Source organism: Antechinus flavipes, chromosome 2, assembly GCF_016432865.1.
Source record: "Antechinus flavipes isolate AdamAnt ecotype Samford, QLD, Australia chromosome 2, AdamAnt_v2, whole genome shotgun sequence".
In the NCBI taxonomy this organism is placed as follows: domain Eukaryota; kingdom Metazoa; phylum Chordata; class Mammalia; order Dasyuromorphia; family Dasyuridae; genus Antechinus; species Antechinus flavipes.
Window position 1 is genome coordinate 627,231,408 of NC_067399.1, and position 144,179 is coordinate 627,375,586.

The following is a 144,179-nucleotide window of genomic DNA, read 5'->3' on the forward strand; positions in this document are numbered from 1 at the left end:
TAATTTTTTAATTGAATGTAATTGTTTCATATTGATAACTAAAATGATTTTTTTAAATTCTAGAGGTAATGAGATCAAGGATTTTTATATGAGATAATTTGAAGCTGCAATTGATGCCACTTGAAGTTTATTGTTCATACTATTATTATTGTATTTCTAAATTCTCAATGAGATCAAGAATTTTTATATGGGATAATTTGGAGCTTCAATTGATGCCACCTGAAATTTATTGTTTGTATTATTATTGTGGTTCTAAATTCGGTCATATTGTAAAATTTGAGAGCTCATTGTAACAAATGATATTAGAAAAAACAACTTTTTAATCTGAATGCTGTTACACATGAATTAAACTTTTAAAAGAATATGATAAAAACATATTTAAAAACTGTTAAATATTTTAATGAGGCATATTTTGTTATAAAGCAGATAATACTACATAATAGTACATTTTTACTTGAAGTTCTTGGCTATTATGAGAGTATGATTTAAAGATATAGCTTCAATATATTAATGATGAATCAAGTATCAGATATTTGTTGTATGTCTGAAGTCCCAGAATATGGGTGTTTTAAATTTAAAAGTAAAGGATGAATGAAATATTAGCTGTTCAAAAAATGTCAGGAAAGATATTCAAGCCCTACGTTGTGGTTAGTGAAAATTTGCTATTTAAGGTAAAAGTCCTAGGAGTGTAATTTACTATTGTTTTGAGCTTTAATTATAGATATAGTTGTTTGAATTGTTATGAAATTAATGTTAGTGAAATTAATAGAAAATAGCATATGCTTCAGTCTGGAAATTGCTAAAGGGGTGTCTGTGCCTGGGAAAAGTTTTTGGAAAGATTTAGGCATAGCCCAAGTGGGATTCCTCCTAACTCTATTTCTTAATTGTGCTATGTTCTTTATGAAAACAAAATTTCCCCACCTGGTTAATTCTGAGTCTCCATGACTATAAGATTATCTGTCAGATATGACCCATGCCTAGAATTAAACAGATTTAAAGGAGTTTTCCCCTCTAACATTGTTATAAGTACGCTCCTCTTTTTCATTTTATAACAAATTTCTATAGTAGTTTTGTAAGTACAATGCTAAATCTATTAATAAAAACATTGATACTAGAACACTTCTGAGTTATTATAAGAGGTTATGAGCATAAACATTTTAACCAATATGTGTCATCAAATTATAATATAGAGATGATATCCTCGTAGGAGAGAAATAATTAAACAAAGTAATAATGTGAAAGTTTTGACAAAAGCAACAGGAATATGTGAAAGTTTTGACAAAAGCAACAGGAATATACTGTTTTCTCTAAGAACTATATACATATGTATATGATTGGCTTCCAGAATTTTTCTGTCAAACGAATTTTGGTAATAAGTTCTCAAAATAGAATTTTACAATAAATTGCATTGCTCAAAAAATCATCACAAATTTCTAAAAGATTTTTATATCAGGCACAGGATTTAGGTGAGGGCAAGAAGTAGCAAATGGTATATCAACTGAAATTCTCTAAAGTTTCAAGATTGAAGAACCAAATTTAAATGATTGTACTAAATTATATCATCAGAATTATTTAGGAACCTCTAGATGTAGAACCAGAGAAGCAGAGCCCTTTTTACAGCTGTCATGAGAATAAAACCTATTGTCTAAGAAAAGATATCTAGGGACCAGATATTGATATGAGATTTTGGGTTGGTTAAGTGGACATTGTTGTTGTATTGTTTAGACGCTCTTAGCTAAGGATCTATGTTATTTTGATCAGAAACTCAGATTCAAAGATTGATCCAAGGAATATTCTCTAAGGTGCCCCTTCCAGTTCTTCCTAACACAGTTGTCAATTTTTGGATGTGAAATCCTGAAGAAAGCCCCTACTCCTGAGCAAGTGGCAGAATCCTCCATGGATGTCAAGGTTCACCTGGTATGGACCCAGAAGTAGTTGACATCCAGATGAGACAATTGTCCCAAAATTCTGGAGGAGAGCTAAATTTTTTTAAACTAGTTTTTCTCCTCTTCCCTTTATTATATGCCCAACTACCAGGTTCTGATTCTAGCATGTGTTGGCATTTTCTCTCTATATTCTTGACCATTCCCCTCCTGCCCCAACTATTTTCAGATTGCCAGTAAACAATGTCTAGCAATGATATCTGGGACACACTTCCCATCCACTAGGTCCATTTAAGAAACTGATTTCCTTTGGTCCAAAGGGAGAAATTTCAAAATATTAGGAGTTGCTAGTTTTCCAGAGTTAAGGTCTAGGAAGCAAGTCATGCTCTAAGCTTGGTATAACAACAATTCTTTGCATTCACCCCTGGAATGATCTCAGCCACAGTAAAATCCCAGAATTGTTTCTGGCAATGAATTGATCTTGTTGCATTATTTCTGTTGCCCCTCACTGTCAGGGCTACAGCTCACTGTGTAGATCTCTAAACACCAAATGGGTCCCCCATGCTAAAAGTGGGCTCCAACATAGCTGTCCTTGTTTGTAAGCCATTTCTTTCACTTTCAAATTAAACTTCTATTTGATTTCTGACTGATCTGTGTCTAGTATGCTTTGTTTGGCTTTGACCACAGTTTGGAGGCCAGTTCTATTCAGCTGATATTTTACAATAGAGGCAATAGTCCAGAAGTATTAACCGGCTTCTCAGAATTGTCAGGAGGCTCAAATGAGACAATGTGTATAAAGCATTTGTAAGTCTTCATAAAATGACAATTATGATAATCATCTTGAAGTAGAAGGTGTAATGGGCCAGAATTCTAGAAAAAGATGTTAAATCAGTGGAAATGATAAGACAATGGTTATCTAGCTTAGCATGGTGATTAATTGTTCTCTAGTTCAGTACATGTTCTTAGTACTTAATATAGTTCTACAAGATTGACACCTATTCTACATGATTCACACCTACAATGATATAATTATAATAGAGTATATAACAGCCAACAAGAACTGGAGGAGAGACATTCCATCTTTGGTTAGTCTCCTGGTGGATCTCCTGAGGGACTGGAACAGACTTGGACTGGAGGCTGGAGATTTCAAGACAGAGGCCATTGTGATGGTTCTTCTGCCTCCCCCACAGAAACCAAGATACATTATGGAGAGCCTCCAGAAAGTTAGCCCAAGCCCTAGGCAAGGAAACAGACTGTAAAGGAGACAATAAAGATTTCTGGACTTTAACACCTATTCTCGGGGTAATTATTCTGCTAAAGCAAAGGCTGGTCCAAAGACCTACAGAAAACCAACATTACAAGAAGGGGCCTGAGAAATCAATAATTATGTCCAGGGATTCTTTACTGGAGAGATTTCAGGGGATACGAGCATCTTTTTTTTCTCATCAGTTCTTCATTCCTTTGTAACTCTGTGTATTTTATTTTATATATTTCAAAACATGGTTCTCAGTGGCACTCTGTAACATTCAGCAGACTGCCAAATGGGTTTTTAAAAGACAAAATAAGCAGCAAGATGGTGCAGTGGAGAGAATGCTGGATTTAGGGTGAAGAAAGGTCAAATCTGACCTCAGACACTTACTAGCTGCATGACCCTGGGCAAGTCATTTAACCCTTTTTGCCTCAATTTCCTTATCTGCAAAATAATCTAGAGAAGAATAGGACAAACCTCTCCAGTGTCTTTGCCAAGAGAATCAGAGTGGGCAAAGAAGACCTGACATTAAACAATTTAACATGATTTAATCCAACCCTCTCATTTTATAATTTGAAAAAAACTGTGATTTCCTTTGAAAGGGATTACATAGGGTGAAATGAATTTTTTTTCCCTCTTTTGTATAAGTGGATGTTGCCTCTTAATGCTATTTTAATTATTTAAAAAAAAAAGGTGGGAGAGGGAAGTATTAATGATTCTACTACTAGTGTTACCCTTGCAGTGCAGAGGACAATGAAAACACTAGTTCACTTCATTCTGACTCCAAAATGAAAACTTAGATATTTGTTTGATACTTCAACTTTGGCCTATCTTTAGTAGATATGAAAAAAAATCCAACCCACTAAACAAAACAACCGATTGAGGGAAGAACATGGGTCTACAGTCCAAATTAAACATTAGCTCTCCTGATTTGAAACAAATATATGCAGAAGAAATTTGCCAAGCACATTGATGATGAAACATTTTAGGTGCAAACAATGTGAATCCCAATATACTGATGGTATCAAAGGTTATCCCATGTCCTAATGTGATTCTCCTTTAGTATCTGATTCCTGCCATTGGCCTTTTCTTCTCCTTTTACTCATTTCCACCTCTCCACCAAAAGCTTTCTCCTTGTTAAATATTGCTGAATAAATACGCAAGGTTCCATTGCTTAACCTCTAGAGAGCTTTGGTTTTGTTTCATTGATAGTAATATTTACATGTGGCTATAGTTACTAAGCAATTAAGAAAACTATAAATGTGTTGATTGTTGCTTCAGAGATTTGAATTCATGCCCCCAGATATGGTGACTTTTCTTAAATAAAAAAAACATATATAGGAGACATATAGAAATTAGTCATTATGGTTCCTAACCATGGTTTTCACATTATGCTAATTTTGAAGTATCTGACATTAGTTTTGGGGTCTTTTGTTCTTTTATAATGGAAATTTGTTTTTCTGTTCGTCCCAATTTTTCTTTCAATCTGATTACTTTCAATTTTTATTGCCTGAACTTACAGAAGAATGTAAACATATTTGATATGTAATGATAAATTAGAGGGTATTGCTATTAGGAATATATTATCTACTTATATATCTAATATGACTGATTAATTTTTTTACCATAATAGAAGATTTTAGGATCAGTGTGAACAGATATTCCTTAGAAGTTATTAGAGATAGGCTACTATACAAATAAATATTTTATCTCTGTCCTAAAGGCTCTAGAAAATCATACTCTTCCATAACTGAAATGCCTGATGATTTTTTTTACTTTCAAAACCCTTTTCTGAAAAAAAAAGTCCAATTTCTCTGCTGTAACCTGGGAAACTTGATATAGTAATAATTCATCTGGTTGTTATATAACAACTTTATAGTGGCAGAAATACTTTTACAATAATTAATGTGGGCAAAGAAGACCTGAAGACACAAGATTCACGCTTTCCTTCTAAGATGCAAACCAAAAGCAGACTTCAGCTTTGGCTTTCTTTTAGTGATAAGCTCGAGGAAGACATGCAAACAGAGAAGCCCATATAGAACAAGAAAAAAATTAAAATAAAGAAAGAAGAAAAAAAGAAATACGGAAAAGAAACAAGGAAGAAACACTTCACAATAAAGATTAGTAACACCACCGTCTTTCCCACTACTCCAAACCAATTATTAGTTTCTCACATTTCTCTAGAATAGTTTGATCCCACATTTTTTCTATTTTCATGCAACAACAGTACACATGTGAAAACATTCCTATTCATTCAAAGGGGATTTAAAAGAGAGTAATTAATAAATTTTTAATAGAGCCAATCAAGGACTCCATAGATTCTTAATTTTAGCAAAATCCCTGGGGCTTATGAGGTATTCCATGCTGAATTTTGTGCTGTGGGGAATCAGAGTTCATTGTTGAAATTTCCCCAAAGAAAGAAGGCTCCCCTCTCTTTCTAGCAAATGAACTCCTCCAATTTTCTCACATGATTATTCAGGCACTTTCACTTTTCCATATATAGGAGCAACTGGAACTAAAGATCCAATCAGCCAGAGACACCAATAGGGGGAAGAGGCACATGCTCACTCAGTTCACTCATTCACTTTCTCATACATTCTTGTTCTACTCACACTTGCTCAAAGCTCTGCAGGCAGAAGCAATCTCTTAGATAGAAACATCTCTGCTGGGGGGGAAATTCCTTTTGGCTCCCAAAGGCAACCAGGGTGCAATCAATCAGAGTTCTCAAGCTGTTCCTTTGAAGAAACTTACAGGGAAACTGTTGCAACATGAATGGACCTGTGGACGGCTTGTGTGACCATTCTCTGAGTGAAGAAGGGGCTTTCATGTTCACTTCGGAATCTGTAGGAGAAGGGCATCCTGGTAAGTTAGCTTGCCTGGGAGCTGCTTCACAAAGTTAAAGCACTAGCAACTAGTGACATGGGATGGAAGAGGTGGGTGGTAGTCCAAAGAAAAATACAGTTATTATCGACAATGTCATAGAAGAGGGCAGGTTGTATTAGCCTATATTACTTTTGTGATTAATTCTCTGAAAAGAAACAAAACATAACAGTTAGATCATACAATAGATAGGACCCTGGATCACGAGTTAGGAAGATCTGAATTTGAATCCTACCTTAGACATTAGTTGTATGACTCTGGACAAATCATTTATTATTTGACTTCCTCATCTGTAGAATAAGAATAATATATTAGCATCAATTTCTCTGGATTGTTGTGAAGATAAAATGAAAGTGTATGTAAAACATATAAAACTATATAAAACTATTATTATTATTAATCCAAATGATAATAACAATAATCTTGTCATTAATATAAATGGATTGGGTTGGGGCTTCATATTCTTGAAGTCTAAAAACATATTTTCATAGAAAGGTTGAACTTTCAGCTATCAGAGAGGAAGCATAAAACAACAGGTTATAAAACAGAAGTACATATGCAATAATTTTAGTCCCACTAGCATCTTATTTTTTTTAAAATAAGAAAATATGCTTGAATTGATAATGCTAAGTTAATCAGCTAAATATCTATATATATATAGTCAGAACACTTAAAATTATGTATATTTTTGAAAAAATTGAATGCTCATCTGCCACCACTATGCAGCTTGAGTCAACAGAAAATGTTCCCTCAAACAAGGACAAGGGTCACTGAGTTTTCCATTTAAGTGAATGTACTTTAGAAGGAAAGAGATGGTATCAAATGTCTGTTATTTTAGGAAATGTGAAGGAAAAAAAAAACATTGACTTAAAAGATAATTATTTGCCCTCCTGCTCCTGCAAAGGCATATTAACAATAACTAATGTGTGAAGGGAAATCATCATTTTGAATAGTTGTAACCTTGATCAAATTCACAGAATCAAAGATTTAGAAGCAAAGAGACCTTTGAAATCAGAATTATAGACTTTGACTTAGAAGGGAAGTTGGAGGTCATCTAGTTCAACCTCCCCATTTTACAGATGATAAGACTAAGGCTCAGAAAGAGAAATAATTTTCTCAATAACACACAATCCATCCAACAAAAGCTATATTCACACCCAGTCTCTGACTCAAATTATTCTTTTGATTTTATACCATGCTCTCCCAAAGACACAAAATAACATTATGGATTGAGTGTTGGACCTGGAATTAAGAACTGGGTTCAAATTCTGTTCCTAATACTTATTAGGTGTGTCACTAACCTTCTGGGAGCCTCATTTTTCTTATCTGCAAAATCTTTTCTATAATACCTGTAGTAGCTATCTTAAGGACTATCAATAATCTCATATGAAATGTTTATTGCTAACCTGAAGGCACTATTAAAAATTCTAATTGTTGCTGCTAGTTATTGAAATTTCATTTGTTGAGTCAAATAGTTGGTGCAATGGATAGTGTACCAGCCCTGAAGTTAAGAGGATCTGAGTTCAAATTTGACCTCACACTTAACATTTCCCAGCTGTTGGATCCTGGGCAAGTCATTTAACCCAATTGCCTCAGCATTAACATTTTTTCTTCATTTGTTGTTACTCTTTGACATTATTCTTGTACAAATGTATTGATATGGGAATATCAGCAAGTTCAGATGTATTTTGGAACTCTGCATAATTTTTTTTAAAACAAAAGATATTGTGTCAACCCTCAAATGCAGTTCCATCATGTGCTTTTGTATTACTTAGAGGCTCTGTTGATAATTTGAAATGTATTGCAACATAATACGTTTACTCACTCAAACAAACTCAATCCAGTAAATATTTATTAGCATTCCTGTCTTCCAGTCTCCTATTCTTTTTTTTTTTTCTGTCTGACATTTTCTTGTACTTCATTAGTCCTTTCCCCACCTCTCTGTAGAATAGTTGAATGTTATTATGTCTATAACCTCCTATTTCCTATTTTAATTTTTTTGGCCTACTAATTTTGAAATTTGGTATCTGGGCTTGTGACAGCATTTATTTTCCAGTATATGCTTTGCCTCTGCATTCTAGAGAACTTCAAGTGCTTTTGAAGTGCTGACAATTAGAGATTGGAGAAAAATTTGGAACCTTAGACTTCCAGTGACCAGTTTGGGCTTTCAAAGAGCCCATGATGATACAATACTAATGTGTTGAGTAGTTGGAAAATGAAAATCTTAGTCAATTGATGGATGATTTTGATTACCAAGTACCATCATTTAGATGAATTCCTATCCATCATTTCTCTTCACTCCAAATTCAATAAGTTGATGATATAATTTTTCCATTGTATGAGAATAGTTGTAGGTCATCAAGTCTGGGGAAACTTCAACATATGCCATATTTAAAGTAAGATAATTTTGAGTTTTTTAATACCTAAAAGTAGCAGAGAGGAAAATATATATTACTATATATTCTATATATTATTAATAAGGAATCATACATAAAAGTGTTATAAATGATTTTATTGAAGAGATGTATGCCTACAAAAGGAAATAGGATGAACATATTCTGAGAGCTTTTGTTCTCAATGGAAGACAGTCCACATGCTCCATTGGCATCCATATCCATAAGAGATCTGGAAGAAGACACTTTACATGGTGCATAGACCCTCTGGACAAGAGTAGCACAAGATCAGCAAATATGTTGACTATTAATAGTTAGAATGAATATTCATGCAAATGAGCAATATTGAGAAAACTTCACGTATCATAGAAGGATTAAAGTAATAACTGAATAACTGAAAAAGTTAGAATTTGAATTTATTTCAAAATGAAATTTTTTTTGGATAATATAAACAGTTTTATTTTATTCTAGCCTTAGCTTTATATGAAGCTTCAGATTATAACAATGGAATAATTTCTATGCTATTTAACAATACCAATAAAAATAAACATAAACAGAATGCGCATCCCTTTTGCCCCTTTCATTAGATTGTACTCAAGATTCCATTAAAATTTTCCAGTCTTTACTATGGTGTACCATTGATTTGACACTTTTCAAATGCATATATTCAATCTCTCCAGAAAGATTATAAAATACTTTAATATAGCAATTATATCTTGCTCATAACAGGAATTTAAAAACATGTTAACTTATCCTGTACCTTTCCTTAACTTATATAGAAAGAGTGATCATTCTTAAGTGCTGAAAAAAAATGTTACCTCTCAGGAATGGAATCTAGTGCTTTTTTGGACCTCCATAGGAGGCATGCCGCCAGATTTATGTGCCTCTGAAAGACTCCTGGGTAGGGATTAGCACATTGTAAGCCATCCATAAAAGATGGTTGCAATAGTAACAGCTGGAAACTCATTTGCCTTAAAAGCAACGTGGAAAAGGAATTAGTCATTTCTTTGTGGAAGGAGCATCAGTATAAAATGATAAAAGCATGTACACAATTATAATATGAACTAATTCATGTATTGAGAGAACTTCATTCAAAATTATATGAAGATAAAACTTACTCACATTTATTGAGCAGACCTGTGAATTAGGTAGTAAAACCATTATAATGCCTATTTAAAAAATGAGAAAGGTGAGGATCTTAGAAGTTAAGTGGCTTTTCCACAGTCACAAAGTTAGCAAGTCTTTGAGGGGGGATTCAAACATATGTTTCATGAACCCAAGTCCAAATATGGTCAATATTACAACATTGTGCCTCTTTTGGCATGCTGATTGTTAATACTTTTAGAGAAAAAGAACATAGAAAGGACTATTACCATTCTTTAATGTAGCTTACTCTATACCAGTAATCACAATTAATAATAACAGCTAGCATTTTCACTGTTTAAGGTTTGTAAAGTGCTTTGTGCTATTTCTCATTTTTACCACTTTGGGAAGTAGATGCTATTATTAACATCACTTTAGAACTAATGAAACTGAGGTAAACAAGTTAAGTAACTTGGCTAGTGTCACACAGCTCATTTGAGAATGGATTTGAACTCAGGTACACCTGATTCAGGGACCAAAACTCTATCCTCAGAAAACTAAGGCTTGTACTTTCTTTATGAACATACTCAATTAACTCTCATCAAGTGTTGAAGAGCAGCTCCGGTAGTGAAATAAGGGTGTGTTAGTCAGGGGCCAGGCAGAGAGAATTTGTTAAGAACTCTTCAAATTTGTTGATCAGAAAAATAAATATATATACCTTCAATGCTTATAAAGTTGATACAAAATATAGTCTTTGATATTCTTGTATCCTTTCTAACAAGATCAATCTATTGATATGCAAATGATGAAGCTTAGATCTTGACCAATTCAATAGAGATATAAATAGTTGTGATACACATCAGAGTAAAATTATCATACCAATGTCCTCAAGTACCTTTCTTTCAAATATCTTTAGTCTCCATTTTAGGCTGCTTTTCCTGTACTAGGTTCAAATGTATGTCTTTGATCTATTGAATTTGCATTTTTTTTCAGTTGTGAGAAATTTTAACAATGTATTTAATATCTGTCTCTGCAATTGTATATAGAAAAGGGAAGTCGGTGAGCCAAGCTACTGTAATTATTAAAAACTGAAATGGATTCTTACCTCTTGGCCCTCTACAACTCCTTCCTTTTTAAATTAAAAATGAAGTCTATGGACTTCACTTCCCACAGTTAAGAATGATTGCAAAACATACTTGAAAGCACAAGAGGTTAAACCAGTCGGTAACAAAGTAAATCATGTGGAAGAACAAAATGCAAAAGTATAGAAGTCAGATTTTTAAAGGATTTATTTTTTTAAACCACTCGCTGTCAAAATCAATTCTATGGACACTACTTCTTGCCATGTTTTTTGCTAAAAAGTTAGCTGTAATTGAGATTACAAATTATTTACGTGATTCTTTAATCATATTAATCATTGTTGCACAAAGTTTAATTCTTGTTTTAACTCATTATCTATATTAATTTGTTTTAAAAAACTTGTGATGTATTTCTTTGCTTATTTATCTGTGAATTGAGCAGTCTGAACAGATTTTATAAGAGCTGTAACTGAAACAGCAAGTGATCTAAGAAATAGATATAGCTGCTAGAATTCCAACAGTAAATAATCCAACAAATCTTTTTCCTATTACTATTTTCTAATTTTCCTTGATGACATCTCAAACCTGTTCACCTGCTGACCTGGATCAATTGTGATTAATCTTATCAGACATTATTATATAGGACGGATATTCCATAATAACGACAAAAGTAGTGAATTTGAAAACATTTGAGTAAAAGCAAGATGCTGGATAAAACAGTCTACAATATATCTTCTAACACATTCATGAGTTGAATTCTGGTGCCATTCCTTAAAACAATATCTGTAGCCAACAATATTGCAATTAAAAATATCTACAGTTATTTTTAAACATGCTGTAAAGTATATCTCTAAGGGGCTTGAAAACATCATGCAATCCTATATCTGAGATGTGAAAATTTGTGCCATTCTAAGTCCCAAATACATTGTAACAGGAGACTCATCTAGAGATTGAATAATTTGGGGGTTCATTCACTAATCAGTTCCAGTTCCCTCTCTTAAAACAAATGGGGCTCAAAGTCTTTTGGAAGCAGGGGAGATGGATCTCATCTTCTGAAACTGTTTCCTCTATTCAACATGTAAAGTACTGCTTGCCATCTGGAGGAGGGGGTGGAAGGAGGGAGAGGAAAAATCAGAACAGAAGTGAATGTAAGGAATAATGCTGTAAAAAATTACCCTGGCATGGGTTCTATCAATAAAAAAGTATTAAAAAAAAAAAGAAACTGTTTCCTGCTGAGAGTAGGCATAGATTTGAGTCACTTGCAGAGTCTCATCTCTTTATGGAAGGGAGTGGCAAGCTGGTTCTGATTGAAGTATCCAATAATTGATTTAGTTCCTTGAAGATGGTCAATTCAGCTGCAACTGTAATCAAAATCTAAAACAGAAAACAAATCTAATAAATAGAGGTTAGGATTATCTGAGATAGAAAGACAAGTCCATAAGGACTTCTATAAGATGTAAAGAGACTAATGTAGATTGGGCAGTAATTTTCAGGTAATGAAATATATTTGTATCATAGAACACAGAATATATATGCATTTTAAAGATGTTTCAAATGAACAACAAAATAACAGTTCATTCTTACAATCTTTTCATTATTTTGAAAACCTATAAAGAATTTATTTCACCAAACATTTTATATCTATATCTCTATATATGTATATCTCTCTATCTCTCTATCTATATCTATGTATTTATCTATGTATGTATCTATCTATCTAGATAGGCCAAATAATCATTCACCAAATTATTTAGGATATAATGACTACATATTTTTGGATTCAAAACAATTTTATTATATATTTGAATTTGTGTTGATCATTTGCTTTTATCATAAGAATTTGTCATAAACGGAAAATATGGGGGGTATGATAATACCATCAGAACTGATTCTTCAGACCTCATCCTGGGAGCATACACATGACAAAATAAAGCTTCCTTAGTTTAGATTGTTTCCAATTATAATAGTTTTACTTTATCAAAATCAGGAATGATCAAGTAGGAAACAAAGAAACAGAACTGGGAAACTGAGTCAGAGGGATTTAATTTTGAACAAAAGCTCCCAACTCTTATCCTATTACACACCTTTATCTGTGCTGTGTATCTTCCTAGGCCTAGTGAGGCCTTGTTGAATTTGCTTAGTATAATTTACACACACCCCAAAAATTATTTATCTCAACTTTAGCACTATATATTGGTCACATCTAAAAACCCACAGAGTTATCAAAATATGAAGCAATTTTATCCAATAAAGCAGTAAACATTCATATAGCATTTGTTTTTTATTAAGCAACAATCAATATGTTATCTTTACAAATCAGAAAACTGGGCAGATATAAATTAATTTGCTATAAACCTTACATAGCTAACATATTTCTGTAACTGAAATAAAGAATGATGAGTTTACCAAAAAATAGAGGTTGAGTGGTTCCACATTGCCATGTTGGGTGTTGCCAGGGGCACCCAGATCCTTCTCAAACAATTGCTGGACAGAACCTGGTGAAAACTGGTGTGGCTGGAGACAAGATTCTGGGAATGATGAATTGTGGAGCCTGACTCTCACCCCATTGCATTCCTTCAAGCAGTAATTTTATGCAAAGCCTTGAGTTTACTGCTATTGAAGCTTTTCTTACAATACTGTAGCATATGAGAGGAATTAGAAAATGGTGATATCGATCTAATTAGCAATTTTATGAGAGTTGACTCTTACTCTCACCTGGAGTGCTAAAAAAACCTACTCTAGACAAGATAGAATTCAAAGAAATTTAGTAAAAAACTGCTATTTTCCTAATTTCCAAATTCCATAATCAATTTTCTCAAAATTTTGAGACTTTGCTAAACCATTTTGCTCATGAAACTTTTGAGAATCTCTAAGATGTTATTTTAATTTTATTTTCTAACCCCCTTTTCTGTGCATTTTTTCAACCTTTGGCTAGAGGTTTTCAATTCACAGAAAAAAGGTTGGGCCTTTTTAGGAAAAATTTCCACCATACAAACTACAGTATAGAGGTTTTTTTGTTTTTTGTTTTTTTTTGTTTTTCTGTCTGGTTGCTTTATGACACTTTCCAGGCAACAAAATCTAGCTTACACAACAAATATGATACAGACAGGTTCTATTAGTAGGTGGAATACATATACAAAAAAGCTAAGTTTTGTTAGTTAATTGTGGAAATATCCATTATACTTAGTCATGAATTGTAAAATCGTTAGCTAAAAATATTATCAATTGGACCTTAATACCTAGTTGATAGAACTTGCCAATCATTATCAGAAGTATCTTTAGAATATGGCTGATGAATTATATGTGGGAGGTCTCTGGTTAATTGCAAGAGTCTTTTTAAAGCTTTTTTAATAGCTCTTTCTATTGCTTGAATGATCCTAGCTTTTTTTTTTTTTTTTTTGGGGGGGGGGTAAGATTTCTTTTTGAATTTGATTATAAAATTCCAAAACAAAAATTTTCCCCAATTCTTGTGTTCACAATTTCAAATACAGTCCCAAACAATCAGTAGCCCTCAACATTTTGTGATAATTATTTGCAGTAACTAAATAATCCCTTCTAATTTCCACTTTAGAATCGGCCTAAAAATCATTGATAGATTCCATCCAGAATACTGCCTTTCCTGTGCTCCTCAAAACCTTCACCACCCTGAATTTTTTATTTATTTATTTATATAAGTATTTTAAAGCTTTTCCTTTTTTTTTTTTTTTTTTTGTAAGGTATTATTAATATGGTGCTATTTTCTACCCCTATTTGTTTAAGAAAAATACCATAATGAGGAGTGGCATAGCAAAACATATTTTCTCAAAAATTCAAAATAACTTTAAATCTTAGCAATGCTTGTAAACTGCATCCTAAAATAAGGCCTACCATGTCAGAAGGAAGTGGACTAAAGTGGGTTTTTAGTGGGGAGAGAATATATTCTATATTATTTGTACTTCCATATGATACCAAGAGAAGCTGTTTGAAGAGAAGTAGGGTATTGTTGATTCTCCCCTATCTAATGCCTTTTTAAAAATCAGTATTAGCATTTTAAAAGGCAGGGTGTTTCAATGGAGTTTTAACTTGCCTCCTCTTACTGATTGAAAACTGGCTTGCGATCTTATAATTTGAAATGCATTATTTAGATCAGGAGCTGGAAAGACTAATTGTATTTTGAAAGGACTATCCCTTTCCCTTTCTTTAGCTCTCTAAAGTGTTTTGATGAACTAGCCCCTAAATATAAGGATTTGACTTCTTTTCTGGTCTGTGTCTATGAGAAAGATCTGAATAGGAAGCCTGGGGAGGGGGGGAAGTACTAATTTGTCTCCTCTTTGAAGTCTTTGGCCTCAAGGGTACCAATAAGAGAGTTTACTTTAAGGATTTAAGGGAACTATCTCTGAGAGTTGGAGAAATCTTCAAAAATAGAGAATACAGAAATTAGAATATCTCCCAATCCTATTTCTTTATCTAATTAATACTTTCAGATAATATCCTCACTCCCTGCTATCTGATTGATTTTGTCTTAATTCAGATTCAATGAGTACTATATTGATATCAGCTGGACAATAATCAATCATAAATTTTATCTTATTATATATATTCCTATATGATATCTGATATCTTATATTCTATAATTATCTGATATTTGATATTCTCCCTCTGTGTCAGCCTGATGATATTTAGCACTATTTTTAGTGCTCCTAAACTTTTGTTCATTGTGAAGTTTGGTATATTAGCCGCCACTTGTTGAAGTCCAGCTCCAGTTCTGAAATAAGAGTATGTTTGTCAGGAGGCAAGTGAAGAGAATTCGTTATGAATTCTTCAAATTTATTGATCAGAGAGACAAATATATATATCTCCACATCGCCTCCAACATTCCACATTATCTTTCCCTGTCACTCTAGTCAATATGACAGGTGTGTAGTGGTATCTCAGAGTTGTTTTAATTTGCATTTCTCTGATTAATAATGATTTGGAGCATATTTTCATATGTTTATAAATAGTTTCAGTTTCTTCATCTGAAAATCGTCTGTTCATATCCTTTGACCATTTATCAATTGGAGAATGGTTTGATTTCTTATAAATTAGAGTCAATTCTCTATATATTTTGGAAATGAGGCCTTTATCAGAACCTTTGACTGTAAAAATGTTTTCCCAGTTTATTGTTTCCCTTCTAATCTTGTCTGCATTTGTTTTGTTTGTACAAAAACTTTTCAATTTGATATAATCAAAATTTTCTATGTTGTGGTCAATAGTGATGTCTAATTCTTCTTTGGTCATAAATTCCTCCCTCTTCCACAGATCTGAGAGGTAAACTATCTATGCTCTTCCAATTTATTTATAATCTCATTCTTTATGCCTAGGTCATGAACCCATTTTGACCTTATCTTGGTGTAAGGTGTTAAATGGGTCAATGCCTAGTGCTTCAGTAAGACTTTAGAGAATGTTGAATATGGTAAAGAACTTAAAGGATATTGGCCAATTTTGAGAAGGTCTTTGTGCCCTGAACTGGGCTTTGTCTTCATTATCTTGTACTGCTGTATAGTCTCCATGGCACTTAGCATACTTCTAGATATATAGAGTAAGTATAGAATAAATGTTTATTGATTGATTGCCTCATTCATGGAGGTTCTAGACGTGAGCAAAGCACTTGACAAGAGAACATAAGTTGCTTAAAAGAAGGAATGTGTCTTTATGTGCTCTCTCCTCCCCCCTCCCCCCGCCCACCAATCTAGCACTGTGCCTTACATATAGTAGATATTTAATAGATGTTTGCTGAATTCAATTTAATTAGTTTGTCCTTTCTTCAGTCAGATGCAGTTTTGGCTTCTTCTTCTGTATATACTAAAGTGTATTCAATTGTGGTATTTTCACATCATGAGATTTTATTTCCTGTTTCCTATTCCACCCATGTAAATGAGATCCAACAGACAGGGGATACTGTGATGTTTCATTAAATTATAATTGAGGTTATTCATTATAATCTATTGTTATTTGGATGATACATAGCCCCTAAATGGCTCTCTGGTTTCTACCATGTAGGAGGGGTCCTAAAACTACGGCAGTAGATCAGATGCAGCAGCTGTGGATGTTTATCCTTTTCACCCAGGGCCATGAAGTTCCTTTATTTAAAGGCCCACAAAACAAAATTTTTGTTTTTACTATAGTCCGGCCCTTCAACAGTCTGAGGGATAGTGAACTGGCCCCCTATTTAAAAAGTTTGAGGATCCCTGATGTAGACTCTGTTCAGATGTTCTGAGTGTTAAAGCAAGATGAGGAGTTTTGAACACACTTGATTTGAAATCCTCCCCTTCCCATTCTGCCCCCATTTGACATGTACCTCTGTTTACTACTGCTTTGATCTTACAAAATCATCCCTTTTTCTGTACCTTTATGGCCTTCTCAGTTCATAATGTTTTGCTTTGAATTTTTGGACAAGGCCTGTGTCCAGGTAACTATATTCAAAATTTCATGTTGGAACATAGTGAGAGGAATTTATTCTAAGTTTTTTAAAGATAATATGAATTATTTTAGATGAATATGAATAGATAAGGATTTTAAAGATAACATAAATTTGTTAGAGGAAAACAGAACTTTTTAATTTTAAAATTTTGTTCCAACAGTACACTTACAGTAAAATATATGATGTACAGCATAATATAACACATTTAGTGTTGGAGTATGAAAGGATCCTAGACATGTTTCCTTTTTAGTTTCATGTAAAAAGTTTTCTATACAGGAAAATATTTGTGTTTATAGTCAGTTTTATACTTCCATACTAATGAATTATTTTATACAATTAAAAATACTAAGATAAATTCTATTTGATTTGGGAATATATGGCATTATATATTGTTTAAAATAGATTTACATTCCAATTAAATTCAGTTGCATAGTTGCCAGAGTGAATTATTTTATGTAAATAATTGAAAGATGCTTGTAGGATATAGCTAGTTTAAAAATAGAAACAAAAAATATTACAAGCAAACTCCCTCTGGTAATATGAGACTAAAATATGAGAAGAGTGTGATAATGCTAGGCAAATATTGTATAAAATAGCATAAAGGAAATCGATAAAAGGCAACAGTAGAAATATGTTTCATGTTGCTTAATATCTATTCAACCAGAGCCTAATGCAATTTAGATACAATTTAGATGGTTCCCAGGCTACATTCTTAGAAGTTTCTGGGTTTAATTAATAGTAGTAATCACACAATTGTGTGACCTTCTTATAGTTATTCAGAAGAGTTATTTAAAGAATTGATACTTGTAGGTAATTTGAAATTTGAATCTGACATCCGAGAATGTGTGCCCAAAGTATGTTTTTGTTATTTAAGTTTGAATGTGGGCATCTCATATTGTCCTGTAGTTACTATGAAATTAAGACTTTTTTTTGAAGGTGTTTCCCCCAAACATGATGCTCTTCAAGATGTACATAATGTACCACAGGGAAAATTTGTATATCTACTTTAAAATACTATATATCAAATAATACATATGAGATATGTATGGAATATGGTGTTTTTTGATATAAAAATAAGGTTAATTTGCTCAATCCCAAAGTTATCTGACCTCCCTATATACCAGTGCAATTCCATACACCTTGATCATCATGTTTGATTTTGTTGGTTGATGTCAGATACTGATGTGTTCTGAGATCAAATTAGTTTGGGAAATGCAAATCTAGAGTCCCTCTTTACAAGTATCCTAGATGATGAATACGTCCTAAATAAATTACATGAAAAGAATCATGCCAAAATATAGATTGGACCTCTCTTTTATCCATTGCAGAGATTTCCAGTTAACTATTCACTTAATTAAAAACAATGAAGACATATGACATTTGGAAAACATCTGGGAAGATTAGAGAATTTCTTATGAAAAGACTTAAACTGATATGCCAATCTAGAGTATTCTCCTGGTTACTTTTGTTTTAGAATTTACACATGCTAAAGTATAATATTTTGATGGAATATATATACATACATATATATGTATACATACATATATATATATATACAGCAACAAACAAGAAACCCTGTCTTTCCCAATCAGATTTCACTACTCTAACTTGTTACCACTGAAGTAAGTGCTTGAGTATTTGCTTCTAAGACTTTTCCAGATGTGTACTCAGGAATTAGGGGATATATATTGATATATTTAAGGAATATATTATTAGAAAAATGTTTGAGAATTACCCTGGAGGTCTTGGAGTAACTATTTTTGGCATGCATTTTTCTTCACAGGAAATTCCAGGATTAACACAAAATTCTACATGACCCCAAAGTTGAGCTGGGAGAGGAGTGATGCTTGGAAACAATATTTGAAATGAATTCTTATTTCTTAAGATACCTAATAGTCTCTTTATTAATAGTTAACAATATAGTCACATTTGTTGATTTATATATTATGTATTTGCTATTTTAGACTCATAGTTTCCTTCTTTTTCCAGATAAGATCTGTGATCAGATCAGTGATGCTGTGCTGGATGCCCATCTCAAACAAGACCCAAATGCCAAAGTTGCTTGTGGTAAGAATCCCAAAATTATATGATTATGGGAGAAATGATTATTTCTCTCTTGTATTTAATAGTTAATTATAATATTTTCTTTTTCTACTTCCTCATCAAAAACCAACCAATGTGGGAAATTTCTCTTAATGATTTACCTAGGGCAAGATCTAATCAGACAGTAAAAGAAATTCCAAATTTTTGCTAATGGATATATTCCTGCTAGTGTTTGCTCAGACAAGTCTGGGAAATTGTGGTTCATCCCTTTTGTCAGACAGGTGATTGGAAATTGATAAGTCTCTTTGACTAAGATTTGGTGACCCAAGTCACATACAGAAAGACTCTCATTTTAATATAGTCCACCCTCTCATTGTAATATTCATTCTTTTATCAATTGTTAGCTAATTGGAATTGATTACCACCCCTCATACAAACCTATTCTTTGAACCCATCCCCATAAGGGTCTTTGATCTAAGAGAGTTAGTTAAATAATCATCTTTTTAACAATAAAAATACTGGCCTTATTAATAAAGTGACCAAAATACCCAGAGACTATGTTTTCTGAATTTTTAAATTGTCACAATTTTATAATTGGAAGGAATCTCAAAGACCATCTAGTCCAACCCAGAATTGAGCAGTAACCACCCTTCTACAGAGTAGCCCGCAATTTATTATATAGCCTTTTTTTTCGAAGACTTCTAGTTGTGTGCATGTGTGTGTATTTTCACATACCTGCATATTATCTCTCAAAGAGTCTATTCCACTTCTAGATTGCTTTAATTGTTCACAAGTTTTTCCTTAAATCAAACCTATATCTATATCTCTAAAATCCTAGCCTGTGGGTCTTAGTTCTGCCATCTACCAATATTAGCAGACAAGGTGGCTTAGTGGAAAAAAAAAAACTAAGCCTGAAGTCAAGGAAGATCTGGATTCAAATCCAGCATTAGACACTTATTAGCTGGGCAAGTCACTTAACCTCTTTTTGCTTCAGTTTTCTCATCTATATAAAGGAGAATAACAGTAGTCCCTAGCTTCTAAGATTATATGGATCAAATGAAATAATAATTGCTAAGTGCTTAACATAATATGTTGCATAGTTAGTTATTATTCTTGTTATTCTACTATCTGGAGATAAAGTAGAGCAAGCCCAATCCCTCTATGTGGCAACTTTTTAAATACTTCAAGACAATTATCTTTCTCTCTTTAAGCCAATTTTTGGCTAAACATCCCTGTTTTCTTTCCCAACCCTCCCAACTCAACTCATGAAAGCATCACCTCTCCTAGTCATACTCTTCTGGATACTTGCTGACTTTCCCAAAATATTATGCCTGAAACAACATCATTTTCCAGATGTGGCTCAATAAAGACAGAGTACAATGGTACTATCATCTGTATAATATAAAATTGCACCTTTCAATGAAGTGTGTTAATATGATCTTTTTGGCAATTCCATTGCATTGTCAACTTATATTTGTCCCAGTATATTTTACTGGAACCCCCTCCCCCAATTTTTCAGATGAACTGCAGTTTACCCACATCCCCCTATCTTATATACTCATGGAATTTTTTTAAAACAGTGTAAAACTTTTACAATTTTATCCTTTTACATTAAGCCCAACATTCTAATCTGCCAAAGTTTTTTGGGACCCATCAATGGCTGTCACTTCTACTTTTGTGTCATTTTCCAAATGTAATAGAGGTCATTCTATTCTTGGAATGTAAAATTTTATTTTATTCTATTAGAGATCTAAATATCCAAATGAGCAGTGAGTTGTGCTTTTGTGCCTCTTGGGATATAGTGTTTCAGTCAGTCATCAAGCATTTATTAAGTGCTTACTATGAAATAGGCTCTGTGTTAAGTGCTAGGCTAAAATATTAGAAGTAAAAGAGATCTTAGAAATAATCTAGTTCAACTCTTTCATTTTAACAGTGAGGAACTCTACTGAGTCTTGGAGATGATACGAGTATCTCCAAGTTATGTGCCAAATTATTATCAGATTGAGGATTAAAATCCAATTAGCCTATTTCCTAAATCTACTGTCTTTTAAGGGTCTAAATTTTTCCATTTCTATAGATAAAACCATTGTACTAAAAGAACAATTACTAGTTTTATGTTTTTATTTTGTTTTGTTTTATAGAAGGTCTGCTTGATGTTTTAGTGGTCCTAAGTAGGTTTCCTTCTTTGGGAGAATAATGCTACATATACCCTGTTTCTGAGCTTGGTCATAATTAGAAAGTCCCAGAGAATTTGTCTGTGAAATGAGGCAGGTTATTTTCATCCAGTGAAAACACCAATGTAGATTTTAAGTTTTCTGCAGGAAATTATAAGGTAGTTCCTGGGAACAAGCAAAATCTTTAAAGTAAGTGTGAATGATGCCTTCACTGTGCCAAAAAATGGGACATAAACACAGATGTCTCTCTGGTTTAATTTTTTTTTTTTCATTTATAATTTCTAATTCATGGTAACATTTGATATAAGAATAATGATTTTCTAGGGGATTATTATTTTGGCACTAGTCTGTTGGTTAAAGTAAAATTATGTGATGATTAATTCATTCTCCCATATATGTCATAATATCCTCTTGTGATTCCTTATTAAGCCAGTAGAAGACCAAGGTACATTATTGTTTAATCAAATCAGAGGCAACATTTAAATTTCATTCACATCATTATCATCCTCTATCAGTATTTCTTAGACCTGTATAAGGTACAAGGTTCTTCATTTTGACATTAAGAGAATGCTCTTTTTCCATATTCCTTTGATTTTAATAAGACTCAGGATTATAATGATAGATTTATAGAATTTTTGAGCTGGAAAAGTTTTAAAGATCAATCTTGTCTGCCTTTATCATTTTATAGGTAAGAAAGCTAAAGCTCAGAGAGGTCATAAGATGCTAAGTAAATTGCTAGAAAGGACATCAAGGTCCTCTTGGGGAGATTGAATGATTTTTTCTAAAGTCACAAGGACAAGAATTGTGAGAGCTAGGATTTGAGCTGGATCCTCAGTCTTTTAAGTCAGTTTTCTTAAGTTATTTTTCTAAGGTTACAGGGTTCATTTGGTCTTAGATTAAAGCTAATTTCATAGTACATGTACAAAAGCATAGTCTGACCAGAGGTACAGTTGTGTAATGGTGTGACAGCCTGATCCCATATTCTGCAAGTTGAGAAAGGGATTATGGGCCTCTGCCTGCCTTTTGTTAGGGAGGGTTAGGTGGACAGACTTAGAGGATGGCATGTGGGATGATTGCTGTGGGGAGGAAGCATGCTCTCCCCCTGTATCAGTTATTTATACAAAACCCCAGTTACCCCATTCTAGTTACAATTTTGTCCTCCAGTGTCCTTGATAGTTTTCAATGTCTCTCTGAAGTCCATGTCAGGCAGTATGGAGTCTTTGCTGCCTTGAAATGTAAGTTTTCCTCTGTTCCTTCTTTTACAGAGACTGTCTGCAAAACTGGGATGGTCCTCCTCTGTGGGGAGATTACTTCAGTTGCCATGGTGGATTATCAGCGTGTAGTTCGAGACACCATTAAACACATAGGCTATGATGATTCAGCCAAAGGTAGGGAAGAAAACACTGGGACCAAAAAGCATGTTTGTTTTAACTGTATCTCTGGGTCTGGGGTTAGAATAGATTTATTAAGAGACTGATAAGAGGTCTTTATGAGTGAAACAAATTACAGACCATCTCAGACCAAGATGAGCTCATGTAGCTATGTCTATACTTTTCCATCCTGACAATAAAGCACCAAAAAGAGAAACTCTGCAGGTAAATACCCCTGGTTATTATAGAAAATTAGAATTAAATGAAAAACATTTCTGTTTAGGTTGTCTATTATGGCATCATCATTTAATTCCAATGGTGGATGACCTTGAAAGTCAAAATCTTATTTAAATAAATGAGCAACCTTATCTTTGGGAACACAAACATCACCTATGAATGTTGTTCTTCCTGAGGACTTTGAACTCTTTCTAAATGCTTTCCAAGATTAGTCTGCTGTCATAAATATTAAAGAGTGAAAATCAAGTGATTAATTACAAAATGGTACATGATTAAAATATCAAGGGCCTGAAATTGAATAGCTGATATTAGGTATTTCATAAGGCTGAGTACCTAAGTGACAGAAAAATCTAAAAATGAGAGTAACGTAGCTCTCTTGAAATAGTGGCAAATGATGTGTGGCTTTGTACATGCTTCCCACAGGCATTCAAAACCAGATGGTGAAAACTAATAGAAGAATGATATAAAAACACACGGAATGATGATATGATCTTACTTGCCTGTCCCATCAATGGAGGAAAGGTTGGCTGGAAGAGAATTTAGAACTCAAAAAAATTGTTTAAAATAAATAAATAGCAAGTGGAAAAAATAAAATAATTGAAGGAGAGGTGTATGTGGAAAGAACACTTAGAAGCAGTCTAATAGAAGAGAGCTGGTTGTCAGGAAGATTTTTAAGTCTCATTATTGACATATACTAACTGTCCAAGTTTAGACAAGAAATTTCTCTGGCCTTGTGAAGCTCTCTAAAATAATATGTTACAGAGAAGGCCTCTCCATTATTACTTACTACTTAGTGTTTCTCTATATTGATGAAATCCCAGGAGAGTCCCCCAAATCACAAAATGTCATAATAATACCTTGAGTCTTATCTTGCCAAAAAGAGATTATAAAGCCATTTTGTCATTGGGTTCATTATCTTTCTTTAGGCTTTTAGCACAGCCACATGTTGGGCTAAAACTAGGTTGACAACACTGGGAGTCAGGGAGACCAGAGTTCAAATTCTGCCACTGACATTTGCCAGCTGTGTTAACCTGATCAAGTCTTGACCTCTCGCTGTCCCAGTGCCTTCATCTTTAACATAGGGACAATAATAAGATCTATCTCATAAGGTGTTAAAAGGATCAATAAAATCATATAAAGTGTTTTATAAACTTTATAGCAATATATAAATGCTAGCTATCACTTTACTCTTATTATTACTATTACTAATAAAGAGCAAAATAGAGAAAAAAATTAAAAATTTATTGATATTATTTACACTTCTATTATTGAGGTTAATCATTTGCTTAAGATATTTTATATTTATTTCTTCATATAATTTTATTTTAAAATTTATTTATTTTTCTTAAAAACATTTCTTAATGTTCTTAAAAATATTTTGAGTTCCAAATTCTCTCCTACCCAATTGACCTTCCCCCACCCACTGAAGAGATAAGTGATATATCAATTATACATGTAACATCATGCAAAACATATTTCCATAGTAGCCATATCACCAAAAAGAAAGGAAAATAAAATAAGAAAATTATACTTCAATTTGCACTCAGCTTATAATTAGCTCTCTCTTTGGAGGTAAATAGCATTTTTCATCATGAGTCCTTTGGAACTATCTTGGATCATTGTTTTGATCAGAGTTGTTGTCATATTTTGTCTTTATTAAGGTCATTAATACATATCTCAGGTCCCAACTTCGCAGTAAAAACTTCTTGGATCACTGAAACCTACACTGATTTCCCTCTGCTCTGTACTTACAGTTTTTATTTATCATACCATAAAATTTGACACTTAGTTGTAGTATTTTGTTGTTTATTATTCTTTAAAATGTTTCACAGTCTTGAGTTCCCAGGTGGATTTTCAATTTTTTGAAGTCAAGGATAATTTTTAATACTACTTTTGTAGTCTCTCTCACTGCCAACTTGGATGAGATATACAAATATTTGTTGACTGGTAGTTCGAAAAGCATTTTGAGTATTTTTGAATTTCTTAAGTTTATTTTTTTAAATAGGGATTTAGATTCAGTCTATGGACAACTAAGTGGATCAAATGCTGGGCACAAAGTTAGGAAGACTCAAGTTCTTGGGTTCAAATCTGGCCATAGGCACTTATAAACTGTGTAACCCTGGGCAAATCACTTATCTCTGTTTGCCTCAGTTCTTCTTTAAAATGAGCTGGAAAAATTGTAGCATTTTTGCCAAGAAAACCCCAAATGACTGAAATGACTGAACAACAACAAAGGCTTAGCCTAAGGCACAGGATATTACTTGCATTGACAATTATCCTTCATAGTAGGAGTGATTGCAGGTTATTGAATTTGCTAATTGTTCTTCTATATTGTAAAGAAATAACTTGTTCAAAAGTAATTATTGAGCACCTATTGTATTCAAGGCATGATGTGAAATGCTATGAGAGATGCAAAAATGAGTGATCCATAATATTCACTTTTAGGAAGTTTGCCATATAGTAAGCAGGATAAAAGAAACATAATAATAACAATTATTTGGGGCATAATAAATTAAGAAGTGAATTGTCACATTACAGGAGTAACACCGAATCACAGATGGTAGCATAATATAAGACACTTGGAAAGGTAGAATAGGGAAAGGTACTTTAGGAAGAATATAAATTATTTGTGCCTTACTTTTGGCAGGGTTTTCCAAATTCATATAGCTCTGATCAATCACAGTTGGACATACTATATCTTGACCCAAACAATGGTGCCATTTTGGTTTTCTTCAAGAATCAAGGACAACAATCAAACTACTTTAGGAAGATCATTTTAACAGCTGAGTGGAGAAAAGAATAGAGAAATGAGGCAGGGAGACCCATCAGCAGGCTATTGCAATAATTCAGGTATGAAGTGATAAGGACCTGTACCAGTGTCTTACGGTGCTAGAGAACAGAAGGGGGCATATTTGAGAGATGTTATGAAGGTATATATATATATGGCATAAGATTTTACAGAAAGGAAATCTTAGAACCATCTGGTCAGAGAAGAATTATGACTTGATCCACAGGAGACATATTAAAGACATAACTTTCATATCTATCATATATGTCTGTCTGTCTATCATATCTGTCTTTCTATCATATCTGTGTTCTATTTGTTCCATCTGTCTGTTCTTCTGTCAGTCTATCATATCTATCATGTCTTTATCATATCTATCTGTCTTTCTGTCAATCATATCTGTGTTCTATCAGTCTATCTATCATATATGTCTAGCTATTATATCTCTCTTCTGTCTATCATCTTTTTGTCTATAATATCTGTCTTTTATCTATTGCTAGATAGATGGACGGGTCTAAGAGGAAGGCATTAGTAAGTAGAGATATTGGGAAAGACCTCCTGTAGATGGTGGGATTAGAGTCTTGCCTTCCAGAAAGCCAGGGGAATTAAGAGATGAAGGTAAAGGGACTAAACATTCTAGGCATGAAGAGCAGCCAGTGCAAAGGCAGAGATAAGACATTCAGTATCCTGCTTAAGGAATAGGAAGCAGGTCAACATAGCTATATTGTAGGGGACATGGAGGAAATCAAGTCCATTACAGCAGAGCCAAGTATCTGGCTCATCTGCTTTCAGGGAAAAAACAAACAAACAAACAAGAAAACTTCCCTCATTGTTTTATATAATTATTATGTTCTGTTACCAGGTTTCCCTGTATGGAAATAACTTTAATTTGAATTCATAGATCAGCTAATCGAAGACCTTTAAGTTTGAGAGGCAACTTGGTGCAGTAGATACTGTGTTAGAAATGGAAGTGAGAAACCATGGGTTTGAGTTCTGTCTTAGACACTGGGAAAATCAGTTCATCTCTCATGGCTTTAGGCAACTGGGATTATTTACAAGTTTCAGAGAAGTGGTTGATCTCACTGGAAGAGGAAGTTTTCCCTGTACCAATGACATTCCTTTCAGCTCCTATCCTCATCCTTATCTCTAGCTTATCCTATTTACTATTTATGAGACTAAGGTCAAGTCACTTAACCTTTCTAAGCCTCAGTTTCCTTATCTATAAAATGGGAATAGCAATCTTTGTCATACCACAGAGAATAGATACATACTCATACACATATATACACATATCACATGTGTGTGTATATATATATTATATATATAATATATATAAGTATATATACATACCACATATTTACTCACTACTTACATCTGTCAGTGAAGGAGAATATGTGATTTGAGTTGCTGGAAACAGAGATTTTAATAAAATTTTACCCATGATAAAATTCATTGCAGATGTGTACACTGTCCCCCAAAACAGAATTTGCTGATTTCTTCCCTCTGCCCCTTTCCCCAATTTTATTGATTGGCTGAACTATCAACTGGTATCAGATCAAGCAGAGAACATTTTGATGTATTTTATTGGTTGCATTACTCTTGAGAGTTTGATTGTAATAGAAAGTTCACTCAGCCAATAATAATGGTAGTGGTGAGGGGAAGCAGCAAATTCTACGTTGTGTAGACAGGAGATTATAAGAATGCTTGAGGATGTAAAACTAACCCTTGAACACTTTGTTCTACAATGAGGCAACATAGCTTTGGTTCAAGTTGGCAATAGTCTAAGAATGCAGGAGCAAGACTGGAAACTTCAGAATTCTTCTACTGTTGCTTAATGTCTCTATTGACTATTCTTAAGGAAGTGAGGGTGAGGAAAGGAGAAAATACCCTTGAGTTTCTAACTATATCCTGAGTATCCTTAAATGAGACAAGACCCCCAAATACTTTGCTATTATTGTGAGGGCTATGAACAAGAGGATTATGGAATTATAGGAGTATCTGTTCAGAACTGAAAGGGACCTTAGAGATCAGTGGATTTATTTTACAGATGAAGAAATAAAAACACAGGAAATTGACTTGTCAAAATCACAAAAGTCAGTATCTGAATCAGGATATGAGCTCAGTTTTTTGAAATAGTAGATCATAGATCATAGATTTAAAATTGAAAGAAACCTCAGAGACCATCTAGTTAAACCTTCTTATTTTTACAGATAAGGAAACTGAGATCTAGGAAGGCTGGGACATGTTTAAAGTAAATTTTTTTGTATACTCTGCTAGTTCTTAGGAATTTTTTATTATGACACCTTTCAAAAGAACATAATGTTCAAAATTATTTAGCCTTCCTGAAACACCAAGTTGGTATGTTTTGCCATATAGAATTGTCAATATATTCTACCAGGAAAGTCACTCTATTTTAATTTATTCAGAACTTATTTAAGAGTGACTTTTTGTCTTTGTCTTTACAAGAGACAGTTCCCAGAAGGGATTTCCCCTAGAAATGGTAAAGGGAGAGAAAAGTGAGAAGTAATTCCAAAGTTCATTTTATTTCCTTATGAGCCCATCTTACTGTAGCAGATGGCACGTGGATGGTTGTTTATGAATGTTAAGTAGCACGGATCACTGGGCACAAATTTGGCCACAGACACTTTCTAACTCTATAACTCTGACCAAGTCCTTTAATTTTTGTCTGCCTTTGTTTCCTAAACTGTAAGATGGAGATAATAATGGCACTTACCTCCCAGGTTTATTGTGAGGATTAAATGAGATAATATTTGTAAAGATCTTAGCACAGTGCTAGGCACATATTCGGTACTTAATAAATGCTTGTTTCCATCCTGTGACACCTGGCTGGCTTTGGGATTCTCTCCAGGTGTGTATGTGTGTGTGCATGCATGTGTGAGTATTGTGTACTCTTGTTCACAAGTGCTAGAGTCTCTATTTGATTATCATCTGGCATGGTGGATATTTCAGGAAATCTCTGGCTGTGGCAGTCAGGCAGAAAGCCATATTCTGCTGTTCTGCAGTGTGTTTGTTACTTTCGGTCAGTCTTTTTTGTCACTATCCTTTCTTTTCATGCATCGCAGCTCTGTCTGTTTCTGTCCCACCGGTGCCATTTTTTTTTTTTAAAGCATGGTTGATGCTTTTTTGTTATTACATCACCATTATTTCTAGAAACACTGATCCCTCAGGAATTGAACCCTCTCTTATAACTAAGAAAAACATTTAAGCAAAGATGCCTGACAGGGTGATCTTTTTGACAGAGAAGATCATAGCTCTCGAGTTGGAAGGGCTTAGATACCTGACTCTTCAGTTCTCAATTTCCTCAACTGTAAAGTTGAAAGCAATCTTAGAGAACAGATAATGAAATCTAACTTTACCTCCCTGCCATTCATTAGCATGACACTGTGGAAATAGAAATGACTTTAGGGTCAGAAAAACTGGATTCAACTGTGCCCTCTGACAATTACTCATTGGGTTACCTTAGATGCTTGACCCTCCAGGTTTCAGTTTCTTCAACTGTAGAATGAAGGGTTTGGGTTTGTTTGTTAGATTTCATTATCTATTTTCTAGGATTGTAGTACCTAGGTATCTTTTTCACTAGGCTTCCCTTATAAGTTACTTTTGCAATGAAACTCTCTGGTCATATCTGTACAATTGCTAGATCCTTTAGAACATGTGTCTATCATGCACGCTGAGCACATACAAAATTCATGGCTGGTATTGAATATCTGAAATGACTCTGACTGTCGGGATTTACCTTGAGAAGCCTAGGAGGGATTTTCCACTCATCCACTCGGGGAGGGATAGAGTATCTATTGGCCTTCATTTTTATTTACTCACATTTTTGGTATCCTCAGGAAGCCTGAAGGAACGTGCTTTTTATGGAGTTGCTCACATCAGGCTGCTTCTCAGTGTACAAAGCATAAGATTACCCAAAGAGGAATAAGCCTCTGGCTCTAAAATGACACTTTTTAGTTGATTGTAGAATTCCAGCCATGACATATGGAAATGTTTCATGGGACAAAGTGAGACTTCTTTAGGAAAGAAATCTTTTTAGGATTTTTTTTTGGATCAAATGACCAGTGGCCTTTTTACTCTCCCATGTAGAGATAATCTTCTCCTCCCCTTCCCAAATCCCTTTTACTTCATAAATAAGGAAGGTGAGACTCACAGAGATAATGGCATTGTCCCAAGATTATATAATTAGTCTGTGGCTGACTTGGTACTGGAACCCAAGTCCTCTGTCTCCAAATTTAGTGTTCTTTTTGGAAGATTTGAGTTCAAATCAAGCCTCAGACACTTGCTAGCTATATGAACCTGGGCAAAGCCACTTAATCTTGTTTCCTTCAATTTTTCTTCTATGAAATGAACTGCAGAAGCAAATGGAAAACCAACCCAATGTCTTTGCCAAGAAAACCTCAAATGGGGATACAGAGAATCACATATCATCGATCAAACAACGTCAAATAAAATTGGGGCAGCTAAGGTGCATAATAAATAGAGCACCAGCCTTAAATAGCTATTGACTCTGAGTAAGTCACTTAACCCTGACTACATTAAAAAAAAAAAAAAGGACTTTTATTTTGAGGGAATCCCTTTATTTAGCAAAACTGAATACAGGTTACATTTTCTATTCTGTGACTGACTCTTTCAAGCTCTTTCCCTCCTTTCTTGGGTTCACATGCTAATAGCAGCCACAACAACCACCACTACCACAACAGTGCTAGAGTCTTCCCTCTGTTGATTATCCTCAATTTATCTTGGATACATGATGATTATATGTATATAATTGTTTATTTGTTGCAGCCCCATTAGATTGTGAGTTTCTTGAGGTAAGGTCTGTTTTTTTTCCTTATCTTGCATTCATAGTGTCTGGAACATAATAGATGTTTAATAAATTCTTGTTGACTGACTAGTTAGTGTTTCAGTATTGCAAAGCATTTTACAAATATTATCTCATTTTATCTTCATCATAAACCTGAGAGGAAGGTGCTATTATTACCCCATATTAGTTACAAGTCCTTTGGTTTGGGTTAGTTTTAGGTTGTGCCTGACTTTATCTTAGATAAAGGATGCAAAGAGAAGATATTCCCCCAGAAGAATAAGTGAGAAAAATATAAAATTAAAAAACAAACATAGGATAGCCTGGATTAGGAACTGAACAAGGCCATCATGTGTGCATCTGGGGAACAGGTCTCTGCCCAGCTCACCTGTGAAATGTGTAACAGCTCATATTTGCTTTTCTTATCCTGCAGGCTTTGACTTCAAGACCTGCAATGTGTTAGTAGCCCTGGAACAACAGTCTCCAGATATTGCCCAGTGTGTCCATTTGGACAGAAATGAAGAAGATGTTGGTGCTGGAGACCAGGTGGCTAAGTATTACTCACTTTAGCAAAGTCATAATTCAGTCCCAGTTAATCAGTTTCTCTGTCTGTTCATTCCAGGGAGAAATGGTCTCCATTTTCAGAATATCTTTATTATTTGGATTTCTTAACTATTGATATCACATGGTGTTTGCTTTTTCTGTGTTTTTAGTTAGAAATTGTGGAGCAAAGCCAATATGTTACAGGATCACAACAACTTTTCTTGCTCCTTATCTTTCTACCTCCTTCTCCTCAGATAAAGTTTTCTCATTAATTTCTGAGTTGCTTGAGGGCTTAGGAAGAATCTTTGGGCTTTTTATGAGAAAATATTATTTCTTTTTTTTTTCCAGTTCTAATTATGTTCTCTCGAAGAAGGACTGAATTGCTATATGGTATTTGCAGTTGGTTAGATGGCAATTGATGTGAATATGACCTTCTGGACAGAAAACTCTGAGATAATGTTTATAAGTGACAAAAAATACCACCAAAATCTCATATTGTATATAGATTTGATGACCACATGTCAAACACAAGAGACAGGGGTGTGCTGAAATCAGCACCTACTAATTAAACTTTCAGTGTGAGCATTTATACTTTGAAAATCAGCAAAGGCTACAGATCAGGGCTTAATATATGTTCTTGTTGATTGGTTAAAATTTAAAAAAAAAGTGTTGGAGAAAATGTTAATGCAGATTACACTAAAAATGTGTCATGCTTTCTTTTTTTTTTCAGAGATCTGGTTGTTAAATATTTTTAGCATACTTTTTATTATAGAATATGAGAAACTCATAACTGATATGACATATGTGATCTCTATATAGAAAAGGCAGTTTAGTAAAATATGATGCATGTTGGAATCAATAGAAACCTAAATTTGAATCCTGCCTTAGGTATTTACTAGCTGATTGATCATGGGAAAATCACTTATCCTGAGACTCAGTTTTCTCCTTTGTAAAAATGAGGATAATAATAGCACATATCATATAGGATTGTTGTACTTGAGACAATATCTATAAAATGTTTCCCAATCTTATATCGCTGCATTGTTAACATTATCTCCATAGCTTTTAAAAAACTAATCAATCAACAAGAAAATACATTATACCCTGATTTATAGCTTTTGCTCATTTTCAAGATATAAGTGCTCATACATAACAATTGGTTCTTAGGAGCCAGTAGATGTTGACTTCAGCATACTCTTATAATCTGTATTTGATGTATAATCATCAAATTTATATATAACATGAGAATCTGGTGGTGATTTTGACCTTTTAATATTTATTAAATCTATTTTGTATCACATGTAAATGTAAGTTTTTATTATTATGAGAATTAACATGGTATGGTGGATAGAAAGGTCAACTTGCAGGAAGATCTGATTTCATGGTCCTGTCTATGTAACTCTGAACAAGTCACTTAATTTCTTAGAATTATAAACAACTCTCTTAAGACTCTAAGTTGAAAAAAAAGGTGCATTGTTAAAGGGAGTTTCTCTATCTGGCCATTTATCTTTTGTGGAATAGCAGTACAAAAAACAAATGGTTTAACTCAGAGGAGACTAAAAGTAACTCATTTTGAATCATAAATTAGATCAAATCTCAAACTCTTATGTGTTTGACATGGTTTCTGTGATAAATCTTCATTCTTAACTATGAGGAAAACTAAATGGGATGGCTTGTGGTAATTATTTCCTAATACAGGGCTAAGAATACCATTTGCCTTATCTATAATTGTGGGATTACTGGGAAGCTGCGAAGGAAATGGCCAGGCTGGTAGGAGAAGAATCAAAAAAAGCAATTCCAGGGAAGACACAGAAAGGAGAGGTTCTTTAAGAGAAATGGTCAGCAATACCAGGCATTCTAGAGACCATAAGAAAGAGGAGAACTGAGAAAAGGAATTAGAGCAAGTAAATCATTTTTCTTACCTTGTAAAACAAAAGATAGAATGGTTGGATCAGAAACCAGATTGCAAAGTGTTGAGAAGTGATTGGGAGAGGAGAAAGTGGAGGTAATGAGAATAAAAAGTTTTTCTTTCTTGGAGTTTGTGAAAAAAAGAAGAGATAGAAGTGTGAAGATCTATTTTAAAATTAGATACTGAAGAAGAAAAAGCATTCCATGTACATTCTTGGACTGAAATCTGGATGTTTGGTATAATACATTTAGTTCTAAAAGCATAAATGAGAAGAGATGGAGACATAATGTCACAGCATAATACCATAGATAAAACTGCTTCCCAATTGGTAGTGAGTCTGACTTGGAAAGTTTAAATTGAAATGGAATGTAATTGAGTAGCTTCCAAGTGTTAGCTAGAGGATTCTCAAAAGGAATGTGAGTTCCTAGCTGAATTTAGGTACTAAATTAGTCATTATTTCCTGGATCTGCATTTCTGAGCCTATATCCCTTTTAGATCTGGGTAAATGGTATACAATCTTGGTTTGAGTTTCTTCTTTGGAATCTTTTTTCTTAGACTCATAACTAATCCATGTCTATTTAATGAGTTTCAAGATCATCAATTTCTCATTGTACTTATGAATAATGGACACTAATTTACAAAATTAAAAAAAACTTTTTATAATTTTATTAGAAAACAATATGAGAATTTCTTAAATCTATAAAGGTTAGCTTTGAGAGTAAAATTACAAGTTCAAGGAGTTCAAATGTTATGCCATGCAATTTTTTTTTTTTGCCTTCATCTTTACTATGTGCTTATAATTGACTCTAAATTCAAATTTGTTGCTTTTGAGAGTGAGTGATTCCTGCTTTTGAAATGACAGACCCCCCCTTTCATTAATAGTGTCTGTTAAGACAGCAATTTTTTTTATATTTACCTATTAATCACACTTTATGTTTAAGTGAATTTAATGCCTTTCTTTGTTACTTACTTTGAAAGTGGGTACATGTAGGCAGAACTTGTTAAAAGATCTTAAAGGAGTTAGTAGCTGAAGCAAGGAGTTGTAGAAATTTAAAGCTCCAAAGAGAGACTATCAGTCATATTTGGTTTCACTGAGAAACTTCTCTCATTTTATAGAGAAGTGGGAGGGGAAAGGAGAAAGGAAAGGGGGAGACTAATACAAGGGAAAATAGAAGTAGTAGGGAAAAGATATAAGAAAGGGGAGGACTGTTTGAGGGAAGTCAGAGTCAGAAGCAAAATACTAGGGAAGAGGCAAAAGAGGAAAGGAAAGAAAAAAGCATAACTTGGGGTAAAATGTCAGGAAGTACAGAATTAGTCACTTTAACTGTGGTTGTGAATGGGATGAACTCTCTCGTAAAACAAAAGCAGATTGCAGACTGGATTAAGAGCCACAATATTACAATATGTTGCTTATGAAATTTAATTAGGGTTAATTAATTAACCCTAGGGTATAGCAAGTTGGGACACTGACATTCTTTCTCCTCTCCCTTTCTTTGTAGGGTTTGATGTTTGGCTATGCCACAGATGAGACAGAAGAATGTATGCCTCTCACCATTATACTTGCTCATAAGCTCAATGCCCGGATGGCAGACCTGAGGCGAACAGGAGTTCTCCCCTGGCTAAGACCTGATTCTAAAACTCAGGTAATTCTTCCTTTGATTTTCTGAAAAAAGCCATGGTCTGCCACTACTTCTGAGGTTATTTCCAGTTATCTTCATCAATCTTTGGCTACTGGCTTTAGATGGTTCTGAAGGAAAAAGTGAAGCTGATGATTTTGCACACTCTTCTCTTACTTGGGAGACCTTCCTTATGTCATGTTTCTCTTTGAGAATGAAGAACAAGCAACAAATATAGAGGACCAACAAAAATCTCAAAAATCTCAAATTCTTCCTAATTTTTGTCCTTTGACAGCTCAAAATGGTAGATTCCAAGACATGATTCATTTTTTAAAATCTCTTTTCATTATAAAACTAATAATTATCCCCAAAGATGAACATTTCAGAATATAAAACATGCAAAAGAGTGGATTGGGGTAGTCTTTTGTGCATCATATGATGAACTGGAGGTGGTAAGTGAGGAGTTAGAGCTCTTGTGATGACATTGTACCAGGTCACCCTAGAGAGAATGAGGATGAGGAGAAATAGCCATAAAATGATGGGACATTCTCCAGAGGACCTTTAACCATGGTGAGTTCAAACTCCTACTAGCTAATATTTATTCGATCTTCGAAGCATTTTACATGTTATTTTACTTGATTCTCATAACAACTCTAAAAAAAGATACTATTTTAATCCCCTTTTTACAGATAAGACTGAGGGAGGTTAAATAATATACTCAGAGGCATAGAGCTAGTAAGTTTCTGAGAGAAGATTTGAATTATTCTGAATTCTATGCACCACACCATCTTGTTGCCTAACTAGTTATTTGGAGCAAGGGATGGAGCAGGGAGAGATGACTTAAGATAAAGGTAGGATCCTCATTTTACAAAGGAGTTGGGGGACAGGCAGCTTGGAAGTATGGGTAGATACTTTTATTTGGATGTGAATGCATTAGGCAACTCCCAAAAAGAGCTTGAGGGAGCTGAGCAGGAGAGTATTAAGGATGCCTCATTGTAGGATCCTCATGGTAAAAGAAGTGGCTCCCTGTTATAGTGGTTTTGGACAGTTCCAAAGGAGATGAGTAGAGGTAGGAAGTAATTAGGCATATGGGGGTGGGAAAGAATCCTACACTGTCTCATGGGCCAACATTGGCAGAAAGCTAAGAATGTCTAGGATGGCTGATTGGGGAATAAATTGTGGCTCCTTTATCTCAGGATGTTGGTATCAGATACTTCCTAATCATTAGGTTCCATTTTCTTTTCTCCCATCCTCAATCTCCTTGACTTCTTTGTAGTACATATTATTGACTGCTTCTTTTTTTAGAACTGTCTTTCTTTGGTCTCCCTTACATTACCCTATCTATCCTTTTCTTATCTCTAACAACTCTGTCTCCTTCCTTGACTTTTTTCCCTCCTTCAGAATTGTAGTTAATTTGTGTAATTTTTTTAGTCACATTCAAAATTTTGATGTCATCTTAGATATGCTTTTTATTTCTTTATCTTTACAATCAATTTGTCACTAAATATTGCTAATTTCCCCTTGAAATGAGTTTCAAATTCACTTCTTTCCTTATGTTGCCATTGCCACTATTAAGATCTCAGCTTTTGTTGATATAATAGCTTTCTATTATTTTATAAAGACTCTCACATTCTTCCAGGCAGAATGCTGATATAGTTAAGTAATATAATGAGAAACATCTGAACTTGAATCCTGCCTCATCCATTTACTAATCATGTGACCCTGGGCAAGTCCCTTAAACCCTTCCTCATTTTTCTCATCTGTGAATTAATCTCTAAGGTCACTTCTATGATCCTTTGATTCCCTCAGTCCATTTTACACACAGCCATCAGATTAGATTCACTAAAGTAGGACTTCCATAATTCCACATCTCTGATCAAAAATTGTTAGTGGTCAAAAATTCTCTTTCCCATTAAATAAAGTACACATGATTTAGTAAAACAATCAAGTTCTTAGACAATGAATCCTAATTCACCTTCCAAATATGACCTACTCCTCCACCTGATCTATCCACTTTATTTCTTGAACAAGCTTTGTATTCAAAACATTCTCCCTTTGTGAAACATCTTCCCTTTTCTCTCTATCAAATTCTTACTCATCCTTGAAAATTTAAGTCCTCATTTCTCTGACCTGACCAGGCCATGGTAATACTTGCCTCTTCTGACTTGTTACAGCATTTATTAAGTCTTTGTCATGAAAATAACTTTTATCTATGTGCTGCTTTCCATATTAGGTATCTTTATATGCAATTTAAAAAGTTTCCACCAACTAGATTGACATCATTTTAAATTTCTTTTTATTATCCTTAATACTTGGTCAGAGTTTTATATATTGTACTACTCAATAAATACTTTGGATTTGGTTTTATGCCTATCATTAGGAGCTTAGCTGCTTTGCTTCTAGGAGAAATTTTAAGGGTGAATTGGTTGGTGCAGTGGATATCAGTGTACTTGCTGTTTAAAAAAATCCAGGTAGGATGCTGTCTTTTGGTTTCTTTAATTATCTGTACAAAATCTCAGCCAGAGACTGCACCAACAATGAAGATTTTTTTTTAAAAAGCCATTTTCAAGAGCCTTCCCTTTGGGAGAGTAGCATGGGGATAGAGATTGGCATAAGAAATTTAAAATCTATTCCTCTGTCTCTGTCTCTGTCTCTCTCTCTCTCTCTCTCTCTCTCTCTCTCTCTCTCTCTCTCTCTCTCTCTCTCTCTCATAGCACATTTGTTCAGCTGTTTGCCAGGTTCAGCACAGAGGATACAAAGAAAAATAAAAACATGGATGTGCCCTGTCTTCAATGAGCTCACATTCTAATGGTAGATAAAATATGTAATTAAATAAATATATGCTAGGTTTTCATATATACATTGTGACTTAGTCTTTTTTTTTAGATGATGTGATGATATTCTTTTTTTTTTTAATAATTTTTTATTGATAGAACGCATGCCAGGGTAATTTTTTACAGCATTATCCCTTGCATTCATTTCTGTTCCGATTTTTCCCCTCCCTCCCTCCACCCCTTCCCCCAGATGGCAAGAGTCCTTTACATGTTGAGTGGGTTGCAGTATATCCTAGATACAATATATGTGTGCAGAACCGAACAGTTTTCTTGTTGCACAGGGAGAATTGAATTCAGAAGGTATAAATAACCCGGGAGGAAAAACATAAATGCAAGCAGTTTATATTTATTTCCAGTGTTCTTTCTCTGGGTGTAGCTGCTTCTGTCCATCTTTGATCAATTAAGGCTCTCTTTATCAAAGAGGTCCACTTCCATCAGAATACATCATCAAACAGTATCATTGTTGAGGTATATAATGATCTCCTGGTTCTGCTCATTTCACTCAGCATCAGTTCATGTAAGTCTCGCCAGTCCTCTCTGTATTCATCCTGCTGGTCGTTCCTTACAGAACAATAATATTCCATAATATTCATATACCACAATTTACTCAACCATTCTCCAATTGATGGACATCCTTTCATTTTTCAGCTTCTAGCCACTACAAACAGGGCTGCCACAAACATTTTGGCACATACAGGTCCCTTTCCTTTCTTTAGTATCTCTTTGGGGTATAAGCCCAGTAGAAACACTGCTGGATCAAAGGGTATGCACAGTTTGATAACTTTTTGAGCATAGTTCCAAACTGCTCTCCAGAATGGCTGGATGTGTTCACAGTTCCACCAACAATGTATCAGTGTCCCTGTTTTCCCACATCCCCTCCAACATTCCCCATTATCTTTCCCTGTCATTCTAGCCAATCTGACAGGTGTGTAGTGGTATCTCAGAGTTGTGACTTAGTCTTCATCACTAAATGACTGTTAAAGTCCTTAGTTTAAAAAGGCCAAGGTCCTGCATTGCATCCAGAGCCATCTTCAATCATCCCGGAGCTATATCTGGCAACTGTAGCCAGATGGGTATGGAAGGGAAAGTGAGGCAGTTGATCTTGCACCATCCTCCTTCACTTAAATCCAATTCACTTGAATGCCATGGCGTCACCTCTGATGTCATGGTCCTCTTTGAGAATGAAGGACAAAAAACAACAATCAAGTAAAATCAACAAACAGATGTCTGATCTTATCTATATGTACAAATATTAAAATAGAATGGAATTCACAGAAAAACAAATCCTGGAATTGAATTGTAAGGAAATAAAATAAACTACCCGAGTTTTTCTTTTTTCTTGGCTGATGGAAAATAAAATACATACTTGCAATGCTGTACCGTACAGAAAAGGATTATCCATTTTACTTGGGTAAGAAAGCAAGTTACTTCTTTGCTCTTCTGCTGAGAAATGGAGTTTTCCTGGATCTAAAAAGGAGAGAGATGGCAAACATTGATACAAAGCCAAGGTTTTTCTGGATTTACACTTCCCTGAGGCCATGAAGGATCCACGTACACATTTTTTGGGCCAAGTCTTTCAAGGTTTACTTGCAAGTCAATTGCAACACTACTGAATTACCATTTATTATTTGTGCTAGCATAGATTGTTCTGAAGATGTCTGAAAAGGAATTTATGTTTCTCCATCTGGAGATTAGACATTTGATAGTGGGAATTTCACTACCATTATTCTAGGCTACTCTCTGAATTCTCTTTCTTTGGACTCATTCCCAAACAGTTTCCATTTTTGATCAAGAATTTTTTTTTTTTGATAGCACAGGTCTGAAGTCTAGAAGAAAAGATTCAGATCCTATCTCTAAGAATATCTACTATCTATGGGACCTTCAGCAAGTCTCCTAATCTCATCTGAAAATGTCTTTATGATCTCTGTGGTTCCTTTTAGTTCTAGATCTATGATCTTATGATAAATCCTCCTTTCCAAAACAGGATTTGCTAATTATTATTGATTGATTGGCTAGCAGCAAGAATGACAAAATTCATTTCAAGGGTGTCCAATTTTTTGTGATTCCACTTAGGATTTTCTTGACAGAGATATTAGAGTGGTTTGCCATTTCCTTCTCCAGGGTTAAATGACTTGCCAAAGTCACATAACAAAGAAAGCTGAATTTGTACTCAGAGAAATGAATCAATTTGATTCCAAACCCTGTGCAATATAGCTGCTCTATACCTACTAGTATATAGTTTTTTTCACCTAATCAGTATAGCATTTGTGTTATTCTTCATAATGACAAGTATTAATTACCCTTGCTTACTTTCCCCCTTCTATTCCTATGTGCTTCAAGTCTCTAACATGAAGCTACTTAGAGTCCTGAAACTGGCTACTTCTCTTATATTCAAAGAGAAACAGATTCTTTCTCCCAATACTCTTATTTTTCCAGATCATATTTCTTCTGGGATAAAATGGTAGCACTTATATTTTTAAACTATCTTTGAAGTGGCACTAAATAAGGATTTAAAAGAATCTGGGGGTGTAAAGGACATGCCAAAGTTCTCTTAGAATCAAAGATCTAGCTCTGGAAGGGATTTTAGGTAATTTCTAGTCCAATTCCCTGATTTTAGGGAAGATTGAGGTCCAGAGGAATAAAGCAACGTGTCCAAAGTCACACAGCTAGTAAGCATTAGAGATGGGATTTGAATCCATTAGAACCAGCCCACTTTTCCATTATATCAAGTCTACTCAGACCTGGTGAGTTTTAAGCATGATTCCAGCTGAATCTTACTTCTGAAATCTGAAATCTGAAAATTTACTTCTAAATCTCCTTTTCCCAACTCTAGGATTTAGAGATTATGTTCTTGTCACTCAGAAATTCAAGAGATCATCTAGTCACATATTTAAATATCTTGAAGGCCATGCAGTTCAGTCTCCTTATTTTACAGATGAAGTAACTGAGGTCTAGAGTGCTGAAGGAACTTATCCAATGTCACACAAATAGTAAGTTTCCAGGCCAGGATTCAAGCCCAGGTCCTCTGCCTCCAAATCTGGCACTCTTTCAATATATTCATACTTTTAAATCAGCAGATGTTGGGGTAGGGTGAGGGAAGCTTCCAGACTCGGAGAAACTTTTTAATTATATTTTTTGAGCCCTGAAGTCTTCACTGAATCATGAAGTCAACTGCTTCCATCCTTGATCTAGATCTGGTACCATCTCCTTCAGGAAGCACTTTTGACCAGTTCAGTTCTTCTTGATCTCCTTTTCATAAAAACTGTTCTAGTCCATATAAATGGTATGGTGTCATTTGCCATTTGATTATATTCTCGTGTTTCAGGCATATTTATCTTACCTTTCCAGTTTTTTGAAAGCAAGGGTTGCTTTATATTTTTGTCTCCTTTCCAGTGTCTGGTATGGAACTTAGCCCATATTGAATGCTCATTACTTATGATTTGATTGGTTGACATTGTGATGACCTCAGACTTTGTGCTATAAACCCCCCTTCCAATAAGTTGCTTTCCCTTGCATGGACAGTTCTGTAAATGGAATAATTGGGATGGAAGCTAATTGTTGAATATGTCCAATTAAAATGTAACTATCAGTGTAGGTGGGAGAAATCCTCTTTTTTGGTAAGATAGATTCTTGAAATAATGGTATGTTAGATAAAAAAATACTATGCTTAGATAGATGACTGATCGTAAACAAGACATTGCTTTTAGATGATTAAAGGATGGGATAGAGCAGAGCTTCTTAAATTGTGGGACAAACTTCATATGAGGCTATGTAACTGAATGGGGAGGTTTACAAAATGAAGATTTATTATCATAATTGATTATATACTTATTTTATATACCTAATTACCCAGGGTTGCATAAAAATTTCTCGGGTTGCAAATGGAAAAAAAAATTGGTGCTCAGATGATGGAGATTTAGGATTCATTTTTTATTCTATAGTTTTACTCCTTCACCCTGACTAATCCAGTTCTCTGTCATATCTTAGCCATGTAGTGATGCTTAGTCTTTGGGCAGTATAGAGACAGCTTTATGACCCAGAGTACCTAGTAAATCCAGAATATTTAGACTTGAATATTAGGGTACAGCTAGGCATTCTCAAGTAAGATACCTGAATAAAGGTATGGCAGAAATAACCTCAGTCCTTGACTATGAAAGGTACAAGGAGGGGTATGTCTGGTACTAGAGTTGAATTAGTTTTTAACCTATTAAATGTATTTTTTTTCATCTTATTTGGGACTCAATAACTTAGAAAGGAATGTCACTGGAGGCCTAACAGACATTGGAGGAAAAAGTCCCCTCCCCCCGGTTTAATAATAATAATAATAATAAGGGGCAGCTAAGTGAATAGTGGCTAGAATGCTGGACCTGGAGTCAGTAACTCATTTTCCTGAGATCAAATCTGACCTCAGACACTTCTGATTTCAAAATGGGCTGGGGAAGGAAATGGCAAATAACTCTAGCATCCTTGCCAAGAAAACCCCAAATGAGGCCAGGAAAAGTTAGACGTGAACAAAATGATGGAACAGCAACAACAAATTAATAACAATAATAACAATTCAAGTTATTTATGTGAAGTGCTTGCCCTTTATAGCTAATTACATTTAACTCTATAGCAATTATTTGTCATTAAATATTTATCAAATGCATTTGTTAGTTATTTTTATTGTACCATTAAACTTTGTTCTTTTATGGCCACTGCATTATATGAAGAATTTCACAGAGCTTTGTATTTGATGAGTGCTAGCTAAAGACTTGTTGAATTGAATTGAATTTATTCAGTCACTTCTTTAAATGGTACAGATTAGGACTCATCCATATCTTAGTGAACTGCTTACTAACTGTATGACTTCATGTCATTTGCTTCACTTTCTCCATCTGTAAAATGGGGATAATAATAGCTCTCCAACCAAGATTGTTGCATAGTTAATATAGTGACATTTGTAAACTTTAAATTACTATAATTTAGTATAATTTACTATAAATTTGTAAATTTTAAATTACTATATAAATGCAAACTATTTTCTTATTGTTAGTAGGGTGATATTATTTTAAATTTAGCTATACTGACTCTTGGATGACAGAATTACAGTTTAGTCTTCTGTTGTTTCCAACCTGGTAGGACCTACAGAGCCTATCCTTTTCTTGTACAGCCTTTGAGAACACTAGGTTACCTTCCTGCCATCATGAGACATGAGAGAAGAGGATTTTGTGCACATAACCATGGCAATCACTCATCTCTATAGCACCAATTTATAACCTGGTCCTCTGTTCACAATATGGAAGGAACATGAATGGTAACCATCTTGTTTTTCTTTTCCATGCAGGTCACTGTCCAGTACATCCAGGACAATGGGGCTGTCATTCCAGTGCGTATTCACACCATTGTGATTTCTGTACAACACAATGAGGACATCACGCTAGAGGACATGCGCCAAGCTTTAAAGGACCAAGTGATCCGAGCTGTGGTGCCTTCAAAATATCTGGATGAAAAGACAATTTACCACCTGCAGCCCAGTGGGCGTTTTGTTATTGGTGGGCCACAGGTGCCTTATTTTTCTTTACATCTCAGTATTCAGTTTGTTTTATAGATTCCTGTCTGTATAATTATGCATTAATCTTACTATTTAGTTATTTATATACTTCTCTATTTATCCACTTATCTATCTACTCAACCATCCAACAATCTATCTATTCATCTATCTATCTTTCTATCATTTATCAGTCTACCTATCTACTTAGCTATCTTACTATTAATCTATCTACCCATACATCCAAATATCTGTTTGTCTATTTTATCCATCCATCCATCCATCTATCCCTCTATTATCTATCAACATGTTTATCTACTTATCTATCTTCTTATTTATCTATCCATACACTCAATTATCTATTTTTCTGTTTATCTATCTATCTCTCTATCTTCCATCAATCTGTCTACCTACCTGTTTACCTATTTTACTGTATATCTATCTATACATCCAATTACCCATATATCTATTTTTTTTGTCATTTATAAATCTGTCTACCTATCTACTTATCTATCATCTTATTTGTCTATCCATACATCCAATTATCTATCTGTCTGTCTGTCTATTTTATCTACCTATTCATCCATCCATTTATCTATCATATATCAATGTCTACCTATCTACTTATCCATCTTTTTATTTATCTATCTCTCCATCCAATTATCTATGTATCTATCATCTATCTTTTTATCATCTATCAATCTGTCACCTACCTATTTATCTGTTTTACTATATATCTATCCATACATCCAATTACCTATCTTTCTATCATCTATCAATATGTCTACCTACTTATCTATTGTCTTATTTTTCTATCCATACATCCAATTATCTATTTATCTATCTACTCACCTATCTATCCATCTAATCATCTATCTCTCTATCATTAAAAAAAGATGATATTATTATTATCTATTTTGTAATGAACGAGAATCTATTAATTTTCTTATATTCACTTTTGGAAAACAGAGAAAAGTAATCCCTCTCTTTTTGAAACAAATACGCATATTTAAGAAAAACACTTTTTAATAGGCTATATTGTCTTGATCTGTACCTTGCTACTAATCTCAGATGGCTCTCGAGGGGAAAGGGAGGCAGGTGATCTTGCACAACCCTTCTTCACTCAGATCCAATTCACTTGTATTTCATGATATCACCTTTCTGATGTCATAGTTCTCTTTGAGAATGAAGGACAAACAACAATAAAAAAATATATCTCAATATGTCAACCACCTCTCTGTCAGGGGGTAGGTAATGTATTTCATCATGGTTGGTATCTTTTTGCTCCATGTCCACATGTATGTCCAGGGAGACATAGGAGTTGATTTGAAGTGGCACAGTGGAGTTTGGAATTTATCTCTACTTTCTGAAATCTCAGGAACAAATTTAATACTTCTTCCACATAAGAAGCTTTCAAGTCCTTTAAGGCAACTGTCATATACCCTTAATCTTTCCTTTTCCAAGTAAAATATCCCTATATGAACTTAATAGTAATAATGCTAATGTATATCTAGAACTTTAAGGTTTGCAAAGTGCTTTCCAAATATTATTTCGTTTAATCCTTATAGCAACATTGGAAGGTAGGAACTATTATGTCCCCATTTTATGAGACTTAGATGCAAAGAGAGTAGCTCATTTAGCTAGATTGGAATTTGGGTCTTCCTGACTCCAGGGTCTGTGTTTTATTAATTGTGTTCCTTTAGCTACTCTTTGAACTATTATTATATTCCAATAACCTAGAGTGAATGAGGGATAACAAGTGAATAGCCCAGTACTATCTAGATGGTATTAAGAGATTCAGAGTTAGGCACTTTCAGAATAGCAAGTAGATTTAAGGAGGATTTATAGGCTGACATGGAAAGGAGTTACCCAGGATGAGAAGAAAATACTCACTATATTTATGACCATCATACATATCCACTTAGAGGTGACCTTTAGTTTTTCAGAGACTATGACATTCTGTGATTCTTAATTGAGTAGTTCTATCTAATCCAATCAAAAACATATTTGTCAAGTGCCTATTATGTGCTAGGAGATCTGCTAAGCATTAAAGGATATAAGAAAAAAAAAAAAGACAGCTGCAGCCTTCAAGGACCTTATAATCTAAAGGAAGACAACATACAAAAAAGGGCAGGAAGAGAAGGCAGAGGTGAACAAAATAGGCAACATCTTATTCCTTTGAGCTGAAATGAGGGAGAGTATCAGATGCAAAGTAGAAGGAGTCCAGTTTGTCTTTTATAAAGGAAAGCATTGGGAGGATTTATCAGAGAAAAGAAGAGGATAAGGGGAGGATGGTCAATCAAGTCTTGAATTAGCAGCAAGGCTATGGATTTAGAAGTGATGAACTTGGGGGCATCTTGTTCTGTGGAGCTGAAACCAGGCAAAGCAGTGAAGACCAAATCAAGTTCTAGTGGGACAGTATTGGTCTGGGCCTTTGTTTTAGGGTGGAATACTACCCAATTTTTCAAATACAAATTAGCTCTCTTTTTTTCCGTCTATTCCATTTAAGGGCCTATCCATTGTCCAATTTCCCTGTTTGTCCTAGATATATTCATTGCTGGATGAAATCCATGGCCTGCCCATCCAGCTGCTTATCATGAGAGGCTTATTGTGAGGGAGCAGACTGCCCTTTTCCTGTTCTCCTGAGATGATTCTCTTATTTTCTGCCCCACACAGGGTTATGATATATCTCTGACGTTTCCCTTTTCTGCAGAGGAAGTCAGGAAGACTTGATTTAAATTTCTACCTTAGATACTTACTAGCTGTGTGATCTAAAGCAAGTCACTTAACTTATGTTTACTCTGGTTTCTTTAGCTATAAAATAGGGATAATAACAGCATTTGCCTCACAGATTATTATGAGGGTCAAGTGAGATTATATCTGTAAAGAGTTTCACATAGTACCTGACACATTATAGGTGCTACATGATGACTTTTCCTCTTCCTTTCTTCCTCTACTCCTTCCCAGCACCTAGATTATGCACCTTCTTTGTTAATGTCAGTTTGTCCTCAAAATCTGGGGCAGTGGGAAGGCTTTTTCTTATTCACCCTAGAATTTTCCAAAGTGAAGATTTCTTAGCTACAGGAATGTGAGATCATACATTTTGATTAGGAAGGAAGCCCAGAGGCCATTTAGTTTAACTCTTCATGGTGCAAGTCAGGAAACTGATTGTCACAAGGTAGTTAATGTCAGAGATGAGATTTGAATCCAGATCTTCAGAGTCCAAAGCCATTCTTTCTGCACTACATTTCTTCACAATAAAAAACAACAATAATAACAATGATGATACCCACAATAATAATTAATGGCTAATATATATTTATATATATAATGTGTGTATATATATATATCACTTTAAGATTTGCAAATATGTGGAGTAATATGCAAATATATTCAAAGATGCACATTTTGAACATATGCTTTACATATACTATCTCATTTAGTCTTTACAACAACACTCTAGTTGGGTGCTATTGGTATTTTACATATGGAGAAACTGAGGCCATACAGAAGTTAAATGATGAGAATGGGATCACCCAGTTAATAAGTATTTGAGGAGAGAATTGAAACTTGGTCTTTTTGACTCCAAATCAGGCACTCTGTCCCACTGCCCTGTCTAGCTGTCTCATCATCACTATAATTCTTATTCTTGCACCATCTTATCTAGGTGTAGGGGGATAAGATCCCCCAGGTGTAGAATCCTATGTCTCATTTCTCATTATTCCTATGAAGGAGTTAACTGGAAAGTAGAATATTATTTGATTCAGCTTTAAGCACAAGTAACTGCTCATTCTCCATGACATTTGCAAAAGTCTTAAAGTTCCAAAGAAAAGAGTGAATATATAAGGGTAAATAGCAATTAATGACTCTGGTGTCCGGGAGCAGGTGGCCTTGCCCCAGTGACACTTTGACCCATAAGACATCTATTATATCCTGTTCATCATACTTGCCTGGCGGGTGTTGGTCCTGCTCAGGAGGCCTGATTAGAAATCCAGTGACATAAGTAGGGACTTTGGCGAATAATTCTAAACACCACTGACCCAATATCACCATCTAGTGGACAATTTCCATTCTAACAGTTTGTAAGGACTGGTTTTCTCTCAGAACTATTTCTTTAGCCATCATCTGGTTGCTCTTCCTCCCCCACCCCGTTCACTTTACAGATGAGGAAACTGAGGTTCAAAGGGGAGACAGGACTTAACTAAGGTCAACAGAGGCAGTTGCTCTCCTGAGTTCTGATCTATCAGTGGCCACAGCATAGGAAAATGGACTGATGCCATTATCTTCTTGTGAGTTCCTTAAGGGAAGGATTGTCTGACCTCTTTTTGCATCCCTGGAGTTCAGCACGTACCTGGAACATGATAGATACTCAATAGATATTGATTGATTCTGGATGCTGTTGCTGCTTATTCCTCTGTCGGAAACTGCTCATATGACTCTTATTCTTGCCTCCTTGCAGGGGGATGCAGGAGTCACCGGCAGGAAGATCATTGTGGACACTTATGGAGGCTGGGGTGCCCATGGGGGTGGAGCTTTCTCCGGGAAGGACTATACCAAGGTGGACCGCTCTGCAGCCTATGCAGCCCGTTGGGTGGCAAAGTCCCTAGTGAAAGCCAAACTTTGTCGGAGAGTTCTTGTGCAAGTATGTTGATGCTTTTCTCCTTCCTCTCTACCCCTTTCTCCCAATATCTTTTCTATTTCAGGATCCACTTTCTGATTAAAATCTATGATTTCTGAGATGCTTAAAGTTAAGTTTACTATCTATTAGTCAGTCCTTCATTTGCAGAATTCCATTTTACCCTATGCTATCCTTTCCCCTTATATGTTGCTGAAGGAAAAAGACTAAAAGAAAAAGACCTTATTTGTGGTAAAGTGGTAATCTTAAGATGGTAGAATAGAGACTTTAGATTTCTTGCTTTTATCAAGCCCTGAATTATGATAAGGGATGGGTAGAGGTAAGATTAGGGTGGGACAATGGGTGATTTGTCCCAGGGTATCAAAATTTAGAGGTTCTGATGGAATTTATACTTCATCCAAAAAACAACTGAGATTAGCATCTATGTATTATTATTATTAGTTAAAATAGGAAGCTAAATAGTGGCTCACTTCCTGACACTGATCTCCCTTGAAACAGCCTATTTCTGCCAATGGGCAGTGGCTTAGAGTCTATCTCCTTATGGTTAGAAGTATATCCCTGAGATATCGATTTTACTTTAACCTCAATTGAATTTGTTTTTAAAAATTAATTTAAGGGCATCTTTCATGTTGCTTACCTTAGCTGTCAGAACTGCTAGTTATGGCTTTGGGGATGGAAAAGACTCACAGCTAATTTGTCTCTTTTGCCCCATCCTTTTATGAAGGTTTCTTATGCTATTGGTGTGGCTGAACCTCTCTCAATTTCCCTGTTCACCTACGGGACCTCCCAAAAGACAGAGAAAGAGCTATTAGATGTGGTGAATAAGAATTTTGATCTTCGTCCTGGAGTCATTGTCAGGTAATGCTCTGATGGTTGCAAAGTTTGTATGAGTGGGCACCCACAGACACAGACATGGTTCTAAAGAAGCTATAACCATTTTCCCTTTTCCAGTCTACTTTAGATTCCCTCTCTGCTTCTCATTCACTAAAGAGAAAATAAGACAAATGATTTTTTCTTTCTGGAATTATGATTTTTGGAGGAAGAAGAAAAGTAGAAAAGCTCACCCATAAACATGAGCTGAGCTTTGAAGGAATCTAAGGATTCAACTGGATAGGAATGAGCAAGGAGTGCATTCTGGGCAAAGGGAAATATCTAGGGCCAGACATATCTGTTTCCTTGCCCAAGAAACTTCAAGAAGGTGAATAGGATTAATGTGCAGGAAACCTGGCAAAGAAAGCCCGATCCAATTTGTGAAATTTCCTAGAGGTGATAAAGAACCATTAAACATTCTTGAGCATGGGGTGACATGGTCATAAAAGATGGTAGAGCCTGGCATAGGGAATAATTTCAATGAATTCTTCATTGTAGTAACATAGCTAAATTCTCTAACAAAGAATTTTCATGACATCCTAAAACTCAAACTTTATATAATAACAGTAAAGCTGTATTTTATAGTGGTTTAGAATTTATTTTGTCCATATTAACTTATTTGATGCTTGCCACAACCCAGTGAGGAGGGTGCTATTATTCTTCCCAAATGATATATAGAAAGAGCATGTTCCCTAGTTTTGGTTCTCTGGTGTTTATAATGCATGTGATTCATAGAATGCAATTCCAGAATAATAGAACATTCTTTTTCCTTTTGCTGAACTCTTAGGGACCTTGATTTGAAGAAGCCAATTTATCAGAAGACAGCATGCTATGGCCATTTTGGAAGAAGTGAATTTCCCTGGGAAATTCCTAAGAAGCTCAAATTTTAATGTTGGCAAGAACCAGTCTCTTGAAGAGAACACAATAGGATTCCTCATTGCAAGATGGCCCTGGATTTCCATTCCCCTTGACCACTCTATATCCAGATCAGAGAGCTAAACAATACTGACAGACTACATATTATCTCTATGGGAATTGGTTCTATTCTTCACCACTGCCCCTAGTTAGTGGCAGCCATGCCCATTTTTAGCATGTTGCCATCAGCAGAAAGCCTGGAAGAAAATTCGTCTTTCTAGTGTTGCTAGATCAGATCTGTTTGTAAAGCTGATAATGATTTTTCCTTAACTCTTGATTCTGATGTAGGACAATATGATTTCAAAGAAAAGGCATATATCCAAACTGTGTAGATATGCTAATTTCAGTTTTTATCCCTTTATCACTCAGGGGTCAGTGGTGGTAGTAGGGTTTGGAACCGGGGAGTTCTAGGACCCAGATTTATTTTTCTTTCAATGGCAATCCTGCATTCTTGGTACATTGGCCTCCTTCACTGGCCATGTGCCAAGACAAGGATTTCCCAGATGGGTCAATGTTTCAAAAATTGGGCCTTATATTTGTGAGATAATCCTTGCACCAAAAGGTTTCTATCTGGGAGCTCCAAGGGAGTCATTGAATAGATTTCAGGGGGTCTGTGAATTTAGCTGGGGAAAAAATCCGGCATCTTAATTTTCACAAACCTCTCACTGAAATAGAAACCATATCCTTTAATGATTTAAAGCCATTATTCTGAGAAGGGGTTTATGGGCTTCATTCACCAAATACTGCCCAAGGAGCAGTTAAAAACATCTGAATTACACTGAAAAGTTCTTGTCTAGGAGCAAGTGTGATGCAATTAAGAGATACTTGGATTTGAGTCAGAAGTTCTGGATTTAAATCTTAACTTTGCCAGTTAGTATCTCTGTGACCTCAGGCAAAGCACTTAACTCCTCTGGGCTTCAGCTCCTGTAAATTCCAGTTCCAAATCTATGATTGTAGGAGCCTAAGTGCCATGTCTAATCCATTTCAGGGTCATGTTCTGAAGTCTCGGGGTCCTTCCTGGTCCCCCTCTTGGTGCTCTGGGTCTGTTTTCTGTCAAGGAACAGACTTCATAGAGAAAACAGGTTTTTAATGGCACTCTAGCTCAGTGCCTTTTACATAGTAGGAGCTTCCCAAGTGTTTATCAAATTGGACAGTAAGAGGAACTTACTAGAAATATGTTTGCATCTGCCTGGAGAAAGGACTGGTGCTTCCTGGCTTATGGGTAATCAATGATCTTTATGATTCAATGTTAAAGAGACAAGGCCAGAAAGAGAAGCTAAAGAAGTATTTACTTCTGTCTCAGGAATATTTCATACAAATCACACGAAGTGTTACCTGGCAAGAATACCCTAAAGGTTCTAGCAAGAATACCCTACAGGTTGTTCTTGGAGGGAATGAAGGATAAGAACTAGTGAGAAGCTAGAAAGACTAAAGCATCATCTAAAAAACTAAGAGGAAACCCAACTAATCAAGAAATCCACCAGATCAGAATGTGTCATTCAAGGGCTAGCACCAGAGCTCAATTTTCCATAGAGCTGCTGCTGTTAGGAAGATAAATCTTTAAAACTCATTTTAAAGAGACTTGTGTTCCCTGAAGAGGAAATATCAATGAAGCAAATTCTTTACTAAAAAATACACAGCTATTAGGTACATACGTATTTTTCATGTGAAGGACTGAAGTCCTAAACTCTGATTGTACTTTCATCTTCTTACCTGGTACTTTCTAAGATACATTGGAGAAATGATATTTTTTAATTAAATGAATATAGTTTACCATAAAACCATAGCTAATAGACAGGCCCATTGTAAAGGTCAAGCTGATTTTTTGAATGTAAAACACTAAGCTACAGGAAGTAGCAGATGTAATATACCTCAGATCTTACTCCCCACCTTTTTCTATCTGAAAGGAAGGTGAAAAATAACTCAGCCACTGAAGAAACTTCTCATATCAGCCAAGGATACTATGATGAATGAGAATAGTCTATCATCTCCAAACTTAATTCCCTGTTCCTTTAAGTCAAGTCAAATTTCTTTCCCTGATACTCCATTGCCCTTGCAGCTGTGGACTCACCTGCTTTTCATTAATTACTTATCTGCCTAGGAAACTAAAAAAATTCCAGCATCATTTTGTCATTGATCACCAATAATGTTCTGTCTTAAATTTTTCCTCACATCTTAATCATTGATACACTTAAAAATTTTTTTGGCTCCAAAGGAATAGCTGGGATAAGACTTTTTTCAGATGGATAATTTTCAAGTATTTGTCAAAGATGTTAGTGTTATGCAACCTCCACAAGACAAGCCACCTGTCTCCTCTGATCATTGCCAGCAGAAAATGCAATTTTTCTTCACATTAATGAAAGAGTTCTGATAGGTGAAGTTTTAAGGACAAAGAGGTCCACTAACTAATGGAAAAGCATCTTTGTTCTTGTTCTATGACACCAGCTGTACTTATTGTTGTTATTTTTTTCCCCCACATCCATGGCAATATGTTTTCTGATCACAGAAAGAATATTTATCTCCTCAAGCCAAAATGAGATACAGAAATGTCCTGCTATAATTTAATTATATTTTACCCCAAAGTCCCTCTGCTTCTAACAGCACCTTACACTTAGAGCCAGATTTGGCCTTGGCCAGGCTTTACTGGTTAAGTGCCAAAGGAGTAATTGACCTGATTTTTGTTGACTTTTCCTTTTCAGAAATATAAAGAGCAAGCTGATTTCTGAGCCTATTAGCAATTCATTGATTTTCTACTTCTTCCCCCTCATCAAAGATTTTTCTTTCTTTCTTTCTTTTTTTTAAGGAAAGGTATTTGTATGAAGCTAACTTCTTTCCTTCTTAATATTCAACTCCTGCTAGTTCTGTATATAATAAATAAAATTTCAAACAGTATTAGTCTTGGGCTCGGTCTTTGCTATTTTTCAAAGTCTTCCAAAATAAGAGATGGGAAAAGCAGAATAATAAGCAAGGGTGTACTTTGAAATGGAAACAGAGGGACAGACTTCTGGATACCTAAAATTTTCTCTGCACTCTACCATGTGTATTCTACTTTCCCCCAACTTTTACAGATCATAATGGTTAATTCTATAATACTGCAAAAGGCACTAAACCAAATTTAAATCCAAATGTACAAGGAAATCCATCATGATATCATTATATTCAGATTGGTTATTCAGTATTCACTGCTTAAAGGAATTGAAGATTTGAGAGAATGTGCAAAAGAGAATAAGTGAACTTGTTGAGCTACTAATTCTTCGTTGCTTTTTATTCAGTTTTAACTTTAATGTTAAAAAATACAAGTAAATACATATGACTTCTTATGTTTCCTAATACTGTTTCATAGTAGATTTTTGTATTCCTTCCCCCCAAAAGATTTGTATTTGTTTATAATATGGATGAATATATATTTATATATACATATACACACATATATACATATATGGGATGTATGAGTATTTAAGGAGAACCAGCACCTTTGATATGAGGGCTTGCTGAGCCTTTTCAGAACTCCTTATCCACCTGGCCCTCAACTCTCACTGTAGGTCCAGAGAGCTGTAGCATGCAGCAATCACACCCTGGTAAACCACCTCAGCAGATGGCCTAAACCAGGCTGGGGTAACAAATAGGCCTCAACCCTGTCAGTGTGTAGGGAGATATCTACCCCAACACTTCTCCTGGTAGAAGGGACAGATGAAAACAATTTGTTTCAATGGCTATTAAGGCTACTGAAGCAGGCAGACACAATGGAGCACTTAGAGCTTGGTCAGAAGGTTGAAGGCACCAAGTTCATCTGCTATATCCCGAGTCATTGTCAGTTGTCCTGAATTTTGTTCTGCCATTGGACTGGAATGACTTTGGAAGAAAGAACAAGGCTGACCACTTTGTGCAATTCTTCTTCACTCAAATCTGATTTACACATGAATCAAACATTACCCTATACATTAGTCCCCCTTGAAAATAGGACAAACAACAACATATATGTGTGTGTGTGTGTGTGTGTGTGTGTGTGTATCTCCACACAAATTTTGGGGGGATCCTCTATAAACTTAAAAGAATTTTAAAAAATCATAAATTTTTCTTTCCTCCTCTACTTCCTTTTCTTGTCCTTTCTCTCCTTTATTTCCCCCTCTTCCTTCTCCTCTCCTCTTTCCTTCTTCATCTTTCTTCCTTGTTCTTCCTTCATCCTCTCTATCTTTCTTCCTTGTTCTTCTCATTTTCTTTTCTCCTCTCCTTTCCTCTCTTTCCTCCTTGTTCTCCAGCTCCAAGAATATACTATTTGTTTGTGCAAGTTCACCAACATAGATCACAATCCCACTTTGTTGCAGTAGATACTCTGTGAATTAGTGCACCTGAAATACCTCATCACTTTATGGCCAGCCTTGTGTTGACATGAACCTGTGCACTTAGCTTGGCAGCTGCTTCGTTTTCTAGATTGATATTTGGCAGACTTGTACTTGAAGTTCTTTGAACTTGAAGGAACTACCAAGCCAGGTGCTCTCATAGCCTTCAAAAATGCAGGGCCTTCTGCAGAGCATGATGAAGAGTGGTCTGGTGTGAACATACAGAGACATGTACAACCTGTTCCTCCAGAAGGTCTAATGTCTCCTTCTACAGAACGAGTCATGAGAATCTCCCTACCTCCTTTTCTACTGGGATGAAGGTCCCTTGATGAGAAAATTGCTAAATATTTTTCAGGTCCCTTAGATACCATTTCAGTATTTCTTGGTGCTCAGCTCAGTATGTTATATGATAAGGTTTTAAGGAATCATTTTGAAGATATTTTGAGGGAGACTTTCTATTTAGAAAGGGAGATAGTAACCTTGAATAACTTCTTAAATTTGTGATTCCAGGAATGGACCTATTCTTTGTTCTAGGAACAAGGCCCTAAGATTGGGGCTTAGTTCTTTTATTCTTGTTTATAGAAATATCACTTAAAATTAAAACCCACCTTTTTTCAATTTTGCCATATGCTTGAGCTGCTATCTCTTCCCTTTCCTTTATTAATCACCTTCTTGAAAGAATAATTTAAATTTATCATTTCCATTGCTTCAACATCCTCCCAATTATATATTAAAAGCTCTCTGTTTAATGTTCTAAGGTTGGGGCCTAGTTCTTATACTCCTGACTATAGACATATCACCTAAAATAAAACCTTTCTCAATTTTGTCATATGCTTGAGTTGCTATCTCTTTTCTTTCCTTGTTTATTAATCACCTTCTTGAAAGAATACATTTATTCTTTCCATTGTTTCAGCACCCTCCCAATTATATATTGAAAGCTCTCTGTTTAATGTCATCAGTGGCTTCATTAGCTGCCAGATGCAATGGCAATCCTTCCTCATTTTCATTTAACAAAAGTTTATTAAGTGAGAGAGTCAAGATGTACATGGAGTGTTAGCCTCTGAGGAACAAAGACCTGGATTCAGGTTTTACCTCTAACATAAACTGCTTCAAAAATGAAGGCTGTTTAAGTCTCAGTGACAGTGCCAACCTGTACTGAGGATAGTTATAGTGAGGTTAATGTGGACAATAATTGCTATTCAGTCTATACGTGCAATGGATGAGTAGGCTAGGATCTTTCGTAGGTGGGTCTGATTGAGTCCTCCTCAGCCTCCTAGGATGGTAGATAAGATTGCAAGAGTGATGAGGATTTTTATATTTTAGGCATGGGGCAATTTGGAAGAGGATGGATGTAGGGGCAATTTTTTGTCATGTTAGAAGGATCATTTCTGTTAGGAGTGGAATTCCTTGTGTTAGGAATTTTCTCATCTAATATCCCTGTTTCATAAAATCATTTGTCCAGTCCCCAACTTTATCTCTACCCTTACTATTTTGTCAGGGGCTGAGGGTACAAATATAAAAAGGCAAGAGCAAAGGAGAGCCAGGCACATATGTAAATAAATAAGAAAATTCAAAGTAAATATGAAGGGTTTTGAAGGTAGAGAGCACCATCAACTAAAGGGAATGAGGGAAGAACTTGCGTGGGAAGTGGCACATGAGTAGAATGATGCGAGAGTATTTCAGGCACAGGGGACCTCAGATGCATAGTCAGGAAATGGAATGTTGTGGGGAATAGTAACTGGGACAATCTGGCTAGAATGTGGCTACATAAAGACAATGTGGATTAAGTCTGGAAAGAGAAACTGGATCCAGAATGAATGAAAGGCTTTACATAACAAAGCACAGTTTTTTGTTTTTTGTTTTTTTTCTTATTCTAAGGGGATTAAGAAGGTAATAAAATTTCTTTAACAAGAGAGTTTCATGGTGAGATCTATGATTTAAGAGTAATACTTTGGAAGTTTTATGGAGCAGAAGTATCTAGTTCTCAGTGTGCAAACAATGATTAAAATGTAACTGGGTAATGTTTAACAAAATAAATATAGGTACAATGTAGATAATGTTAATTTGTGGTTTTCTAAGTCAATATGGTCTGGAAGATAGATTTGAGAAGAGTCAGGTTTGAAGTTTTTTGTGGTAGTTCAGTCATTTCAGTCATGTCCTGTTGTTTGTGACTCTATTTGGGGTTTTCTTGGCAAAAAAAAATATTAGGGTGATTTATCACTTCCTTTTCTAACTTCTATTACAGATAAGGAAACTGAAGCAAATAGATTCTAGTGACTTGCCCAGGTCTCACAGCTAGTAAGTATATGAGCCAGATATGAAATAAGAGAGATGAGTTTTCCCTGATTCCAGGGCTAGAAATCCACCCACTGACCTGCCTAGCTGTCACAGATTGGAGTAGCAAGACTAATTAGAAAAGCCTTTTTTTTTTAATTAATAATCTAGGGAAAAGACGATGAAGGGCTGAGTGGTAGAATGGTACCCAGATGAGCCTGAGTTCATATTTGTGTTCAAATTCCACACCATAAGCTTAATAGCTGACTGATCCTGGGCAACTTCTTGGACTTCAGTGTCCTCATCTGTAAAATGAGGATAACAATAATAACCCTGTTCAACTGGGCTTTTGGGAGGATCCAATTAATACATCTCTGAGTGCTAGCTATCTGGACTAGCATACACACAGTGGTCATTACATATTGAACTGAAGTGTTGGTGAATTAACCCAATGAGAATGATTCATCTGGACTGAATGCAGCATTCAACTGTGTCATTGTAAGAATGAATATGTGGATGGGAATGCGAATAAGAAGCAACAACTGGGAAGAATTGTTTCTGAGAAGTTTTTTAAAGAAGGTCTAGAGGGGGATATTCTGGGAAGGTGGAAGAATAGGTCAGAAATTTCCAGGCTCTCCAAATTTCCTCCACAAATGAATAGAAAGTTGTTATCATGTGAGTGGGATGAGAGAAGATTAAGGAACGTGGTCCTGTGGTTAGTAGGTCAGTGCTTAGTTTACTCAGGGCTCCTGGAAATAAGGCAGATATCTTATTACTTGTTCTAGCATCTTATTACATGTTTTAAGGTTGCCCCCACCTCCTTTAGACTTAAATTCTTTGAGCATAGGAAAGAAGGTCAAATTCTGCCTTAGTCACTTGCTAACTGAGAGATTCTAAGTCATTTATATTTCCTTATTTGTAAAAATGAAATCTTTAATTCCTAGGATTGTCCTGAGGATCAAATGAGATAACACATATAAAGCACTTAGCAAATCTTAAAGTATTATATTAGTGGCATTTTAATCTCTGTAACTCCAGCCCTATTATAATGCCTTCCACATAATAAGCACTTGTATTTTAGATCATTCAATCTCTGAGGGTCCACTGGCGAATACAATCCTAGAAGAGGCCTTCTAAGAGAAAGGGAAAAGGAAAGCTAAGTTATAAAAAGAATAACAACAGAATACTTATTAAGTATCTACCATGTGCAAGACACTCAATGTGTTGGGCAGTCCAAGACAAAGAACAAAACATCTCTTGACCTCAAGGAGTTTAAATTGTAGTGGGATGGAGTAGGGAATATCATATACCCAGATAAGGAAATATCAGGTTAAATGGAGGGAAGAGGAAGAGAAGAGAACATTAACATGTGAGGTTCCAGAGTTGAGGATGGAAGAAAAATAAGGATGTAGAGAAGTGAAAAGGAAGCAGTACATTTGGTGCCCATGGGTTACATTGGTAACTGTAGGTGTCTTTGTTGGCTAATTGAAAAGTGTGACTATAGTGGTGAGCACTTGGTGGCAGAGTAGGCCAGTAAGTAAGATAGTTTGGTATAGGCAAAGCTTTGTGCTCACCTTAAATCACAAGAAAGAGGGGGCCACATCTGCATAGGGCCCTGATATGACTGAGGGACATGGTATAATTTCTGGACCACATAAAGACAATATGTGAAAAATTATCTGCATCTTTGTTTAAGTTTTAGTGTAGTCTATGATTCCTGTTTTGTTTAGATCTTCTTGCTGCAGTGATGTTATTGAAGAGAATGAGATATTTGATTTTGATCCATTTTTTAAAGATTTGTATTTCTGTCCCATAAATTTGCAGTCAACATGGTATATATGGCATGCATGAATGTCTGAAAAATTGTGATTTTTTAAGGTTTCCTTATTTTTTTTGAAGTTTCATAATCTTTCAACATAAAAGAAATCCTAGGCACTTCATTTATCTGACAGATAGTCTCCATATATAGATAGCAGTAGCCATTTTAAGGATTTAGAAGACAAGTTGATCAGATTCCTTTGCTGAGTTACTTGAAATTAGGGGAGTCATCTATCTCCTAGACTTTCTATCTTTTGATTTTTCAACATAGATTTTTAGTTCTTTATTTACCCCCACTCCCATATAGTCCTTTTTGCCTTCTATTCTTCCTCCTAGCACATATCTATTCTTTCCATTATTTGATTTATCTACAAACCTAAGAACATATTGGTGTATATAGTTGACTTTCTCTAGCTCTTTGCTCCTTCTTGGAATTTACAATTTTTTGGGACAGAAGTACAAATCTTTAAAAAATGGACAAAATAAAATATTCTCTTCAATAACATTGCTGCAGCAAGAAGACTTAAACAAAACAGGAATCATAGATTACACTAAAAGTTAAACAAAGATGCAGATAATTTTTCCCATATTGTTTTTATGTGGTCCAGAATTTACAGTGGACCTGATGGGAATTAATATGTAACTGCTAAAGTTAGTAACTTGACCTCCTCATTCTCTGTCTTGGATCTTTGGGATGTACAGTGAGAAAAATGGCAGTTCTGCATACATAATTCAGAACATAAAAAAGAGATCAATAACAAAATAAACAAGAGATGGCAAAGTACCAAAATGGTAACCACAGGCACAATCCTAATAAAGGATTGTAAACAGCATATAAAAGTTAGGAGAACTAGGACTTCTGACCTGTGTTGAGGCTGGATTTCTGTGTTACAGTTACAGAGCAGTATTATGATAAATCAAGTTAGAACAAGAAAGCTAAACATCTTTTCATGGAAAATGTTTCATGGAAGTGTGGGTCTTACTAATTGGAGTACAGAATAAATCCTTATTTGTTGCAACCATGCTATTGTGCTGTTCTGCAATGTATGTGTATGTATGTATTTCAGAAGAAGACTTATATCAGACTTTTGCTGGAAACTGCTTGAGGTTGAAGGTCCAAAAGGCACTGGAGGGCTAGATGATTATGTTGTACCCAAACTGTAACACTTCGACTTCTTTGAGGCATACCTTTGGGTCAGAGATTATAAATTTCCAGCAGTCATCATCCCGTTACTGGAATAATTTTGGAAGGCTAAGTATCTGGAAGTACCCTCAAACTTTTGTTGACATTACTGGAAAGTGAAGGTCAATGCTAGACCTGTGGTCAGCCAGGAAATGAAAGCTCTCATTCCCCATGAAGTTGTGTAGAGACCTTGAATATAATCTCAGGGCCCTTTCCCCTCAACTAATATTTGCTTCTACCTAGCCTACTTTGAGCAGGAAGGTTATGTTTACAGAGTTCAACTCTTTTGAAAGAGGTACTGTGGAGATAAAGAGAGAACAATGAATTCTTAAATCTTTCAGTAAATTCCAGTCTGCCCTCCTTTTTATTTTAGCTGAGGGGAGTTCTGAATGCTGTGTCCTAAAAGTGACGATGTCCCCCAGACAGAAGAGCTTCTATTTTAGTATCAGAAAAAGAGATTCCTCTCACTTTTTGCAGGATTTTCACAATTTAAAGAGGAAAGTTATTACAAGTTTAAGATGAATCAAGCCTAAAGACATTTGCATGCATAGTAAAACCACATCCCTTGGGATAGATCACATGAAACATCTGGATTCTGACACTGAAAGGTAAAGAGAAGGGGATGCTTGCCACCCCAACATATTTCTTTCTCCAAGCTCAGATAATTTCTTGCTACAAATTTTAGGAGTCACAAATGAGAGCTGAATGCCAGGAGCAGCCTTGAAAAGAGTCTGGCAAGCCCTTATACCTGAGGTGCTAGTCCTTCTTGAACACCCACACACCCTTTATTTGATACTAGAACAAGCTCTAAAGAAACTTTTATTCCTCTCTAATCCTTTTGCAGCAAAATAGTTTGGGGTTGTGAAGATAGTAATTTATAGTTGTTTATTCTAATCTGCAGTGACATTTTAAAGTTTATTTGTGAATCAGATGATCCGGGAAATAATATATCATTGAAGAGGCAATGAGGAACTTATAACTAAAGCAAGTTTTTAGTCATAAGTTATTTTGGCCACTAGAGGGTAGAAGAGACTGAATTTTCATACAGGGGCAAAGTATTTGATCAGGATTTTTCCACTACTGAAAAGAATTCCCCTTTCCCCACCTACTTCTCTCCCAATCTCTGGGCTGTAGGAAGAAGTATATGGAAACACTAAGCTATAATAGATAGAGACTTGGAGTCAAGAAATGAGGATAATAATTCCCATAGTACATACCTCACAGGGTAATGTTGTGAAGTGTATATTACTATGTAAAATATTTTGAAAACTTTAAAGCACTATATAAATGTCAGTTATTATATATTTAATTTCTTCAACTAATTTGCCAATTAATATTCCCAGTGAAGGAAGAAGAAAAATATATCAAATAACAACAAAGTTCACATGGAAAAACAAAAGGTCAAGAATTTCAAGGGAATTAATGAAAGAAAAAATCAAATGAAGGTGGCCTAGCTGTACCAGATCTAAAATTATATTATAAAGCAGCAGTTATTAAAACCATCTGGTATTGGCTAAGAAATAGACTAGTTGATCAATGGAATAGGTTAGGTTCAAAGGACAAAACAACCAATAACTTTAATAATCTAGTGTTTGACTAAGCCAAAGACCCCAGTTTTTGGGATAAGAATGCATTATTTGACAAAACTTGCTGGGAAAATTGGAAATTAGTACGGCAGAAACTAGGCATTGACCCACACCAAGATAAGATCAAAATGGGTTCATGATCTAGGCATAAAGAATGAAATTATAAATAAATTGGAAGAACATAGGATACTTTACCTCTCAGACCTGTGGAAGAGGAAGGAATTTATGATCAAAGAAGAACTAGAGATCACTATTGACCACAAAATAGAAAATTTTGATTATATCAAATTGAAAAGTTTTTGTACAAACAAAACTAATGCAGACAAGATTAGAAGGGAAACAATAAACTGGGAAAACATTTTTACAGTCAAAGGTTCTGAGAAAGGCCTCATTTCCAAAATATATAGAGAACTGACTCAAATTTATAAGAAATCAAGCCATTCTCCAATTGATAAATGGTCAAAGGATATGAACAGACAATTTTCAGAGGATGAAATTGAAACTATTACCACTCATATGAAAGAGTGTTCCAAATCATTATTGATCAGAGAAATGCAAATTAAGACAACTCTGAGATACCACTACACACCTGTCAGATTGGCTAGAATGACAAGGAAAGATAATGCAGAATGTTGGAGGGGATGTGAGAAAACAGGGACACTGATATATTGTTGGTGGAATTGTGAATACATCCAGCCATTCTGGAGAGCAATTTGGAACTATGCTCAAAAGGTTATCAAACTACGCATATCAGTGCTACTACAGGGCTTATACTCCAAAGAGATACTAAAGAAGGGAAAGGGATCTGTATGTGCCAAAATGTTTGTGGCAGCCCTGTTTGTAGTGGCTAGAAGCTGGAAAATGAATGGATTGGAGAATGGTTGAGTAAATTGTGGTATATGAATGTTATGGAATATTATTGTTCTGTAAGAAATGACCAGCAGGATGAATACAGAGAGGACTGGCGAGACTTACATGAACTGATGCTAAGTGAAATGAGCAGAACCAGGAGATCATTATATACCTCAACAACGATACTGTTTGAGGATGTATTCTGATGGAAGTGGATCTCTTCGATAAAGAGAACTAATTCAGTTTTAATTGATCAAAGATGGACAAAAGCAGCTACATCCAAAGAAAGAACACTGGGAAATGAATATAAACTGCTTGCATTTTTGTTTTTCTTCCTGGGTTATTTATACCTTCTGAATCCAATTCTCCCTGTACAACAAGAGAACTATTTGGTTCTGCACACATATATTGTATTCAACATGTATAGGACTGCTTGCCATCTGGGGGAGGGGGTGGAGGGAGGGAGGAGAAAGATCAGAACAGAAGTGAATGCAAGGGATAATTTTGTAAAAAATTACCCTGGCATGGATTCTGTCAATAAAAAGTTATTTAAAAATTTAAAAAAAAAAAAGAAGAAAAATGTACCTAAGTCACAAGGATGTCTTTAATAAGAATTTCCCAAATACTTTCATCTCTCATGACCTATTTTGTGTTGGGGACATCCCAGAGGTCAAGAAGAAAAAACAAACACCCAACAACAACAACAAACTAACCAAACAATCCCTTCCCTCATCATATTTTTTTAATTAGAAAAAAAAGTTTCTATAAATTCTCCACATCATTAATTCACATATTTCTTGTAAATTTGTTCATAAGTGTTTGTATTGGTCATTCATCTTTGGCTTTTCCTCCACTACCACTTCCACCTCCTTTTTGAACTGGTTCAATTTAGCACTTGAATAAAATGCTCTTGAATGACTGAGTTGCTGAATTAACTGTGATTTTTTTAGTTCTATTTGCTGTAATATATATATATATATATATATATATATATATATATATATATATATATATATAGTGCACATCTTGCTATCATAGTCCTTCAGAAGAGTATTTGGCAGAATTTCTTCTTTAATGGACTTTGGAGTCACAGAAACCGGGACTAGTTTTATTTCTATTACTCACTATCTATGTGACCTACCTTGGGTAAGTCACTTTGCCTATCAAAGGAGGGGGTTAGATTATATAACCAATGAAATCCCTTCCAGGTCTAGGTTTATGATTCTATATAGACTAAAAGGTAGCATAATTAGGTGGATTAGACTTATTGGATAAATATAATTGGATAAAATCTATTAAGGGGTGATGTCAACTTGAGAAGTGTCCTATGAATCTACCTTAATTGTCTATTTTACAAAGTATTATATTTTACCAGCTTCCATTTCCCAAACTTCCCAATAGTATTTGGCCTTTTTGTTCTAATGGAAGAAAAGCTACTGGAGACAGTTTGATGTACTTTTTTTATTTTTTTATTAAAGAAACTAATACAATGTCAGTGGCTTGAGTTGGTCATGTACTCCTTTATGAGAAAGTGTACGTACATCAGAAAACTAATTTTGAATATTTCCTTTAATTTTTACATTGGATCAGCTTTTTAATCAGTAAAAAAAAGAGCAGTTGGTACTCAAATATTTCTGCTGAGGAGAGGAGAGAGAGAAGGGAAAGTTAGCACTACATTTTCCCATTGTTCCCAAAAGTATTTCCCAAATGCTCAGTTCACACCAAAAGCAAACATGCAATAGTTGTTTTAAAACATTTTACTGTATATATAACATCAAATTAAACTAAGTAGGTTTCTACTATTTTTTCAGCAAAAGAAAAAAGTCATTGATAGAAAAACAACTTTGCCTATATGTATTCAGTTTCTTAAATCATATTAGAAGGGGGTCTCATATACCATGATCAAAGAATTTCAAATAGCAGTAATGATTTTCATCAGCAAAGATTTCTCCCTATCCTCTAGCAAATAACATGAAAAGATAAGCTTTCTAGATTCTAGATTCTAGGTAACAAAGATTCTCTCAGAACCAGCACTAAAACAAAAGAAACAAAAGTCAGGGCATTATACTAAATTTCTGGATCTAATACACTAAAAAGAGTGCAAACTTGGGAAAAGTTACTTACATTAGAAGCTAAAAACCTGCAAAAGGTGATTTTTGGTTGTATAATATTTTATATTGTGTGGATTTTCTAAATCTGCTAATTTAAAACAGACATGTATTTTATTTATTTCTGCCCTACTTCCTCTATCTCCTCCCAACCCATCTCCAATCATCTACAAAGTATTACGGAAAGGAATTCAAATCATCCCAGATAATCCAGTGAGCAAAGTGTAATGCCCTGATGTGAAGTGTGTTATCAAAAAAAGTTCCTTTCAGTCATCAAAGTTCTGCTGTAGAAGAAAATTGGCAGCCAAATTTTCATTCATTCTTACAAAATAAGCCTATGTCACGAAGTCTTCAGAGAATCTTAATGTTTTTAACCTTCCTATAACTTCTTTTTCCTGAGGTGTTACTTGAATGTAGTTTATGAGACAGCTTTCATGTTTGTCTTTTCCTCCACTACCACTTCCACCTCCTTCATGAACTGGTTCAATTTAGCACTTGAATAAAATGCTCTTGAATGACTGAATTGCTGAATTAACTGTGATTTTTTTAGTCCTATTTGCTGTAACAAGGTTGACAGAAGGGAAAATTTCTGATGAAAAATTTGTCTCATTTGCTGGATCTGAGACTGGTTCCATAAAAAAATCAAGGGGATGTCCTGAAGAACTAGGAGTTGTAGTTGTTGCTGTTGTGTCTGCAGCTGCTGCCACTGCTGAAGACTGAGCAAACCTTGTTGGCAGGCTTGGTGGGTGCTTGGGTGGATCCACCACAGCTTGACTCTTTATCTCCCTAGATACCCATGAAAAATGTTCCACCATTCACCATGGTGATGAAATCAATTCTCAGTGCTATGATAGCTTGTTCTCTTTCATATCCATTGACGTGATCTCAATCACCATATTTTCATAGGATTGTCCCATTACAAGAGCATTTGTTGCATCTTCAAAATGGTTTGACCTAAGAGAGACCCCAGGGCTTTTGTCAGATGATGTTGGGCTAATATCAGTAGGAGCTTCGACTGGGTTCTCTTCCTTAGGAATACCTCTGGGTTTAGGTTCCCAAGCTTCTGCAGCTGGTATTGAGTTCAGGTTTAGATATAGGGGTGGAAGCTTGAGTCACAGATGCTGCTGTAAATGAACTAAGGTTAGTAGTAGCAGCAGAATTTGATTGTTGAATTGTAGCTAGTGATGATTCTGCTGCTAGGTGGTGCAGTGGATAGAGCACCTGCCCTGAAGTCAGGAGGACCTGAGTTCAAATATGAACTGAGACACTTCACACTTCTTAGCTGTGTTACCCTGGGCAAGTCACTTAATCCCAACTGCCTCAAGGGGAAAAAAGAGGAAGATTGTGAAAAATAATTTAAAAGGAAAGAAAGGCTAAGAATTTGTGATTGAGTTCTGGGTGAGGGGAAGGGAAATAGCTTAGAAGCTATTTTTGCATAAAGCCTAGAACATTAGTAATGAATGTTCTTCTTCCATGATTTCTTTTATATAAAGAGGGGTTAAGAGCAAAGAAGGAAAAATATAGGAAAATAGGATTGAAGGAAATTCATAAAATGCAAGTCTTTATTTGTCTATCTCTCTCTCTTTCTTTTCTTCCTTCCTCCTCCCTCTCTTTCTCTGTGTCCTCCTCCCTTTCTTTCTCTGTTTTCTTTTTTTTTCAGAAAGATTAGAAGGGAATATGACTGAGGATGAAATCTTTGCATCGGGCTTCTCTGATAAGGTTTCATATCCAAGATATGTAAGGAACTAATTCAATTTTTTATAAGACATATTTTCCAAGTGATAAATGGTCAAAGATCGAATAGACATTTATAAAGAAAAGAAATCTAAAGTAAATATAGTCACATAAAATGCTGAAAATCATAATTAATCAGAGAAATTAAACTTAAATCAATCCTGAAGTTCCAACTCAAACCTATTAGATTGGCAAAATTGACAAAAAAGTAAAATGACAAAGTCTGAATTTGATATAGGAAGATAAGCACATACTAGTGGAGCCAGGAACATCTAGCCATTGTAGGAAAAATATATGGAACCACATCCAAAACATTACTAAAATGTTCACGCCCTTTGACCCATTGATACTACTGCTAGGTCTACTATTCTCAAGAGAGAAAAGAAACAGGAAAAGAATCCATATATTAAGGCAAAACAAAACAAAACAACAAGAACAACAAACTTTTTTTAGTATTAACAAATTAGGGGAAAGGGAGAATCCATCATTTGGTAAATAGCTGAACAGATTATAATTTATTTATTAAATGTAACACAATTTTCCAGTAAGAAATGATGAGAGTTTTTAAGAGAAACTTGGGAAGATACATATAAAATGATGCAAAAAGAAATGAGAAGAATACAGAAAACAGTTTCTACTAAACCATCAACACTGTATTTGAAAGACTTAAAAACTCTTAACAATGCTATAGATTATAGAAAATTGATGCTGAAGAATGTTTTTTACATACTGACAGAGAAACAATGGGCAGAATGAAGCATGTTTTTGGACATGGAAAGTGTGGGAATTTCTCTGCGAATTTAGGTTTGGGGAGTAAGCCCAGGACAAGTTGCTGCTGCCCATTGCCTTCCCAGTTGAAAGCTAGTCCAGAAGTAGTATTACAACCAATGCTCTTTAAGAGTGAGAGAAGAATTCTTTATTCAACAATTCTCATGAGAAATGGGTGTGCTCATAGGTGAGAGACACTGAATACAGTAACAGTAGCAAACTTTATACTATTATTTCAATTCTTTACCCCTAAGGAATGGTTTGGATTGATTGGATTTACAATCAGAGTTGATTACTATTAATTAAGCTTTCAGTCAGAGTAATAATCGGTCAGATTTATTATTCGAATTATCATTGGTTATATTTACAATCATCTCTGCCCATTCCATATGTCACAAGGCTTGTTACCTGTCACTGACTCTAATTGATATGGGTCAGTTTAGATCTGGGTCCCTTTGTCAGGAACTTTGTTGCTCAGCTATTTCCTTGATTCGTACTGTGATTGGTTGGAAATATCTTAAGATATTTCACTCTTCCCTTCATCCTGTTTTGACATTATTTGTAAAAACCTAACTTCTAATACTCTGCACACTAACAATAATTATGTTTTTCCTTTCTTTTCTTTTTCTTTTTTTCCAGTGATAAGAGGAAAGCAATGTGGGAAGAGGAAGGAGGGGAAAAAGGCTCCTGATAAATGAAAAAAATAAAATTTAGCTTAAAAAATTTACCAGAAAGAATCAGAGAAAGAATTCCTAAGACCCATAGGAATATAAATATTATATATTTTAAAGTTATAAGTTAAATTTATTATCTATTTAAGAGGAAATACAAACTCTACATACTAGAGATTCACTGTTTCATGTACAATCCTTTTTTTTTTTTTTGGTATATGGAAATATTCATTTTATTGGATGTTAAACTTAGAATAAAATTTAAATAAGAAAAAGATACTTGGGTCTTTCTAAATATGTGAGAGTATTTAACATGGGGTTTATACATACACATATATAATTGATGCTTCAGTACGAAGTGTTTTTTGTATTCTCATTTCATTCTGCATCAATGTATATATAATTTTCAAGTTTCTCTGAAATTTTCTCTGTAATAATTTTTTATTGGAAAATTGTGTTACATTTAATAAATAAATTATAATTTGTTCCAAGTGATGGTAATTTTTGGTAATGACTCCTTTCTAGCCCATAAAAATAAAGATATATAGAACACATTTTTTTTAGATTAAAAAAAAGAATGGAAAAGTGATTTTTCTGGAGGGTTTTTTTCTCCTGAATTTTGTGATACCTTGATATAAGTGTGATTTGATAGAATAAACTGACTTATGAGGTATTTTTCCCTTAATTGGAATGTAAGATTCTTAAAGGCAGGGACTGTATTTATTGCTTATGTTTGTATCCCTTTTGCTTACTATAATGTCTGGAACTTTATGTTAACCTACCTATCCATCCACCTATTCATCCATCTTTCTGTCTGTTTATTAAATTACTAATCTATCGTGGGGCAAAATAAAAAGAAAGCTATTCACGCTAGCAGAATGAGATACAAAGGAGGAGGGACCAAGCCAGTTGGATTTCTGCTTTTTCTTATGCTTAGGTTTTCTTTGGATCTCAGTGCCTAAAGAATTGAGACAGTTGTTATTTTAGGCACATAATTTTCTTTTTAAATAATTTCTTTCCCCCAATGCCTCTAAAGCAGTTGATTAATATATTATAGCCCTCGCTTCTGTGTTAGTTTGAGAGAGAAAAATTTCCTGGGTGTGAACTATGAAAGTTGATTATAAAGGGACTATTAACAAATCCACTGGAACATGAAAACTTCTAATGAATATTTTGCCCTTCACACGAGCCTACTAAGTGGAGGATCCAACATAGTGGGATGCTGTCTTTGAAGTATCTTTGGAATTCTTTTGAAATTACTGCCAAAGGCTATGTACTGCCAAAGCAAAACAAAAACACAAAAACTGAATAAGGTTATTTTGCTTCAAAAACAAGATGTGTTTAAGAAGTCATGAGACTGATGTTCTCACATGAAGCATAAACTGCAGAAGCAAGAAACGTAAAAAGCAGAAGTCCATTTTTGAAGATGAGTTACTAACTTGTATTTGAGCAATTGTCGCATTGTTGGGATAGCATGCTGCATTTCAGGGTGACTACTACAGAAGAAAACACTCTTTTGGATGTAGAACTTCTGTTGTCTTTATTAAAATAATTTTCCTTTATCTATTAAAGGTACTATCTTCCTTGCAACTACCTAGATTTGTAGGCTCAATGTCATCATAATTTTTTATTCTCACTCACTCCATATCTTTTCCATTCCCAAATATCATTGTTTTCTACTTCCCACAACATTTCTAGTGTTGAGCTGAAAAATTCAGATCAACTCGATGATCAGCAAAGAAAATGAGTCATTTATTCAAGGTCATGGAATTGGAATTTGGGATAGCACACTGCTCTGTTCAGACAGAGATGCCCAGGGAGGAAAGGGAGCACATAGACAAACTGAGGGGAGTGTTTAGGAGTTACAGAAATAAAGTCATAGAAGTGAACTTGGGTTAACTTTACCTGATGTGCCAGGAATAGAGGTTGTTGGAAACTGTTGGGGTATGTATGGGTCTTCTTGGGAGCAGTTAGAAACTGTGGGTTGGGCCCCCAAGAGTGGATAGAGCTACCAAAGTTTCTCCAGAATTTGACCCTAGCATATGTATTTTTTCCTATATGAGCAGTCTTTCTTTCATCTCCTTTAGGCCCTCATCACCTGGACTATTGAAATAGTCTCCTAATTATTTTCCATGCCCCATCACAATCTTCCACAATCCTGCAAAAGTTATTTTCTTAAAGTATTTGTCTAAATATGTCATTGTCCTGTTTGATAAGTAGCTATGTATTATTCATCATCACCTCTTATAAACCTAGTTTACTTCAAATTTCCTTCCTTCTTCTATATTAATGATGTCAAATAGAAACAAGAATTACTAATACACATATAAGGATGCTTGTTGGTGGCACATTGACTTAGCTTTAAAATTTAACCTTATATATAGTTTATGATATTTTATTTATTTTTAAAAATAATTCCCAATTACATTTTAATTTTTTTTTAGGCAACTGTTGAAAGGGTAGTATTATATAGGTAGCCTGTGGGTTATGAGCTTAACACCTCTGTTTTACATGAAACTGAGTCCTTAATTACTAGTGTCTTTCACCTCTAAATTATCTTATATTTACTTTGTGTATATTTTGTATTTTCTCTCTCTCTCTCTCTCTCTCTCTCTCTCTCTCTCTCTCTCTCTCTCTCTCTCTCTCTCCCCCTCCTCTTCCCCCCACCCCAGTCTATCTTCCTACCTATTTATATTGATTCCCTTTTCTAGAATGAATGCAAGCTCCTCAATGGTAGGAAGCATTTCACTTTTATATTTGTGGCCCCAGCACCTGGAATAATTCCTGGCATATAGTAAGTGCATAATAAATACTTATTGGTTGATTGATTGAATTGGCTGATTGAAACAACATTCTCATTGCTTTATGTATATATCTAAGTCAGAGAAAGAGTGTCTTTCAAAAAGACACTTAATAGCATTTTATTTTTTTCAATTACATGTAAAGATAGTTTTCAACATTATTTTTATTAATTTTGAATTGCAAAATTTTCCCTTTCTTTTCTTCCCTCCACCCTCCCCAAGATATTAAGCAATCAAATATAGACTATAAATCTATAATCATGTTAAACATATTTCCATATCAATCATTTTGTAAAAAAAGAATGAGAACAAAAAGGAAAACCACAAAAAAAAAGAAAGAAAAAACAAATTTTATCTGCATTCAGACTCCATAGTTCTTTCTTTGGATATGGATGTTATTTTCCATCCTAAGTCTTTTGAAATCATCTTGGATCACTGTATTGCTGAGAAGAGCTAAATCTATCATAGTTGAGCATTACATAATATTGTTGTTACTTTGTACACTGTTCCTCAGGTTCTGTTCACTATATACTGCATCAGTTCATCATCTTTTTTGGTTTTTCTGAAATCTGACTGCTCATAATTTTTTTTATAGTACAATAATATTCCATTACATTCATATACCACAACTTGTTCAGCATTCCCCAATTGATAGGTATCCCTTCAATTTCTAATTCTTTGCTATCACAAAAATAGCACATTTTACTCAGTTCTTTATATATTTTAGAAATGAGGCTTTGCTTGTATTGGTTTTCTTGTGCAAAAACTTTTAAATTTAATGTAATCAAAATTATCTATTTTGTATTTCATAATGTTCTCTATCTTTTGTTTGATTATAAATTTCCCTCTTCTCCAGAGATCTGACAGATAAAATATTCCTTGCTTTCCTAATTCACTTTTAGTATCAACCTTTATCTCTAAATCACGAACCTATTTACACCTTATTTTGGTATAAGGTGTGAAATGCTGATCAATGCCTAGTTTCTCCCATACTGTTTTCCAGTTTTCCGAGCAGTTTGTCAAAAAGTGAGTTCTTATCCCAGAAGCTATTCTCTTTGAGTTTATCAAATAGTAAATTTGCCACTGTTTTATGCACCTAAATACCTAAATAGCCAGCACCAAATTGTTTTGATGATTGCTGCTTTGTAATATAACTTTACATTCTGTATGAGTTTTGTTATTATTTTTTCTAGCTTTAAGAAATATTATTATTATTTGGTATTTTGATTTGTATGGCACTGAATATGTAGATTAATTTAGGTAAATTTCTAATTTTTATTATATTAGTTTAGTTTACCCATGAACGATCAATATTTTCCCAGTTGTTTAGATCTGACTTTAATTTGTGCAAAAAGTGTTTTGTAACTATGTTCATATAGTTCCTGGGTTTGTCTTGGCAGGTAAACTCCCAAATATTTTCTATTGTACACATTTTTTAAATGAAATTTCTCTATTTATCTCATGCTGCAGAACTTTGTTGTCAATATATAGAAATGCTGATGATTTATATGCGTTTATTTTATATCCTGCAACTTTGCTAGTTGTTAACTGTTTCAAACAGTTTTTTAGTTATTCTGAAGGATTTTCTAACTATCATATTATCTACAAAAAGTGATAGTTTTGTTTCTTCATTGCTTATTCTAGTTCTTTCAATTTATTTTCCTTCTCATCATTAAAGCTAGTTCTTTCTAGTACAATTGGTGAAGTGGCCTCTTGTTACTACACAAAATGCTCTGACTGCACACCAGAGATAGGGAACTAAATGGGCAAAAACTGAATAATTTTGGTGAATAATAATGGTGATAATGGGCATTCTTGTTTCACCCCTGTTCTTACTGGGAATGCTTCCAGCTTATCCTTATTACATACAATAAAACAAGAGTGTCTCAAGAATTGATATTATGCTGATTCTTACAAGGAATTCTGCTGGATTTGGGTTAGATTTCACATCTTGCTTCTGTTCTTTACTTTCTGTGATCATGAGCCAATCAAATAACTTCTCTAGGAATTTTCTGCTTTCTTTGCTGTAAAATGAGAGGATTGAACTAGAATATTTCTAGTCCTTTCAAGCTACTGTTTTTTTTGTGATTCTGCAATGTCACTCTGCCAAGTGACTTTACTACTTCAAAGAGCCACATTGAGGTTGAAAGGCCATAGATGAAATTTTTTGTCCATTAGTTCTCTATCTGCTGGTGTGCAGTCAGAGCATTTTGTATAGTAACAACAGGCCACTTCACCAAGATCCTAGAAGGACACAGTAAAGTATGGCCCCAGTTGGACACATACGCAAAAGAAAGGAAAGAGCTAATATTCTGATCTATAGTTAGATCTGGGTTTGACTCTTGTCTGCCACTTACTAGCTATGCGGCTTTGGAGCAGATCATTTCCCTCTTCTGGGCTTCAGTTTTTTTACATGTACTATGGAGAGTTTGGTTGCTTCTTTTAAATTCTGTGATTCTTTGAAGGGGAAGCAGTTGTCTAACACAGAAGAGCCATTGAAAGTTTGAGACATGAAGGTAAAGGTTATTTGAATTTCACAAATGGCTCAAGACATTTTTGTCTTAGTAATGACATCTGGGAAAGAATAAGTTTGAAGCAGCAGAGGTCTGGAGAGGGCCTGGATCTATATGATTCCTACCAATGAGATCTCTGGCATCTGGTGAATTCTCCAGATGAGGAGGGCCACAGGAGGGAGGATCATCAATGAGGTCATTATCAGGACAGCCCCAATGATCACCAAAGTGATAGCCCAAGGGGCTAGGATTGTCCCTTCCATTCTGGCTTTTGGAAATCTGCAAGTAGAAAGCAAAGTAATATTTCATGTAGAAAGTCACATTGTTTCTGACTAAGTTGTCATAAACATCAAAAAATATTTTTACTAGATTTTTACTTTTATGTCCTCACTTTGGAATGCCTCTTTATATTATTCCTGGTGATTTATTTCTCTATGTCTCTGTTTCTGTCTCTGACTCTCTCTCACTCTTTGATGGTATATCTCTTACATGCTTTTATCAGTGACTCAGATGAAACTCATATACCATCTTTAGACAATTTCTAATAGTGTGAAGATGTGAGAGAGAGCTATTACATTGGATGATAGAATTTGTGTCTGAGAAGATCTAAGAAGATTAGGATGATGGGCTTAATTCAATAAGGCAACATTCAATTAGAACAAATGTAAAGCCTTCTTTATTGAATTAAAAAAATCAGTTGCACAAATATGTGAATGTAGGAACTATTTTATTCTTTATGTTGATATCATCAAATACCTAATAAAGTGACTGGAAAATAATAGGTAGATACTTAGGTAGCACAGTGGACAGAATTCCAGGCCTGAAGTCAAGAAGACTCATTTTCCTAAATTCAAATCTGGCCTCAGACTTATTAGCTGTGTGACCCTGGTCAAGCCACTTAACCCTATTTGCCTCAGTTTTCTCATCTATAAAATGAGTTGGTGAAGGAAACAACAAACCTCTCCAGTATCCTTTCCAAGAAAACCTTAAATGGGATCATGAAGATTGGATATGACTGAAATGATTGACAATAACAAAAGCTTAATAAAACCTTATTGATTGAGAGATATGGAGGCATATAGTTTGGTGAAAGATCTTAGAATATAAATGGACTACAAAGCTAGCAGGGTAAGAGAAGCAAAAAGGCACTAACATGAGTGGGAATAGAGTAGTGAGTTCCTTGTCACTGGGGCTACTATAGAAATAGTGATGGAGATGAACGCAACAGCTTTGAAACTTCAGTAGGCAGTAACCTTTTCTGGCTTGTTTCTTCTTCTGAAAAATGAACAGGAGTAACTAGGTAATCTCTAAGGTCCTTTCTATCTCTAAGTCTAGCAGTTGAAACCATTCTGTCACCTTGGAGATGAAGAATATATCAGGGCACATATTCCCTCAAGGGAATAATCACCAGAAATGGGTTATAGAGAAGGATGCCATGAAGACTGCTAAGAATCATTGGTTTGTGCCATTTAAGGAAGCTACCGATAAAGTAAGTCACTAGCTTTCTGAGCTTCAGTGTCCTGATTTGTTTTTAAGAAAAGAAAGCAAAAAAAAAAAAAAAAGAAAGAAAAGGAAAGCAAAAAAAAAAAAGGAAAATAGTTTCTATATCTTAGGATTATTGTGAAGAGCAAATGAGATCATTTAAATAAAATGCTTTGGAAACATAAAAATGCTATGTCAATGATTATCCTTAATTTTATTTTTCTTTTTCCTAAACTCCCCCAATACCAAGTTTTTTGCAGCTACTACATATTTTTGACTCCAAGTCAGTTTCTAGCAGCATCAAAGGGTACTGGACATAAAGATGAGGATCTAGATGCTTGACTGGGTTCTATTAGTTATTATTTCCTAGAGGGGAAGATATATGGGATAAGGTGAATTAATTTAGTTGTTTAGAGTGTGATGATTATAAGTCCAAAGTCACAAGGGCCAATTGATTTGAGGTGAAGCAGCATGGTTCAGTATTTAGAGTGCCAGGTCTGGAATCAGGGTATCTGCATTCAAATTCTGATTCTGTTACTTTCCATCTGAATGACTTTGGGCAAACTCAAGTTCACTTTTTTTAAGCTTCAGGTTCCCCCTCTGCAAAATGAGGAGTTGGATTAAATTAAATCTTTGTTTCCATCCATTTCTAAAGCTATGATCCCATGTGCTATATATATACCCATCATAATCCTTTTCCCTGACAAAGCAGATGAGGCAATGGGAAACTATCATCAAAAGAATCATTTTGAGTGATCAGAAGCATCAAAAATGAGGGGCTTTCTGAGTAGTGTTTTGGGTTTTCCTTTTAAATGAAAATTTCTGCTGGTTTCTTCTTCTACTTAATAACAAGAAGGTGGAAGTGTCTATTTCATACTAATTCTGGGAAATGAGACTGTTGGCAGGATCCATATGGGTAAAACCTTATCATAACTGACACTGTTTGTTGTGTGCACTGTGTGACATGGATCCCATGGTATTTGGTGTTGGTACAAACACAATGGCAAGTGTTTGTTAAGAAAACAGCAAACCCTAGCTTTCTGGTTGGCCAGATTGTTAATGAAATGGCAAGAAACTTAGTCAGGTGAGGATGGAGAATGTAGGCAATTCCTCTTCTGGAACAATCTGGGAGCTGAAAGGGAAAACCCCATAATGGTTGCCTAGACAAACTTTGCACAGAAGGTTGTTTGTTCGCATTATAACCAGATTCTTTATTGAAAGTCTGAACATGGTAGTGAGAGGAAATATCAAAGAAAATCCCATTTTCCCAGGGAAGGAAAAAAAGAGGCAGCACAGCTAGTAATAAATAATGAGGAAGATGATAGCTAGGACATGTAGTATGATAAGGTATACAAACTGCTTTACATCTTATCTCATTTGATCTTCATAATAATTTTGTGAGGTAGGTGCTATGCTCGTTTTACAGAGGAAGAAATTGAAGCTGAGGGAAACAATAAGTGACTTGACCAGAGTCATACAGCTATTAAGTGTTGGAGGCAGAATTTGAATTTAGGGATTCCTCAGTCCAATTAGAGCAATCTGTCCATTATAACTTCTCAAATTCAAGAAATCAGCTTCATCATCTACAACCTGTTTTCCTCTCAGTTACTTTCTTTCTGCCGATGGTATGATCATTCACCCTCAGTGGAAATTGTTGGACCTGGAATAGAGAGACATGGGCTTCCTTTTTCCAACATGTATTAACTAGTCGAATAACCATATACAGCATGCTCACTATGAATCAGTGGTGTGACAACTTTGTTACATGGATTGATCTGTGATCTCTTCAATGTAGTAATCTCTCTTCTATGCACATATTTTCATCAAAGTCACCAAGGATTAATTGCAATGGTCTCATCAAGTTAGTAGAATGTGTTTGCTGCAGCTTATCTTATATGATACACGTTGATACATAAACTCAAATTATTGAAATTAATTACTTTGTAAATGTTTACTAAGATTATTACAAATAAAATATCCAGCTACCCCATGAAATTATTTTTCATGTTGCCTATAGATATTCAATAAAATTGACTTCACAACTTTACAATTTGCTTTTCTAGACAAAACCTGGTAACCATTGTTTTGGTTAGGGGTAACTATTTTTTATTTCTTACTTTCACTTATTTATAGCAAAGAGTCTTAGTCTGGCATCCATAGACTCTCAAGTAGGTAGATTTTAGGGGACAGTTGTGAACTTGGAATTTTTAATATTTTGAAAATTGCATTTCAATATCATTGGTTTTCTTTGTGATCTCTATTTGATTTTATACTTTAAAAAATTATTCTGAGGAAATTATGATTTGGAAAAAGCTAAGAACTTCTGATTTGTTGTTCAGCTTTCAAGATTGACATGATTTCGATTTTTAATCCACCAATTAAGAAGCATATATTAAATATTCACCATATGAGCACTATATTGACTGATTATTAATCAATAGACAAGGATCTTATCTAAGTTCATGTTTCTCTTTGTTGTTATTTTGTTGTTTTTCAGTCATGTCTGACTCTTTCATGACTCCATTGATTTCTTGGCAAAGATTCTAGAGTTGTTTGCCATTCCTTCTCTAGCTCATTTTATAGATGAGGAAACTGAGATGAATAAGGTTAAATGACTTGTCTAGGGCCACACAGCTAGTAAGTATGAGACTGGATTTGAACTCAGGAAGGTGAGAGTTCCTGATCCCAGATGAGTTTTCCTGACTTCAGTCCCAGCACTCTATCCACAGTGCCATTGAGTTGCTCATCATATTTCTAGATAATCATAAAACTCTGGAATTCTTATTCCCTTTGCATCCCCTTTCTGTCACTTGGCCATTCTGACTCTCATTACTGTCATAGTAGTAAAAGGAGACTGCACTTCATTTATTATGTATCATTTTCTGTTTTTCTTTATTTCAATGGTTATCACAAACAAAGAATTCATCACTAATTGGACACTAATGATCATAAGCCTATGTGTGCCTGATTTGCTAGACTGGACATTTGGAAAGCAGATAGCATCTGTTACTTATATGGCATAGTAAAACCTGTAGTTCCTTTTCCTTCTACTACTGTAGTCTTTGAAAATTGAGGGCCGTCTTTACGCCCTAATGAAACACTTGAGGCTGGGCTTTGGAGAAGATGCTGGCGACTTAGTTCACCAAACTGCTTAATGCCATCTCAGACTGCGTCCAAAAGAAAGACTGTATTAGTCAAGTGTGAGTTGTTGCTATCATCAGCACTTATCCCTGAAAGAGCTCCAGAAAGCAGCCACATGAAGCCTTTTCATCTCTTACTAAATGCAGGACTCAAAATGTCTTTTTTCATTTCTACTCAAAACATTTAAACAGCTTTAAACAAAGGGCTCCACTTTGTGATGAGCTAGTTTAGGGATGCAGTTTCCCACTTCTGCAGCTGCTTCCCTTAAAGGCCTCTAAGGGGCTAAGCTTTGAAGGGTTGTTCTCAATATTCATGACTCTCATTACTGGGGCCTTGGAGTTTTTCTTACCTGTCTAACCTGAGTTGTAAAAATGTCCTCAGCCTTCCAAGGTTCCAAATGGATGAATAAGTTATTTCTGACTGTGTTCTAGTTTAGGAGTGGGTTCATTGTTCTGGCTGGGACTGAGCAGGTCATTCCTTTGTTGTTTACTGGGAGAAAGGAGACCATTGATGCTGAACTGGTTGTACTTGGGATGATGGCTGAGTGGAAAATGAAGCCAGGTGGGTAAGGAAAGAGAAAGCCAAGACACTCCCACTATTCAAATGTCATTTCTTGTAGGACAGTATCATTAATAAACTGGCACACATTACCAGGGGAACCCAAGGCAGCACATTGTCAGGGCTCCACCAGTGAACATAAACTATATGACTAACTATGTGGCCCTGAACAAATAGATTCACCTCTGTGACACCATTTTCTTAAATGGAGATACAAATACTTGCTTTTAATACTTCATAGAATAGTTATAGGGATTATATAGTAAAAGTACCTCACATTTATATATTAGTTAAGATTTTTAAACAATGAAAACTATTTTGTCTCATTTGATCTTAGCAATAGTCCTGTGAATTTGATATTCTTATTATCTGTAACAGGCACATGAGGACAATGAATGACTTGTGCAAGCTCACCTAGCTAGTAAGCATCTGAGGCTGTATTTGAACTACTGAAACTAGACACTTTGCTGTCTAATTATTTTTTTACTGCTAAGTGAAAAGAGCCTTAGACTGTGAGACACTTAAATTTTAGTTGGAAAAATTTGGGGAGTGGGAAGATTTGTAACTCATAATTTCTATTTCTGCCACAATATTTGTGATTTCCTAGGTGAGACACTGCTGATAGCATCCTGGAGAAGGTCAGAGTTCATCCTATTTAACCCTATGGAAACTTGTTTCAAAAAGCAGAAAGTGAAAATTTAGATTATTTAGAACTTCACAATGACCCCAATTTTTATAAAAAGGAAATTTTGCTTGAGGGTTCTATAGTTGCAGAGAAAAATTTGAAAATTACCATGTAGTTGAGCTCAGCTCTTGTAAATAGCCATTACTGCCTTCCATTCCAAACATAGCACTCTCAAGTTAAACAATCTGAATTGCAAAAAAAGAAAAGGTCTAGAGAAGAATTTGGAATGTGGGTCTGGAAGGATGTTTGGACCTTCTGTGAATTGTAAATGTCTAATTGTTAAAAGTTGAGCAGCTAAGATTGTGACAGAAATATATGGAAACCTATTCAGTAAGTGGGGGTGAGCAAGACATGATGATTATTTCTTTTGTTTATGCATACACACACACACACACACACACACACACATATATATGGGAGGATATAGTGACAGCATGTGTGAATTCACTGTAATACGAACTTGACTTAATTAATGCAGGTAGCAACTTCTTTTTTACTTACATCATACAGAGTTTCTTTGAGCACTTAGAGATTAAGTGACTTACTTAGAATCACCCAGTCAGTAAAAATCAGAGATAGCTCTTGAATCCAGGTCTTCCTGACTCCAAGGTTAGCTCTCTATCCATTAGGCTGTGGCTGCTATCTTAAGCTGAATGAATGTAGAATCTTTTGGCTATGTTCCCACCTTCTTATTTCCAAAGTCATTATTTCAGTCTATATACTAAGCATACCTAATGATACTATTTTGGGGGGAGCAAATTAGAGTGAAGTGACTTGTCCAGGATCACACATCTAGTATATGAGGCTTGATTTTTTTATGTACTCAGTTACTCTTGACTGCAGGGCTGGAGGCTCTATCTATTGTACTACATCGATGCCCCCTACTAAATAATACTTAATCATAATAATGTCAATACAAACAATACTATCCTACATTTATGGAGAATTTTATTGACAAAGTATTGATAAATACAAGGTAGCCAGCATACATATTATCATCTGTTTAACAGAGAGGGAAACTGAGACCCAAGTAGAGTAACTTACCTGTATTAACAGAGCTAGTTAACTTTATTAACTAAGGCTTTGAAAGCCTTAGAAAGTGTTATAATGGGGCTTCGAAGACAAATTCTTTTGATTCCAAAAAGTAATTTTTCCCATTACAAGTTGGCTTTTTTTTGCATGCTGTTCTTCCCTTTAGAGAATTAGACATGGTCCCATGGGATCAGGGACAAGCCCTTATTTTTCTGGCTTTCTTTGGATCTTCAATAAGCATTTGATAGATTTTTGTTGGGATTGGGCTTCACATTGGTTTTAGAATAACATCTTGAAAGTTGAGGCTAGTTTCCCCTCTTTCTTTCTCTCTTTTCCAGTAGATCCCATTGCCCACTTCCTCTTTCTTTCTGATATCCCTTCCCTTCTCCCTCTTTGCCAGTTATTGTCCCTCACATTCTTTAGATCTAGTCCTAATTCTCTTGCCAATATCCTCCCTTCTTCAACCCCATCCTCTTTTTTTGTTGGATCTTTGAAGCCTTTACTTTGTAACTGATAAATAATCATAGGCTAGGGGCAGCTGGGTGATACAATGAACAGAGCATCAGCCCTGAAGTCAGGAGGACCTGAGTTCAAATCTGGTTTCAGACACTTAACACTCCCTAGCTGTGTGACCCTGGGCATGTCACTTAACGCCGATTGCCTCAGCAAAAAGAAATAATCATAGGTTAGTCCTCTGACTTGTAACCCTTAAATTCAATTTTATGCACTGCATGTGTATATTTTTACTCTAACTAGAAGATAGGCTTTTAGAAGTTAGGAATTATAGCGTCTATATAATTCATATGCAAAAGTTAATCAATACATACGTCAGAAACTAACACCTCCCAACATATTGAGCCAGCATGCTCTGCCTTGGGTAAATCACAGGATTATAACCCCTTGGAGAGTGTCAGGCCAAATTTTCTTAGTTTATAACTGAGGCCCACAGACTTGTCCATGGATGGCAACTGGGATGATGAGGAAAGTCAAAATGAGGTCATATAACGCTTAGCTGAAAGACTGTTGAAGGAAAGAAGACTTAGGAGGGTCTTCAAACTCTTCAACTTGGTATTTAATGACCTTCACAGGCTGCCTCCTGCTTTCTTTTCAGATTTATTATACATGATACCACTTGGTTCATTCTATATTCAGTAAAACTGGCCTGCCTGCTATATCAGCATCTGTCTCTGCTTTTGTACAGTGGCTCTCCTGATGCCTAAAACTTATTCTTGTCTTACCAACATCTCTTGGAATCTCTTCAAGCCCCTTATCACACATCACCTTTTAGGAGAAACCTTTTCTGATTCCCTTAATTTCCAATTTCTGTTTTTCAAACAATCACTTTCACTTTTTTGGGGCAGTGAATGGAATGCCAGGCCTAGAGATAGGAAGACTTATTTTCATGAGTTCAAATCTTACCACTGACTAGCTCTATGACTCTGGGCAAATCATGTAATCCCGTTTGCCTCAGTTTCTTCATCTGTAAAATGAGCTGGAGAAGGAAATAGCAAACAAACACACTCCTGTAGCTTTGCCAAGAAAACTCCAAATGTGATCAGATCCAAATGGAACCAGACAAGATTGAAAGAGTAAACAACAAGTTCACTTGTTAGTATTTCCCAGAGTAAGTTTTTTGAAGGCAGGGACTATTTATTCTCCTTCATTTTGTCTTTTTGTCCAGTAGTGCCTTAAGCAGACACTTAATAAATTCTTATTGGATTGGATTAGGATGCTTTCATTAAGGACTAAATGTTATTCAACCTTAAAGCCTGTTATTGAAACACAAATATCTTTAATCATCTATCAGTCTCACCTTTACTTTCCAAATATCTACTTAAGAGAGCTCCAGACAAACAAATGCCCCTCTAGGATATCATGCTTTCAAATTTCAAATTCAAAGTTTCAGACTAAGCAGCTCCCTTCATCCTCAACTTTGAAGAATGAGCTCATAAAACAGGGAGAGCAAAGACACTTTACCACTTATAGAACATTACCTTTTCCACTTGTGTCTGAGACTCCTTATGAAACAAGATCTTCAAGTGGTCCCTAGAATCATGGAAACACAGAGAATTTTAGCTAAAAGAGATGTTGGGATCCTCTAGGCTGACCCTCTCATCTTGACAGGGACTGTTACCTTACACCTATATTGTACTATATGATTTTCAAAGCCCTTTCCTAAATTTATTAATTTTGTTAGATACTTAAAACAGCCTATACAAAGAGATAGGAATTATTAGAACTAGAATCATTCTGTTAGATTATAATCTCTTTGGGAGCAGGGATTTTTTTTTTGTTTGTATCTTTAGTGCTTGGCACATAGTAGGCACTTTATAAATGCTAGATGACTGACTGATAATCCCCATTAGACAAATGAGGAAACTAAGGTTCAGAAAACTTGTTTTGGTCAAATTGTTATGTTGAATGAAACCCTGATGATTATTAGGTTGGTGCTTATCTATCTAACTCTTTCATTGAGAAAATTAGAGCCTAAATTAATTAAGTGATTTCTATAGTTACACAGCTTATAAACAGGAGAGCCACTATTTGAACCCAGGTCCTTTGCTGTTAAATTCAATGCGCTTTCCATTCATTAGGTAACCATATTACATCACTTCCCTTATTTGTATCTTATATTGACAGTGTAACACTCATCACAGATGCATCCTTCAGAGCAGAGCATACTTTTAGAACCTATGGTAACAGGGTAATTCCATTGATGACTAGGGTACATATTTTAATGAGTTTGGATGTACAATACAGTATATAGCCTGATTTCAGGGAGCTCTTGTTAACACTGAGGTCTCTAGGTGAGACAGATGGCTATCTGAGAATCATGGCACTTTTTGCTATGATTGATTATTCTATCATCACCAAAGCAAATAAAAAAATCAAGAACCTAGACGATAAATAGAGATCAGGAGTCTTCCTAGCCACTGGTATTGAGTGGTAAAGTAGATATAATATGCTGGTCTCCTGGATGGCTGGGATGGGGAGATGATTGTGGGATAGTTATTTTTGATAGAAAGGATCAGATGGAGGAGGAGGTATGAAGAGTGTGGATCCCTGGTTGTGCCTGGGTAACAGGTGAATTAGATAGAAAGAAAGAACCTTTGAAAGTAGTCATCAAATTCTAAGTATGGATTCTTGGAGCTAGTGCTATGTCAGGTATTCAGGGCAAGGATTCTAGCCCAAGTTAGGTGGGCAGCCTGTGGCACTACTGGAAAAAGAACAGGAGCCCTGGGTGCCAGTGTTGAGTGCCATAGAGTAATACTAGCAGGTGGCTCATGATGAATAACTGAGCAGATTTGGCTTTATATCTGAGCTGGCATTTCTGAGTCTCCAGAGAGAACCAACAGTGCTCAAAGAGAAGCCAGTGGATTTAAAGCAGCAGAAAGTATCTAGGACTTGATTGTGTATGTGTGTGTGTGTGTGTGTGTGTGTGTGTGTGTGTGTGTGTATGTCACAGAATTTCCAGATGAATTCCCTCCAAATCTGACACATTTGCAAATGTTTGCAGATAAAAGAATGGCACAAAAGACATTATCTACAGATATCACAGGAGACTTGTTTGAAATCCAAATAAAGGTTTCTGTTAGGCAGATTTCTTTCTGAAACACCATACCACAGCTGTCTGGCTCATTTATTTTTTACTAGATGTGTGTGGTTATGACATATTATGCAATCAACTTTTCCATATGTAAAGCTAAGAGATAAAAGAGAAATACAGAAGAGAGAGAGAGAGAGACAGAGAGACAGAGAGACAGAGAGACAGAGAAAGAAAGAGAGAGAGAGAGAGAGAAGAGAGAGAGAGAGAGAGAGAGAGAGAGAGAAAGAGAGAGAGAGAGAAAGAGAGAGATAAAGAGAGAGAAAGAGAGAGAGAGAGAGAAAGAGAGACAGAGAGAAAGAGAGAAAGACAGAGAAAGAGAGAGAGAGAGACAGACAGACAGAGAAAGAGAGACAGAGAGAAAGAGAGAGAGACAGAGAAAGAGAGAGAGAGAGAGAGAGAGAGAGAAAGAGAGAGAGAATTACCAAATGATTCATATTTATTTCTATAAAGTTGAGTCAAGTCAAATATAGGAAGCAGAGCAGGGTATTGGAAAAAGCACAGGACTAAAAGCAGAAAACCTTGGTTCTGTCCCCTTCTTAGCTACTAGTTAACTGTTTGGCCTTGGGCAAATTATTCTTTTTCAATAAGACGTGTAAAATGAGGAATTTGAACAACATGGTTTTAAATGCCCTTTTAATTTTGATATTCTTTGAGTCTGAGTCTAATGTTTTTAATGAGTTAAGTAGCTCCGTTGTCTAATGTGATGTTGTCCAGTTGCATTTGGCTGATTTTCTTTGCCCACCTCTTCCACTGGGACTTTCCCTTCAATTCTAAATTAACCTGTCCATGAAAAAATTCTGGAATTTACTTTACATATTCTTCCCCCAACTTACCTGGATTTGTTCTCCAGACATTAGGGATGCATTCAGAGGATTTCAGGGGAATCCAAAATTTGCTTGTCAACCTGTACTGGATCCCATTGAAAAAACAAAACAAAACAAAGTTACCCAGCCAACTTGGAAATAATATCTATTTTTATTCACTTCTTAGCTTCCCAACCTACCTTCAGTGGAAGAAAGAAATCTAAGTGGGAAGAAAGTTTGTCCTTTAGTTAGGGGAGGGTGACACTGAGGGTGGAGTGTGTAGGGAGGTGTTGATCTAGGCTACCTTATGATCTCTTTCTTAAAGAGATAGCTTCTTATTAGTGAGCTTTAAGGTCTGAGGAGCTGTAAATAGGCTTACTTGAGTCTTGCTTGGGTACATTCCTTGTGATTTTCTGAGAAAACATATCTTTTTCTCCCTGCATTCCTCTATTTCTGTCTCTCTTCCTGTCTTTCTCCCTTCCTTCCTTTCTTTATCCCTCTGCCTCTCCCTACATTCCCCTCAATTTGAAGATGTGAATCAATAAAGAGAAAGTATGGGGGTTTAAGCATTCAGCCCTATAGTTTTCTGCATCTTGAATCAACAATGTGATTGTTGTTTTTCTCCCTCTTTTGGTTCTTTATCCTCCCATGGTTATTTCTCCTCTTCCTCCTCCTTTTCCTTGTCCCCCGTCTCTTCTTCTTTCTTCTTTTTCCTCTTCCTTTTCTTCCTCTTCCTCCTCTTTTTCTTCTCCTCCTCCTCCTCCTTTCTTCTTCTTCTTCCTCTTCTTCCTCCTCCTCTTCTTTCTCTTCTTCTTCTTCCTCTTCTTCTCTTCATCCTATCCTCTTCCTCTCCTCCTCCTCCTCCTTCTCTTCCTCCTCAACAGATGGCCAGTGGAGAACTCCCATCACCCTCTTTTCCTGACTACTATTTTATTCTGCAATTCAGGAACTGTTTCAGTGAAACTAATTCAAGGTCAAATCCTGCTTCTGATGATTACTAGCTACAACTCTAGTTAATCACTTATTCTCTCTGTCAGTCTTACTTTCCCCATCTATAAAATGAGAGAGTGGCTTTGATGGGCACTAAGACTCTAGCTCTAAATTTATGATTTATGATTAGATAACATCTAAGCTCCTTTATAGTTCTAAATCTGTGATCCTATGGATCCTTTCTACTATAGCTGATGCAAAGTGTGAGGTTGTGTTGGGCGGCACAATGGAGATCACTTGACTTTGGATATTCTCGAGGGCCTCAATTCACTCTGTAGCATTAGACCCTTGTTTGCCAACCCGCAAGACTTTGGTAATGGATTAAATCGGACCATATTTCACCAGCAATATGGTTAAACTCAGACTTATAGTTTTTGCTCAGTTACACCCATCAATAAATGTGAAACCCTTAAAAATTGAGCCTCCCGTTCAAAGTTCTCCTATCTGCTTTCTTTATCTATCCTCCTCCTCCTCTTCCTTCTCTTCCTCCTCCTCCTCTTCCTTCTCCTCCTTCTCCTCCTCCTCTTCTTCTTCTTTTCCTCCTCTTCCTCCTCTTTTTTCTCCTCCTCCTCCTCCTCTTTTTTCTCCTCCTCCTCCTCCTCTTTTTTCTCCTCCTCCTCCTCCTTCTCCTTCTCCTCCTCCTCTTCCTTCTTCTTATTCTTCTTCTTCTTTCTTCTTCTTCTTCTTCTTCTTCTTCTTCTTTTTCTTCTTCTTCTTCTCTTCTTCTTCTTTCTTCTTCTTTTCTCTTCTTCTTCTTCTTCTTCTTCTTCTCTTTTTCTTCTTCTTCTTCTCTTCTTCTTCTTCTTCTTCTTCTTCTTTCTTCTTCTTCTTCTCTTCTTTTTTCTTCTTCTTCTTCTTCTTTTCCTCCTCTTCCTTCTTCTTCTTCTCTTTTTCTTCTTCTTTCTTCTTCTTCTCTTCTTCTTCTTCTTCTTCTTTCTTCTTCTTCTTCTTCTTCTTCTTCTTCTTCTTTTTCTTCTTTTCTCTCTGTCTCTGTCTCTGTCTGTCTGTCTCTCTCTCTCTCTCTTTCTCTCCACTACTCACTTCCTTTTATATCCTTCTCTCCCAGCTCAATAGTTCAGGACTTTGATGCTTGGTATTGATTGAAGTTATTCAGTGCTTTCCTCTTTCAATAGTTCTAACTCTGGAAAGTGTCCTGACCTGTTGGCTTGAGAGGAGAGCCATCCCACCCCTGAATAAATATAATTAAAACTTACACAAAGTAAACTACCTACTTCTGCCCCATGGGCAGAAAATATTGAAGAAATTAATGCTACAGCTGGAATATTTAGGGAAATTTCTAGTGACTATATGGCATAGGCATTTACAGGACTATTTATGATTTTGGCATAAACATTACTGTTCATGTTTACATAGCATTTCATAATTTTCCAGCGGCTTTTATCCACAACATCCCTTTGAAATTCTAAGCACAAACATCCTTCACATCAAGGTAATAGATGGTAGAACTAGTGCTTAAAGCCTGGGCAGAACCAGAAGTGGGTTGGAGTGTTTGTGGCTTTGTTCTAAGACATTGAAATGTAGAGGCTGCAAAGTATAATTTTTATAATAACTCATGAATTTTCAAATCAATTGAATTTGTCTAAATTACTTTATAAATACATGAAGTAACACAGTCAAGAAGGCCTTGCCTTCAGGTCTTCCCTTTGACATATACTATGTGACTATAGGTAAATCACTTCATCTCTCATTGCCCTAGGCACCTTTCTAAGACTATAATTTATAGCTGTACTGTACCCATGCAGTTCCCTTATCTGGGATACCACTTCCCATTGAAATTACAGGTGCAGAAAAGAAAGATCCCCAAACTTTTTTTGTTATTTTTTTTAACTTGAAATTTGGATGTCCTTTGTTTTTATAGAACATTTGCTTTTGAAGAAAATCCTTCCTTTCTTTCCTACCTTTCATTCATTATACTAAAAAACAAAAACAGAAAAAGGGAAAGGGTGAATAGTTTTTCATAACTTGACCACATTAGATGAATTCAACAGTATATTCAATGTTCCACACTAATCATACCTCATATCTGTAAAGGAGAACAGTATATTCTTGTCTTTTCTTGAGGTCCAATTTTAGTCATGATGTTTATCCTATTATTTTGTTCTCTCTATGTATGTTACTAATATGATTATATCTATTTTTCCTGGTTCTGTTTACTTTCATCAGTTTTTATCTTTCCTTATTTTTTGTATTCTTCAAATTCATAATTTATTACAACTCAATAATATTGCATTACATTTATATACCAAATTTTGTTTAAGATCCAATGATGTTTCTAGCTCCTTGAAACTATAAGCAGTGTTGCTATTTTCAGCTTAGATAGGATCATTATTTCTGTCATGTCTTTTGGGAAACAGAAGAGTCTTTGAGCCAAAAGATGTGCCTATTTTAATCATTGTTAAAACAAATTTCAATTTGCCCTCTACAATTGTTGGACCAATTCACAACTTGATTGGTAATCTATTCATGTGTCTGTCTTCCTGAAGCCCCTCCAACATAAGTGCTCCCATCTTTTGTCATCTCTGCTAATTGAACAAAGACTTTCACATTATGAATTAAGTTGTGTAGTTGACTTTGAATGCATCTTTTAGCTTTGTGAACTCAACTGTCAAAACTGCCAGTTATAGTTCTGCCAAGGACTCATGATTTTTTAATAAAACACAATTTTTATTTTACTTTGCTGAAAGTAACTTGTGGGGAGTAATAGTAGCTCACACTTAAGTAGTCCTAAAAAGTTTGCAGAATTCTAGTCCAATCATTTTAAATAGGGGAAAATTGAGGCCCAGAAGGAGGAAGTGATTTGATCCAAAGCCACCATATTACATCAGAGGCAGACCAAGATTTCGACTTTAGTCTAGTATTCTTTTCATTATACCATGTTGGAATTTGTCTCTTTTTCTCTTTCTGGAAGGAAACTTGCTACTCTCACTTTGAATGTTCCTTTTCTTCTCTTCTAGTTGTCAGGTTCTGACACTTGATGTCCTAATCAATGATGGAGCTCATGAGGCAAAACCTTAGATTAAAGTATGGGGAAATAATGTAAGAATTTTCCTTTGGTATTATGCCTGCTCTGAAAGTATGCACATCATATCTAGAGAAACAAGATTTATATATGTGAACTAATGAGAAAACAATTCAGGACTGTGCTATGTGGTCTAGAGCTTAGGTCCTTATAGGAATCCAGAAGAGGAAGAGGGAAGGATGAATGGAGTGAAACAAAGATCATGTAACACAGGATTCCTGGTCATTTTGGACAAAAATAAAAGCTCATGTTTGTATCAAGATTTATAGTTATAAAACAATTGACATGTACTATAAAGGGTTATCCTTTCCAGTCAAAGCTGGCTTATTGTGATAACTGGGGTTGTGTATACATATCTATATATATTATATACATCTCTGTGTGTGCATACACATATATGTGTATTTATATGGCTGTATATTTTGTTGTTGAGTTGTTTGCTAGCCCATCACTATATTTGTGGTTTTCTTGTCAAAGATATTAGAATGGTTAGCCTTCTTCTACAGTTCATTTTACAGATGAGGAAACTGAGGAAAACAGTTAACCTTTAGTAATGTTAGAGTCCAGATTTGAGCTTGGGAAGATGAATCTTTCTGACTCCAGGCTGGTATTTTGTCCACTGCACCACCTAGCTATCCTGTATACATATATGTGTGTATGATATATAGATATACTATATCTGTATATATTATATATATACATAGATATATCTATATATGTATATAGCAATGTAGATTATATATATGTATTGATATATGTTTATATCCATATCTATACACACATTCATATCTATACACAATCTATATGTATGTGTATATATACATACATATATACATATATGTGTGTGTATATATATATATATATATACATATATATATATATATCTTTTCAAAGAGATTTTGTTTTCATAGATAGTCTATATCCAGCCCACTATACTATCTGTCACATTTTTAGCTCATTTTAAAGGCCTCAAGTTCAAGGTATATGACAGTTGGATGAAGAATCTGGATCACTTAATCTAGAGAAGAATTAGAGGGGATGTAATGTTAAGTGGAAGCGAGATTAGATTTGTCCTATCAGGTCTCTGAGGATACAATTCTAGTGAAGAGTATAGGCTGCAGAGAGGCAATTTTAGGCTTTATGTTGATAAAACAAAATAAAAAATTTCCTGACATTTGGGCAATTGGAGCCATCTCAAAGTGGTTTGGGCTAGTTTGCAAGATTTGGACTCTTTTCTTCTTCTTGGACTCTAGAAGTATTCAAGCAAAGGATGATTGATCTCTTGTGGGGTATGTTGTAGGGAGGATGTTTTTTCAGGGTGGCCACTGATTTTGCTTTGATCATTATAACAGCACTCTAAGATAGCCTTAGAACAGGTATTATTATCTATGTTGTTAAAAAACATTTGAGGAAACTGAGTTTCAGAAAAGTGAAGAGAGTTGCTTAAGAGTTTTGAAGATTATTGATGGTAAAACTCAGACTAGAATCTAGAGCTTTTGTTTTCAAGTTCAATGATATGTTTTCTATTATGCATTACCTATCTAATCAATTAATCTCATTGACCCTCAGTTAACTCATTTGTTCCATATGTGGAACAAGGCTATGGATGGAATAATCCCTAAATTCTTTAGCATATAAAAAATTTGATGAGTTTATAAGTTTGTGATACTTGTTGAACAATTCCTGGAGAAGGTAGGCTTTGGATTGGATCTTAAAAGGATCTGTCTTCCTAAATGGGATTTATATTCTTCCTGTTACAGATAAGAAGCTGAGGTACAGGGAAATTAATTGCCTAGGGTAGGCATTCTATATGATAAACTTCAGATCTCCAAAAGGGTATTGTGAGAGAAATCAGAAATCATGATCAGTTGCTCCAGGATAATTTTTCCAGAGGTGGTGGAATAAGAATGAAGATCAATAAAGATTAATTAATTTTCAATCAGTCACTGAATATGTCTTTACTGATTGTCCTCTGATTGCTTAGCCTAGTATCAGGCACTTGTGAAGATTATAAGGGAACTCACAATCTAATTAAGGATGCCAAACACATACACTAGAAGCATTTATTAACATTACTAGGCAATGAGGATGAATTTGAGGGATACAGAGCCATATGTATTTTGCAAGTTCAGTGAAAGGGAAGATTATGTGAGATTGCAGAGTCAAGAAGGGCTTTGGAGGGGTGGGAATCAAGCTGAGCCATGAAGAAGTTATAGGATTTGAGTGGATGGAAGAAAATGGCAAGAGAAATGTATTCCTGGAAGAGGACCAACAGTGGCTTTATCTTGTCTTGTGGCTGCAGATTGATTATCACCTTCTCTACACAGTCTTCTTATTGGGAAATGAACGTATTGTATCACAAGAGACTCATATCATTCCATAATATGAAAACACTTTGAGAAAGATAAAGGTCTTATAAAACTAGATGATGTCATTATAACACCTGAGAGACAGTATGGTAGAATGAACAGAGCTTTGTAGTTCAGTTCTCAATTAAATCTTGTTTCTAACAAAGTTGAAGAATTGTAGACAAATCACTGAACTTCTCAGTACCTTTAGATTACTCTCTAAGGCTGTAAGTTGAAAATGAGTTGTACTTTGGATTACTTACAAATGAATTTCCACCTCTTTTGCAGGGGAAGGATTTTCTGTGACACAAGATCATTAATACTAATGAATTACAGATACAGGCATCTCTGTCTCCTTCTCTCTCTCTCTCTCTCCCTCTCTTCTTCCCTCCCTTCCCCCTCCTTTCTTCCCTCTCTCCCCCTTCTTCCTCTCTCCCTCCCACCCCCTCTCTTTCTCTATCTCTATGTCTCTCTTGCATATATGTGTATCCATCCCTCTATCATCTATGTATCTATCTACCAATAGCATCTCTTTTCTCTCTTCCTATCTCTCTATAGCTATCATCTTTCAATTCTCTCTCTCTTTCTGTCTCTCTCTGTCTGTCTCTATGTGTGTGTCCCTGTATCTCTGTCTATGTCTGTCTCTCTGTTTCTCTGTCTCTCTGTCTCTGTATGTCTGTCTGTCTCTTTCTCTATCTCTCTATCTCTCTCTGTGGGTCTTCTGTCTGTTTCTCTGTCTCTGTGTTTGTCTCTCTGTCTCCCTCTGTCTCTCTTGTCTGTCTGTTTGTCTGTCTATCTCTCTCCCTCTCTCTCATACAATTTATAAAACTGAGGCATCTAGACTGATTCAATGATTTGCTTAAAGGCAAAGTAAACTAGAACAGAGCCTGGATTGATCTTCTTATCCCAGGTCATCCATCGTTCTTTTTTGAGACACAACTACACTGTCTATGGGAGAGACAACTCAGCAGCCAACAATTTGTGGAGAAGTAATTAGTCCAAAGCAAGGAATGAAACATAAAAAAGAGTTTCTTGGAAGAAGCAGACAAGGGGCCCAAAGGGTGGGAAGAGAGATCATGACCAATGAGCTGCGCTCCTTCATCCTCTGGCCTGGAGCATCAGTCACTGAGGAGGGCCTTAGAACTCACAGATGAGGAGCCGGTACTGCAGACAGCTCTTGTCGTTCCAAGTGCCGTCTTTATACACTTCCACACAAGGCTCCCTCCCTTTACCTGCTGGTTCCCCCGGGTACCAGTTGGTGTAGTTCACTGGGCTTCCGTTGAGATAGAAGAATTTCCCCGGCTTCTTCCCTTCCACCAGGCCCAGGTAGGCGTACGTGTTGTACTTTTGCACAAGGCCCATGATAGCCGAGTTCTCCTCCGCGTTTCTTGGGGTGGCAATAGCACCGCCTGCCATGGCACAGGTCTTGTTGATCCCCTCGAAATTCATTGACTGACCATTTGTAGAAAAGACTTTCTCTCCCACCCGCAACAGGGTGCCTTGCAGGCTGAGAACTAGACAGCAAAGGAAACAAAGTCAAGTCCTTTGTGTTTTTATATAGCTCTTGAGTCTCGATTTATGTGCAGAGAAAGAGGAAGACAAAAATGGAAGAAGGGTGAAAGAGAAGGGAGAGAGGAGAGGCAGAGAGAGAGAGAGAGAGAGAGAGAGAAAGAGAGAGAGAGACACAGAGAGACACAGAGAGACACAGAGAGAGAGAGACAGAGAGAGAGACGGGGAGAGAGAGAGAGAGAGAGAGAGAGAGAGAGAGAGAGAGAGAGAGAAAGAGAGAGAGAGACACACAGAGAGACACAGAGAGACACAGAGAGAGAGAGAGAGACAGAGAGAGAGAGACGGGAGAGAGAGAGAGAGAGAGAGAGAGAGAGAGACGAGAGAGAGAGAGACGGAGAGAGAGAGAGAGAAAGAGAGAAAGAGAGAGATAGATAGAAAGAGACACACACAGACTTATATCCTGGTCAGCAACTTTTAAATCTTGGCCAGTCTAAAGCTCAAGGTCCCTCTTGCACTCTAGTCAGTAGCTCTGTACCCCTAAATTGCCAACATCTTTTCTATCTTGGAGAATACATTCAGAGAAGAAAGGAAGCATCCCCAAACCATGAATAAACACAATTTTTTATCCCTCTGTTTTTTAATTCCCCCAATTTTTATCTGATTCCCTTCTTTTCTGCCCATTCTCTTTCCACTCCAATAAAAAAAAATTCCCTCTCTCCTAACCAATTCCCTAACCCACACTAAGATCCCAAGGAGTGAGGAGATGAAGTAGACCCTCAGCTTCCCCACTACAGGGCCCACAAAATTGTCCTTCCCACTCTATGGCAGGAGTTGTTCCCCTTACCTCCAACTGACTGCAGGATGCGCTGTCTGAAGTCTTTCAGTACAAACTGTAAATCTTCATCTAAATAAGCCGGCAGCCCTGCAAAGAAGACAAACTCTTAGGAGTCACTCTTGAAGTTTACAGCTAATTGAGCTCACGAGGCATTGTTCAGTGTTCATTCACCTCCTGTAAACTCTGCTGTTCTAAAACACCAGCTACAGGTAGACTATGTTTAGGAAAATAACTAGGAGTCAGCTTATATTCAAACTGTCTTTTCTATAGTGTTGTCTTGGGTAAGTCTCAGGCCTCAGTTTTCTCATCTGTAGAATGGGAAGAAGTGGGCAAGATTATCTCCATCTTGCTAAGTCAGGAACTTTTATAATACAGGACAAGTTCTGTCATTTATTGACATAGTAATGCTAAGTATTTCTTCCTTACAGCAGCATTCTAAAGAGTCACTCAGGCCCCATCAACCAGGAATATTTCCCCCATTCTCTTTACTTGTCCATATCCTCCCCATCCTTCAGCCCAGTTCAAATCCTCACTCAAGTTTTCCCTGACTGCTTCAGCCCACAGTTATCTCTCTCCCACTTCTTCACTACTACTTCATAGTTGGTGCTTGTCTCTTCTTTGCAAAATGGCATATATCTATTTTTTTAAGATGGAATTATCATTTTTATTATATTGACTCTGCCTACCCATAGACAATGGATTTATTTGTATAAAAAAAGACATATATGTATATACACATATGTATATATGTATGTTTACACACACACACACGCACACACACACATATATAAAATTTTGTTCATCTAGTTCCTGGGTTTGTCTTGGCAGATTTATTCTCAGATTTTTTTTTTGTAATTTGCAGTTTTAAAAATGAAATATCTCTTACTCACTCTTGTAGGATTTTGTCAATGATATAGAAATGCTAATGATTTATGTGGGTTTATTTTATAACTTGCTATTTTGTTTAAGTTATTGTTTCAATTAATTTGTTAGCTGAATATCTAGGATTTTCTAATTTATCATCATTTTGTCTGCAAAAGAGATAGTTTTATTACCTCATAGTCTAGTCTGATTTATTCAATATTTTTTCTTCTCTCATTATAATTGTTAGCACTTCTTTCTTTTTTTAGTTTATTTATTTTTTAATACACATTGTTTTATGAATTATGTTGGGAGAGAAAAAACAGAGCAAAAGGGATAAATCATGGGAAAGATAAAAAACCAGAAAAAAGAAGTGAACATAGCATGTGTGAAATGTCATATATCTATTATATTTTTAGTAATTCTTATATATAATTATTTTCTATGTCTTACCTCCTTACTTAGGCTAAAATTCCTTTTAGGGCAGTGTGGCCAATGATAAGTAGAAAGTATGGGAGAAGCACCTTAGGATAAAATCTTGGTCAACTTGGGGTAGAGTGTGCAGGACAAGGGGGAACAGCCCCTCCAGAGTTCTCACTTTCTAAATTCTCTACTCTACTTATAACTTTGGGAGTCAATGGAGAATTTAAGAAGAATGGGAGGAGAGTATTCTCTTTCAAAATTAGATTTCTGCTTTTTGTATCCTTGAGCAGGGGAAATGAAAATTGAACCTGACATTTACTGGCATTGGGAGAAGAGGATTTCCCTTGTTTCAGCACATAGCCACACTCACCTGGAGGTCCCATTGCACCTGGCTCACCCTTTTCACCTCGTTCCCCCACACTCCCAGGTGCCCCCGTCAGCCCATCCCTTCCAGGGAGCCCTGGCATTCCTCCAGGGGGTCCCATGGGACCTGCAGAGAGAGAACCACAATATTGGGTGAACACATGAGCCTTAGCCCATAGAAATCTTGACAAGAAGACAGACAGCTTGACAGACAGAGCTTGGACAAGTTCTACAATATAGTCAAATATTCTTAACAACTTCCCCCATCTGCCAAAATTCTCTGTTCTGGCAAAGCTTCTTATTTGTTCCTCTCCTTATTATTCTAGTCAATATTGATCATGACCTCCTATAACCTGCTATAGTATTACCATTAGCATGCTTAGTTGAAATAAAATTGATTTTTCTTCATTCTCAAGCAAGAATGTCCTAGAACATGGATTCTTAGTATTTTGATGCTGTGAATTTCTTTGACAATCTGGAAAACCCCTTCTCAGAATAATGCTTTTAAAAATGTCATAATTAAAGGAAACACTAAATTTTTACTTAAAGGTTAATGAAATAAAGATGTGATTTTTTTCCCCACCCAAGTTCATAGATCTCCTGAAATCTCTCAATGGAACTCTTGGTGGGGATGTCTATGGACCACAAATTAAGACCTTCTTGTTCTAGAGATAATGCAACCATTCCCTCATGTGCCCCAGTTCAGGCTTGTCCTTTACAATTAACTTCACCTGTGCTTCTGGCACTTCCACTTTTCTCTATGTAGGTTGAGAGTAACTATTCCACCATAAGATAATAGCTTTAGAGCTGAAAGAAACTTTGGAAGTCCAGGACTTTAAAATTTTTTTTCCACCTATCACCTCTTTTCACCTGAGAAATTTTTGTGTGACTCTAGGTGTGTAGGTATATAAATTATGTATACAAATCAAACAATGATAATAAAGACTCCATATGGAATTTTGAACCACAATTTAAGAAGCTAGGATCTAGTCCAACCATTTCATTTTATATATGAGAAAATTGAAATCCAAAAAGGTCTTGACTACCTCAAGGTCATACCAGTAGTAAGTGGAAGAACTGGATATAAACCATGGTCTCTGACTCCAAATTTCAACTCCTTTCCCCTCATTGATATCTCATGTCAGGAGTCCCAAAGAGTGTGTATAGTGAGGAATTCCTGTCCCTGAACATCCCATAATAATAGCAATTCACATTATTTCAGTATTTTAAGAATTACAAAGTGTTTTCCTTCTACCAAATTTTTGGAGGCAGGTAAATGGTGCAAGTTTTTCCTCATTTTAGAGATGAAAAGATTAAACTTCCAGGAAATCAGGTGATTACAGCATCCACCATATTCAACATACAGCCATAGCAGTATATGCCATATACAAGGAATAGTGGAAGGAACATCATATTATTGGGAGTCAGAAAATCTGGGTCTGAGTATTTTTCGGTCATTACCTTCGTGTTTATGATTTAATCTCTCTGAGTCTCCACTTCCTCATCTATATTATCAAATAAAAAACTTATCTTAACCATCTAACAAAGTAGTACCAAAGAAAATGTTTATCTTTTCACCCTATAATTAGTAAGTCTAGAGTCAGGATTTAAACCTATAATTCATTTCATTGATATATCTCAATGTCTTTCTATTACTAGTTCTCTTTCCAATAATAATCTCCACATAATCAGGTAAAAGACAGTGAGCTTTCTTGGGTACCTGGAGGACCAGGGTCTCCTTTGACACCATCCCGGCCATCTCTGCCAGGTAGACCTGGAGCCCCAGGAGTTCCTGGGATACCAGGACTAAGAGAACACAATTCCATGCTAACTGTGACCAGGGAAAGCGCCAGAAGTGTCAGGGCTCTGACCAGTGAGGACAGAGTCATTGTTCCAGGTCCACCTGCAAAGACCAACAGAGGTATTTGCTTAGCAGAATAGGTCATTATATGAGAAGCTGCCATCCTTTCTGAAATTTTAACTTGCATTTTATGGCTCCACTCTGGCTCATCAGCTTGCCCTTAGCCCATTACCATTCTGTCTTCATGAAGGGACTGTATATTCCTTAAAGACCGGAGATAATTGGTCACTTGGGAAGTGAAACTAACCTCCTCTGCAGATTTCTTACTAATTATTCTTTAATATTCTTTAAATGCCAGACTTTGATCCTTGGGAAGCAGCAGATAGAATCCTGGATAGTAAGGAGACCTGAATTCTGTCTCGGCTCATTTATTAACTTGCTCTATGATTTGGATGGAGCATTATATGATGTCTTTTGGCCTTGGTTTCCTCAAGTATAAAATTAAGATCATATATTTAGTGCTGTAAACCATTTAGTCCAATTCTCTCATTTTATAGATGAGGAAACTAAAGCCTAAGAAATTGTTACTTGCCTAAGATCATATAGATAACGAGTATCAGAGATAGGGTTAAAAACCAGGTTCTCAGATTTCAAAACCAATTTTTTGGCTATTGTACTTTGCTGCCTTTGTATCCAAGGGAAAGAAAATATTACTTCCACAGGGGTGAATAGGGTTTAGAGCTGCAGCTATCTTATAATTCATGCAGTCCAGACAACCTCGTTTTGAACTGAAAATAGCAGAGGAGGAAACTGGGATATAAATTGCCTTATACTAGTAGAAGACTACAAAGAATAATAAAAGATTTGGAAATATACAGAATCAAAATCACTATAATATTAAAATTTAGGATCCCAGTAGAGATACAGGATCATCAAAATTTAAATCTAAGCGGGGTTTGGTATTTCCTAAAGATGAAGAAATATTAAATACCATGTACATCATCATTTATCAGAAAGTTGGCCAAATCAATGAGTTGCTAGTTACTAGGCAATAACTTCAACTTGAAACTAACTTCATCACTGAGATAGTTCCCATTCCTTCTCCCTAATCCCATAATTTTCTAATTATTAGTTCTGAATATATAGGCAAATGATGGGGAGAGTTCAACTTTTGGTTACGATGTCTGTAGGGAGTTGGGTAGGTGTTGGGAAAGAAAAAATGCATGTAAAGTTATTCTTTGTTATTATATTTCTACAATTCCATCTCTACCTAGTCCTCTCCCTTTCCCAATGATTGTCTTACCTGTCAATTCCTTATATGCCACCCAAGGAATCTCACTTCAGTGTTCGATATGTGAGTTTTTCCCACTGTATCTGCTATTCAGAACTTACCTTGGATGCTTTTCCTTTTGCAGGAAACTTTTCTCAGTCCACAGGCACAATGGAAAGGTCTTGAGGGGCATTAGTTTTATGGTTCATAATAGCTCAATAATTTAGTTCTCCTGAATACTTTAAATGACATTATTCTGTAGGCCCAAAAGAATGGCTATCTAATGGTGGAAATTTCAGGGATTGTAACATAGGTGGGGAAATATTATTGTACAAGGAAACCTTTCTGGTTTCTCCTGTATCCCACCATATTGTTGCTTTCTAAAGGGGGCTCAGCACAACTGCTTATACTATTACTTGGTTCCCAATATCCCCTTTCTGTTTGCCCTAGTCTTTGTGTTAGCAGTTAAGAGGGCATGGGATAAATGGCCTGGATATAGAGAAACTCAGAAACATTTCAGAATTTAAGTATCTGACACTTACCCCTCTTCTTGTGGATAGTGTCAGGAAGAGGAAGCTGATGGTCCCATTTATACTGTTTGTAATGCAATATATATTTATATCCTATCCCTGAAGGAGAAATGTGGTCACGAGGGATTCCAGAAATTGTTAGGTAGAGGGGTAGGAAAAAAAAAACAATCAAACTCTTTTATTTACATATTTAATTTCTTCTTCTGAACATTCAAGTGAGTTCAAGAAGGTACTTGTGGCTTTCCTTCTGGGCAAAAGGCAATAGGATCTTGGTTAATATGGGAAAGTCCTAAAGATGAATGAGTTAGAAATTTCTGCAGAAAATGTCAGAAAGACTGAAGGACAAAAAGGTGGTTTTCCAGCACTATTTAATTAAATCTACCATTTCCTTTGAATTGCATTGCCCTATTCCTCCCAATCTCCTTTTCATAATTAAAATAATATTGTTTCTTTTGATCTTAGTACCTCACATTTGAAAAGTCTGTTAATTACACCTGGGTCTCTGACATGAAAGACCCAAGTAAAAATTTTTTTGGGGGGAGGAAGATTGGTCACAAAATTTCTCTGGCTCCTGCTGCTACTCAAGCAAAAGCTGAGTCCATTATTATCAGACTCATTTTTCTCTTTCTGAAAGGACCCTTAGTTCTCCACAAACACTCAAGTTAATCAGACAGTTACTATAGTACAGGATTAATTTAGCCCAACATGGAAATGTAGAAAGGGGTTTTAACTAAACCTTCCTACCCTCAGCAAAATTCTCTTCACCATTCTAAAGGGCATTGGGCAACTTCTCTCTTTAGTGGGTCCTATTCTTCCTCAGGTCCCATCACTCATGGTAGCAGAAAAGGGACAGGTCTACATTGCCTCTCCTAATTGGGCTTCTCTGCTTCATCATTTTTTGGTACATGTGATTATTTGAGGTGCCAGCTTCTCTAGTACTAGCAAGGGCAAAGTGTACCAGTTGTATTACTCTCTCCTTGCCATTCCATCATGTCTATCTGGTGTTGCTTGGTGCTGTCAGTTATATGAGGTTCCCTTTAGGGTATATGTGGATATATAGGTTTTTCTCCAGTTTCTGGAGGTAGGTATGCTCTTAAGGTCTACATGTTCTCACTTTTCTCCTTTTCTTACAGAGGTCCCAGGAGTTCCCCATGAATGAGAGGGGAGGGTTTCCTTCTCCTGGAAAAGAGGATATTACTCATACCTGTTATAAGACAATTTGTACCTCATTTCTTACCTCATTTTCTCTCCATTTGCCCACGTTGTCTCCATACCCATTTATAATTTTATGAAAGGTTTTATTCATTTGAGAGCCTTCCTTTTCTGTATATCAACCATTCAAAAACTATCTGAACACAAAACAGCTGTGGCCTAGAAAAAGTTATGTATGAATAATTTTTCCACTTTCAATAAATTGAATTCAATTTTAAATATGTCAGGGGAGGCTCTTCTGTCTATTTGGATTTTGCTCTGTCAGGATCATTTTTGATTTTTTTTTTAAAAGATTGGAGCCTATCTGCTTCAGACAACACTGTACAGTTTGGAATGAACTATAAAAGTTCTCACGATCCTGATAATCTGACTCTGAGAAGGGCTCGGTCCCTTGGTGACTATGAGAAAGTGATTGTACCATAATTCTGGATGGACAAAAACAGAGCAATCACAGTTGCCTGAAGTCTCTAGATAAACACACACCAGTAAGACAACAATATTGTGGGTTTTTTTTAAGGAGGGGAGAAGGAGGTATTTTTTAGGTTATTTTGTTTGTGTGTATGTATGTATGTGCAGTGATATCCTCTCTTTCATTCTCCTCCGCGTCCCCCCCCCCCCCCCGTAGCATTTAGTGCAGTTCTTGGCACACAGTAGGCACTTATTAAATTCTTGTTAATTTGAACAACTTGGTGGTTGAGTATTGTGAGTTTTATTTATTCAATTCAGCGAGCATAAATAATGATGTACCAGATACAATGTGATATGCTATAGATATAAAGGAAAATCCCTAATAGTCCTTTTACTCAAGGAGCTTATATTCTTTTTTAATTATAGCTTTTTATTTACAAGATATATGAATGGGTAATTTTTCAGCATTGACAATTGCAAAACCTCTTGTTCCAACTTTCCCCTCCTTCCCCCACCCCTTCCCCCAGATATCAGGTTGACCAAAACATGTTCAATATGTTAAAGTACAAGTTAAATACACTATATGTATACATGTCCAAATAGTTAATTTGCTGCATAAAAGGAGTCAGACTTTGAAATAGTGTACCATTAGCCTGTGAAGGAAATCAAAAATGAAAGTGGACAAAAATATAGGGATTGGGAATTCTATGTAGTGTTTCTTAGTCATCTCCCAGAGTTCTTTCACTGGTTTAGTTCATTACTGCTCTATTGGAATTGATTTGGTTCATCTCATTGTTTAAGAGGGTCATGTCCATCAGAATTGATTATCATATAGTATTGTTGTTGAAGTATATAATAATCTCCTGGTCCTGCTCATTTCACTCAGCATCAGTTCATGTAAGTCTCTCCAGGCTGCTCTGAAATCATCCTATTGGTTATTTCTTACAGAATATTTCTTAATATTCCATAACATTCATATACCACAATTTATTCATCCATCCTCCAGCTGATGGGCATCCACTCAGTTTTCGATTTCTAGCCACTACAAATAGGGTTGCCACAAACATTTTAGCACATAGTATCTCTTTGGGGTATAAGCCCAGTAGAAACACTGCTGGATCAAAGGGTATGCACAGTTTGATAACTTTTTGAGCATAGTTCCAAATCGCTCTCCAGAATGGCTGGATGTGTTCACAATTCCACCAACAATGTATCAGTGTCCCAGTTTTCCCACATCCCCAAGAAGCTTATATTCTTTTGGAAAGAGAAAATGTACATATATATAATTAAAGTTAAAGTATTTTCAGAAGCAACAAATAAGGAAAACACTAAGATTGGGAGCGGTGAGCAGGAAAAACCTCTTATAACAGTGTACTTGAGCTCAGTCTTGAAAGGAGCTTGAAGTAGAAATGAGGAAGGCAATTTTATATACAGCTTGTGTAAAGGAATGGGGGTAGAAGATGAATGCAAATAGAACAATTTGACCATGACTTTTAAAGGGAGAAAATAATTTGTATAAATAGTCAAAATAATTTATATTCTTCTAAGTTTTTAAGGTTTATAAAGGATTTTTTTTTAATATTTAGTATTTTAATTTTCCTCAGTTACATGTAAAACAATTTTTTTTTCCATTCGTTTTTAAAACTTTGCAGATTTTCTGCTTTCCTCCTCATCCCCACCCTTTGGCTAGCCCAGACCATTTCTGCCTTTTCTTGGGCAGTGCTACAATTTTTTTTCTTTCATATGTGCATCACAGAATCATAAAATATTGAAGTTTTAAGGGGACTTAAGGGGATGAAGCCATTGAGACTATTACATACCATAAAAAGGATGACCCATTTTATTTGGTAAGTAACTATAAAGTTATGCAAAAGATTTCTATAAAAATTAAGTTGCAAAAGAAAACATAGATCTTCCCCACCCCCCCAAAAAAAAACTCCCAAGAAAAATAAAGTAAAAATGCATGATTCAATCTGTATTCAGACACAAACAATCTTTTCCTGGCTATAGATGGAATTTTTCATATAAGTCCTTCAGAGAAGATAAGGGCTTTCCTTGGTACCATTTTGTGAAGTGGCTAGAATAAGCATTTTTATACTGATAATATAGATGATGAAGTGGAGACTCAGAGAGATTAATCATAAACATAAAGGTAATGACTGAAAGATATGCAAACCTAGGTTTTCTGAATCCCAATAATATGGTATTCCTTCCACTACTCCTTATATATGGCATTTACTGCTTTGGCTGTATATTGTATATGGTGGATACTGTAAGAGAGAACAAAGTGCTATGTAAGCCCAAAGTAGAGAGGAATCATTTTTGTCCAGGAGAGATAGATCAATCAGATTGAGAGATGGATGAATGGGGTAGATGGATGGATGGATAGATGGGTACATAATAGATATATGGATGGAGGGCTATAAATAGATAAATGAATATAAAAAGAGGTAAGGAATAAGTAGATGGATGAGTAGATGGGTAGATAGAAAGATATATAAATGGCGAGATAGATACAAAAACATTTATTAAGCTCTTACTGCTTCATGCAGTTTCATACAAAAACCAGCAAGCAAGATAGCCCCTGATTTTAGGAAGCATACATTCTAGAGGGAGAAGACAACTCATTAAAGAGTTCTTGAGTAAGATGTATACATAGATAATATATATTATATATAAATTTATGAACATATAATATATCTATATCTATCTGTTTACTATCTATCTATGTATCTATCTATTGATAAACTTTGGGAGGGAGCACACCAGCACATGAGTGAACCAGGAAAGTTTTTTTGTAGAATGTGGTATTTAGGGTGAGTCTTAAAGGGGAACAAGGTAGATGTGAAAGTCAGAAAGATGGATAATGGAGTATCACACATGGAGAAGAACAAGAAAGCCAGTTTGATTGGACTATAGAAGGTGGAGAAAGGAATAATATATAATGAAGGTGAAAAGGTAACTTGGAACAAGGTTATGGAAGACTTATCAGTAGAGATTATATTTGATGCTGGAGACAACAGGGAACCAATACAATTTAATGAATAAGGAAATAACATGGTTATGTCATTTCCATATGACTAAGAAGAAACACTTTGGCAATTGTGTGGAACATACACTACAGAACAAAGAGACTTATTTAGGTTCTAAGTTCCAGATGAGAACAGAAGGTCACATAAGACAAGTAGTAGCTGGAAAAACACTGAAGGGCACTTGACAGTACCTAACTTTAGATTCTATTATGAAACTCCACAGGAAAGTAAATGAAACCAGGGCCAGAAAAACTGAGGTACACAAAGTTTAATTTTACATGCTCCCTCCTCCTTTTTCATAGTGTTATTCTTCTCAAGTCCTAACCCTTTTGTTTATTTCTTGTATCTAGTGCCTTCACTCTTTCCTTTAGGTAGCCCACACTATATCTGCCTTCTCTTGGGCAGTGCTACAATCTTTTTTTTTTTTCTTTCATAACTACATCACAGAATCATAAAATATTGAAATTTTAAGGGGACTTAGGAGTCCTTGAGTCTATTCCATTACTTGAAAAGGATGCCCCATTACACTTAGTTAACACAGTTGTCATCTACTCTTTGTTGGAAGCAGAGGGTGATATTGGTAGTATATTGGTATCTTCTATCTCTTAAGACACCCTATTCCACTTTTGCCTTCTAATTTCCACCTAGTTCCCTTAATTCTGATGTTTAAGATAAAATAGAATAAATTTAGTCAATTTTCCATATGACTACTTTTTAAATGCTTGAAATTAGTCCTCAAGTTCTTTTATGTCTTTCCCTTTGGGTGAAAAATCTCTGTCCTTTAGCTTCTCTTCTTATGGCCTGAACTTTAGTTTCTTTACCAGGTTACTCTCCTCCCAGTGTTCTTCAGGTTATCATTATCCTTCCCAAGATGTGTTAGTTCACAGAACTAATTATATTACAGATATATTTTGATGAGGACAGAGTACAAAGAGACCATCTAATAAAGTTGGGAATTTCGGACCTCTTTTTGCCTATATTATTTCTTTATCAGCAGATCTGTAGGTCATTTAAAAAACATTTCCTAATAAGTTGTATGTCTGAAAAGATTTGACAAATGAATTTTAAAAAATTTCCATACTTCAAAAGATCTATGCTATGGGTTATTTACATAGTGTGCACTGTAATCTTTCCCTAACTTACTAGAATTACTATGGCCCAAATTATTCACCTAGCGGTTAACTTTTTGTTAAGTCTCACCATCCTTAGCTGGATTGATCTGGATCATGTACACAGTCTTTGCTGAGTCCATATGAAGCCTTTCCATCTTGGTAGGTAGGACACACAAGGGCTTGGATTCCACTGGCATAGACAATGAGAACCGGGAACCAATTTCATGCCAAAATTAAACATTGGAATAGCATTGAAATGAAGAATACCAGGCCATGGTGAAGTACGACCCTTCTCAAGGAGCATTGCACTGGGAAAATATCTTCGCCTAAATTCTAAAAAAATGAATCTTTAGTGACAGAATTTCCTGAAGTGTGGTTGGTGGGAGCTATTTTCTTATCACTGATGTCTTTTCTAGTGGACTGCAGAGGAACAAGTGTGGGTATTTACTGATTTGGTCAATGGACAAAGCTTAATCCCACTTTGAACAAGTGTCTTACACACTGGTGCTTATATTTCCTTGCAAAAGGAGGCACATATAGGAGTAGTTAAGTCATAATGTAGTTAACTAATGGAGAGGAAAATGAGTGGAGGGTTTAAGTTAGTTTTGTACTTTCTCAGAGACAATTTGCTGAGCCAAAAGCAGGTATAAGACCTTTCATAGCTGCTAGGAGAGAAAGGCCAAAAAAACACATCCTCTGCCCAGCAGTGAGCAAAGGAGAATAACCTGAGAAAGTACGTAGTCTAATCCCCTCATTTTATAAATGAGGAAGCGAGTTTCAGGGAGGAAAAGTCACAAAGGTAATCAGTGTCAGAGATGAAGTTTGAAATTAAGACATGTGATTCTATTATTAGTGTTCTTTGGTCAGAGTGTTCCATCTTTGTTGATTGATTAAATAAATGATTAAAAACACTTGCATAATAATAATGACTTAACATATAGCAACTTACTAAGTTCCAGTAGCTGTGCTAAACACTTAGTGATTATCATTGAATTTGATCTTTACAATGGCACGGTGAAGCAGGAACTGTTATAATCCCCATTTTACAGATGAAGAAATTGAGACAAATAGAGGTTAAATAGTGGCCCAAGATCACATAGCTAGTCAGTGTCTGGGGCCAGATTTGAATTCAGGTCCTCCTGACTTCAGGTACAGTGTTCTCTCTCTCTGGGGCTAACAGAAATAGACAGGATGGCTTGAAATAGAGCAACCCAGGTGAGGCTACTCTTTAGTAAGCTCTTTCCAAACCATGCAACATAACAGCTGTCAATCCAAAAAATTATTTTGTCTTCCTGGGCTGAGGAGGAAGCTAAATGAAATGAAGATCCTGATAGGTAAAGATCTCTTTTCCCTTAAAATAAATCCATTAGTCATGATCTTAAAGAATAAGTGGCTGATGAGTATTGGACTCTTATAAATCATTTCCAAAAACTCTCCAGAACTGACCTCCTCCTTCACCTTTGATGCTTTCAACTGGTTCATATCCTCAAGGGCCCCTCCTCCAAGGTCTGAGGTCTGGTCACCCACCTGTGCTGAACAGGAGCCAGGACTGGCCAGGAAGAGAGCAGTTCTGAAGCCCTATGCCAGGGAGATATTGATTTAACTGCACTGGAGCGTGAAGTTTCAGAAAGGAGGCTGGGTGAAAAGAACAAAAACCTACTGGGAAAATTCTATGAAGGGGATGAGAAAGTTCCATAAAACTAATCCAGGAAGGTGAGGGCACCTTGACAACTAAGGGGTTGTTCCTCCCTCCAGAGAGAGAGCTAAGAAAGGAGCAGGGAGCCTGGAGTTATTGGGAAGTAGTCATGCAGTCAGCTTTCAAGTATTTATTAAGTGCTTACAGTCAGTTAAGTAATATATTGGACAGAAAATTGGACTTGAAGGAGGAGGGTTTGAATTCAAACCTGCTTTAGACCCTTCCTGTAAGCCTGGGCAGGTCACAGCCTGTCTCTGACTCATTTTCCTTATCTGTAAAATGAGGATAATGACAGCACCTACCACATGAGATTATTGTAGAGATTAAAAGAGACTGAATAACCTCAAGGAAACTACTGCCATGTGTACTGGGATAAAAGCACCAAAGGGGTAGGAGGTTCTAGTGTGTTTTTGAAACTGATTTATAAGTCCAATATTCCTAAGTTACTTCTAGGGATACAAATAAAGACAAAAATGTGATTTCTGCTCTCAAAAAGCTTACTTCCTTTTAAAAAATAATTAATTTATTTAATATACATTGCTTTATGAATCATGTTGGGAGAGAAAAATCAGAACAAAAGGGATAACTTGATCAGAAAAAGGAAGGAAAAAATCAAATCACCAGCATCAAAAATGAAAAGGTAAACTTATTACCAATGAAAAAAAGCTATTTTGCCCAACTGTATGGCAGCAAGTCTGACAATCTGACTGAAATGGATGAATATTTACAAAAATATAAATTGCCCAGGTTAACAGAAGAGGAAATAAATTATTTAAATAGTCCCATTTTAGAAAAAGAAATTGAACAAATCATTAATGAATTCCCTAAGGAAAAAATCTCCAGGGCCAGATGGATTTATAAGTTAATTCTACCCAAAATTTACAGAATAATTAATTCCAATATTGTGGAAACTATTTGGAAAAATAGGTAAAGAAGGAGTCCTGCCAAATACCTTCTATGACACAAATATGGTACTAATATCTAAACCAGGAAGAATCAAAAGAGAGAAAGAAAATTACAGATCAGTTTCCCTAATGAATATTGATGCTAGCAAAGAGATTATAGAAAATTATCAGCAGGAAAATACAATTAAGATCAAGTGGGATTTATACCAGGAAAGCAAGGCTAGTTCAATATCAGGAAAATTATTACTATAATTTACCATATCAATAACAAAATCAATAGAAATCACATAATAATCTTAATAGATGCAGAATAAGCTTTAGACAAAATACAACATCTTTCCTATTAAAAACACTAGGGAGCACAGGGATAAAGGGAGCTTTCCTTAAAATAATAAGCAGTATCTATCTAAAACCTACAGTAATTGTAATGGAAAGAAGCTTGATGCATTTTCATTCACCTCATTTCAAAGGTGAAACAAGGATATCTATTGTCACCACTACTATTCAACATTGTACTAGAATTGCTAGCTTTAGCAATAAGAAAAGAACAAGAAATTAAAGAATTGGAATAGGCAATGAGAAAAAAAAAACTATCATTCTTTGCAAGAGATATGTTTATATACTTAGAGAATTCTAGAAAATCATCCAAAACCCTACTGGAAACAATGAACAGCTTTAGTAAAGCAGCAGGATATAAAATAAAATCTTACATATCATTGGCATTTCTAAATATTACTGACAAAGCTCATTGCAAGAGATAGAGAAATTCCAATAAGTGCAATGATCAACTATGAAAGACTTGGTTCTTCTCAGTGGTTCAGGGATCCAAAGCAATCCCATTAGATCTTGGGCAGAAAATACCATCTGCATCCAGAAAAAGAACTATGGGAATTGAATGCAAATCAACACAAGCTATGTTCACTTCTTTTTTTCTGTTTATTTTTTTAATTTTTAAAATGTTTTTGCCCCTCTCATAGTTTTTTCCTTTTGCTCTGATTTTTCTCTCCCAACATGATTCATAAAAGCAATATGTGTTAAAACAAATAAATAAATATTAAAAAAAAAAACAAAAAACAAAAACAAAACAGGATTATGAGAGCAGACATTAAAGTTGGAAGAGATCCTCAGCAGGAAGACCTGAGTTCAAATCTTGCCTCAGACACCAGTCACATGACAAGCCCCTTAATTTCCCAAGGCTTCTGTTTTCTCATCTATAAAATGAATTTGACTTGTTCATCTCTAATACAATCATCCATTTCATAGATGAGGAAATGGCACTAACATGTTAAGAACCTTGCCCCAGATTATTTGAACTCAGGTCTTTCTGAATCTGATTTTGGTCCTTTATCTTTTGTGTTATGTTGCCTCTTGTGGTGAACATAGGACACACATATATTAGACACACATTAACTGGAAGCAAATTTGGATTTTTAGAGAGCTGGTATGGGAACCTGTAGAATTATTGGGAATTTGAAATCTTTCTTTTATCTATACATAGCATATTTATCTAGCTATATATCTGTCTGCCTGTCTATCCTGTCTCACACTCTCTCTCTTTCATTCTCACTCTTTCTTTTTCTCTGTTCCTCTCTTCCTCCATTTCTCTCTCCCTCCTTTTCTCTCTCCTTCCTTTTCCTCTTCTCTTCTCTTCTCTCTTCTCTTCTTCTCTTCTCTTCTCTTCTCTTCTCTTCTCTTCTCTTCTCTTCTCTTCTCTTCTCTTCTCTTCTCTTCTCTTCTCTTCTCTTCTCTTTTCTTCTCTCTCTCTCTCTCTCTCTCTCTGTCTCTGTACTTGTCTGTCTTTCTCTCTCTCACACACACACATATGCAAACACGCCAGTGGTTCCTACCTTTCTGAGGTTTTGAACCCTCTTCCAACATCAAAAAATTGTGTATACCCCAGAATGAATGCAATCGTAAAATGAGTATCTATTGATAGAGAAAGAAATGATAACAGAAAGTTCTTATAAATTCAGGAATGTTTGTAAATAAGTTTGTATTTTGTTAATCACAGCAGCATGCTTTAAAGCCGCCCACTCTCTAAGCACATCCTTTATCTTGTTGGCTTGGTACAAAGCTCCAAATGGTGATGCTCAGAGTGCCCACATTAGAGTGCCCAGGCTGTCACAGAGTCCTTGCAGGGGGACTGGGCCCCATCAGCCCATGGCCTCTGTCACACGCACAGTTTAACGATTACTAATACTGTCTCCTATTGTTTGCTATCATTTCATATTTATTAGACTTGCTGCCTTCCCTCCTGTGTAGAGACCTCATCTTATGATTTACATTCCCATAGCAACCAGCACAATACTTATTTTCAGTAAATACCTGGGTGGCTGATTAGAACCCTCTGAAACTTGACTATCTGTCAAACACCATCAGATTATGAATGTAGCTCACACAGACACGTGTCTGTGGAAAACAGACAAGATTGATGGGAGTGAAATGTGGCATTTGAGAGGAGTCTGGAAGGCAGATATCAAAACTAGGCATACAAAAGAATCTCAGAGCGATAAATGGGTGTTAAATATCATCCAGTTTCCACAGTGGTGGGTGGGATGGTTCTCTGTTGCTTCGGTGAATAGAGTTTTTACTTCCTCCAACAACCCTTCCCTGACTTTACATGGGTGTTATGATCTCCCTTTTTATTTCTTTGTTTTTTTTTTTCTCTTTGGCAAGTATTCCTTTCAAACCAGGGCAAAAGAAATTATATGACAGAGTATGGACATCATTCCGCTTCCTGTTCCCAAAGCTAATTATAGGCTGCCCCCTAAACAACTTCTTACTTACTGCTTAAAGTAAATCACCTACTCTGTTCTGGAAAATTTTAATATAAATAACAATTTTCTTTCTATGGTTTGAACCCCCAACTGTTCTGACAAAATATATCCTCTAGTTGTGAAATCTATTTTTAAAAAAATTCTCCTTGGAGCTCATCTTTATTCTGGTTTTCTGTTTTCATCTCTCTCTTTGTCTCTCTTTGTCTGTCTCTGTCTGATCTCTGTCTGATCTCTGTCTGTGTCTGTCTGTCTCTCTCTTTGTCTGTCTCTGTCTGTCTCTGTCTGATCTCTGTCTCTCTCTCTTTGTCTCTATCTCTTGTCTATCTCTGTCTCTCTGTGTCTGTCTTTGTCTATTTGTCTACCTCTCTGTCTCTGTCTCCTCTGTCTTTCTGTTTCTCTGTCTCTCTCTCTGTGTCTCTATGTTTTTCTGTTTCTCTCTGTCTCCATGTGTCTCTGTCTCTGCTGTCTGTCTGTCTGTCTGTCTTTCTTCTGCATGAGACAAATAGAAACTCAAACGTTCCAGGGAGTAGTCTGATCTCAACCACACCAATTCCAACTTCTTCCTCTCTGCCTATATAAATCATGGATTCATTCATTGTTAGGACTGGAAGAAACTTCACAACATCTGATTAACTGACTTTTGTGACAGATGAGTGCACCGAGTCCCATAAAGAAGAGATCACCCATTGAGTTAGTAGTACAGCCTCCAGCTGAAATCATCTCTTAATTCCTTAATAAGTGCCCTTAGGACACAGAATGGAGTCCTTGTCCTCCAATTTCTGGACACAGGAAGTCTTCTTTGGAGCTTTTTTAGCTCTTAGAAGTCCTAGTACTGATTTATCTCAGCATAGTGAATAACTCCCTCACAGTAAGCATTAACTGTTTCTTGTGAATCGGCTAAGCAAATGACCAAAAGCTCCTGGACCACAGAGACTATGCCAGAAGTTCTGACACACATTGGACTCTAGCAGGCTTTCTGATCTATTTAGATAATTGATTGGTTTATCATTGTTAACAAAAACAAATATTTCTGAATGACTGTCATATGTAAGCTTTGGTTACTTGGATCCATTGGTGTTCTTTTTAGTAAGGATGAGAGGAGTGTTAACATGGCATAGCAGGCTGAAATGTAGGACTTTCCAGCATGGGCCACTGACCAGCTACATATCTTTCTTTGGACAAGTTTTCTCCCTGCCTAGTACCAACGATCGCATACCTTTTTTTTTTTTTTTTTTTTTTTTTTTTAATGGGAACCAGTTTGTGTAAACACCCTGATTTTCTGTGTTTCAAGTGGCAATCAATCAATCAACATTTATTAAGCATCTACTCTGTGCTAGGCACTGGGATAAGTCCTGGAAATGAAGAAAGAGGCAAAATACAGTCCTTACCCTCATAGAACTTCCCATCTAATAGGGGAGAGAATATGAAAACAGATATTTACAAAGCAAAATATATAGAGGAAAAATAAAAGGTGCTGAAGTCAAGTGGAATTGGGGAAAACTTACTGGAGGTGGAATTTTAGTTGGGATTTAAAGGAAATCAGGAAGGTCTCATAGTCTGAATGGAGGGTAGAGAACACTGCAGGCAAGAGGGACAGCCAGAGAGAATTCCCAGAGCTGAAAGAGGGAATATCTTTTTCATGGAACAGTCAGAGTATGAAGAATACATTTGCCGAGTAAGGTATAAGAAGCTGAAAAGGTAGGAGAGACTTAGGTTATGAGGGCTTTCGGTGCTAAACAGAGCTTTTTGTCTTTGCTACTGAAGGAATAGGAAGACACTGGAGTTTACTGAGTAGGGGAGTGGGATCACAATTTTTTTTTTTGCATCTGAGTCATTCCCTAGATTTTCTGGGTGTCATTCAATCTCTTAGAAGCTCACAGGTCTCACAGAATTTGTAATCAGTGAGCCTGGCACAGAAGCATATTCCATGGTTGCAAGGTTTCTACAATGATCAGTCTTTCTGACAGAATCCTAATGGGTCTGTTCTTTGACTGTGAATATTCATCCTGATCTGTCACTAAAATTAATCTGCAAAGGAACATAGTAGAGGCCTCCAAAGACTTGTGCCTGTTTCAAAAGCAATTAAGGCATTCATCATTTCCCAAACCATTTTGATGTAGCCCAGTTAAAAAGAGGCAAAGAATTATTTTTCTGGCTTAAGTTCATTGAAAAAAAAAGAACACTGTAAGTAATTTCTATGTATTTTACACTGGTGGCAAATTTTGAAGTTTTGAGGCTGATTCTAAACATTGTTCTATAGTCATTTTTTCTTCATAAAATGTATGTAGAACTCATAATTAAAATTTATAAGGAACTCATAATTACAATGTTGCTACCCTACTTTACTGTCTGGAAATATCTTTAAAAACAGACAAGAAGCTTGGCAGTTTATTTCTTTTTAACTTATGAATGATTTAAAGTACAGCCACAGCTGGGATTCTAGGATAGTTGGATGAGTTTGGATAAAATAAATTTCTAGTATTTCTCCAAAGACTCATTCCAGCTTACATAAAATTTCTCAACTTTGCTTCTGAATATTTACATCATTCCACCAAAGACACACTCCCAGATTAACCCATTAAACAGCTAATATTGACTGAGGACTATGTAGGACAATAGAAAAGATAGTGACCAAAGGTTAAGAAGGTTATTTTTATCTCACCGGACCTCATTTTCTCTATCTGTGAAACAGAGGAAATCAGACTCAGTGATCATTAAGTTTCTTTCTAGGTCTGCCATTATGTGACTTTCTGTGCTTTGTACACAGAACTTTCATGGTGGCAAAACTGGTTTCTTTTCCACTGATTATATGTGATGGAAGGAGAGGAATCTCTGCAGAGTATAGCAAAAGCCTGTGCAGAGATTAAAGCCTGAAGATCTTCAGATGAAAAAGTAATTGAACAAGTTACCCTCACCCCCACAACTTATGTAGGATCAGGCTGGCTTGATTTATTAATTCTATCCTTCTTCCTCCTCCAAGTTCATATTTCTCTCCACTTTTTGAATCCCCATTCCATCCTACAAAAGTGCAAATCAAGATCCATATTCTCTGTGAAATCATTCTGGATTACTCCAGTCCTCCTGGATCCATTTCTTTAAACTTTCAAATCAACTTCTATCTCCATCATGAATCTATTGTTCTGTAATGTTAGCTAACTTTTTATATTAATAATTTTATGGACAATCCTTCTGTTCAATGAGTATAGAGAGACAAAGGAAAATTTCTAGAGAAGAAAATGCAAAAAGAGGTAGGAGACATAGTGTTTGAGGGATGGGAATACTTGTGAAACTGTCAATAACAAAGAGAAAATTTGATACTTAGATCATAGGACCACAGCTCTCCAGCTGGAAAGGACATCAGAGGCCCATAATTTATATAATAACAACAACAATCTAAAAATAAATAACTTTGAACTGTTTATGAATTCTGATCAATGCAATGACCAAATAAAATCTAGATTACTGGTGATGAAGCAAGCTACTCATTCCCTGAGTGAGTCCCTTTTCCAAAACATCTTCAACTTGGTTGTCAAAGTGATTTTCCCAAGGTACAGATTGATGAATATTTAATAAACTCCACTGGCTGCTAATTAAACTCGGAATCAAATGTAAAGTCCTTGGTTTGGTATTTTAAGCTCTTCATAATCTTACCTTTTCTACCAGCCCAATCTTCTTACATGCTTCTCACTTTTCATCCTTTTGATTTTGTTTTACTATTTCTTGTTACCTCATAGTGTCATTACTTTCTGATTCTGGCAGCCTTTAAGTAAAGTCTCGCAAATGTCAAATTTTATCATTGTTTCTCTTTGATTTTCTTCATTATTGTTGCTTCTGCTTCTCTTTTCCCTTTTAATTTCCCCCTCTCACTTTATTTTTTGAGGGAGGTAGAGCATCCTTAGAGTTTTACTGGCATTTTGTGAGTAATTTAGACTCTTCTAGGACCCGACATAGCACCATCTTCCTACAATTCCCATCACTACTACTTTCTGCATTAATAATTTTGCATCTTAGAAGTTGGAGCTGGAAGCTGCATTAGAAATAATCTAGATTAGCCTCCTCATTTTATACATAAGCAAAATGATGATATCTTGATATCTTATTTTCATCACTCCCAGGAAGTCAGTGATTTCAGCTCACTCATTTCTTCTGTCAGGGAGAGAGGAAAACTGAAACATTCATCCACAAAGAAAAATCAAGACTTTACCAGTCACTTTTCCCTGGTGAAGAGAAGTCTAGAGAAGGCAGTGCTAATCCAAAGAAATCAATAACTACTGGTCAAATCTTAGCTTTTAGTGAGAGACATATTTTAAAAGCAAACATTTTAGCTCTCACAGGGAAGATATTTTGAGCAAAGGCGCTAATCTAGTATATACTTTGTAGATGACTGGTCATTCTAAATTCATGCTGTGGATAGAGCATCAGTCCTGGATTCAGGAAGACCTGAGTTCAAATCCCATTTCAGATACTTACTAGCTTTATGATCCTGTGAAAATCCCTTCACTTTTGTTGATCTCAGTTTTCTCATCTGTAAAATGGGGATAACAATATCTCTTATCTCTCAGGGTTGTTGTGAGGATCAAATGAGATTAAAAAAAAATCTAAAATATTTAGTATAGTGCTTCTCACATAATAAACACCATAAAATGTTAGCTGCTACATTATTATTTATTATTATTATTATCATTATCATTGTTATTCTACTTAAGGGTAAGACCATCTCTGAGACATGGCTGCCATTTGCTGGCTCTTGAATTACCAGCACCAGAATTTCAAATGTAGCAGTGGTAACTCACAGCTGGCACATTGACCTAGTGCTACCCAGTGTCTTGTATCAAAAGCCTTTTGTGCCTTTCAGGTTCTTTGAACACCCAGTATCCCCTTCAGTACATCTCTGAGTTCTCAGAAGCTTGAAATTTAGTTGTAAAGTGAAAATATGACCCAGGATTTGGTTAGGTTTTTACTACTTTTTCAGTGCCTTCTACTTCTTTGAGTCTCTGTGTGTGGTTAAAGAGAATAATATGGATACTAATCTAGCAAAAAAAGTCAAGAGGGTACCATCAGACTGATAGAGGGATAGCTAGGAGAGAGCAGTGTTATGAAATACCAGAAAAGTGATAGTGCCCAGGAGGCAAGTGAGTAATAGTGTCTTATGCTATAGAAAGATCAAGAAGGGGAGAACTGAGAAAAGACTTTTGATTGGACAATTAAAAAATAAAAAAATAAAAATTGTTGCTAACTTTGGAGATAGCTTTTTTCAGTTAAATGAAGAGGCTGGAAATCATATTTCAAAAAACTGAGAAGTTAAAGGAAAGGAAATAGAGGAGGAATAATAAATTTTTCTAAGATTTTGGCTAAGATAGGAAGCAGTCATTTAAGATGATATTTGAAACAAAGTTATCAAAAACATATTGTTATATATTATGGATTCACTCAGTTTCTGTATTAAACTTTATTGCTTAAGGACATGAGAATGTGTATCTCTTTCTCATTAGCATTAAAATGGATTAAGAAGGCAGCTGTCCTCTCTATCCTCCCCCTAATAATTTCAAAGAAACATCAGAAATAGGGCAACTGAGTGGTCCATTGGATGGAGATGTACACTAGGGTCAGAAAGAACTAAGTTCAAATCCTGTCTCAGATACTTACTGTGATCCTGGGCAAGTCAACACTATTTGCCTTAATTTCCTCCTCTATATAACTGGGATAAAAATAGTACCTTCCTCCCAGAGTTGTTTTTAAGGATTACATGAAATAATAATTATAAAGCTGAGACTCACACAGTGCTTGGCACACAGAAAGCTCAATACAAAACTTATCTATTATAGCTATTACTACTGAAAAGAGGAATGAATCATTTTTCCCGTATATGGTTTTTTTCCTGTATGATTTCCAGGCAATGCTGCTCTTAATCAAACTGCAAATTTGCCTTTGAGCTAATGTTTTCCTTAAGTAATCAATATTTAGATGAATCCTCTGTGTTCAGTAAACAGATCCCCTTGCTTTAAGGAAGAAATCTTGCTCTGTGTGTGTACTGGTTATAGTTTATCTACTGTGGACACACTGTCCTCGAGGTCAAAAGAGCCTTGTACAATTGGTGAGTGACACACTTGTCCATGGTATGATGGGTTAGTTATGTTTCCAGATAAGGCTTATTGACTGATTATAGCAGGGCTCAGACTACAGTTGCTTAGCCTGTCTGGATTTTTCTCTCTTTTCCCCCAAATATACCCTGAAAGAAACTTTCTATTCCTTCTCTCTGGAGTGGAGATATGTTTTCTATTTTTACTTATCATTGACTACTTATCATTCACTTCTCTGCTTTTTCCTCAGACCCATTGTGGGAGAGGGATGGAAGGAAAATGGAGAATTTGTGGAAAAGAAATAATTTTTGTTCCTTTTAAGTTGCCACTTGAAGCACTTGGCATTTTTAAGGTCATATTTATTACTCTCTTTCCTTTTTATTTTCCATGTAATATTAATCTGCTATTAAAAATAGTTATTTACTATTAGATCATCTGTCTATGAAGGCTTGGAAAGAGACTGATAAAAGGAAAAAGATTGACAGAAGGGAAAGCTCATGTGAAAAAAGAAATTTTCATTAATATCCCTCTCCCTACCCCCAACAGTACATGCTGGGTGAGGGTAAACCAGTTAGAGACTTCTTGCTCTTGTTAATATATTTAAGATCACTCATACTATAGATTTATCTCCCTTTGTTTTGAACTTGGTGGAGAAAGACCAATCAAGGTTTCAAGCCCCAAGGTGGGAATGTGGAGGGGGATGGGTGGAGTTAGACTTAAAGGCACTTCTGGGCAGCAGCTGGCTGCTCTTGGGGTGTAGAACAACTGCACACACGAGAGCTGTTGGCTACTCTGGCTGGATCAACATTAAAAGACACTTGACACTCAGGGGCTCCCCCTCCCCACCCCATGCATCCTTCTCTCAAAGGATACCCCTGCACCTTCTTTGGGCATTACATATTCATTCTGGGATAATTCTGGCTTTCCTTCACCTAGTATATGAGGTAATCCCATTAGGATGGTCTGAAAACTCAAAAAGCTTGAAAATTACTATCCTTTTCCTTTCCAAGCTTCTTTGGTCTGCATATAGCCTCTTTCACCCCTTCCCTCATATCTCATTAAGATAGAAGATAGAACTCCTTATCACCTGATTCTCCCTTGATTCCTAGAGTTCCTGATAGACCTAGCTTTCCTGGAAGTCCTTGTGGCTCTGAATTTCCCTTGAGGTCTCTGGGTCCTTTACCTACTATATATATATATGCATATATATTATATAAATATAATCTATACACAATAGGCCTTTGTCTATAAAAAATTAAATACAAATTTTTAAATTTTATTTTTCTTTTAATGAGTTTGGGAAAAAATCTGTGTACTTTGATCTTTCTTCATCTTGAAGTTGCTGCATAGGATCCTTATAAGGGTATTGAAATCCAGTGATTTCATAAAGTGGCGTCCCTGTGGCCTATTAATCTTAAAATGGAATAGTGTGTTTCATAAAGTTTCTTTGAAAGAGAAATATTGGAAGAGATATTGGAAAAAGATCATTGAAATCTCGACCCCTGAACCATCTCCTATTGGCAACATTTGTCACCAGAATCATTAACTCTCACTATTCCACAGGACAACCAGGTATCCCAGTGGAGAAAATATGGAGGCTGGAGTAAGGAACATATTCATCTTCCTGAGTCCTGCCCTCAGATATTTACTAGCAGTTTGACCCTGAGCAAATCCTGTTTACCTCAATTTCTTCATCTATAAAATGAGCTGAAAAAGAAAATGGCAAACCATTGCAGTATCTTTCAAAAAAAAACCCAATTGGGGTCACTAAGAGTTAGACTTGATTGAAAATGATTGAACAACAAATCAACACATTTTTTTTGGAGAAACTGAGACCTAGCATGAAAGTCCTTCAGAGAAAATATGTTATAAAGACACAACATGATGATATTGGGAAAGGGATCTGGGACCCTGAATTCTAGTTCTGATTTGATTAACAGTTTGTAGTGTGTTTTGCAAAAATCATTCCCCTTCTTTGGGTTTTCCATTTGAACAATTCTAAACAAAAAAGGAAAAGACAGCAAGTGAATCTGTCCCCAATCCAGGGGTCCTTAATCTTTTGGGTATGAGTGTGTGATGGACTCCTTTGGCAGTTGGGTGAAGCTGATGAAACCCTTATCATAATATTTTTAAATAATTGAAAGATATGTTAAATCTCAGACAGGGTTAGTGAAAACAAAGATGACCTAGTAAAGCCCAAAAGGTCCTTCTTTCACTATACAAGGTGAGGAGGATCAATAGATTCTTTCCCATTCCTTCTTAAGTGATTCCTTTTCAGGAACTTTATTCTTCTCTCTTCTATACCAGCAGATGCTTAAAAACTTGGGTTCTCAGCTAACTTGCTATAAAGTACAAAAAAAATCCTCATATAAGTTATGATTGTGCACATATTAGTTTGATGCCTTTGATTAAAAGATTGAATAGAGATGTTTTCATCTGATAAAGGTATCAGGGCTAGAATATCTTGCTAGTTGCTTCAAGTAGGATACGGGATGACCAATTGACTCATTTGATGCATCAAAAACAATAAAGAGAGCTCTGTTTCAACTTTAAAGCACTATATAAATGAGTTAGTGAGAACTCTTCTGTTCTGGGATGGTTTTTCTCTACACTTTCCAAACCTTGATCACATTGCTCAATCTATGTTTAGGAGAAAGTTCAAAGCTGCTCATTCTGGTCATAGGTTGTATGATAGAAAGTGTGGAACCTAACCTAGTAAATGGACTCCTCTACTAAAGCTGACAGCATTGGTCTTCTATTGACCTGCTTCTTTTTTTCTCTCCCTTTCCTCACACAATTACTTTCACAAATCACATATTGCTTTCTTTTACTTTCTCACTTTCCAAAGATGGTAAGTTCATTTGGCTTTCCCCTATGAAATCTATGAAAGGGATTTAATGATCTGAGTCACACTTAATACCTCCAAGGGGAAATGTACATTTTCTTTTCTTTTCATTTTTCTTGGCATCTTTTGTTTTTACATCACCTTCCTTTTCAAATATTTTCAAGTTCCACATTTAATGAATTATCCTTTATAACAGAGAATAAAAAAGTGAGGGAAACATTTCAGCAAAAGTATTCCACAAAGGAACTGGCAGTAAAGGAATATATAGGTAAAAGAGGGCAATGTTATGTTTAAGACTTTGTTTTCTAATGGTAGAAGTTCAAGCACTGTGATGGGTTGGTACAGGGGGTATTTTGGGATATAGAAGCTTTTCTAGTGTATCTCATATCATAGCACACAGGTAGTGGTTACATGGGTTTCCAGATAAAGTATGCCCCCAAAATCACAGGATTCTCACAGAGTGAACTCTAAGTAAAGTCTCTTCCATCAGCTAAGGATATTAAGGCTATCCCACAAGGCAGAACACTGCACCAGATTAGAACATTTTACTCATCAACTTCATTTGGAACAACTGTCCCTGACTTTCTGGTTTGATATCCATGTTGCGTTTTTCCAGGCTCGTGTGCCTAGAGTTTCCAGTCCACAGGATCATTGGATCATGGATCATTGAATCATAGGACCATAATTTTGGGGTTGAAAGAGACATCTGAGATCTAGTTCAACACCACATTTTATGTATGGGTTAAATAATTTGCTCAGAGGAACAACAGAGGAATCCTACTCTGGAATCAAGGGGAAAAAAAGGAAAATAAAGATTTTTATAACAAGTGGGATTTTAATTGAGACTTGTTTGGATCTAGGGGACAGAAGTAAGAAGACAGAGCATTCCAAGAATGGGAGACAGCTAGAGAAATTTCCTGAAGCTGGGTGGTGGAGTGTCTTGTTCATATAACATCAAGGAAATGTTATATGAGCAAATAATGTTACTCAATCAAAGATTATATGACAAGCAATAAAATGTAAAGGACTGGAAAAATAGGAGGGGTCTGGATTATGAACAACTTTGTTTGCCAGTCAAAGGATTTTGTATTTGATCCTAGATGCAATAGGGAGCCACTGAAGTTTATTGAGTAGTTGGGTGACACGATCTGACCTGCTGACATGAGGGTTCTCAGTTTTCCCATTTACCACACGAAAGATATAGATGAAAGGAAATCTAAGATTCCTGACAGTGCTCTATCATTCTAAGGTTATATTCTATACTCTTATTTAAAGGTCAAATTTGAGATTAGCCTTTGGGAATGGATGGTAAGACTCAAGGCAACTTTTATTGCAATATACCATAAACTCAGATTGCTCACAAATCTAGTTTAATTAACAAAACTCTTCATTATGGAATTATATTTTCTTGATTTTGTCTTTCTACCTTAAAGCATATGTTCTTCATATGTACATGTACATATTAATGATCCATCATTGCTAGGATGAATCTGCATGACAAAATCAATAGTTAGGTATTTTAATTATGTGCTTCAACACAGAAAATGGCAATTGAACTTGAAGCTTACAAAGTTCCAGCATTTGTTCTTGCTTTCATTAATATGAAGTCACAGATGAAGGAGTTTAACATTCAATCCACAGTAAGGGATCTATTCAACAGGTAATTCACATACAGTAAGCAAGGAAGTAGTGCAAGATATATCATTCCATCGTCCATCATTCTGCAATAACACACAGTCTTCCTCAGACTTATAATTATTGGGTTCATTCTCCTTCCAGTTGGTGTAGATCACTTTTTCTCCAGTCAGGTATGCAAACTGTCCTTCTTGCACTTTGTCTGTGATGCCCAGGAAAGCAGGGATATCTTTGGCCAAATCCTGAATAGCTTGATTCTCTTCTCTATTCTTTGGGGTTGCAATGGTGGCTCCTAATTGCTCACAAAGAACTTTCACTCTGTCAAAAGTAGCTTTTTCTCCATTTGTTAGGAAGAATTTTTTTCCAGTCTTTTTGCTCAAAGAGAAGATCAGAACTGTAGGTGAGATTAATATGGTTGACAAGTTCAGCCTAAGAACAAAAATCTTTCCTAGAAATGGCTGCCTTAGGAGATACATATTCACATTTGTTCAGCCTAGAAGGTCTTACCCTTTTTGTGTTTTGTGGATCCTTCAGCAATCTGAGGAAACTTATGGATCCCTTCTTTGATGAATATTTTAAAATAAAAAAAAAACACTACATTTCAAGCAGATAAAAATATAGATGAAATTTGTTTCTCATCCTACACTACAGAGTCTTTGAAATTTATCCACAGACCCTTTGGCTCTCTATGGCTTTGGTGAATTAAGAACCCCTGGCTTACCCATAAAATGCTGCTGTGGCAGTGTAAGGTCCAGAGCCTACCTTCTCAGGGACAGTGTGACTTGGCTGAAAACCATAATTTAAATATTGGAAAGGTTTGGTTTGTGAACCAAAGTAAACTTTTGGCCAAATCCAAGGAGTCTTTACTCATAGAAATGAAACCATGATAAACAACCACAATAAACCATATAATAAACCAATAATAACAACAACAAGGAACATCTGTCCTAGGACAGACAGGTTAAAGAGAAGTGAGCAGATTTCCTACAGTTACTTGAAGTCTGCCTAGTCTTGGAATGGGACATAGAAGGAACTGTGATTCAAAGTCAATTTCTGATTCTAATGCTTAGTTTTTTGGTATCACCCTCCTTCCTTTTAATAAAAATATTGAGAGACAGTGTAGTGTAGTATAGTGGAGAGAAGAATGGCTTGGAAATAAAGAAGACTTTGATTCAAGTTTAATCTTGAACACATTCTGGTCATGTGAGCCTGGACAAATCACTTAAGCTCTCAACATTGTAGATGAATCTCTAAAATTCTCCATTATAAGGAAACTGGAGTGGCCATTGCTAATCTCTGTCAGTGAAAGGAGTTTCTCACCACTATTTCCCCACGATGATGATAGCACAGATGTGGGCTCACCCCCTTTTCGAGCCAGTCCACCCTCATTCTCCTATAACCTGATCCTGGCAAAAACAGCTTACAGATGGGTTTTCAGGTTAATAAAACACTTATCACAGTGCAGTTGGTATAGTGAGGAGAATGTTAGGATGGGAGTCAGGCAAGACTTGGGTTCAAATCCCATATATTAGTTCTGCATCTCTGGGCAAATCACTTAACCACTCTGAGCCTCAGTTTCCTCATTTATAAAAATAAGGATAATATTACCTTTAGCTTATAGCTCATAGGGTTGCAATGAGCTTCTAATAAAGTAATATAAGTGAATTAACTTTGCAATCTCCGAACTCTATAAATACAAGTTACTACTACTACTAGTAGTAATAGTAATAGTATTGGTTACTTCATAGGATTGACTGAAAGGCTCAAAATGTAATGTATTGAAGCTTTTGTGAACTTTAAAGTATTAAATTTTAGTTACTTTTCATGGAATTCAGGTGGGGAAAGAATCCCCTGATTTCTTGGGACTGGAGTACCTCTTAGGAAGCTCGATTTATGCTCTAAGATTAATTATTGTCTATACTTTAAAAAATATAGACCTGGAGTTTGAAGAATTACCTATAATCACATAACTAGAAAATGATAGAACCATAACCCAGATCATAAATCTAGACCTAGAAAGACCTCAGTGGTCACCTCATTCATAGGCAAAATTTTGCAATTAATCTCAGTCTCTTTAAATGACATGCTTAAAGTTAAATTGTTAGAAAGTATCAGAGTCAGGATTTGAACCCAGGGCTACAGAATTACTTTGCTTTCCTGATTATTTAGGTCTCACTGTGAATTCAGGGCTCTGTCTATTCTTTGTCAAAACACTATTAATAATATCTTTCTAGGGAGTTTTGCAGTTTACAAAGTGATTTTCTCTTAACAACTGCAGGAGTTAGGTGGTATCATTGTTCCCATTTTTGCCATTGAACAGAGTCTTAAGAGAGGTTAGTTAAGTGGCTTTCCTAAAGCCATTGAATATCAGATTGTGGCTCAACTCTTGCTTTTTTCACTAAACCCAGTTTTTCCCTTTCTTGAAAATTCCTGCCTCAGGTTTAAAAGCCTTTGAAGAATAAATAGGTGAGAAAGGACACCACCATCATGAAGAGCTTACTTTTTTTGTTCCTGTCCACTTGAGCTTGAAGGGTCTGGATTTGTTTTTGTGAGACTGTGACCAGTTTGAGAAAAGCTAGAAAGAAAAGAAATAAAAAATGGTTATCATGAGACATAGAAATTTCTGTGAAGCAATAGGGGGCAGAACTGGCATGGACCCAATCAATGCCTTGAGATTAAGTTCAAATTCTGGGTGCTAAATACTTCAATAGCTGCTGAAGAATTCCTCAAATGATGTCAAATTTCTCCAGCAGATTAGGCATCCTCCCATTCTACAAGGCAGATTTTGGTCATTGGAACACATTTTTGATTTTAAAAAAATTTACCTGTGATTTCATTAAATGTACTCTATCAGTGGTTACTGGCATCCACTTGGCAATTTATAAAGTTAGAGAGTAATCACTCTGCTTCTGAGGTTCCCTCTCACATATACTATTATTTCAACTTTGTAAGTATAAGTTTTGCCTCCCCTATTTTACGTATTATAAAACTGAAGCTGAGGGAGAGCTAGTCCCATAGCTAGTGAGAAGCAAAACTAAAATCCAGACTTTTTTTGAAAGTCTACTGCTTTTTTAAAAAATACATGTAAAATAGTATGAATTTTCTGTAATTTTCTCATTATAAAATTGTTTTGTCTCAATAACCTCAAGAGGAACATGATATTATCATCATAATTCTCATTACACATATGAGGAAATAGAATGCCAGAGAAGAGGAATCTTCTGTTAAGGTTACTTGGCTAATAGATATTAGGTCTCAGTTCTTACTCATCTAAATCCAGTATTCTTTTTTTTTTTAATTTAATTTTATTTAATAATAACTTTGTATTGACAGAATCCATGCCAGGATAATTTTTACATAGCATTATCCCTTGCAATCACTTATGTTTCGTTTTTTTCCCCTCCCTCCCTCCTCCCCCCCCTCCAAGATGGCAAGCAGTCCTATATATGTTAAATATGTTGCAGTATATCCTAGATACAATACATATTTGCAGAACCGAACAGTTCTCCCACTGCACAGGGAGAATTGGATTCAGAAGGTAAAAATAACTCAGGAAGAAAATCAAAAATCAAATAGTTCACATTCATTTCCCAGTATTCCTTCTTTGGGTGTAGCTGTTTCTGTCCATCATTTCTCCAATGAAACTCAGTTAAGTCTCTTTGTCAGAGAAATCCACTTCCATCAGAATACATCCTCATACAATATCGTTGTCGAAGTGTATAATGATCTCCTGGTTCTGCTCATCTCACTTAGCATCAGTCCATGTAGGTCTCTCCAAGCCTCTCTGTATTCATCCTGCTGGTCATTCCTTACAGAGCAATAATATTCCATAACATTCATATACCACAATTTACCCAGCCATTCTCCAATTGATGGGCATCCATTCATTTTCCAGTTTCTAGCCACTACAAACAGGGCTGCTACAAACATTTTGGCACATACAGGTCCCTTTCCCTTTTTTAGTATCTCTTTGGGGTATAAGCCCAATAGAAACACTGCTGGATCAAAGGTATGCACAGTTTGATAACTTTTTGGGCATAATTCCAGATTGCTCTCCAGAATGGCTGGATTCGTTCACAACTCCACCAACAATGCATCAGTGTCCCCGTTTTCCCGCATCCCCTCCAACATTCATCATTATTTTTTCCTGTCATCTTAGCCAATCTGACAGGTGTGTAGTGATATCTCAGAGTTGTCTTAATTTGCATTTCTCTGATCAATAGTGATTTGGAACACTCTTTCATGTGAGTGGTAATAGTTTCAATTTCTTCATCTGAAAATTGTTCATATCCTTTGACCATTTATCAATTGGAGAATGGCTTGATTTTTTATAAATTTGAGTCAGTTCTCTATATATTTTGGAAATGAGGCCTTTATCAGAACCTTTAATTGTAAAGATGTTTTCCCAGTTTGTTGCTTCCCTACTAATCTTGTTTGCATTCGTTCTGTTTGTACAAAGGCTTTTTAATTTGATATAATCAAAATTTTCTATTTTGTGATCGGTAATGGTCTCTAGTTCATCTTTGGTCACAAATTTCTTTCTCCTCCACAAGTCTGAGAGATAAACTATCCTATGCTCCTCTAATTTATTTATAATCTCGTTCTTTATGCCTAGGTCCTGGACCCATTTTGATCTTATCTTGGTATGTGGTGTTAAGTGTGGGTCCTTGCCTAATTTCTGCCATACTAATTTCCAGTTATCCCAGCAGTTTTTATCAAATAATGAAATCTTATCCCAAAATTTAGAATCTTTGGGTTTGTCAAACACTAGATTGCTATAGTTGACTATTCTGTCTTGTGAACCTAACCTTTTCCACTGATCAACTAATCTATTTCTAAGCCAATACCAAATGGTTTTGGTGACTGCTGCTTTATAATATAATTTTAGATCAGGTACAGCTAGGCCACCTTCATTTGATTTTTTTTTCATTAATTCCCTTGAGATTCTCGACTTTTTATTGTTCCATATGAATTTTGTTGTTATTTTTTCTAAATCATTAAAATATTTTCTTGGAAGTCTGATTGGTATAGCACTAAATAAATAGATTAGTTTAGGGAGTATTGTCATCTTTATTATATTCGCTCGGCCTATCCACGAGCACTTAATATTTTTCCAATTATTTAAGTCTGACTTTATTTGTGTGAGAGCTTTTTTGTAATTTTGCTCATATAATTCCTGACTTTCCTTTGGTAGGTAGATTCCCAAATATTTTATGCTATCAACAGTTATTTTGAATGGAATTTCTCTTTGTATCTCTTGCTCTTGGATTTTGTTGGTGGTGTATAAGAATGCTGAGTAAATCCAGTATTCTTTATACTAAACATCTCTGCCTCTGACTTTCAGTCATCTGAAGAGCAAACTAGAGAGAAGGAATACCATTTTCATGAATGGTTGGCTTACACTCATTGATATTTTCCAGTTGCATTTCAAGATTTTGGATTTTTCTTTCCAAGGTTGACAGCTTATTCAAAGAAACTAGAAAGGAAACAATTAAGAGAGTGTTATTATATAGATGTTTACTTCTTCCTCGACTTTCTTCTAAACCCTTGCAAGCTTGCTTCCAGCATCATCACTCAAAGGTGACTTCCCTCTCCAAAGTTACTACTGATTTCTCAGGGCCAATTAATAGCTTCTATATTTTTTGGTGTGATATTACTCTCTTCTGGTTTTCCTTCTATCTGTTTGATTATTCTTTCTTTTCCTTTTTCTGGGTATTAAAATGTATCAATTCTCTCACCTGGAGTCCCCCAGGCTCTGTCTTGTTCCCTCTTTTCATCTTGCTTTATATGATACTAATTTATTTGTGATCCCATCTGTTCCCCAAATTTAATTATCATGTCTGTACAGATGATTCCCAGATCTATATCTCTAGATCTAGTCACTCTTCTTAACTAATAGTCATAAATCTCAAATTAGATGTCACATAGAAATTTCAAACTCAGCAGAACTTATTATCTCACTGTCAGCTCCTCCCCTCTTCTGAATTTCCCTATCCCTGTAAAAAGCATCCTCCTCCTCCCACGTACTTAAACTTCAATTCCAGTGTCATCACCATCACTCACCTCCATATCCAATCAATTCATTGACAAATCTTGACGTTTTTATCTTTACAACACCTCTCACATAAATACCCTTTTTATATAGCCCAAACCTTGATTTAGCTCCTCATTGCCTCTCACCCAAACTATTGTAAAAGCAATGCTCATAGTTGTTTGCAGGTTCTTCAGCACTAGCATGGAAATTCTTTGAAAGCAAAGACTTGCATGTGGATTTTGTCTATGAATCCAGAACTTAGCACATGTCTGGCACATTGTAGAGTTTAATAAATGCTTTTTTCATAGACTCACTGAATCAAATATTTATTAAGCATCATGTTGGACATTAGCAATACAAGACAAAAATAAAACACTTTCTGCCTTGAAGGAGTTTCCTTTAACAACACATACCCATGCATATATAACACAGGGTAAATCTCTCTCTCTTTCTCTGTCTCTCTCTCTCTCTCTCTCTCTCTCTCTCTCTCTCTCTCTCTTCACACACATATATTTATGTGTGTGTGTGTGTGTGTGTGTGTGTGTGTGTGTACATATGGCATACAGGAGGAAACAGCAACTAATGGGGATCAGGAAAAATTTCATATAGAAGGGATCACAAGCAGAATTTTGAAGAAATGGATTTTACAAGGTAGGAATAAAGTGACAATATATTCTAGACATATTCAAAGGCATAGAGAGAGAAAGAATGTTATATATGAGGAGCAGCAAAAACATCAGTTTGACTGTACATGGAAAGGAAATAGTATCTAATAAGATTAGAAAAGTTGATTGAGGTTAAATCAAAGACTTTGTGAAAATCTTCGAAAGTCAAACAGAATTTTAAATTTAATTCTATAGGTAATAGGGAGTTGATGGTGTTTATTGAGGGGAAAACTTTATGATCAGACCTTCAATTTAAGAAAATTACTTTGCTAGTTGTATGGAGAACATATTAAAATGGGAAGAGACTTGAGATAGGGTAACCTACTAAGAAGTTATCTCAATAATCCAGGTGACATGTCCTAAAAACATGAGCTAGTGTTTAATATACATTACTTTGTCCAAGACACTGCAGAGGGATTAGATGATCTCTGAGTTCCTTCCATTTCTAAGATTCTATGATTTGGGATGAAATTTTCCTAAGAAAGGTTGAGGATTCTCTTTTCCCTCCTTCTGTTTCTTTTTTTCCAGATTTAATTTTTTAAAATTGAATCAATGATTCCTAAAGGTTTATCACTACCTGAATTGTCTTAAGGTTCAGTTCACTGTTTGGCTCCTTGATTCTCCAATAGCTACAGAAATATTACTTGAATAGGGTCAAACTACTCCATCTATTTCATATATAATTATTTTCAGACACAATTAGTCAATTCTATACCAAGCTGAAGGCTGACACTGGATCTCCAGCTAAAGCACAATGAAAAATGTTGTATTAGGAAAAGTGTGTATATGGATATGTACACTTGTATGTGTGTGGAGAATGTTTCTAAAATAATTGCTGAAAAGTGATGGGACTGTGATTCCCCTATATACTGTAGTGAAAAATTTTTTCTTAAAATTTTAAAATTTCTTACATTTCCTACCTTCCTGTCCTTTGCAAAGAAATATCCTTTGTAATGATGAATAATGAAAAGGTAAAAAAAAAAAAAAGATTGAGCCAAATTAATCATTGCATTAAAAAGTCTAATAATATCTGTAGTATTCTCTAGTAATAGTTTCTTCTGCAATGAAGCAAGATTAGGAAAGGGGAGAGCTATTGAGTCATAGAGGAGGTTCTGGCAATAAAGATACAAGTGGATAGGGACATTTAACTGCACTGGTAATAGGATATTTGGAAGAGGGATCATCTGTTTCTGTATCCGATCCCAGAATCCCCGAATGGTTTCCTCCCATTCAGGAAAGGACAAAGTAGATAGAACCTTACCTGAGCTGTCTCCTCTATCTCCTTTCAATCCCTGTAGTCCTGGAGTTCCTTGTGGCCCTGGTTGTCCTGGAGGTCCCATTTTTCCTGGAGGGCCCTGGATACCTCTAAGCCCTTGGCCTATTATTGAGCAATAAAGAAACTTATCTTTGTATTCAGCATTTTAGAAATATTTGAAAAAATGAATTTTATTCTTAAGTTTTTGCTTTATATGTGGTATTTTTGTATATGCCCCCTCTACTTCTCTATCACCTATCAAGAGCCTATTCTTGAAACCAAAAAGTTGTGATGGTATAATGGTATGTCTTTGCTTTAACGACACCAGACTGGCTCAGAATATTTTACTTTGACCCGATGAGACCAGGGCAAGCTGGTTTCCCCACTTTGAGTTAGTTTTTTTGTCACCTGAATGGTAGATTTGGGACCATACAAAGATCTTTCATTATTATTTTGTGTTTTTAATTCTATAGAATTTTTAAAGAATTCCTATTACTTCAAAGAAACATGCAAAAAGTGTGGCTCTCAAAGATTGCACTTCAATTACTATAAGCATTGTAGAGACTGGTATGGGGAAGTCAAACATTTCAAGGATCTTTCAAGTCCACAAAAAACAGAACCACTCTCACCAAAGCACAAATGATAGTGAAGTTCAAATGAAAAAAATGTTAACAGCTGACAAAATGTTGCTTCAAAATATCTTGATTAATCCTTAGGGAGAAAACAAGAGCTTTGTAGGACCATATTGGCTGCGCTCTAAAGTGCATAGTAGACTTCTCAAAGTTGAAAGAACAGTAGTATGATTAGTTGAAAATCAGTTGCTAACTCTTAGTCTCAATAAAAAATGCTCATGGGAAAGACTAATAGATTAAAGGTTAGAAAAAACTAATTTTTACTAATAATCTTATTTTTTTTTCATTTAAGATTCCTTAATTTCAAACCATTTTCAGAAGTTCAAATAAGCTTGCAACATCCAGACATTTTCATCAGATTGTAAAACATTCATTTACCCAAAAATTTGGAGAATTTTTTACATTAAGCTAACCTTGAAGTTTTTTCCCAATTGAAGAAAATTATGAACACTGATAAATCAATTGATATACTGATAAACAAAAATGTTTTGGTAATTATAGGAACTCTTTAATAGCAATACAACTTTGCCCCATACCAAAAGTCATGAAAAGCTAAGAAATATATTCAGAAGCAGAGAGAAACATACTTCAGTGGCTTTAGAACTTATCTGACTAACGCCCTATTAAGAATCTATAGGCTATAATAAAGACAAAATTTTGAAATATGAATATTTTAAAAGGTATAATTAATATCTAATATGAAAAGAAGTTTTCATGAATTAAAATCTCAATGCTGAATTATGTAAAGTAAAAGATCACAACAAATGGAGGATATATCGCATATTAATTTTTTTGAAAAATATAAAAGTCTTAAGGTTTATATGCCAGGAAATGTAATTATTGTATATTGTAGAACACATAATCCTCTCCTTCTCTACAAAATGGAGTGAAATGAGCAAAAAATATTTCATGAGAACTATACATGGGATATGAAACAAACTGGTGATCTCATAAAAGAGTACCTAGATTTTCTTCCTAGTATTCAGTGTTTACTTTAAATCTTACTAAGCAAGCAGTGTTCCAAGGATTTCCCCAAAGTGGATTGAGAGATTCTCAAGTGATAGCCTTTGAAAGTATACTATACACTATATACTTCCAACCAACATAAGGCACCAACATACTCCTTCCTTTGACTCTTTGAAAATTGAAGGTGCCAGGTTACCTGACTTGGATATATAGAATGGCTTTGATCATCTTGCTCTCTTATTTTGGGAAAAAATTTTTTTGGATGAGATAGAATCTAGAAAAACAATTTAGTATCATTAATAAATATGACATTCTCAAAATGAAGATTCATGAAAAATGGCTCCAATTGACCTATACCTGGTTCTCCCTTTTCTCCCTTGAGCCCATCTCTTCCATCTTTTCCAGGAGCTCCATTTGCCCCAGGGGTACCACAAGAGACCAGGGAGCAGCAGGTCTGCTCAGTCTTCTCACTCAAAATTGATTCTGAGTGGTCAATCTTTACCATGATGATGAGAAGGAGTAGGAACCAGGAAAAACTAGCCATCCTTCGAACCTTGGTTGGAGAGAAAGTTGAGGGCATTTGTTTAGAAAGATAAATGGCAGAAGTCTTCAATCAACCTCACTATTGCCTCCCACTATCGTTTTCTCCTGGTGGTACTGTCTCCTGCTATCTATTTTTCCTCCAAACCAGCCTATACACACAATTGGCAATTTCTCTGCTTTGGATGCTCAGTCTCTTGATCAGTATTTTATTGACTCCTGATCATCTAGAGATGAATCAATAGAAACTGATTTGGGTACCATTATGCAAGCTAATCTCCATCCTATTTATCCTGGCTTCTTTCCCATTCTGTCCTAATGAGAACTAAAGATAGGCACATCTCTTGACTCTCTAATCCACATATTGTAAACTCATTACCATCATTGCCCAGACTAGTCCGGCTGCTTTCTTTGACATGATTTCTATTTCTTAGGATTGTTTATAGTGCCTAGCACAGAACTGGACCTTTAAAGCATCCCAAAAGTCTTAGTGTAGTTTTAAGTTTTAACTGCTTCAGAAACATAAATGCCACAAACTCATAAAATTTTTGTAAGATTAACTAAAATATCAATTAATTAAAATATAATCACAGGCAGAGTCTTATGTTAGACATCTCTCCAGTCAATTTTTAAACTTGGTAACGACTTTCAGCAGCAGCTACTTAGAAAGGATTCATTCAGAATCTTAGCCTTAAACTCATACAAAGAATGAAGTTTTGATGCACCCCATAAGGGGGAAAACCCCACAATCTAAAGAAGATTGATTAGGTTACTGTGGTGGCAAAAATATTCTAGTATTTACTTAATTATTGATATGTGAACCTTAGAAAATGTCATCCAGACAAAGTCATATATATAGGAAGTAATGACAGGTTTTATTACATTATTAATAATAAATCAAATAATTAAAGGCTGCTCCTATTAAAATTTTATTATTCAAAATTCACAAAACTAAGTGTAATAGAAAATAAATAATTACAGCTTCAAATGACTTTTATAAGTTTGGGTCATTTATAGTTCTGAAATTAATAAACTTTAAAAGTACATTGAGATTTTTGAGCTCCTTTGTATAGCAGAAAAATTGAAAATAATTTTAAAATTGTATTTTTGTTTTTCCTTCTTCTCTTTCTCTCCTCCCTCCCTCCCTCCTTCTTTCCTTCCTGCTTCCTTTCCTTCCTTCCTTCCTTCCTTTCTTCTTTCCTTCCTTCCTTCTTTCCTACTTCCCTCCTTCCTTCCTGTCTTCCTTCTCCCTTCCTTCCCTCTTTCTTTCCCTTCTTTCCTTTTTCCTACTTTGTTCATTCTACTTATGGTTTAGACCTTCAAAAAGTTATGTAAATCTTGTTTGTCCTTGCCAATAAATCCATAGGGGTGGATTGGAGTGGGGGAGTTGCCAAACCTTCAGCAGGAGAAAAGCCTAATTTGACATCCTTTTTTTCCTTTACCTGCATTAGATCTTGCATGTTTCTAAAAAGTACTTCCAAAGGAAACAAGAGACTTAAAAGGAAATGAGGAACACCAAAATGAAAAGACTCTTGATCACAACTCTCTAATTACAGATAGAAACTTTGCCTGAGAATCTGATGTAAAGTCTAGTTCCTGGAACCAAGTTAAACACAGAGATCTTTGACCCAAGTTCCACAAACTGTATTTCTGATCAGAAACTTACCTGGGGTTCAACAGGAATGAGACAACAGGACAGAATGTCCTCTATTTTAGCTCAGAGAATTCAGGATGAGGCTGGATTCAGTAGAATATAAAGAATCAACTTAGTTTATAAGGGTAGAGTTCTGTCCTTATCCTGCTTCCACAGATTAATAAACAACTGAACCAAATATCCAGCTCTTATTTTTACTGCTCCAGAGGGATTCTGCCAGATCAGGAGAGAAGTATAGAAACAGAATTTCAGAGCTGAAAAGGTCCTACCTGATTGTTCACAACCCATACTTAAAAATGAATATCCTCAACAATATACTTGAAAACTGGTAACTCAGCTGTTGCTTGAAGATCTTCAATGATAGGAAGTTCATCATCTCCCCATGATGGAATTTCATTCCACTTTTTGGCAATCCACATTTTTAATAAGCTTTGTCTAGCTCTATTCTCTGGGACCAGTCTAAGTTCATACGACAATCTTTTGTGTATAAGAAACAAATAATATTCCAATACCTGATTCTTACTTTCACTTTTGGGGAGACCATAGGTGAAATGAATCTTTATGACTCTAATTGATCTAGTGAGCAAAAACTAAAAACCTTAAAGCCTAGAGTGGGGTACAGTGAGAATCGAGCAGAGAGGAAGTAGAGTGAGAAACAAGATTGTATTCTCTCTCTTATAAGAGCTCAGATTCTCTAAGACTGATCCTGGTAGGACCATGTACATAGGTCCAGAGCTGAGAGGGGTCCCTTAATGCAAAAAAGGGAGAGTTCCATGCCCCAGCCCTGGGACTCCAACCCTAGATTCTTAATGTTAAATTATCAATTTAACAAGCCATAAAGGAGAGTAAACATTTTAATAGACAAAGAACAAAAAAGAGGGTAGTATAGGAAACTGAACTGTTTCATACAATGTTTTCAAAGTATATATTCAATTTAATATGATAACGACAAAACTTTCCTGCTTGTCCATAATTCCTGGTACCCTCTATATTCTTCTCTCTTTTGTATTTTTCCTAATGATTCACTGATGAACTTTTCTCTTCTTTCTTCTATTTTTGTATCACTGCCCATCCCTTGTTTCCCTACCATTACCAAAGCTCTCTCTTATAACCAATAAATATAGTCAAATAAAATAAACTAAGAGCACATTTTTTTCCTCTGAGAAATTAGCTCCAAAGATTTTACCTAATAGACTATTTTCTTGATAATTCTAACTTGCACAATCAAAATATCATGAGGCTTTTGTGCAAGTTTTCAATTTTAAGAAGCAAAAATTATCCATTTTATCTTTTATTAAATTATCACTTCTCACCCTTGTTTAATTAAGAATTCTTTATTCTGTTCATAGTTTTCAAAGGTACAGCTTTTGTTTTTCTTTTCTTTTTTTATAATAAAATCTTTTATATCTTAAGTCTTGGCATTTTTGGGTGTTTTGACTGCCACTTTTCCCCCCTATCTTGTAGCTATTTTTTATATAGACCAGTTTTTATTTCTCCTTTCCCTTTCAGTTCAAGATCTTTTTGATGAGACTTAAAAGAGGTACCATAGTATAATGGATAAAGAATTGGTTTCAAAGCCAGGTTTAAAGTGGACCAGGTTTAAATCCTGCCTCTGATATATACTGGCCCTGTGATCCTGGGCAAGTCACTTAACTAGAGCATGGACTCTAGGCAATTCTCTAATATTCTAAATTATAAAGTGATGACCTGTCAGGTAATCTTCACAATCTTCCTAAGACAATTCTTATGGAAGCAATTCAGTTTCCTGGCATGGTGCTGGTGTACTATTCACAAGCATACACAATGAAGTGATGATTCTATTACAGTTGAGATTTATAAGAAAGATGGCAGGTGCCTCTATTGTCAGCATCAGGTTGAAATATATGTGTTTCCTAGAAGAAGGAAAGGTAGAAAACCATCTTTCTGTCTCCCTTCTTCTTCTGAGTAATCCTAAATAAAATTGTTGTTTTTTTTTTTAACCATCATTTCTTTTAATTTTACCTTTTCTTTCATTGGATACTAAGTGGCTGCTTTCTCCTGAATGTTTACTTTCTATTTGCTTTTCACATGAAGCTTCTCCTCCTCCTCTTCCTCCTCCTCCTCCTCCTCCTCCTCCTCCTCCTCCTTCTTCTTCTTCTCTTCTTCTTCTTCTTCTTCTTCTTCTTTCACTTTTGGGGAGACCTAGGCCTTGCCATTCATAAAATCTCAAAGGTAAAAGGGGATTTTATGGGCTATTTAATGAAACCTGGGCAGTGCACTGGAAGGAATCTTGGGCAGAACACTTCTTTTAAGCCCCAGTTTTCATTAGTAAAATGAAAAAGTTGGATTTGATGACCTCCAAGGATTTTTCAACTCTAAATCTATGATCTATGCTTCAGTGAATAGGAACCCTCTCAACAACATCCCTGACAAGTAAGCACCCAATTTCCCATTGGATACTACGGTGAGGGCAAAATTTTCTGAAGTAGTTCATTCTAATCATAGATAATTCCAAATTGATATATACTTCTGCAATTTATTAATTTGTCTAGATTGTTTATATTTGGATGTGGCCAACATTTTTTTTTTTTACTGAACAAGGTCCAAGCAATTTTAAGTTCTTTGTAGAAGAGTTAAATAGATATGAATTGAATAGGAGGAGGGATTGCAATTTGAGTCAATGGATAGAAGATGTGCCTGTATCTTTCAAAGATTTGAAGTCAGAGGACTTTGGTTCAAAACTCACCTCTGATATTTACTACTTGTGTGACCTTCAATTTCCTCACTATAAAAGAAAGGAGTTAAACCAGATGACCGTTAAGATCTAGATATGTGACCAAGACTATTGTTACTCATTCCCTTGTAGAACTAAGGAAGGAAAATGGTAGCTTGATTTGGAGAATTCAGACATCAACATTTTTCTGACCATGGTTATTCTTTTTTTAATTTTTCCTCTTGTGGACCACCATTTTAAAAATACTAAGGGACATTTGCTTTATATTGGATTCAGATGGTTCTGGAGGGAAAAGTGAGGCTGCTGACTTTGTACAATGCTCCCTCACTAAAATATGATTCACTTGCATATCATGGCATCACTTCCCTGATGCTATGGTTCCACTTTGAGAATGAAGGGCAAATATTAATCATATAATGACCAGCTACCTTCCTTCCTTCTGTCCTTCCCTTTGATTTCCTTTTCTTTCATCCCTTCTCCCTGATTAATGTAGAACTATTAATAATAATCATATCAATTCTTATATGGGGTATTAGTCTATTAGTCCTCTTAAGTTCATTCTACTCATCATTTCTAAAAATTTCTGACCCAAAGTGTCCCTCTTTGGTGAATACTCTTTATGTGTTGTCTCCTGCATTAGAACATTAGATCCTTAAAGGGCTTTGCATTGTATATTTGCATTGCCAAAACTTTTCACTGTAGTTGCTTAATAAATTATTTTCTGTTCATTGATATGTCTATATTTTACTGAGCAACCTTTTTTTTTAAATTTTTATTTAATAATTACTTTATATTGACACTCGTTTCTGTTCCGATTTTTTTTCCTTCCCTCCCTCCACCCCCTCCCCTAGATGGCAAGCAGTCCTTTATATGTTGGATATGTTGCAGTATATCCTAGATACAATATATGTTTGCAGAACCGAACAGTTCTCTTGCAACCTTTCTTAAGAAGCTCAATTTCTTCTTCTTCATAGAAAGAATTTATAAATGATTGTATTTCAACACAAGAAATAAGTTAATCTTTAAAGATAATACATTCTTCCCTCCCTTCCTCTTCTCCCTTTTATACATTTTTTAACAATATCCTATAGTTTCTTTAACTAAAATACACTTAATTGAGTGAGAAAAGAAAAGAATGTTTCTTTCAACTCTCCTTCAAGTCAAGTGCTCCCTCTGGTGGTTTCCCAAGAGATTCTCAGATTTATTGTGCATGGTTCTCCTCCCCAGTAGCTTCATCATAATTTTTTTTTTTTTCTTGTAAGAAGTATGATTGAATAAATGTATAGATTTCCTAGTGATGTATTGCCTCTATCAATGTAAGTAGGTCTCTTCTTCATAACTAGTTAGCCTTAGAAATTTGAGAATATGAGCTATTCAATAAATTAAATATTATTTTTTTAACTGACAAAAATATATTTTCTTCTCATTTCATCTTCCTCCTCCTCATTGGAAAAAGCCCAGCAAAATAAAATCCTTGTAGAAAATATATTAGTGAAACAAATTAACTTCCACTGGCCATGCATATATGCACAAGTATATGTCTATGTGTATATATATACATAAATATACATCTATATATACAAATATACACACACTCAATATGACTTTAAAGCTTTTGTTCTTATTTTTGATTCTTTTGTACTTTCATTTTATTCCTCTCTGGGCATGTAAAATACTTCAATGATATTCTTTTCCTTCCTTTCTTTTTCAACTATCATATCTTTGACCCCCATCTGTCAATTGGAAAAAATGCTACAAGATACAAAATAAATCCACATAAATCATCATCATTTTTATATGTCACCAACAAAGTCCGACAGCAAAAGATAGAAAGAGAAATTTCATTTAAAATAATTGTAGATAATATAAAATATTCGGGAGTGTATCTGCCAAGACAAACCCAGGAACTTATATATATACAAGACAAGACAAAGCCAGGAACTATATGATCACAATTAGAAAAACACTTTTCACACAAATAAAGTTAGATCTAAAAAATTGGAAGAATCTCAAGTGCTCATGGATAAGCTGAACTAATATAATAAAAATGACCATTCTCCCTAAATTAATCTACTTATTCAGTACCATACCAATAAAACTGCCAGGAAATTACTTTGTAGAACTAGAAAAAATAATATCAAAATTAATCAGGAAGAACAAAAGGTCAAGAATTTCAAGAGAATTAATGGGGAAAAATGCAAGTGAAGGTGGCCTTGCTAAACCAGACCTAAAATTATATTATAAAGCAGTGGTCATCAGAACCATTTGGTACTGGCTAAGAAATAGAATAGTCAATCAATGGAATAAGTTAAGATCACAGGACAAAGTAGTCAATGACTATGTAATCTAGTGTTTGATAAACCCAAAGACTCCACCTTCTGGAATAAGAACTCACTATCTGACAAAAATTGGTGGGAAAATTGGAAAATAGTATGGTAGTAAGTAGGCATTGATCAATATCTAACACCTTATACCAAGATAAGGTTAAAATTGGAACATTCTTTAAATATAAAGTAAATAAGAAGAACAAGGATTGTCTATCTCGGAAGGAACTTGGGGTCAAAGAAAAATTAGAAACATGAAATGCAAAATGGACAATTTTGATTATATTAAATTAAAATATTATTGTTATATCATTTCTTATCGAACAAGATTATGTGATAATCAACTCTGATAGACCTTAACTTGTTTCAGCAGTGAGATGATTCAGGCCAGTTCCAATGGTCTTGTGATGGACAGAGCCATCTGCTTCCAGAAAGAGGACTATGAGGACTGAATGTGGATTACAACATAGTATTTTCACCTTTGTTGTTGTTGTTGTTGTTGTTGTTGTTTGGTTGCTTGCTTTTTTCTCTCATTTTTTCCCCTTTTTGATCCATTTTTCTTATTCAGCATGATAAATGTAAAAATATGTTTAGAAGAATTGCACATATTTAATATATATTGGATTACTTACTGTCTAGAGAACTGTGCAGGTAGAGAGGAAGGGAGAAAAATATGGAACATAAGATTTTGCAAGAGTGAATGTTAAAATTATCTTTGCATATATTTTGAAAAACAAAAAGCTATTATAAAAAAGTGCTTATAATAAATGTGCCTAGTCAGGATAAACACACTTATATAAAAAATATTTCTTATTTTATACTTTAAGTCCATTAGCTCTCCATCAGGAAGTAGGCTGAGAGCTTCATTAATTCTCTAAAATTGCAGTCATCTGCATTCTTAATTCTCTTAAATTTGTTTTTCTTTATAACAATGTTGTTTTTGTATACATTGTTTTCTTGGTTCTCCTCACTTCACTCTGTATCAATTTCTATAATTCTCCTAGATTTCTTTGAGACCCTCTCTTTATCATTCCTATAGCATTCATATGCTCTAATTGATTCAGCCAATCTCCTTTAGATGTATCCCCTTTGTTTTCAGTTCCTTGACACAAAAATAGATGTTATAAATATCTTTGGGTTATAAAACTAGCAATGGTTTTTCTGGGCCAAAGAACATGCATAGTTTAGCAACAGTCTTTCTTTTCTGATTGAACTTGATTTTCTTCTTAACTCATAACTTGAAAAAGTATCATTATCTTCATATAAAGGGCAGTTTTTAAGGACTTATAACTAAATATTGTGAATGGGGATGGGATAGAGGAGAGAGTGGGGAAGGGGAGAGAACATAGGATCATAGATCTAGAATTGGAAATAGCTCAGAAGCCATTTCTTCAAATTCCTTAATTTTCTAGATGAGGAAACTGAAGTATGGGGAAATTAAAGCAGTTTGCTCAAATTCCTATGTGCTGTGTCTGAGATAAAATTTCAACGCTGGTCCTCTGATTCTAGAGCCCATGTCTTGAGTTGGGTCATGACTCCAACCTATTTTAGAAATCAACTTATTCCTTCCAAAGCACACATGAAGAAAGAAACTGATTTTCTGTACCCTGCAGCTTGCAAAGGAAAAACCAGAAACCTTTTTAAAAATAATGCTGTCACAAGTTTATAGATGTGATAGTAGTCAAAACAGCTTATTAGGGGCAAACCAAAAAGCTGTTAGAAATCTGATAAAGCTGATGAATGCCTTCTAAGAATAATTTTTGAAATTCATAATCAAAGGAAATGTTAAATTTCAGCTGAATGTTACTGAAAATGAAGACGTAATTTTTTTCCCATTACAATTCATAGACCCTCTTAAATTTACTCATGAACCCACTGGACTTTAGGTTATGGCAGAAATGATTATTAAATAACAAATTATTGGGGAAATCCCTAACCTTTCCCAAAAATTATATGAAAATTTAATAACATGATAGTAGTTGTACTTAGAGCATGCGTTGATTAACAAAAACACAATTACAAAAATGAATTTATAATTATTTAAATGAATTTATATTCTGTTTATTACTACAGCATCTATAATCAACGTGATCCAATGAAAAGTGGTCTATATATCAATTTAGAGAGCCTGGATTCAATACTCACTGCCTGTGTGACATTGGATCAATCACTCAGAAATGATAGATCAGAGGTTCTTACCTGTGAGATAGAAGAAGTTTGAAAGATATAGTTTCTGGGTAATTAATCATTTTATTAGTCATGCCAGAATGTAATTAATAATAGGAATCAGTGATACTCTCAAATGCTAAAGACTAGGGCTATTTACTTAAAAGTCCACAAAACCAAGTTTTTGTTTTTGTCCGACCCGCCAACAGTCTGAGGGACAGTGAGTGAACTGGCCCCCTATTTAAAAAGTTTGAGGACCCCTCTAAGAGGGTGACAATCAACTCTGATTAGTTAACAATTATGATATGAAGTAGACCTGTTCTAATGAAGATCTACGGGCAACTTTGAGCACATAATTTACTTCCAATCACCCCCTGCCCTGGATAATCTAGAAAAAGCATCTGTTCCTCCTCTCACACCAGCCTAAGTGGGAACACTGCAGAATTCACCTTGAATTAAATGCTTTTGTAAGGTTTTCTAATTAGGTAGGGCAACAATTTCACCTAGATAAGATAGTTTAGATGGGGCATAATTTGGGGAAAGGACAGGGATCTCCACAATAATTTGTTTTTTAATAATCATTTCTACCATAACCTAAAGTCCAGTGGGGTTCATGAATAGATTTAAGAGAGTCTGTGATCCTTAATGGGAAAAATTACATTCTCATTTTCAATAACATTTAACTGAAATTTAACATTCCCTTCAATTATGAATTTCAAAAATTATTTTTAGAAGGGGTTTTCTAGCATCAACAGATTTCCAACAGCTTCTTGGTTTGTTTCTGATAATCTGTCTTGACTACTGTCATATCCATGCCAGGTAAGTGTAAACTTGTGACAGCATTCTTTTCAAAAAGATTTCTGTCTTTTCTTTTGCAAACTGCAGGGTGCTGAAAGTCAGTTTCTTTCCTCATGTGTGCTTTGAAAGGAATAAATTGATTTCCAAATATCTGAACTTTTTGACAAGCTACTCTCCTCTGTAGGGTAATGTTTTTCATAAACTCAGTGCCCTCCTCATGTCAGCAGCCAGGTACCAAATATAATTTTCTTCTGAAGGTTCTGAAAGGTTTGACAAGTTGAGTCACTTTATCTAGTATATCATTCTGCTGTTCAGCAGCAGCTCTATGGGCTTCACTCTGTGCTCCATACACTCTGAACTAAAATCCTTGAATTAGATGAAAGACTCTTTCAGTTATAATTTGTGATCCTGTGAGTTCTTTAAGTCTCAATTTCCTTATCTATCAAAGGTAAGAATTGGACCAAATTACCTCTTAAATTCCCATCCCATGATCCTACATTTTAAAATATATTAATACAGAGACATGAGAAACTTGTGTAATCAGTTTCCACAATGTATATTTATTTCTTGTAGAGTCTTTTACTGAAGTTGCTGGACCTTTCTGAGAATGAAATCCTAGTTGAACTGATTATGGTAGAAAATATCATTCTATAACCTTCTGGTTTTAGAATATAGATTTCAAAGCAAGTACTCAAAAATCCATGTTCATAAACAGATGTTGTAGGAAAAGATATCAGGTTCCTTGAGGCTTTACTTTAGAGATCCTGGGAATGAACATGTAGTCAGAAATCACCAGTTTTCAAGAATTATGGATGTAGAGATCTCTAGCAATAATTCTACAAAATCCTGGACAGAAATTCAGAAATTCTTGATAATCTGTCCAGGAGCAAGCAGCTGGGAATAAAGGATGGGGTGATTGACTGGGTAGGGAAAGAAGAACTTGGACTTTAGGACATAAGACTGCTTGGGAAGAGACAGAAAATGTGGATCCCATAATAGACACTCCAGAACTCTTTAAGGTGTTCTCCAGTGAAGTTGCTGCAATGGGAGGAAGCAGGACAAGGCTGGAATGATATGAGGAGGAATCTACCTAGTAAGAAAAATAACCATTATCATCTGTCAATTCCTTATATTAACAAATAGTTTTTGCTAATTAGGTGATAGGCTCAGTGATTTCTATTCATTGAAACTATATAAATGTTATCAAAGCTTCTAAATTTTAATACCCTAAGACCCTAGACTTAAGGTCAAAGCTTGTGTCACCCTGGCCTAGGTTTGTTGTCTCTGCAATCTGGGGTCAGTGACTCACAAATTGGGAAACACTGAACATCAGTTTTCTTTTATATAGGGATTCTGAAACTGAAGTCTAAGAGCTTGATTTAAAAAAATGATGACTATTGCAATATAATTGATTTCCTCTGTAATCCTATGTATTTTATATAATTAAAATACATTATTTTTAGAAAGTGTCCATAAATGTCACCAGATTGCTATCAAAATTGTCCATGACCCAATAAGTATCTCTGATCAAATGTTTTATTAGGATATGAATCTGACGTAGTTTTTGCTTTTCTGATAGTGAAAGTGTTGCTAAATTGAAGGTAAAATTGAGCCAACACACAGTTAGCAACAAAGAACAGAAAAGGAGTAGTCAGCTTTCAGAGATTTAGTGTACAGCACCACATTTTACTCATCTGGGCCACATCATTCATAGACATTCAGATTGGTTTGACGATGATAGGGAAATTCAGAAGATGCTAAACAAAAAATTGGAACTCCACAGAGTTTATAGACAGTAGTTTGCCCATTGTTAAGAAGGCAGTAAAAAAAATAAAGTACAAGTGAAATTTAGAGAAATAAAGGATTCTTGGCTCAGTAAGAAGGCTGATAAAACTCAGTGTTACACTGATAGTAACAATCAAAGTGATTTTATAATGCCCTGAAGGCTTTTATGGGACAAAGACTTAAGGTACATCTCAACTACTCAGTGCTGATGGAACCACATGTATTAATGCATTATTACTAAATTTATTAATTTATTATTATTAAATTATTAATTAAGAATATGATTCTTCCATAATGTTTTCAATAGACTATCATTGATCAATGGCTGAAGTCATTGACTGTATACCTTGGGTTGAAATCACTACCTCTCTACCCAAATTTGCAGCTGAAGAAGAAGTTTGGAATATCATTAGTCTTCTATTATGTGGCAAAGTTCCTGATTCTATTCCATCTGAGATTTAAAAGCCAACGGTCAATTACTCATAAAAAGCTGATTAAAATTTTCTGGGTTATATAGCAAGAGGAAGTTATCTCTAAGAGTTCAAGGATGCCTCTGTTGTTTATTTATATAAAGGAAAAGGAAATTGGTTTCCCTACAGAGAGGGTCTCTCAGTCATTGCCAGCAAAATTCTTGCCAAAGTCCTCCCTAATAAACTTATCCCTCATCTGGAAGATGTTCATCTATCTGTGAGTCAATGTGACTTCAGAAAAAGCTAAGGAATAGTTGATACAATTTTTGCTGCCCAATGAGTTTAGGGAAATTATCAGGAGTAGAAGAGAAGTCTGTATATATTTGTTGACTTGACTAAGGCCTTTGATGCTGTCAGTCTTAGGGACTTGTGGAAAATAATAGCAAAATTTGGTTGCCCAGAGAAGTTCTTAGTATTGTATGCCAGTGCTATAATGGGTTCTGAAATATTTAATGATTTTGTGTTTTCAAAGTCACCAACAGAGTGAAACAGGGCTGTGTATTTGCTCTCATGCTCTTCAGTGTGTTTTCAGCAATATTGTTGAATGATTTCAACAAGGATGAAAATGGCATCAAGGTCAATGACTGCACTGATGATAAATTATTTAACGAGAAAAGGCTTCAAGCCAAAACTAAAGTAGAGGGAGAGTTGATATGTGACTTTTTGTCCATAGATGATTATGTGCTCAATGCAGCTTCTGAAGTTGAAATGTAAAAAAAGTATGGATTGATTGTAAGTTGCTTTATAAACCTTGGAACATCAGAAAAAAGTTATTTTTACTATTATTGAATGAATAAGAGAATAATTCAGTATTATAAAAGAAGTTTTACTTGACACGACTTAAAAATCAGTCCTGGTTTGAATATACTTTTATACACTATTGTACCACACAGAATTTTTCATTTAAAAAGAAACATACATTAAACTTTATTTATTGTTATCTTGCCCTATGTAGGTCTGGTTGGGCACAATATAAACAATTCACTGATTGAGGCCATCACTAAATACATCACAAACACTCAAGTCAACTTGAGCTAGAGCTTTGGGGTCTTTTTGGCAGGGGACAAACAGGGAATTCTATCATTTGAGCTCGTGATCTCAGTTGATACAAGGTATAAAGACACATTGAGGGAGACTGACTGGTGATCATCTTTGGGCTTAGTGCTTTGGTGATATCTTGCCACTGGACTCTGATGGTTCTGGGGGGAAAGTGAGGCTGGTGACCTTGCACAACTCTCCTTCATTTTTAAATCCAATTCACTTGTATGTCATGGCATTACTTCCCTGATGCTATGATCCTCAAGAAAGAAGGATCAACAACAATAACAACTTGCTGGGAATCCATTGGGAATCTGGCAGAGCTCAAAGTGTGGGCTCCAAGGATCCTTTTGCATATTTCACAAGCAGAAGGTTTTTCTGGAGATCACTTGGGAATGACCCAAACAAGTCTGCATATATTTCCCTCTCTAAAAAGACTAGAACAAAAGGAAACTACAGTTTTTCAGGAGAGGACAGAGATACTTTACTATTGTAAAGCCATTTATTTTATACTTCCACTCATTCCAGATATTGCAAAACTGTAAGACACTGCAACTGACTCATCTTGGGCTGAATTGGAAAGTGTAAGTATTGCAGCTAATGGAATCATTACCTATGTTATTCCAGCACACACAGGCTCAGTCTCCCAAAAACTCTGCCCTTGTTTCTAAACTTCATTTGTACCAGATCAACCATCCTCCTCAGTCCACCCACATCTCCTTGTGTGTTCTTTATCTCTGTGACATTGTTCACACTAGTCTCTACAGACACAATGACCTTCCTTGTGCTAACTTATCCAAAATTTATCAATTTCCATCTAATTTTTATTACTCAAATCAATGGTAAGCTACCTCATAAAAAGAACCATTGATCCCAGACCTACTAGAATTTGAATTGGAATAGATCTTAGGTGCCATCTAGTCTTATTCATGTAGGAAGGAAATTTCCACTGTATGATGCTATACAGTTGTGTATTGTTCCTCAGAGTACCTCTATTTTTTTTTTTTTTTTTTACAGAATGTCAAGATTTGAGAGGTGTGAGTGATGATTTTTATTGCTTTTATCATTGATGCTATAATTGATTATGCTGACAATTTTTCTAATATTGAACTAGCCATGGATTTCTGATATAAATCCCATCTGCTCATTATCCTTTTTGATATATTTCTGTAATCTCTTTGCTATTTAAAAAAATTGACATCGACATTAATTATGGGAAATGATTATAATTTTCATTCTCTGTTTTGGCTCTTCTTGGCTGATAGCAGTAGCATATATGTATCATAAAATAAATTTTGTAGACTCCTTCTTTGTCTAGTTTTCCAAATGGTTTCTATAGTATTGTGACTAAGTGTTCTGTTAATCTGAATGATTTACATTTTTGTAGATATTCACATATTTCATTTAGTTTGTCAAATTTATTGACATATAATTAGGCAAAATGGCTCTTAATTATTTTAATTTTCTCTTCATTGATGGCGAATTTGCCCTTTTCATTTTTTGATACTAGTAATTTAGTTTTCATCATTCCTTTTAAAAATATTTATTTTTAATACACATTGCTTTATGAATCATGTTGGGAGAGAAAAATCAGAACAAAAGGGAAAAAACCATAGAAGATTAAAAAAAAAAACAGAAAAAAGAAGTAAACAAAGTATGTGTTGATTTGCATTCAATCTCCATAGTTCTTTTTATGCCTGCAGACAGTATTTTCTGTGCAAAGTCTATTGGGATTGCTTTGGATCATTGGCAACTGAGAAGAACCAAGTCTTTCATAGCCGATCATTACATATTCTTGCTGTTATTATATACAATATATTCCTGGTTCTGCTTGTTTCACTCAGCATAAGTTCATGTAAATCTTTCCAGGCTTTTCTAAAATCAGCTTGTTCATCATTTTTATAGAACAATAATATTCCATTATATTCATATACCATAACTTATTTAGCCATTCCTCAATTGATGGGCATCTACTTATTTTCCAAGTCTTTGTTACCACAAAAAGAGCTGCTACAAATTTTTTTGCACCTGTGCTCCCTTTCTTTATGATTTCCTTGGGATACTGCTAAATCAAAGAGTATGCAGAGTTTTATAGAGCCTTGAGCACAGTTCCAGATTACTCTCCAGAATGGTTGGATCATTTAAAAATTCTACCAAGAATGGATTGGTTGTTTTAGTTTTCCACATCCCCTCCAACATTTATCATTATCCCTTCCTG

At 35.4% G+C, this 144,179-nt stretch overlaps 3 protein-coding genes, 1 long non-coding RNA gene and 1 pseudogene across 4 annotated transcripts; 1 reads left to right on the forward strand and 4 right to left on the reverse strand.

Annotated features, from left to right (window-relative positions):
- The first annotated feature begins 5,677 nt into the window (after positions 1-5,677).
- On the forward strand, positions 5,678-52,185 carry MAT1A (methionine adenosyltransferase 1A). The gene is made up of 9 exons (XM_051981967.1): positions 5,678-5,994; positions 18,999-19,076; positions 22,492-22,614; positions 30,874-30,986; positions 34,392-34,535; positions 42,669-42,887; positions 47,332-47,514; positions 48,233-48,366; positions 49,166-52,185. The coding sequence occupies exons 1-9, from the start codon at positions 5,901-5,903 to the stop codon at positions 49,266-49,268; spliced, it is 1,191 nt and encodes a 396-aa protein (XP_051837927.1). The 5' UTR covers positions 5,678-5,900; the 3' UTR covers positions 49,269-52,185.
- A 10,334-nt stretch (positions 52,186-62,519) lies between these two features.
- On the reverse strand, positions 62,520-64,663 carry LOC127551857 (UV excision repair protein RAD23 homolog B-like; annotated as a pseudogene).
- Positions 64,664-69,282: 4,619 nt separating this feature from the next.
- LOC127551858 (uncharacterized) lies at positions 69,283-84,043 on the reverse strand. The gene is made up of 3 exons (XR_007951189.1): positions 83,280-84,043; positions 80,834-80,885; positions 69,283-72,220 (listed from the first exon to the last, which is right to left on the reverse strand). It is a non-coding gene; the product is annotated as an uncharacterized LOC127551858 (long non-coding RNA).
- A 6,595-nt stretch (positions 84,044-90,638) lies between these two features.
- Positions 90,639-96,865, reverse strand: LOC127551851 (pulmonary surfactant-associated protein A-like). Its single transcript, XM_051981975.1, has 5 exons — positions 96,812-96,865; positions 95,339-95,521; positions 93,626-93,745; positions 91,981-92,058; positions 90,639-91,141 (listed from the first exon to the last, which is right to left on the reverse strand). Exons 2-5 carry the CDS (start codon positions 95,505-95,507, stop codon positions 90,765-90,767), a joined length of 744 nt encoding a protein of 247 aa, XP_051837935.1. The 5' UTR covers positions 95,508-95,521; positions 96,812-96,865; the 3' UTR covers positions 90,639-90,764.
- A 21,730-nt stretch (positions 96,866-118,595) lies between these two features.
- MBL2 (mannose binding lectin 2) lies at positions 118,596-129,018 on the reverse strand. The gene is made up of 5 exons (XM_051981970.1): positions 128,831-129,018; positions 126,882-126,998; positions 124,323-124,397; positions 121,422-121,496; positions 118,596-119,315 (listed from the first exon to the last, which is right to left on the reverse strand). The coding sequence occupies exons 1-5, from the start codon at positions 129,015-129,017 to the stop codon at positions 118,936-118,938; spliced, it is 834 nt and encodes a 277-aa protein (XP_051837930.1). The 5' UTR covers position 129,018; the 3' UTR covers positions 118,596-118,935.
- Between the last annotated feature and the right edge of the window lie 15,161 nt (positions 129,019-144,179).

What these genes read in the sequence shown, in the direction of transcription:
- MAT1A (XM_051981967.1), top strand. Translation starts at nt 5,901, where the DNA reads ATGAATGGACCTGTGGACGGCTTGTGTGACCATTCTCTGAGTGAAGAA. An exon ending in GACCTGATTCTAAAACTCAG is followed by an intron (nt 34,536 to 42,668) that starts GTAATTCTTCCT and finishes TTTTCCATGCAG; the next exon opens with GTCACTGTCCAGTACATCCA. An exon ending in TTGTTATTGGTGGGCCACAG is followed by an intron (nt 42,888 to 47,331) that starts GTGCCTTATTTT and finishes GCCTCCTTGCAG; the next exon opens with GGGGATGCAGGAGTCACCGG.
- LOC127551851 (XM_051981975.1), bottom strand. Translation starts at nt 95,507, where the DNA reads ATGACTCTGTCCTCACTGGTCAGAGCCCTGACACTTCTGGCGCTTTCC. An exon ending in AGGAGACCCTGGTCCTCCAG is followed by an intron (nt 93,746 to 95,338) that starts GTACCCAAGAAA and finishes CTCTCTCTGCAG; the next exon opens with GTCCCATGGGACCCCCTGGA. An exon ending in AGGTGCAATGGGACCTCCAG is followed by an intron (nt 92,059 to 93,625) that starts GTGAGTGTGGCT and finishes TCTTCTTTGCAG; the next exon opens with GGCTGCCGGCTTATTTAGAT.
- MBL2 (XM_051981970.1), bottom strand. Translation starts at nt 129,017, where the DNA reads ATGGCTAGTTTTTCCTGGTTCCTACTCCTTCTCATCATCATGGTAAAG. An exon ending in GGGAGAAAAGGGAGAACCAG is followed by an intron (nt 126,999 to 128,830) that starts GTATAGGTCAAT and finishes GCTCAATAATAG; the next exon opens with GCCAAGGGCTTAGAGGTATC. An exon ending in ACTGGAAAATATCAATGAGT is followed by an intron (nt 121,497 to 124,322) that starts GTAAGCCAACCA and finishes TTTTCTTTCTAG; the next exon opens with CTTTTCTCAAACTGGTCACA.